The following is a 127,439-nucleotide window of genomic DNA, read 5'->3' as shown; positions in this document are numbered from 1 at the left end:
ACTGCAACACATCATAAGAAGTCTTTTTCACCTCACACACAATGTTTTAAAAACGTTAAATTGGATTATATGGATTGCTAATTGATAAAAACAATTTACTATCTTGTCTGTTCTCAACACGAAAATTGTCAGTTCTCTTTTAATAGTAAGTTAATGCATCAAAGGCAGGTACAAACACCTTAGCAATAAAATGTCCAGGAAGGTCTTGTTTTGACAATCTTTCTGTTATAAAATAAACTCCTATACTATGTACAAAAATATTTCCATCTCCTAAACGTAAGGCCTGCAAATTACTGCAACACCTGAAACACCTGATAGCAATTAAAAAATACAGTTTTCCATGTGATAAACTTGAGTTCAGCCTTTTTCATTGGTTCAAAAGGCTTTTTCTGTAACATCTCAAGTATTTTATCTAAATTCCATTCAGTAAGTAGTTGGAGGCCTTGGATTAAAAACACCCTTCAATAAGCGAATAATGTATGGGTGTTGACCTACTGGTATTTTTCGACTGGAAATCTGCAGTTTCTGTGAAATAGGTAGAATAGGGATCAATTTCCTTTTCCCTAAACTAGCCACAGAATTGTTTAAACCTACAAGAATAGTCTTTTTAAGTTCATGTTCTCCAAGAAGCTGACATAAATTATAAAGTCTCTTTAGAAAAGCCTCACTTCTTGAAAATTCCGGTGATAGAGGCCATGCAACCAGACTGAATATTCCTGGGCTTGGATGGGTTTTTTTTTCTTGACTGATGGTGTAGATGTTTTTTGAACTAGTTTTTATTGGATAATCTGATATCATTTTTAGAAGTTCTGGGCACCAGTGTCTCTTTTAGATTTAGCTGACAATTGTATCGATTCATGTCTTGAAATACTTTCGGTACTAGACAGATCGGAGGAAATGCATACCCGATTATTGTGTTCCACCTTATGGACAGAGCGTCTAAATTGCATATGCTTCCGTGTGTTGAAACCATGAACAAGATATTTTCACTTTGCGATTTTCCGCTGACGCAAACAAATCGATCATTGGTCTGCCTAATCTGACAAGTATTTGATGAGTGCAGTCTCATGAAGAGACCACTCCGTGTGTCTTATTTTTGTCCGTGATAGAAAACCTGCTTACGCATGCGCTTCGCCTGCTATATGTGCTGCTTTTATCTGAATTCTGTGTTATATTGGGATTTTCAACAAATCTCAAGTTTTTTGAGAGAGCTAAATTGATTTGGTGTAAAAATCTAAGACTGTTGTATGGTTTTTAAATTTTATTTCTGTGACTGTTTTATGTAACTTCAAGACTCTTTCTTGTGTTGGCATTACTTCTCCTAAATCCAGATGGAACACATCACTTCTATATGTTATGTTCTGTGATGGTATTAAAGAGGATTTTTTTAGATTTCTTATGAAACCCTACTTTACCAGAAGCCATTTCAATTGATGTTTCATAGTGTGTCATCTATGTTGGTATGTTACACTATTGTTTCATATAAAGGTAAAGGTTGGTACCAATCGCTAATATCCCTCGATTACCGTTGTCAAAGAACATATACCGTATAGCGTGTTACTTTCGCAGATAGAAAAAAAATCGCCAAATTAAATTCCGCCACTTTTATAGAGTTCATGCAAAGGTATTGATAAAAGTTTTGAATCCGCCAAAAATTTAACCGCTAAAGTATTTCGTATCTTTCAATGAAAATTGCAAATTTTACACCCGCGAACATAACCCGCTATTCGGTATACCGTAATGTTGAATTTCAGTACAAACTAAGGTACCTTTATTCCTTTTTTTTGTCGGACTTATATATTGTTACAAATAGTAAAAATTATAAAATTACTGAACTCCGAGTAAAAATCAAAACGGAAATAGCCCAATATAATGGCAAACTTTTAAGACAAAATACTTCAAACATATGGATAACACTTGTCATATTTCTGACTTAGTACTTGCAGTATTTTTTTTTATCAAATGTATAACTGACGTCAAAAAGTCCCATGGCAATGGATAGGAAATAAGAAGATGTGGTATCATTGCCAATAAAGATTACTCTCCACAGGAATATAAATGACATTGAAACGCATTAAACCAATGGCTTTTTTTTCTCTCGGAAATATAGATGGACGTGATATAGGAAGCAATAAATCAGTATTAATTACAAATAATCATGATAACGGTATACAAATATTGAAATCACTCCTTTCCAACAATGATGTATTTAAACCAATGCAGTAGATCGTGATATGTTCGAAAATTATGGATTGTCACTTTAACAATCAAACTGAATGAAGTTTTAAAACATGTACAACTAGATTTTCCTATGATATAACTGTCATTGTTTAATATAAAAAAAATATACCTTCAACCCAACAATGGAAGGAGCAACTTATTATGTCAAGAGAAAAAAAACAGATCACCTACAAATGGCAAGAGAAAAGCATAATTATTGTTGTATCTGCTGTTTTATTGTGTGTATATATTGCAGTGTTTGTCTTAAATCAAAGGCAAGATCTGGGGAAAAAAAGATAAGCACACACATGTGGAAAAACTAAGGATTTTCTTACGCCCAGGAGTAGATTACCTTAGCCGTATTTGGCACAACTTTTAGGAATTTTTGGGTCCTCAATGCTCTTCAACTTTGTATTTGTTTGGCATTTTAACTGTTTTGATCTGAGCGTCACTGATGAGTCTTATGTAGACGAAACGCGCGTCTGGCGTATTAAATTATAATCCTGGTACCTTTGATAACTATTTACACCACTGGGTCGATGCCACTGCTGGTGGACGTTTCGTCCCCGAGGGTATCACCAGCCCAATAGTCAGCACTTCGGTGTTGACATGAATATCAATTATATGGTCATTTCTATAAATTTTCTGTTTACAAAACTTTTAATTTTTCGAAAAACTAAGGATTTTCTTACGCCCAGGAGTAGATTACCTTAGCCGTATTTGGCACAACTTTTAGGAATTTTTGGGTCCTCAATGCTCTTCAACTTTGTATTTGTTTGGCATTTTAACTGGTTTGATCTGAGCGTCACTGATGAGTCTTATGTAGACGAAACGCGCGTCTGGCGTATTAAATTATAATCCTGGTACCTTTGATAACTATTTACACCACTGGGTCGATGCCACTGCTGGTGGACGTTTCGTCCGCGAGGGTATCACCAGCCCAGTAGTCAGCACTTCGGTGTTGACATGAATATCAATTATATGGTCATTTCTATAAATTTTCTGTTTACAAAACTTTTAATTTTTCGAAAAACTAAGGATTTTCTTACGCCCAGGAGTAGATTACCTTAGCCGTATTTGGCACAACTTTTAGGAATTTTTGGGTCCTCAATGCTCTTCAACTTTGTATTTGTTTGGCATTTTACCTGTTTTGATCTGAGCGTCACTGATGAGTCTTATGTAGACGAAACGCGCGTCTGGCGTATTAAATTATAATCCTGGTACCTTTGATAACTATTTACACCACTGGGTCGATGCCACTGCTGGTGGACGTTTCGTCCCCGAGGGTATCACCAGCCCAGTAGTCAGCACTTCGGTGTTGACATGAATATCAATTATATGGTCATTTCTATAAATTTTCTGTTTACAAAACTTTTAATTTTTCGAAAAACTAAGGATTTTCTTACGCCCAGGAGTAGATTACCTTAGCCGTATTTGGCACAACTTTTAGGAATTTTTGGGTCCTCAATGCTCTTCAACTTTGTATTTGTTTGGCATTTTAACTGTTTTGATCTGAGCGTCACTGATGAGTCTTATGTAGACGAAACGCGCGTCTGGCGTATTAAATTATACTCCTGGTACCTTTGATAACTATTTACACCACTGGGTCGATGCCACTGCTGGTGGACGTTTCGTCCCCGAGGGTATCACCAGCCCAGTAGTCAGCACTTCGGTGTTGACATGAATATCAATTATATGGTCATTTCTATAAATTTTCTGTTTACAAAACTTTTAATTTTTCGAAAAACTAAGGATTTTCTTACGCCCAGGAGTAGATTACCTTAGCCGTATTTGGCACAACTTTTAGGAATTTTTGGGTCCTCAATGCTCTTCAACTTTGCATTTGTTTGGCATTTTAACCGTTTTGATCTGAGCGTCACTGATGAGTCTTATGTAGACGAAACGCGCGTCTGGCGTATTAAATTATAATCCTGGTACCTTTGATAACTATTTACACCACTGGGTCGATGCCACTGCTGGTGGACGTTTCGTCCCCGAGGGTATCACCAGCCCAGTAGTCAGCACTTCGGTGTTGACATGAATATCAATTATATGGTCATTTCTATAAATTTTCTGTTTACAAAACTTTTAATTTTTCGAAAAACTAAGGATTTTCTTACGCCCAGGAGTAGATTACCTTAGCCGTATTTGGCACAACTTTTAGGAATTTTTGGGTCCTCAATGCTCTTCAACTTTGTATTTGTTTGGCATTTTAACTGTTTTGATCTGAGCGTCACTGATGAGTCTTATGTAGACGAAACGCGCGTCTGGCGTATTAAATTATAATCCTGGTACCTTTGATAACTATTTACACCACTGGGTCGATGCCACTGCTGGTGGACGTTTCGTCCCCGAGGGTATCACCAGCCCAGTAGTCAGCACTTCGGTGTTGACATGAATATCAATTATATGGTCATTTCTATAAATTTTCTGTTTACAAAACTTTTAATTTTTCGAAAAACTAAGGATTTTCTTACGCCCAGGAGTAGATTACCTTAGCCGTATTTGGCACAACTTTTAGGAATTTTTGGGTCCTCAATGCTCTTCAACTTTGCATTTGTTTGGCATTTTAACCGTTTTGATCTGAGCGTCACTGATGAGTCTTATGTAGACGAAACGCGCGTCTGGCGTATTAAATTATAATCCTGGTACCTTTGATAACTATTTACACCACTGGGTCGATGCCACTGCTGGTGGACGTTTCGTCCCCGAGGGTATCACCAGCCCAGTAGTCAGCACTTCGGTGTTGACATGAATATCAATTATATGGTCATTTCTATAAATTTTCTGTTTACAAAACTTTTAATTTTTCGAAAAACTAAGGATTTTCTTACGCCCAGGAGTAGATTACCTTAGCCGTATTTGGCACAACTTTTATTAATTTTTGGGTCCTCAATGCTCTTCAACTTTGTATTTGTTTGGCATTTTAACTGTTTTGATCTGAGCGTCACTGATGAGTCTTATGTAGACGAAACGCGCGTCTGGCGTATTAAATTATAATCCTGGTACCTTTGATAACTATTTACACCACTGGGTCGATGCCACTGCTGGTGGACGTTTCGTCCCCGAGGGTATCACCAGCCCAGTAGTCAGCACTTCGGTGTTGACATGAATATCAATTATATGGTCATTTCTATAAATTTTCTGTTTACAAAACTTTTAATTTTTCGAAAAACTAAGGATTTTCTTACGCCCAGGAGTAGATTACCTTAGCCGTATTTGGCACAACTTTTAGGAATTTTTGGGTCCTCAATGCTCTTCAACTTTGTATTTGTTTGGCATTTTAACTGTTTTGATCTGAGCGTCACTGATGAGTCTTATGTAGACGAAACGCGCGTCTGGCGTATTAAATTATAATCCTGGTACCTTTGATAACTATTTACACCACTGGGTCGATGCCACTGCTGGTGGACGTTTCGTCCCCGAGGGTATCACCAGCCCAGTAGTCAGCACTTCGGTGTTGACATGAATATCAATTATATGGTCATTTCTATAAATTTTCTGTTTACAAAACTTTTAATTTTTCGAAAAACTAAGGATTTTCTTACGCCCAGGAGTAGATTACCTTAGCCGTATTTGGCACAACTTTTAGGAATTTTTGGGTCCTCAATGCTCTTCAACTTTGTATTTGTTTGGCATTTTAACTGTTTTGATCTGAGCGTCACTGATGAGTCTTATGTAGAGGAAACGCGCGTCTGGCGTATTAAATTATAATCCTGGTACCTTTGATAACTATTTACACCACTGGGTCGATGCCACTGCTGGTGGACGTTTCGTCCCCGAGGGTATCACCATCCCAGTAGTCAGCACTTCGGTGTTGACATGAATATCAATTATATGGTCATTTCTATAAATTTTCTGTTTACAAAACTTTTAATTTTTCGAAAAACTAAGGATTTTCTTACGCCCAGGAGTAGATTACCTTAGCCGTATTTGGCACAACTTTTAGGAATTTTTGGGTCCTCAATGCTCTTCAACTTTGTATTTGTTTGGCATTTTAACTGTTTTGATCTGAGCGTCACTGATGAGTCTTATGTAGACGAAACGCGCGTCTGGCGTATTAAATTATAATCCTGGTACCTTTGATAACTATTTACACCACTGGGTCGATGCCACTGCTGGTGGACGTTTCGTCCCCGAGGGTATCACCAGCCCAGTAGTCAGCACTTCGGTGTTGACATGAATATCAATTATATGGTCATTTCTATAAATTTTCTGTTTACAAAACTTTTAATTTTTCGAAAAACTAAGGATTTTCTTACGCCCAGGAGTAGATTACCTTAGCCGTATTTGGCACAACTTTTAGGAATTTTTGGGTCCTCAATGCTCTTCAACTTTGTATTTGTTTGGCATTTTAACTGTTTTGATCTGAGCGTCACTGATGAGTCTTATGTAGACGAAACGCGCGTCTGGCGTATTAAATTATAATCCTGGTACCTTTGATAACTATTTACACCACTGGGTCGATGCCACTGCTGGTGGACGTTTCGTCCCCGAGGGTATCACCAGCCCAGTAGTCAGCACTTCGGTGTTGACATGAATATCAATTATATGGTCATTTCTATAAATTTTCTGTTTACAAAACTTTTAATTTTTCGAAAAACTAAGGATTTTCTTACGCCCAGGAGTAGATTACCTTAGCCGTATTTGGCACAACTTTTAGGAATTTTTGGGTCCTCAATGCTCTTCAACTTTGTATTTGTTTGGCATTTTAACTGTTTTGATCTGAGCGTCACTGATGAGTCTTATGTAGACGAAACGCGCGTCTGGCGTATTAAATTATAATCCTGGTACCTTTGATAACTATTTACACCACTGGGTCGATGCCACTGCTGGTGGACGTTTCGTCCCCGAGGGTATCACCAGCCCAGTAGTCAGCACTTCGGTGTTGACATGAATATCAATTATATGGTCATTTCTATAAATTTTCTGTTTACAAAACTTTTAATTTTTCGAAAAACTAAGGATTTTCTTACGCCCAGGAGTAGATTACCTTAGCCGTATTTGGCACAACTTATAGGAATTTTTGGGTCCTCAATGCTCTTCAACTTTGTATTTGTTTGGCATTTTAACTGTTTTGATCTGAGCGTCACTGATGAGTCTTATGTAGACGAAACGCGCGTCTGGCGTATTAAATTATAATCCTGGTACCTTTGATAACTATTTACACCACTGGGTCGATGCCACTGCTGGTGGACGTTTCGTCCCCGAGGGTATCACCAGCCCAGTAGTCAGCACTTCGGTGTTGACATGAATATCAATTATATGGTCATTTCTATAAATTTTCTGTTTACAAAACTTTTAATTTTTCGAAAAACTAAGGATTTTCTTACGCCCAGGAGTAGATTACCTTAGCCGTATTTGGCACAACTTTTAGGAATTTTTGGGTCCTCAATGCTCTTCAACTTTGTATTTGTTTGGCATTTTAACTGTTTTGATCTGAGCGTCACTGATGAGTCTTATGTAGACGAAACGCGCGTCTGGCGTATTAAATTATAATCCTGGTACCTTTGATAACTATTTACACCACTGGGTCGATGCCACTGCTGGTGGACGTTTCGTCCCCGAGGGTATCACCAGCCCAGTAGTCAGCACTTCGGTGTTGACATGAATATCAATTATATGGTCATTTCTATAAATTTTCTGTTTACAAAACTTTTAATTTTTCGAAAAACTAAGGATTTTCTTACGCCCAGGAGTAGATTACCTTAGCCGTATTTGGCACAACTTTTAGGAATTTTTGGGTCCTCAATGCTCTTCAACTTTGTATTTGTTTGGCATTTTAACTGTTTTGATCTGAGCGTCACTGATGAGTCTTATGTAGACGAAACGCGCGTCTGGCGTATTAAATTATAATCCTGGTACCTTTGATAACTATTTACACCACTGGGTCGATGCCACTGCTGGTGGACGTTTCGTCCCCGAGGGTATCACCAGCCCAGTAGTCAGCACTTCGGTGTTGACATGAATATCAATTATATGGTCATTTCTATAAATTTTCTGTTTACAAAACTTTTAATTTTTCGAAAAACTAAGGATTTTCTTACGCCCAGGAGTAGATTACCTTAGCCGTATTTGGCACAACTTTTAGGAATTTTTGGGTCCTCAATGCTCTTCAACTTTGTATTTGTTTGGCATTTTAACTGTTTTGATCTGAGCGTCACTGATGAGTCTTATGTAGACGAAACGCGCGTCTGGCGTATTAAATTATAATCCTGGTACCTTTGATAACTATTTACACCACTGGGTCGATGCCACTGCTGGTGGACGTTTCGTCCCCGAGGGTATCACCAGCCCAGTAGTCAGCACTTCGGTGTTGACATGAATATCAATTATATGGTCATTTCTATAAATTTTCTGTTTACAAAACTTTTAATTTTTCGAAAAACTAAGGATTTTCTTACGCCCAGGAGTAGATTACCTTAGCCGTATTTGGCACAACTTTTAGGAATTTTTGGGTCCTCAATGCTCTTCAACTTTGTATTTGTTTGGCATTTTAACTGTTTTGATCTGAGCGTCACTGATGAGTCTTATGTAGACGAAACGCGCGTCTGGCGTATTAAATTATAATCCTGGTACCTTTGATAACTATTTACACCACTGGGTCGATGCCACTGCTGGTGGACGTTTCGTCCCCGAGGGTATCACCAGCCCAGTAGTCAGCACTTCGGTGTTGACATGAATATCAATTATATGGTCATTTCTATAAATTTTCTGTTTACAAAACTTTTAATTTTTCGAAAAACTAAGGATTTTCTTACGCCCAGGAGTAGATTACCTTAGCCGTATTTGGCACAACTTTTAGGAATTTTTGGGTCCTCAATGCTCTTCAACTTTGTATTTGTTTGGCATTTTAACTGTTTTGATCTGAGCGTCACTGATGAGTCTTATGTAGACGAAACGCGCGTCTGGCGTATTAAATTATAATCCTGGTACCTTTGATAACTATTTACACCACTGGGTCGATGCCACTGCTGGTGGACGTTTCGTCCCCGAGGGTATCACCAGCCCAGTAGTCAGCACTTCGGTGTTGACATGAATATCAATTATATGGTCATTTCTATAAATTTTCTGTTTACAAAACTTTTAATTTTTCGAAAAACTAAGGATTTTCTTACGCCCAGGAGTAGATTACCTTAGCCGTATTTGGCACAACTTTTAGGAATTTTTGGGTCCTCAATGCTCTTCAACTTTGTATTTGTTTGGCATTTTAACTGTTTTGATCTGAGCGTCACTGATGAGTCTTATGTAGACGAAACGCGCGTCTGGCGTATTAAATTATAATCCTGGTACCTTTGATAACTATTTACACCACTGGGTCGATGCCACTGCTGGTGGACGTTTCGTCCCCGAGGGTATCACCAGCCCAGTAGTCAGCACTTCGGTGTTGACATGAATATCAATTATATGGTCATTTCTATAAATTTTCTGTTTACAAAACTTTTAATTTTTCGAAAAACTAAGGATTTTCTTACGCCCAGGAGTAGATTACCTTAGCCGTATTTGGCACAACTTTTAGGAATTTTTGGGTCCTCAATGCTCTTCAACTTTGTATTTGTTTGGCATTTTAACTGTTTTGATCTGAGCGTCACTGATGAGTCTTATGTAGACGAAACTAGCGTCTGGCGTATTAAATTATAATCCTGGTACCTTTGATAACTATTTACACCACTGGGTCGATGCCACTGCTGGTGGACGTTTCGTCCCCGAGGGTATCACCAGCCCAGTAGTCAGCACTTCGGTGTTGACATGAATATCAATTATATGGTCATTTCTATAAATTTTCTGTTTACAAAACTTTTAATTTTTCGAAAAACTAAGGACTTTCTTACGCCCAGGAGTAGATTACCTTAGCCGTATTTGGCACAACTTTTAGGAATTTTTGGGTCCTCAATGCTCTTCAACTTTGTATTTGTTTGGCATTTTAACTGTTTTGATCTGAGCGTCACTGATGAGTCTTATGTAGACGAAACGCGCGTCTGGCGTATTAAATTATAATCCTGGTACCTTTGATAACTATTTACACCACTGGGTCGATGCCACTGCTGGTGGACGTTTCGTCCCCGAGGGTATCACCAGCCCAGTAGTCAGCACTTCGGTGTTGACATGAATATCAATTATATGGTCATTTCTATAAATTTTCTGTTTACAAAACTTTTAATTTTTCGAAAAACTAAGGATTTTCTTACGCCCAGGAGTAGATTACCTTAGCCGTATTTGGTACAACTTTTAGGAATTTTTGGGTCCTCAATGCTCTTCAACTTTGCATTTGTTTGGCATTTTAACTGTTTTGATCTGAGCGTCACTGATGAGTCTTATGTAGACGAAACGCGCGTCTGGCGTATTAAATTATAATCCTGGTACCTTTGATAACTATTTACACCACTGGGTCGATGCCACTGCTGGTGGACGTTTCGTCCCCGAGGGTATCACCAGCCCAGTAGTCAGCACTTCGGTGTTGACATGAATATCAATTATATGGTCATTTCTATAAATTTTCTGTTTACAAAACTTTTAATTTTTCGAAAAACTAAGGATTTTCCTACGCCCAGGAGTAGATTACCTTAGCCGTATTTGGCACAACTTTTAGGAATTTTTGGGTCCTCAATGCTCTTCAACTTTGCATTTGTTTGGCATTTTAACTGTTTTGATCCGAGCGTCACTGATGTGTCTTATGTAGACGAAACGCGCGTCTGGCGTATTAAATTATAATCCTGGTACCTTTGATAACTATTTACACCACTGGGTCGATGCCACTGCTGGTGGACGTTTCGTTCCCGAGGGTATCACCAGCCCAGTAGTCAGCACTTCGGTGTTGACATGAATATCAATTATATGGTCATTTCTATAAATTTTCTGTTTACAAAACTTTTAATTTTTCGAAAAACTAAGGATTTTCTTACGCCCAGGAGTAGATTACCTTAGCCGTATTTGGCACAACTTTTAGGAATTTTTGGGTCCTCAATGCTCTTCAACTTTGTATTTGTTTGGCATTTTAACTGTTTTGATCTGAGCGTCACTGATGAGTCTTATGTAGACGAAACGCGCGTCTGGCGTATTAAATTATAATCCTGGTACCTTTGATAACTATTTACACCACTGGGTCGATGCCACTGCTGGTGGACGTTTCGTCCCCGAGGGTATCACCAGCCCAGTAGTCAGCACTTCGGTGTTGACATGAATATCAATTATATGGTCATTTCTATAAATTTTCTGTTTACAAAACTTTTAATTTTTCGAAAAACTCAGGATTTTCTTACGCCCAGGAGTAGATTACCTTAGCCGTATTTGGCACAACTTTTAGGAATTTTTGGGTCCTCAATGCTCTTCAACTTTGTATTTGTTTGGCATTTTAACTGTTTTGATCTGAGCGTCACTGATGAGTCTTATGTAGACGAAACGCGCGTCTGGCGTATTAAATTATAATCCTGGTACCTTTGATAACTATTTACACCACTGGGTCGATGCCACTGCTGGTGGACGTTTCGTCCCCGAGGGTATCACCAGCCCAGTAGTCAGCACTTCGGTGTTGACATGAATATCAATTATATGGTCATTTCTATAAATTTTCTGTTTACAAAACTTTTAATTTTTCGAAAAACTAAGGATTTTCTTACGCCCAGGAGTAGATTACCTTAGCCGTATTTGGCACAACTTTTAGGAATTTTTGGGTCCTCAATGCTCTTCAACTTTGTATTTGTTTGGCATTTTAACTGTTTTGATCTGAGCGTCACTGATGAGTCTTATGTAGACGAAACGCGCGTCTGGCGTATTAAATTATAATCCTGGTACCTTTGATAACTATTTACACCACTGGGTCGATGCCACTGCTGGTGGACGTTTCGTCCCCGAGGGTATCACCAGCCCAGTAGTCAGCACTCCGGTGTTGACATGAATATCAATTATATGGTCATTTCTATAAATTTTCTGTTTACAAAACTTTTAATTTTTCGAAAAACTAAGGATTTTCTTACGCCCAGGAGTAGATTACCTTAGCCGTATTTGGCACAACTTTTAGGAATTTTTGGGTCCTCAATGCTCTTCAACTTTGTATTTGTTTGGCATTTTAACTGTTTTGATCTGAGCGTCACTGATGAGTCTTATGTAGACGAAACGCGCGTCTGGCGTATTAAATTATAATCCTGGTACCTTTGATAACTATTTACACCACTGGGTCGATACCACTGCTGGTGGACGTTTCGTCCCCGAGGGTATCACCAGCCCAGTAGTCAGCACTCCGGTGTTGACATGAATATCAATTATATGGTCATTTCTATAAATATTCTGTTTACAAAACTTTTAATTTTTCGAAAAACTAAGGATTTTCTTACGCCCAGGAGTAGATTACCTTAGCCGTATTTGGCACAACTTTTAGGAATTTTTGGGTCCTCAATGCTCTTCAACTTTGTATTTGTTTGGCATTTTAACTGTTTTGATCTGAGCGTCACTGATGAGTCTTATGTAGACGAAACGCGCGTCTGGCGTATTAAATTATAATCCTGGTACCTTTGATAACTATTTACACCACTGGGTCGATGCCACTGCTGGTGGACGTTTCGTCCCCGAGGGTATCACCAGCCCAGTAGTCAGCACTTCGGTGTTGACATGAATATCAATTATATGGTCATTTCTATAAATTTTCTGTTTACAAAACTTTTAATTTTTCGAAAAACTAAGGATTTTCTTACGCCCAGGAGTAGATTACCTTAGCCGTATTTGGCACAACTTTTAGGAATTTTTGGGTCCTCAATGCTCTTCAACTTTGTATTTGTTTGGCATTTTAACTGTTTTGATCTGAGCGTCACTGATGAGTCTTATGTAGACGAAACGCGCGTCTGGCGTATTAAATTATAATCCTGGTACCTTTGATAACTATTTACACCACTGGGTCGATGCCACTGCTGGTGGACGTTTCGTCCCCGAGGGTATCACCAGCCCAGTAGTCAGCACTCCGGTGTTGACATGAATATCAATTATATGGTCATTTCTATAAATTTTCTGTTTACAAAACTTTTAATTTTTCGAAAAACTAAGGATTTTCTTACGCCCAGGAGTAGATTACCTTAGCCGTATTTGGCACAACTTTTAGGAATTTTTGGGTCCTCAATGCTCTTCAACTTTGTATTTGTTTGGCATTTTAACTGTTTTGATCTGAGCGTCACTGATGAGTCTTATGTAGACGAAACGCGCGTCTGGCGTATTAAATTATAATCCTGGTACCTTTGATAACTATTTACACCACTGGGTCGATACCACTGCTGGTGGACGTTTCGTCCCCGAGGGTATCACCAGCCCAGTAGTCAGCACTCCGGTGTTGACATGAATATCAATTATATGGTCATTTCTATAAATATTCTGTTTACAAAACTTTTAATTTTTCGAAAAACTAAGGATTTTCTTACGCCCAGGAGTAGATTACCTTAGCCGTATTTGGCACAACTTTTAGGAATTTTTGGGTCCTCAATGCTCTTCAACTTTGTATTTGTTTGGCATTTTAACTGTTTTGATCTGAGCGTCACTGATGAGTCTTATGTAGACGAAACGCGCGTCTGGCGTATTAAATTATAATCCTGGTACCTTTGATAACTATTTACACCACTGGGTCGATGCCACTGCTGGTGGACGTTTCGTCCCCGAGGGTATCACCAGCCCAGTAGTCAGCACTTCGGTGTTGACATGAATATCAATTATATGGTCATTTCTATAAATTTTCTGTTTACAAAACTTTTAATTTTTCGAAAAACTAAGGATTTTCTTACGCCCAGGAGTAGATTACCTTAGCCGTATTTGGCACAACTTTTAGGAATTTTTGGATCCTCAATGCTCTTCAACTTTGTATTTGTTTGGCATTTTAACTGTTTTGATCTGAGCGTCACTGATGAGTCTTATGTAGACGAAACGCGCGTCTGGCGTATTAAATTATAATCCTGGTACCTTTGATAACTATTTACACCACTGGGTCGATGCCACTGCTGGTGGACGTTTCGTCCCCGAGGGTATCACCAGCCCAGTAGTCAGCACTCCGGTGTTGACATGAATATCAATTATATGGTCATTTCTATAAATATTCTGTTTACAAAACTTTTAATTTTTCGAAAAACTAAGGATTTTCTTACGCCCAGGAGTAGATTACCTTAGCCGTATTTGGCACAACTTTTAGGAATTTTTGGGTCCTCAATGCTCTTCAACTTTGTATTTGTTTGGCATTTTAACTGTTTTGATCTGAGCGTCACTGATGAGTCTTATGTAGACGAAACGCGCGTCTGGCGTATTAAATTATAATCCTGGTACCTTTGATAACTATTTACACCACTGGGTCGATGCCACTGCTGGTGGACGTTTCGTCCCCGAGGGTATCACCAGCCCAGTAGTCAGCACTTCGGTGTTGACATGAATATCAATTATATGGTCATTTCTATAAATTTTCTGTTTACAAAACTTTTAATTTTTCGAAAAACTAAGGATTTTCTTACGCCCAGGAGTAGATTACCTTAGCCGTATTTGGCACAACTTTTAGGAATTTTTGGATCCTCAATGCTCTTCAACTTTGTATTTGTTTGGCATTTTAACTGTTTTGATCTGAGCGTCACTGATGAGTCTTATGTAGACGAAACGCGCGTCTGGCGTATTAAATTATAATCCTGGTACCTTTGATAACTATTTACACCACTGGGTCGATGCCACTGCTGGTGGACGTTTCGTCCCCGAGGGTATCACCAGCCCAGTAGTCAGCACTTCGGTGTTGACATGAATATCAATTATATGGTCATTTCTATAAATTTTCTGTTTACAAAACTTTTAATTTTTCGAAAAACTAAGGATTTTCTTACGCCCAGGAGTAGATTACCTTAGCCGTATTTGGCACAACTTTTAGGAATTTTTGGGTCCTCAATGCTCTTCAACTTTGTATTTGTTTGGCATTTTAACTGTTTTGATCTGAGCGTCACTGATGAGTCTTATGTAGACGAAACGCGCGTCTGGCGTATTAAATTATAATCCTGGTACCTTTGATAACTATTTACACCACTGGGTCGATGCCACTGCTGGTGGACGTTTCGTCCCCGAGGGTATCACCAGCCCAGTAGTCAGCACTTCGGTGTTGACATGAATATCAATTATATGGTCATTTCTATAAATTTTCTGTTTACAAAACTTTTAATTTTTCGAAAAACTAAGGATTTTCTTACGCCCAGGAGTAGATTACCTTAGCCGTATTTGGCACAACTTTTAGGAATTTTTGGGTCCTCAATGCTCTTCAACTTTGTATTTGTTTGGCATTTTAACTGTTTTGATCTGAGCGTTACTGATGAGTCTTATGTAGACGAAACGCGCGTCTGGCGTATTAAATTATAATCCTGGTACCTTTGATAACTATTGGATCTACAGCAGAACTTGAAACTGGAACTCAGTGTCTACAATACAAAGTGCAAATAAGTATTTTCAATTTATGAGTTTGGCTGTCCCTCTAGTATCTTTCGTCTCTCTTTAATACAAGAAGACTGTTATGAAGGTGTTTCTTAGTGGGGGGAACTAAGCAAAGAGTAAATATCATCGACCTTCTGAATTTAAAGTTGTTTTGTTTTTCTAAGCATGTACTGATTTCGGGTCTTGAATACCCCATATCCTTCGTTTTTTTCTGTTTGATATTTGATAATAGACAACTATTTGACTGTGAAAGTATAATGTACAATATACATATCGGCAATTGTGTTTATTTATGAACCTTTTGTACACAAACAAGCATTTTGTTTACAAAGTCATCAGACTTGTATCATTGTATCAGGTTTTTCATATATGTTTATGATTTATAAAATATATATGATAATCTATTTTCCAGCACTCTTTCAACATGCTACCTGTCACCTGCTTTTTTAATTCACTTTAATAAACATGATAAATATATCATTTTCATTGTTAGTGACAAAACATTACTCTCTGCTAATCTTCCAGTAGTGATTAACACATAAGTTCAAATATTAAGTACAGTATGTTTTAAGCTACAACACGTATGTTCAATATGACAATAGGTTAAAGGAACTTGTTGCTTCAAAAAGGTTTACTACGGCATTGATGAATTCATGGAAATTGCATGTGTTGGAGTCGTTTAGCGAATAATCTATAGATAGTAAAACATATGGGTGGTTATTTTTTGCAATCATCTTGCCTCTTGCCATTGTTTGGTATATAAGACTCTTTTTATTTGTATCCTAGATCTTACTGTTATTAGTGGGTTTTTGAAAATCAATATGAGTCTAACACATGTGTAAAATGTATCAAAAACTCAAACCTTAAACCCAGATCACATCACATTTACAGACGCCATTTTTAAACAGTGTTGAAATATTGTTTAAAAATAAATCATATGTTTAAGACAAAAACTGAGATAAGTATGTTATTGATGATATTTTTCGTGTTAATTGTCCGTTTGTTTTTAGTTTTTGATATCCTATTCGTATATTTCGTCTCATTTTATCATAAATATCTAATGTTAATACAACTGTACATATAAAATAAATTTAGTTCATATATCGAATATTGGCAATGACTCATTCTAGATCCTCTGATAAGTCAAAAAGGAAATACTTCAAATATTTCAAAACATCAAAGGGTATAATGAAACAAAAATCAAGGATGTAATAATACAATGTGACACGTGAATTGATGATTAAATATTTAAGGAAGTATTGATAGAACTAATATTAATTCGAATAATCTTTTTTCAAGTGTTCGTCTCTGCTTTTACATTTCGATTTTATAAACAGTTTGTATAACACTATTGGTTTCTTCACATGGTTTATGCTATACAAATTTTACACCTTGTATCAAAGTACGTTGACTTCTATCTGACCGCTTTATGATGTTTTGTAAATCGATGTTTATTGGTATTGGTCAAATGGATAGGTCGGAGAGTCGTTGGGACGAGGGACACTAAGTTCCGTCACAGCAATTGTCCAAAGGTTAATAGTGATGCAAAAATACAAATGACAATGTTGAATGTATAGATCCGGTAAAAGTCTATCCTTTGTCACTAAAAAACGCTTCGATTTTACAATTTTACCCTAGCTTTCAAACATATGACCGATGTTTTATGAACTTGTTGATGTCTTACACATGTTACAGTGTGTTAATATTAAGCTATAGTGAGATGTCGTATCACTTCAAATGCTTATTTACATATTGTTTTGAAGTACCACAACAGTTCTTATGTTGTACTGTTATACCACTGTCCCAAGTTAGGGGGTGGGTTGGGATCCCGCTAACATGTTTAACCCCGCCACATTATTTATGTATGTGCCTGTCCCAAGTCAGGAGCCTGTAATTCAGTGGTTGTCGTTTGTTTATGTGTTACATATTTGTTTTTTCGTTCATTTTATTTACATAAATAAGGTCGTTAGTTTTCTCGTTTGTATTATTTTACATTGTCTTATCGGGGCCTTTTATAGCTGGCTATGCGGTATGGGATTTGCTCATTGTTGAAGGCCGTATGGTGACCTATAGTTGTTAATGTCTGTGTCATTTTGGTCTTTTGTGAATAGTTGTCTCATTGGCAATCATACCACATTTTCTTTTTTATATAACATTTGGAGCAGGATGTAATAACACGTCTGGATCACCTTAGATCACCCTTGGTTTTGTCGGGGTTCTTGCTTCTTAGTCTTTAGTAGTCTATATTTTTTCTTTGTATACTGTTGTTTGTCTTTTGGTCTTTGTCTTTTTTAAACACTCGATGGATGAATTTGAATGTTGTTTTTTTGTGTATATGTTGCCTCTCTTATATATAGAGCAACACCTGGCGCATATGAACTGCATTTATGCATGCAGAAATCTCAAGCATTGTGAACTGAAAATACTTTGCGGGTTGAACGTGAAAAGGAATTGAATCATTTGAAAGAAAATCGCGTTTCTATGTACCAACTTGTATAGACTTATATGGATCAAAATATGTGATGTCCCTTCATAAGATTTGGCAATATGGTAGATCCCATGATGAGCTATAGCTTGAAATATTGTATAAACACCTGTTTATAGTTTGGATATTCTACTGTGAGGGTATCAATCATCGAAGTATATCCAACCCTTTGTATTACTGATGTATGCCGTTAAATACAATTTAAACGTTGATGCTATAGCGCTGTTATTTTTCACTTTCTACGATTAAACGCTAGATATTTGATTGAATTAAAAATCATTATATTAAACTACGCCTCATTCTGTACATTTCCAAATAAGGCACCCGCAATTCAGTAGTTTGTAGCTGTATATCTTTTATGGGGCTTTTCGGTGATCATGTTCTTTGTTCTATAAACCGATAGTGGTCTCCTTTGAATCGATTGGTAATTATCATTGAGGGGTATTCTGTAGATAACTATGCGGTATTAGTTTTGGTCATTGGCAGACGATGTACGATGACATATAGGGTTACGGTTGTCTCTGGTGATTAGTATTCTGATTGACAATAATCGTCTTATTTCTATATATATTGAAAATTTACAAGACTATGAGATGAAAATGTAGGGAAAAAAAGGTGGATTTCAAATAATAAACATTGTTTAGAAGTATGTATTCAACATGTAATGGAAAATATTTGTTAACTGTAATGAAAATTTTGTATTCATTTTTTTTTTAAATTTAGGATTTTGATTCTGGTAGTTTGCAATTGGCGATATATATATCATATTCGTAAGTTTCACAACACTGAGGATTTCGAAAGGAAAGGAAGTTTCAAATACAAGTGCATTTGTCATAGCCTATATTTGAATTAATGATTTGGATCAATTGTGATAACAAAAAAATCAAGCAAGTTATTCAAAATCATCGTTTATATTATACAAAGTTACATAAAATATGGAAACCCCTCCTAACATTTTAGGGTGGCGCCAGCGACACCCCGCCTGAATTCGCCCCTTTCCCATCCCACCAAATGTAATTTTGGTATAGAAAAAGAGTCATGTCATGTATTCTTCCGACCCGCAGTAAAACCTTTTCCAATTTTGGGCTTCGATACATCAATGTCACGAAGTGTTGTCATTTTAGCATTTTTTGTCCACATTGTCATAAAGTGGAAAGTTTAAATATTTTAAACCTGGTTAAACCCACCATTTTTATCTAAAGTTTTCCTTAACAAGTCAGAAATATGGGAGTTGATATCAACTAGCTCGTTTCTATTTATGTTGGGGTTTGTTTTTGTTGCACTTCTCTCTCATAAAAACAATATGAACTATGGTAAAATACAATTACGATACTATTGTACAAAAACTATAGAGAACCAAATTGCCATTAAAGCAGTACTACGATGTTTGGTTCTACCATACTTGACCACAAATGCAAAAAAATTGTTACAGTTTAATTGATTAAAGGAAAAAGAGGGGTTTTTTTTTATCTAAAAAGCAGAGTACAATTCACCCTTATCTTTATCTTATTATGATAAGAAGAAATGATATCAATCTGAGAATACACCATTGTTCAATGAGATGCATTATTAACATAGTAATATAATTTTGTTTATATGAGTTTACACCACTTACATGTACTTAAATGTAATTAAATAGGCCAAAAGAACACCACTTGAGTTAACAAACGATATAATAGTGGTTTGCTCTCAAAGTTTATGTCCGCTAACGGAAAATGAATAAAGGCAACAGTAGTAAACCGCTGTTCAAATTTCACAAATCGATAGAAAATAAAACAAATCCGAGTAACAAACTAAAACTGAGGGAAACGTATCAAATATAAGAGAACTACGACACAACAGAGACACAACACCGAAACGTTACACACACAGAAACGAACTATAATGTAACAATGGCCATATCCCTGACTCCGTACGGAGCATTTGATGGCAAATTGGTGGGTTGAACCTGGTCTTGTGGCATGCTACACCTCCCGCTTTGATGGCAGTGTTAATTATAACATTACAATGACAACATTACACGACAGGGTTACAATAAATAAACATATAAATAGGAGAAACTATAGAAAAGAGAAACAAACGAATAATAGCCATCAAAAGATAACAGATAAAACAATAGTTGTATACGCCAGACGTGCTATACGTCCACACAAAACTATACTCAGATGTAAAAAGTTTGAAAGTGATCACATTCTATTACTGTTATATGAAAATAAAAAAAAATATATTCAGTTTACCTAGCTTTAGTATTTTGCCAAATTCCAGCAAATCGGAAAATCCTACGTACATCACTGTATACACCTACATTGTTCAAGAAAGACAAGATTTGACATAATACATTAATAAGCAAAGGACTACCAGCAGTTACATTGCCGGCTCATCTTCATGTTCTACTAAATACTGTGAAACTGTTTACTCGCGTAGTGGTATTTACCAAATGTGAATTCTTAAAATTTTTAATAACTTCTAGATAATTTTAAATCGCGGTCTTTTTCTGAAATTAGTTCTATCAAAACTTCTGATTTGTCAACCCTGTATACCACTATTCCCCATTTGATATTGAAAAATCGCCTGAAAGAAGTAATCCACTAGGCCTTTCAACATAACAATGGTAGCATACGCTATACTTTTATTACTTTGGGATATCATAAGGCATATTTTGTTAATAGGGAAAAACGAAAAGGTAAAACATGCTACACAGAAGAACAAGTGATCATTATGCGGGAGTTTCTTATCGTCAACATATTTGTTGAAATTGGAGGTAGACTTTTTCAACAAATTGTCGGCATTCCTATGGGAACGAACTGTGCGCCTCTCCTTGTAGACCTCTTCTTGTTTTCATATGAATCGGAGTCCCTTCAGACACTTATCAAAAACAAGAAGATCAAAGAAGCCAGATTATTTAATTTCACCTTCAGATGTATTGATAATGTTCTTTTTATAAACAATCCGAACTTAAGTCTTTTCTAATTGGATTCCATTAATATGTCCCCCAGAACTAGAAATTAAAAAACAACAGACACGGCTTCCTCCGCTACATTTTTAGACTTATATCTCGAATTTAACAAAGTCATTCAAGTAACAGTATCTAAATCAAACGAAACAAATTCTAAAATTATAAATTTCCCCAACATTTGTAGCAAAAGAGGGACGAAAGATACCAGAGGAACAGTCAAACTCATAAATCGAAAATAAACTGACAACGCTATGGCTAAACATGAAAAAGACAAACAATAGTACACATGACACAACAAAGAAAAGTAAAGAATAAGCAACACGAACCATAACAAAACTAGGGGTGATCTCAGGTCCTCCGGAAGGGTAAGCAGACCCTGCTCCACATGTGCAACCCGTCGTGTTGCTTATATGATAACAAATCCGGTAAATAGTCTAATTCGGTAGGTCACATTCATGAAAAGGAAGGGGATTGGAGTTACGACGTAAGGAAAATATCCGATATCATTTGTTAAACAGTTATTCCATAACGGTCAACCAACTCGTGATGGCGTGTGTAAAATTTACCCAACTTCACCTGCATGTGGGATATACAGTTCCCAACTAATTATTCGATATTCAAGAGCTTGCAGCTCCTACTTAGACTTTGTAAAACGTCAACAGTGTCTGAGTAGAAAGTTGATGAACCAGGGGTATGTCAAAGAACGTCTTGTCCTTTTCCTAAAAAAAAGTTGATCTGAAGGTACCAATACCTTGTTGATAAATATTTCGTATAAACTTCACAGATAATACATGATAGTCTTGGTGTATATATTATGCATACTGACTTGTTATATTGTTCTTTCATTTTTCTTTGTTATATTATTATTATTACTTGTACTGTTTGGATTGTTTTCTGTGATATCCATTGACGTGGCTGTGTAATTATACATCCGGTCAATATGTTTGTGTTATCTTTCATTTTTGCTGGTATGTTTTGTATATGCGACTTTTTGTGTTTCTTTGGTTCTTATAACGTGAGTCTGTACTTTGAAAGATCTCATCATTATGTTATTCTTCTTTTAAATGTCAGTATGCTATAGTTCTATAAAGAATAAGAAAAATAAGCTGAACGACAAACGACCAAATTATTTTAATCGAGTAGTGATATTAACCATTTTTGGATTCTTCTGGACAATTTGCAATCTCGGTCTATTGAAATTAATTCTTACTTAATTTTATTTTTTAACTCTGTAGGCCTACTTTTCCCTTTTGAAATTTTATTATAAAATTGTTTTGTGTTAACATCGTGAACATTGAACGACAAAATGTCTTCCTATGTGACGTATAAATTGTCTGACGTCAGACACGCGAAGCAATGAATATGTTTGTAATTTGATAGATGCTTGTGTGTTGTTTTTTTTTCTTCTAAAATTGTTTGTTTTAAGATTGTAACACAGTGATGACTGTTGTACCCATATTTTGACTATGTTTTTTATTATGTTTATTTTGTTCACGCATCGTTGTAAATATAACGGAATTTGAAGAGACTGTGGTAAAAGTGAGAGGTATAGCGCTATAAACCCAGGTTCAATCCATCATTTTCTACATTTAAAATTGCCTGTACCAAGTCAGGAATATAACAGTTGTTGTCCATTTGATTGATGTGTTTTGTCATTTGATTTTGCCATGTGGTTAGGGATTTTCCGATTGAAATTTCCTGGGAGTTCAGTATTTTTGTGATTTTACTTTTTACATGACAGCTCCAGCCTCAATAAAACTGGTCTTCGTCATATGAAAGTCAAACACAATCCCTTTATTTAGGGTTTAAATATCATACCATCTTGCAAAAATAGTTGAAGAACATAACTCGTATTGTGCCAACAACTTGTTTTTAAGATATATGTGCTTATTTCAGATTCAAAGACCCTATGATTAATCAACATTAATGCAAAAATATGTTACTTTTAATGACCTAACTACAGTATCGTAACTTTATTCCGTCTAAATAAATCTGTTTAAAGGTTTTATTAGCTTTTGTTTCGCCCCTCTTTTGTGCAATAACCGTTTCTCAAATGAAATCGAATATGTTCCTTACGTCGTAACTACAACCCCTACCCTTTCATGAATGTGACCTACCGAATTTGACTATTTACCAGATTTGTTATAATATGAGTTACACGACGGGTGCCACATGTGGAGTAGGATCTGCTTACTCTTCCGGAGCACCTGCGATCGCCCATAGTTCTTGGTGGGGTTCGTGTTACTTATTCTTTAGTTTTCTTTGTTGTATCATGTGTATTATTGTTTGTCTGTTTGTCCTTTTAATTTTTAGCCATTGCGTTGTAAGTTTATTTCCGACTTTTTGACTGTCCCACTGGTATCTTCCCTCCCTCTTTTATTAAAGTCACATGATACTTCATATAAAAAATATTTTGAATATGCTTTCGAAAATTTCATGACTAAGTTTCACTTAATAACAAGTGTACGTGGAATCACTTGTAAAGAACATACTATATCTGTTGAAAATCTGTTGATTCTATTAATTTTATTTTATCCGTAATTATACTAATTTTATTGCCCTATTTTTCACTGTATATATTTTTTAAATACTGTGCTCTGAGCAAAAGTCAAAATCGGAGAGTCCATAAACAAAGCTGAAATATATCGAAAGAATTAATCACAAATGAAAAATATTCCTGACTAGGTACAGGCATTTTGTGTGACTTGCAAATAGTTGATTAAACCTGTTAACCACACCCTTGTATGACAGTCGATCAAAATGCAAACAAAACAAGATTGTGTTATGATATGACTCAATACAATATAAAAACCAAACCAGTATGTCCGCAAAGAAATATAAAAGGTATATAGACAAAGAACATATTAAGCAAAAGGCCAAGTAAAAATACAAAGTTACCATAGCCCAATAAGACCATAACGGGATGTATTAGTATCGTGCCACGTCAAATAAATGTTACCAGAAATAGACTAAACAGTAAAAGTAATAATTTACAAAGACAAATAAAATTAACACTATAGCATGTAATTCAGATTACGTCGGTTCCTAGAATATAAACTACAAGACATACCTGCATTATTTGATAAGTTGATACGGAATGTTTCTGTTATGGTTTTCGGCTGTTACTTCTATCTTGCATGACTATATATTTCTCGTTCTACACTGTACGGAGTATAGTACAAAAAGTATACAAAATGCTTTAATTTGATTAGCTTATCGAGTATCATTAGACGATATTACGGTTCTTCTATTGGGTATTCGTTAAGGTACGGATTTCAAAGGTTAATACGATGAACATTTCTTTTATAGAACATACATCTATGTGTTTTCTTCAAAAATACACTAAATACTCACTCACCTGTCAATATTCTTTTTGTCAAATTTTATTTCTTTCTAAAGCGTACAAAAAGTCTAAAAATTAGTAATATAAAAGTTATATAATGAAAAAGAAACATAGCAAGTCATACTGGAATGTGCAAAAGACTAGATCAACATTTCGCGGACTTTCTTATTTAAGACATTAAGGGTGTTGACCATCAGAGAAATAGGTTTAGCAACTTGTGAAAACTGGATATTGCTTGATTTTAACTCTCGTCGTAGTCTAGTTTATTGTTGTATTGAAAATAATTAACTCGAGTTGATATCAAGTGATATCACATTATCACTCGTTATAAAACCTATATTGGTCAACAAGATAGTGATATCTTGAGATAAATATTTATATAGAAATTGAACAAGCCGATCTGTGACATTACCCTGGTTCATAAACTTTTAACTCAGACACTGGTGACGTTTTTTATAAGTCTGAGTTACACCTGCAAGCTCTTCAATATCGAATGAGTGGGGAAATTCATATCCCATATGCCAGTGCTACCATGGGGGGGGGGGGGGGGGTAGGGGTGGAATTGGTGATAATTTCGATATCAAAATTGTTTCGTTGTCAGAGATTCAGGTTTTTTTTATGATAGCTTATGTAACGTTCGAGGTATAAGTTTTAAAACGAGACAGAGGAACTCGTGTCTGTTGTGTCTTTAATTTCTAAATGTGGAGGATGTATATATTGAACCTAATCAGAAAATTTTGGATTTTCAATGGAAAAACACATCATCAATATATCTGAAAGTGAAATTAAGTGACCCTGGTTCCTTGTTATTTTTGATTTTGACAAGTGTTTTAAAAACCCTTACTCATAATAAGAGGTCGACAAGGAGACTGAGGCTCATAGTTCGTTCTTAGAAAAATGCAAAATCAAGCTGCATCATAACAGAAGATGGTTTATGCTAATAAACATGATAAATGAAAACATATTTATTCCATCTGTCTACAAACAGTTGACTATGATACAAACATGACTCAAGGAGGACACATACACTTAATGGACCTATTTGTCTTTATAATCAATTTCCTTGTGGTCCACTTCACTCACTTATGAAAGAAATATTAAAATAGATTAGAAATTGTGGTATTCAAGCTGAATGAAGTATCCATACAAAAGTCAACTTACTCCATAGAAGGTTCATAAGAAGTCCTGTTTTAACGCAATTCTCTACTAAAAGGTGTATTATTTTTTTCTGCGTTTAACTGATTTAATTAGTGAACGCTATTTTAACTGATCTTACAAGTAATTTTTTATTGTGTACTGTTACCCATCTTTTCTAAAAAGGGGAGAATTTGGCGTCAGCAAACACATTTAATCCTGTCTCATCCTTTAATAGTCTGTTCCTAGTCAGGAGTTTGTATTCACATATTCACTGGTTGTCGTTATATCAATTCATGTCTGTCATATTCTATTGCTACATTTTGTTTATTTTTTATAAGGTTATTAGCTTTCGTGATGGAGTTGTTGTATATTTTTCATTTTAAATCCTTTTATAGTAAACTATACGAAATGTGTCTTTCTAATTGTTGAAGCCCGTACAATTGCCTATGACTGGTTACATCAACTTACTTTTGAAATATGTTATTCAGTTGTCTCAATGCCAATCAAACCTCATCTCCTTCTGTTTATACTGGTGGGTTTATAGTTCTAATAACAAAAGCTCTCTAAATATTTTGCTTCTTATACATATTTTAATATCAAATACTATGTATTAAACGTTCCAGATGGAATTAAATCCAGACGGACGCATGTTATCTATAAAGTAGTGTCTAATTCAGATTAGGTCAGTCACAGACACACGAGTTTTCAAAAGTTTTGTCGGAATTTACAAAAAGTCGTAGATATATGCAGATGAATCAAATATACTTTAATAACGTTTGTCATCTTTAAGAAACAAAAGCAATTTCACAAGGTTAAACTATATTTATTGTTACAAAAATAATAAACAGCACACGGAAATACAGTCAGTAAGGGTATTACATGAATTTATTTAAATACAAGCATATATCTCAAAGTGTTAATTATAAGAAAAAAGCAAACACATGAAATATTCTAATCTGTTTGAACATACGATTCCAAGAGTATGATGTACAATTTTAACAATTTTAAGAAACAAAACCGTATTAGCATGTTGAATAAGTATTTATGATTGCAGTACATTAATCATGTTTATATGTAATTATTGTTTCAAATCACATAATCATCGTGAATTTACATTCGACAATTTAAAATTTAATGCTTTTCAACTTTGTACTTGTTTGGCTTTATGACTTTTTTAATCTGAGCGTTACTGGTGAGTTTTATGCAGACAAAACGCGCGTCTTGCGTATTAAATTATAAGCCTGGTACCTTTGATAACTATATACTTACATAAATTTGTTTGACCCAACACCTTCAACCTTTCATTAAGGAAATTGAAACTCATTAAAGGACGTCAAACTAACATATATCATTTAAACCCAAGATGCGCGTTTTGTCAACACAAGATACACCAATAACACTCGAATCAATACTGTTGCAGCTATCATCGTCTTGGATATCTTTTCCCCTTTTTTAGTACTATTCCTATTGTTTAATACAAATTGAAATATGGAATACAATCTATATACGGTATTGCGAATAGTTTATTTATGTAAAATCATGTGAACAATATCTTGTAATGTATACAGAAAATATCAAATTTGCACTGTTGGTTCGAAAAATATCTTCACAGCTATTAGTACAAACACAATATTGATGTCGTCTGTCACAGATTATAAAAGGTGTCACAGACGTTTTAAGTGCCAGTCTTTATAAGAATCAGGCAATTTAGGTAAATATTAAAACATGATTAGAAAAAAACCACCGAGCTAATCATGCCATTTATTACTAACCATCTTCGTGAGTTAAAAAGTATTAGTATTTCGTGTGTGTGTGTCTGGTAATATCAAATAACTTGGTTAGAAAATAGGTTAGAATGATAGCGAATTACAGAGTTATCTCCCCTTATTTGTTAATTTCTAGTGCATTTCAACCAAATTGTATCTTACCAGAACAAAAAATGGAAATGTATGTTATTTTTGTGCATAACTACATATTATGAACTGAAATCAATGTCAAATTGGGTGGGGTTTTTTGGTCATGTTTTCACCACTGCCTGATTCTTAGGCAGACTGGCACTTAATAATGAATTTAGTATTGGATTACATAGAAAAGAACCATTCAGGTTCTACCCAAACACCCTGACTACAATGTGTATAAAATGTCGCCAAAAACTCTGTTTATTTATGCCATTTCAGACCTGAAATTTTGTCAAGAGTACTTCTCCATGCTTGGGTAAAAAGTGAAACATTGTGTTTTCATTTACTGAAAAGAGAGGTCGAAGAAATCAATGAGATATTCAAACACATAGATACATTAAAACAAAACCCAACACCATGGCAAAAATTAAAACCAAATTATATGTCAACCAAACACAGTATGGAAAAACTAAAAAAGAAAATGCTGTGATCTCTAGCTCCGGTAGGGTTACAATAATCTCTGTTTTTTTTTTTGTTTTTTTTGCATTTGGTAATTGTCAACATTTGTCTTCTTATTGAAAAAACAGAATATGAGCAGTAGATCTCTAGTACTGAAAACGTGAAAACTGTCAATAATTTGGCGATCACATACAACTGGCAAATATATTTGTTGCACGAATGCATGGAAATATGCATATCTATAGAGGAAAAGACAACTTAAATTTATGATTATGCTTATCAATTATTGGCCAATCTGTTGTTCTAATTTGTGAATAAACAAACAAATGTTGTAAATGATATTTATATTTTCAATTTGTGGAAAAGATTGAAAAGATTTAAATCGACAAAGTGTACGACTACAATGCAGATAAGTGATTAATACGAAGAGCCAACACACGTCACAATGTATCATTATTAATCAACATATAAAACAAAGGAAAATAACCAAAAATACCGAACTCGGAAGTAAATTCAAAACGGAAAGTCTTAACTAAATATAAAAATCAAAAGCACAACATGAATCGAGCAAATGAATGGATAATATTGTCATTATGTAATGAAACAAAAACATGACGGAAACATTCAGTATATTCAACATATTTAAATTCAAAGTATCGACCCCCAAAAAGGAATCGTACATTACATTTACGAACAGACCCATAGACAATTTGAAAGACAATGATGCGAGGACGATAAGATTGTTGGTATGATAACGAAATCAACAATTACAAATATTCAAATATTTTGTTAATGTTTTTTTTAATAAAATTGTCTTAAAAAAAGATTCATAATAGATCTGCAACTTGCATTTAAAATTCAATAATGATGATTATAGTAAACTGTTTTGATCAAGCCGTTTTACTTAAAATTAACGTTTATTAGTTGCACAAACATGATGATAGATTCTACCAAAGTATGCATGCATTTTAATTTCACATTTCATTGGTCCTCTCGTTTTTATATTAGAAGTTCTAAATGTGACTGTACAATGATTTAATTAAATACAGTGTAAGTAAAACTGCTATTTGTTCACAACCAAACTTTGAATACTGAATTTGAATATGACAACTTAGATCTATCAGACGATTGATTATCTGTACTTAATTTGATACAGCCACTCATAACTAATATACACCTTTATGTTGTTAGGTTTTTCGAGTATAGTATTTGAATAAAAAAATGAGTGTAAAGACTTTTTGTATAAAAATTTCATAACAAAATAACAGAATCATAAACATTTAAACAAATGCACAATTTAAAACAGTAACATATTAACGTCTAACTCAAAAAATTATATGCTCTAACAAAAGACACAACAAATTGACAGCTGAATTTGCAATGAATTAATTCAAACAGCATTGGATTTGAAATGTTTTCCAGAACTTTAATCTCACTTAATTAGTAAGAGATTTTCATAAGTGTAACATGTATCATGTTAATGTTTTACTATAGAAAGCTGTTACTGAACAAATTATACAATAAATTGTCGCTTTGCTTTTCAAGTCTACCCTTTGACGACAAGGGGCTGCATCATCATATGATTACCTTGAAGATTCTCATCTTTCCCATGTACAATTATTTGTCCTGCATTCCAGATTTGTTTATTCTTGAACTGCATGAATGACATATCAACACTCCAACAAATATCTTTTTGTATTTTCAATCTTCCATCGAAACTTTGATTCTTTTTGAGATATTTGGGTAATTCTATAGTTGAAACAAGTAATGATACATGAACATAACATTAATTGAATATCATTAACAAACAGAAAAATGTAACATACTTATCAATCTCAATCAGGCGTACTTTATTATACCTCTAGTAACTTTGATGAGTTTCGTGTTGACAAGTATAACGTTCTCCGCTCTAAATAATTTTTTTTATAATCAGAATCACTTTTTTTAGCCTGCAGGCAGAGATTGTTTTCTGTATTTTTGTAATTGTAACAATTCGAGGTACTATTTTGAGATCCAAAAGTACTACACGTTCAGTATCTGTTCACTTTTTTTTTGTTACTATGTATTTTCAATTGACATTTATAGTGTGTCTTTCTATGTTGTAATGTTACAGCCTTGTGTCATGTTAGGATGGAAGCTGGCGATCTTTAAAATGTTTAAACCGACTGCATCTGTTTGTTCCTGTCTTAAGTCAGTAACCTTATGTTCAGTTGTTGTAGTTTGTAAATTTGGTTGATAAGTGTTTTTGTTTTATAAAGATTATAGAAAACAAATGGCTATGAAACGAAATTGAACCGGTGTAACATGCAGACCAGCACTAACCGGTGTTAAATGCAGACAGGCTTACTATGTTTTATATATCTACACTTTATATGTATCTGTATATCAGATAAGTAAAAAACCGTCAATAAAAACATAGTCCGTTGTCTAATATGTTTACATCTATCTTTCATATTTGGATCAATGTTTCGAAGTGCATAATAGTGAAATTGATAGACATAGAAACTAGATCCAATATTGTTTTTAAAACGTTAACAATATTAAAGAGTAAAATGGATACTATTTAACAGTTAAATGCTGTTAACTGGAGGCAATACTTCAAGGTGTAAATAGCGGTATTATTGCGAATATGTTAATAAAGAAGTAGTATTTGGAGGTTGAACAGATACATATTAGTAATATAGCCAGTTATTTTGTAGTATTATGAGCTATTTGTGGGATATTACCTGACAACAAAAACATTATCAAAATCAGTCCAAGCGCTTTTACTGCTGGAGTTATACCTACAATAAAAAAGAGTTACATTTAATCGCTCTGTTTATTGTAGTTTAATATTCTGTATACAACATATACAATATGAAAAGTAAAATCCCCAAAAACCTGAACTCCGAGGAAAGTGCAATCGGAAAGTCCCTTATCAAATGGCAAAATCAAATGACAACACACACCAAACGAATGGACAACAACTGTCATCTTCCTGACTTGGTACAGTCATTTTTAAATGTAAAAGGGTTTAAATGACACTACCTTCTCTGGTTTCAATTTTGTTCACCGTTAAGGAGGCTGGCGGGTATAAGATTTTCCCCAAAAAATTAAGCATTTATTTTTCATTACAAATTTTATTAATTACCTTAGGTAGTTGTTACTTAATCATATGGTACAAAAATCATTCCACAAAATCAATACGTGTTGGTTCCAGGTGTCTTTTAAATTGTAGATATCATTAAAAAAAACTCCAAATTATCTCCCTTTGGTGCAAAAATGACATTTTTTGGCATTAAAATTGAACTAAATTTTTTAACTCATCGGTGACCTATACTTTTTATTGTTGTTTTCGAATAAGCTGTACATAAACTAAATAATTGTAGAATTTAAGCGATTTCTGTTATTTAGTTCTTTTATTTCATTTCGATATAACCGCTAATTTTCCTATTAGTTCAATAGAAAAAAATGACATTAACAAACATGTATGCTTCTTTCGAAAGCAGATTGTGAGCGTAAATGAAAGGTGACCCCATTTTTTTTCGAATTTCTGTTAAGTATAAGATATAGTTCATTTCATTTATAGAAAAAAATAGCGAGATCCTATATTAAATAAAAGAAAGGATTTAGACCAGCGAGCCCCTTAAGAGAGATTTTATAAAAGTATATGTAACAAAACACCCTCTCTTTAACAAGAGTGCACTCCCTAAAACTCACCTTCTGTTTCAACAATTGTTATTCTGTGGATAGTCCTAAACATAAAACTTAGCTTAAACTATGACATAATCTTAATATGATTCAAGAAAATGAGGCCAAGGTCAAACCTAATGAGAAAAATTGTACACAAGTATTCAATATAATAAGTATAGTTGACCTATTGATTATCATGCTCATAATTTCTACGAAACTGACATAACCAAAAAATTAAAACATTGACCAATAAACCATGATGCTGAGGTGAAAGTAAAATTTTTATATTCCAAAGGAGTTTCAGAAAATATCGAAACCTTTCTTTACAGTTGCACAATTAAACACAAATAAAACAAATATTTAAAGAAACAGAACTACAAATTCCACCGGATTAGAATTAGAAATCAGAGAATGGTACAGCAGATAACCAAAAACTAAAGACAATTTTCAAATAAAAAAAAATGCCTAAACTTGCAAACAAACGTATTTATATATAATTGTACATCTACAGATATTGCAACTTGTTATTTTGAAATCATTTTCGACTTAGATTTTACAGATCTGTGACAATACTAACGGAATAGAACTAGAAAGAAAAAAATATAACGAATTTTAAACAAGAACTCATTGCAGTACACCTGATATCTATTTGTCCGCCATTACTGGATATCAAACAAGTTCCCGTAAAAATTTGACGTTACAAAACAAAATATCTGTAGCCACAATGAAAAAGTGGTTGTTGTATGCGTCAAGAGTTCAAGCGGCCGGCTCAGCCGGGATAAGCGATAAGGTGTATGCAACGAAACCTATGTAAAATAGATCGGATAACAAATTCATGAATAACTGAACTTCAAAAATATGTTTAAACTACCTTTGATATGACTCGTTACATAATAAGCTGCATATGCATGTATATGCAGCCCTGTTTTGTGTATGCGAAGAGTTGTAGGGAATCTCTTTTATCGTTTTTATCTTGATAAATTGTTTTCAAAACAGTATTATAAATGTACAATTTCCCTTTTTTAAGATTTTTAAAAACATAATTACAATGTAGGACATTTCAGATAATCTAATTTCTTACAAACATGTACTAAATTCCGAAGGAGAAGTAATACTTTTATTATGTTATCCTAAATACCGCCGATAAAATGTTGACGTTGCTTTGTTTATTATGCTCTCATGGATTAAACATAAATAGTAAGAAACACAAATATTTATCTTTAATGTACTTTGAATATGTTATTCCTATTGTTTCGTTTTAAAAGTATAGCCATAAGAACAAATATCAGCAACGGCAAGCATATCAAAACTTGTAACATACTTATATATCTTTCATGAATGCATTCGTCCGTCTGTGGACGAAAAACGCGTCTGGCGTGTTAAACTATAAACCTTGTAGCTATGATAACTATTTGCACCACTGTTTCAATGCCACTGCAGGTGAATGTTTCGTCCCCGAAAGTTTCACCAGCCCAGTTGTCAGCACTTCGGTGTTGACATAACTATCAATTATATAGTAACTTTGATAAATTTCCTGTTACAAGTCAGATTTTTTCGAAAAACTAAGGATTTTCCTATCCCAGGAATAGATTACCTTAGCCTTATTTAAAACAACTTTTTGAAATGTTAGGTCCTCAATGTCTTCAACTTTTACTTGTTTGGCTCTATTACTGTTGATCTGAGCGTCACCGATGGGTCGTTCGTGGACGAAACGCACGTGTGGCGTATTTAATTATAATCCTGGTACCTTTGATAACTATAATAGAAAATATAAAATTTTGAAGATAAATGTGTTCATTTACTTTTTTCCACACAAACTTTGTTTCTTAGTTCTACAAAATAGCATAGAGATATAGAAAAAAGTGACCCAAAAACTCATGATAACTATTTACACCACTTGATCAATGCCACTGCTGGTGGATGTTTCGTCCTCAACGGTAACACCAGTCCAGTAGTCAGCACTTCGGTTTATCCATTATATGGTATTTTTTTATACAAAAATTTCCTGTTACAAAACTTATATTATTTATTTTTTTTAAGATCAGAATGTTCTTATCCCAGCAATAAATAACCATAGCCGTATTTGGCACAACGTTTTGGAATTTTACGGCCTCAATGCTCTATACATTTTACATTGTACTGGATTAGCTTTTATTCTTACGTGGACGAAACGCCGTCTAGCGTATTAAATTACTTGTATTCACATTGAATGAAAAGGTGTCTCAAAAAGAACAATAATAACCCTTATAGTACAGCGGGTACAAGCATATTTCAGACGAATTGTGCATATCCTGCTACAAGCATGACATTTGGCATAGGCCTTCCTCAACTATTACTCTTGAAATTCAGATAGGAAGTCATTTGAAAAAAAATGTCTCACTTCCGGTAAAATCCCAAATGGCGGACATCATGTAGCAGGATGTGCACATTTTTTTCATAAAGCCGCAATATATAATAATCATAATAATAATAAGCCAATTACCTGATAACAATTCTAGAGCATCATTAAATCGAAAAAGTGTAACCAGTATATAATCCAAATCAGTGTGAAAATAAACTATTCTGTAACAAAGGGTTTTGTGATTTTCGCAAATCAGAACTGTGCTGTATTCAAAAAATGATGATTATACTTGTCGAATTATGTAAGATTATAAAATTGTCATTCATACAATTTCGTATATTTCCGTTTAAAGTTATTAAGGAAAGTGTTAACAACAGTAAATCCTTTTTTTAGCTCACCTGGCTCGAAGCGCCAAGTGAGCTTTTCCAATCACTTGGCGTCCGGCGTCCGTCGTCGTCGTCGTCCGTCGTCGTTAACTTTTACAAAAATCTTCTCCTCTGAAACTACTGGGCCAAATTAAACCAAACTTGGCCACAATCATCATTGGGGTATCTAGTTTAAAAAATGTGTGGTGTGACCCGGCCAACCAACCAAGATGGCCGCCATGGCTAAAAATAGAACATAGGGGTAAAATGCAGTTTTTGCCTTATAACTCAAAAAACCAAAGCATTTAGAGCAAATCTGACAGGGGTAAAATTGTTTATCAGGTCAAGATCTATCTGCCCTCAAATTTGCAGATGAATCCGACAACCCGTTATTGTGTTGCTGCCCCTGAACTGGTAATTTTAGGGAATTTTTGTTGTTTTTGGCTATTATCTTGAATATTATTATAGATAGAGATAAACTGAAACCAGCAATAATGTTCAACAAAACAAGACCTACAAATATGTCCATATGACTAAAATTGTCAGTCAAGCCCTTAAGGAGTTATTGCCCTTTATAGTCAATTTTTAACCATTTTTCGTAAATCTTAGTAATCTTTTACAAAAATCTTCTTCTCTGAAACTACTGGGCCAAATTAAACTAAACTTGGCCACAATCGTCATTGGGGTAACTTGTTTAAAAAATGTGTGGTGTGACCCAGCCAACCAACCAAAATGGCTGCCACGTCTAATAATAGGGGTAAAATGCAGTTTTTGGCTTATAACTCAAAAACCGAAGCATTAAGAGAAAATCTGACAGGGTTTAATTGTTTACCAGGTCAAGATCTATCTGCCCTGATGTTTTCACATGGATCGGACAACCCGTTGTTACATGTAGGTTACTGTCCTGAATTGGTAATTTTAAGGAAATTTTGCCGTTTTTTGTTATTATCTTGAATATTATTATAGATAGAGATAAACTGTAACAGCAATAACGTTCAGCAAAATAAGATCTACAAATAAGTTTGCATGACCGAAATAGTCAATTGATCCCTTAAGGAGTTATTGCCCTTTATAGTTAATTTTTAACATTTTTCATAAATTTTTGTAAATTTTTAGAAAATATTTTCCACTGTAATTACTGGGCCAAGTTCATTATAGATAGAGATAATTGTAGCAACAAGAATGTTCAGTAAAATAAGATCTACAAACACATCACTATCACCAAAACACAATTATGTCATGAATTTATCCGTGTCCATTGTTTAACATGCACAAGACCAAGGTGAGCGACACAGGCTCTTTAGAGCCTCTAGTTTCACAACTATTTGCTTTGAAAATAGATCGATATATATATTACAGACATTTTAAAAATTTTGAATTTCAAAATGTTCAACAACTTTTATTGTAATACAGCGTTCGCAAATGATCAAATTGTTCATAAAACAATAGTTAACAGAGGTTTTGCTATTTTTTGTCCATTCTTAATACAAAATGATTCCCATGCGTAAAACATATAAATAAAATAATACAATAAAAACATCATCATTAAGTTTTAAACATTCATGAATTAGTTTGATCAAAAGTATTTAATTTTAAAAAATAAAACTCATTAAAAACACTAGACTAAGGCTGTGTTCACATTGACCTAAACTCGGTGTTGTGTAAGTGTGTAACACAACTACGTTTCATTGATAAAACTCTAAATGTAGTCGATAGACAATGTAGGCCGTGCAAAAAGTCGAATGATTTTACGTGCATAATTTTGGTGAAAGACGTTTGATGTACAATTAATTTTGGTAAATAAGTGTCATAACATACTTTTCTCTCGGAATATGGAATAAAACAGTTAATGTCGTTTTTCTTAGGTAAATATGTGGTCAAATTGACTTTTGAAAAACTGATTATCACTTCGGTCGTTAGTCTCAGTGTAAATCCGTTTTTCAAGAGTCAATAAAACTACATATTTACCTCATCAAAAGACAGAAATTGTATAATATTTAAAAGCCAACATGAAACTTTAAAAGCACAGATGCAGAAGCAGTGATAAATTCTTCATGTACGATGGGTGTGATTTTTTTTATTATTTAACATTTTTAATAAATAATTCAATTCAATGTCGAGCACACACGAAATATACGAATAACCATCTCAGTTATTTTAAGGTTGAGAGAGGGAAATTGTTAGTAAAAAGTACCTCATTAATTTGAATTGCAAAGAATAAAATATTTTAAGAATTCTGCATTAATAGAAATATCAGTTCCTCACATGGGATTTAAAAAAAATGACACCCTTCACAACCGCTTACACATCAGGGTAATTGTGATGCTACAAAAATGAATGAGTGAAATGTCCTCGTACCTTCTGAATATGCGTGTGGAATTAAACAATGAATCAAACTGATCCCATTACAAGACAAAAGCAACAAAGCATTCACAAGGGGAATAGTGTGTCTAAAATCGGAAATACAAACGTGGGTGAAAAGATAGAAGATGTGATAAACTGTAATATGTATAATATTTCCAACAACGAAGTTTACCTACAAAAATATAAAACAAAACGATAATTGAATGAAACCATTATAATTCTTTGTAAAATAATTTCAATTATATTAAATTAAATGTCAGAGAACAGTTTTTGGACTTTTCTGGTTATCACATCATGTAAAAGGGGGACAAAAGATACCAGAGGTACAGTCAAACTCATAGATTGAAATAAGCCTACAACGCTATGGCCAAAACATAAAGAGAAAAACAGACAAACAGCGCACAATAGTAAGTATCAATGCGACAGGTACAATGTATAGTGCATTTCCAAAATTCATGAAATCCTAAAAGCTTAGTTTAAGATCACCTCTAAATAAATTTGAAATATTGCTTATATGTATTAATTATGTTATTTCTTTACGAAATAATTTGTTTACATGATTAATTATGAAATAAGAAGTTTTTGGGTCACTTTTTGTCTATATCTCTATGCTATTTTGAAGAACTAAGAAACAAAGATTGTGTGGAAAATAGTAAATGAACACATTTATCCTCAAAGTTTTATATTTTCTATTGTAGTTATCAAAGGTAGGTACCAGGCTTATCATTTTGATACGCCAGATGCGGGTTTTGTCATCACAAGACTCATCAATGACGCTAAACTCAAAAATTGTTAAAAAGCCAAAAAAAGTAGAAGATTGAAGAGCACTGCAATTGAGGACCAAATAATCCAAAAACCTGTTCTAAATACGACTACGGAAATATATGCCTGGGATATGGAAATCCTTTAGTTAGTATTTCGAATAATTCTTACTTTTGCAATAAACTTCATGTTCGAATTACAAGAAAAATGTTTCGTATGTAAAAATGTAAAACAAACCCATGTAAATTCGCTAACTACGCGTATAAAAGGTAACCATCAGATTTTTGCCCAACCGAAGAATTTACTGTAGAAAAAGTTATTCAACTAACCTAATTTTTTCAATTACACGTGAAAGTATATTGTCATAGGAAACACTTAATCAAAAGTTAATAGCCTTTAACATATTTAAGGATGTAATAAAACTCATTCAAGCGAAAAACTACAATCACAGATGTTCACAAGAAGGGTAATATAAAAAAGAAGTTGTGATTCAATAATTAACACACAAATTTACAACATCTTAATGTCAAGATGCGGTCCTCATGAATAACAATGGGGATATTTGAAACATAGTTTGGAGTTTATAAGGATAATTATGGATTAACATGCCGACTGAAGGTCTGCCTTTAATCTGCTAAGCGTTCTGATATTGACAAAACAAGGGAAATGACGAATATTAAATTCGTTAGCTAAAATAAAAAGTTATATACTATACACCTGGAAAAAAGCAATGCAACACTTCCATTGAAAACAATTGACAATGACATGATTGTAGATTGTGTATAATTTGGTTTTACCAAATAATTTTAATCCGTTTATGGTTTAAAATTAAAATATTTGTTATTAACTTATAATACAGGCAAAATTAAAACTCATGAGATGCATCATTAGAGCTGTACTGAAAAAGTTATTCAAGCATTGTCTTGTCATTTTATATGGGTATTTTTTTTCTTCAGAAAACTTAGCATCTGACACAGAAAATGTGTGTTAAACTACGCATTTCAAACAGTTAAATTGCCTTGCAACTTCTTTTTGAGAGCGCCACGTTATGATGCATATGTAGCTTAAACCCTTTTTGTGCGTTCACATTTTTAAAAATCGAAAATAAACAAAATGTCTGTTTCTGTATGAAGCATAGTTGTACAAGCACACGAAATGTATTCCAAGACAATGGATGAGACTAACAAATGTATCGTTTCAACCAAAAAAACGTAGGAGTGATTACAAATGGAGTGAAAAATAACAGTAGGTAGACCAGATATACTTTTCCTAACATCTATGTATTAATCGTCATAATTAAGAAAAGAGGGACGAAAGATACCAAAGGGACAGTCAAACTCATAAATCTAAAACAAACTGACAACTCCATGGCTAAAAATGAAAAAGACAAACAGAAAAACAATAGTACACACGACACAACATAGAAAACTAAAGAATAAACAACACGAACCCCACCAAAAACTAGGGGTGATCTCAGGTGCTCCGGAAGGGTAAGCAGATCCTGCTCCACATGTGGCACCCGTCGTGTTGCTTATGTGATTACAAATCCGGTAAATAGTCTAATTCGGTAGGTCATATTCATGAAAGGGAAGGGGATTGTAGTTACGACGTAAGGAACATATCCGATATCATTTGTGAAACGGTTATTCCATAACGGTCAACCAACTCGTGATGGCGTCCGTAAAATTTAAGAAGGGATGATTTCAACTTCACTATTTGGAAGTGTGACCTTCACAGTAAGGGTCGGACTTAAGGAAAATATATAGATTTTTCTAATGTTAAGGATGTACCTTCCCCTGAAATTCTGATATGTTTGCTATTTCCTACTTCCGATTTTCTTCTCAAATACTCTGCAATAAACAAACACATAGTTGGTGAAATTCAAAATGAAAAGAAAAGGTGAACAATCAAAAATCAATTAAAATGACACTATCTTGAACTTTTTTTTAATATATTTTATCTCAACTGTAAAGTTATGATTTATGAACAAGTGTCGTCTAAATTATTGTTCGGGTTCTTATTCATCTATTCACATAAATATATTTCGAATGAGTTCCATTCGTATATAGATATTCAAAATAAATAGACACAGTCTTATCTAATGACATATGCCTCTAGTTTCTTTTTATTATTTTCTTTAGCAGACCATGGAAAATTGCGTGGCACAAAAAATGCTCTCAAAAGAAAATGAAATAAGATACACAGGTGGCAATCAAATAGTGTCGATGTTAACCAGGCAAGACGATAACCACAGACAAAGACGACTAAATTTCAATTTTCCTGGTGTTAAACTTAATAATTTATTAGATAATCCATTACTCATTTACCTCTGGGAGAGTGTGTAAACCGTTGATCATGTTGATTAAGTATTGCTACTAAATGTTTTTTAAACAATAGATCAACCGTTTGTTACGTCGATACAAGAGGTAAGAATTTTTGATGATATAAAAAACATCTATAAAATATTTGAATATGTACCATCACGAGAACTTTTTCCAATAACATCAATCTGGTCTTTTATTGATTCGATCTTCCATTGTATCTCCCAAACTTCATATGCACCTAAAAATATATTCATATATTACTAGAACCATTACCAAAGTAAAGGTACTTTTGACATTAATTTCATTGATTTTGCACTGTGATAAATTGTTTTTATACTCTTACAAAAATGTATCATTTTAAAAGGCTTACATTTTTCTAATAATAGTGTGATTAAATTGTTATTTCAAAAAAAAAAAAAAAAAAAAAAAAAAACACTTCAGAGATACCAGCATTAATATTTTATATGCCAGATATGAGTTTTATATAAATCTATATTTATAAATTATAGCATGACATTGTCCATATTGGCCATGGTGTCATCCCGAGACTCCTATATCTGCCCGTGGCTTTAACTACATTTTTAGTAGTCGATGGTTGATATGGGTCGAGGAATTATACCAGGGTTAATATTGAAAAAACATATTATAATCTATTTAACACAAATTTAATTTCTGCTGAAAAAAGAAAACGTTCAATTGTAACTATATGATTAACCACAACAATTAAAATCATTTTCCATTATTTTATCCCTTACTTACTCAGTACAAATCTAAAGTAATATTTCCCATTTATTTTAAAATGGTAATACATAAAAGCCATTACTAGGACTAAATCGATAACAGTTGGTTGGACATTGTTTCTGGTAGCCATTGTAGCAGAATTCTCATTATTGTCAATACAAGCACTGTCTTGTCGTTAAGGAGTGAACGACGTCACGTAATTTTGAATTTGGGCACAACTACTTATAATCACTTTTTTTTATCCAGGCAGCAATATGAGTAGAAGAATTTAAAATATATATTACATATGCAACACCCAAATTTAACGTTTTCGTAACACATATGTGATATATAAATATGATTAATGTATATTGTATGGTTTGTCACTTGTTTAGATTTGTTTGTATAATATGCTTATTTCTAGTGACTGTATAATGAAATTAATCATGATCCTATATGATATATAAAAATTGTTGAGTTATACTGCTGACAAATAATAAATACATTGTGTATGGAAATAATAATATAACATCTACACACGCTTAAAAAAAAAACACGTGTCTCATGTCTATCTCTAGATTCACCTTCCGTGAAAAGGTAACACTACAACTATTGAAGTTATATTTTTTTATATAGCGGATGTGGTCGAGTGGTCTAGAGCGCTGGACATGAGGCTAAGCGATTGGTGCTGTAGTGTATCAAAGGTGTGAGTTCGAATCCCGCTGAGGGACGGACAAAAATTTGTCAGTAGAAAACTTAACTCTAACACTGTGTGGTGTAATTTTCAGACTTTCTGTCTAACTTTGATTTTTGTCTAAACATCAACCCAACAATGTTAGATCTGTAAATTTGCTTTCGCAAATTTTGTTCTTCCCTCGATTGGATTCGAACCCATGCTACTGAGATGTCGTGACACCAAATCGTCTGCAATGTAGCCGTCCCGCTAGACCACACGACCATCTGGGCTTCATAAAATGAAGCTTTCTGTGACCGGGTGTTACCTTTCAACGCCAGTTTTAATCTAGCGTCGTTCTTCAGTACATGATATATAAGGCATGAAGAAGTTTTAACTTCTTTGTTACTTTATGATATGGTAAAAAAATCAATTCGTTTTGGTCCCTGATGATTTTTTAAATGTTTATATCATTGAAAAAGCTACAAAATATCTCCCTTTGGTTAAAAATTGCCATTTATTTCGCATTAAAATTGAAATAACCTTTTTAACTCATCGGTGACCTATTGCTTTTTTGTTATTGTATTCAAATAGACTAAACTTAACTTATGTAAAATTAACGCGATTTCTGTAATTTCTTTCTTTTTTTATTTCGATATTACTATTTTTTTTCTCCTATTAGTTCAACATAAAAAAAACGAACCTTAACACAAATGCATTCTTCTTTCAGAGGCAGATTGTGAGCTTAAATTAACGGTGACTTCATATTTTTATTTTATTTTTCGATTAAGTATGATATTATAGAAAGGCGACATGATATATTTTAAAAAAAATGTACATGTATACCCGCGAACCCCCTTTAAAGGACAAATGAAATACGTAGATGGAGACAACCCCAACATACCAACAGTTCTTACAAAAATAAACAGGCAATGTAAAGTATTCCTGGTATACAAAAAAATAGAGTGAGAGTAGGTTATAAACAAACACATAAAACATACTAGAGACAATCAACTGAATATAGTTTTATTTAAATTGACTAGTCATGTAAATGGTGAATTATTTAACTCATATTCCCTAATATTGATTGAACTTCGCAATATCCCCGTTTGTTTTTGGTGTTTAACTTAAAAAAATATTTGATAGGTAATCCAGAACCTCAATACCACGTACATGTAAATATATCGAACGTCACAGCTGTCTTGTGTGGAATTCTGATTTTACGTAATATTGTTTTATTATCACTTGATGATATTTTATCTTTACATACTATGGTTTTGACATTACGTAGTGATGTTTTGATATAACTCAATATGGAATAGTCATTACTTAATGATATTTCGATATTACACTATATAGTTTCGTATTGACTTGATCTAGTTTTGTCATTACTCAAAATGGTTTTGTTACTACTCGATGTTGTTTCACCATACTTTAATGTGGATGTGTCAAAGGGAGAAGGTGGTTTGTGACTGGACATAATGTAGTTGTTCCATTATATGATGCAGTTTTGTTAATTGGTAATGATTTGACAGTTCTTTATATTATGTAAAGCTTATATATAATGAATTCTGATATTATTTCTAGGAAAGTATTTTTGTAAACCATTAATTAAGTATTGTTACTTAATTTATATGTAACAAATGGTTCAAATCGGCTGTTTGTGTTGTCAATACCGAAGGTTAGAATTATTGATTATATAAAACAAATCTATAAAATATTTGAATATGTACCGTAAAGAGTTTTTTCCCAAATAACATCAATCTTGTCTTTAATTATTCCGATCTGCCACTGTATCCCAAAAAATGTATCAGCATCTACAAAGATAGTCACATGACATGATTAATTTTAATATTATTTTAGTGATGTTTTACCCTTTTAGATTGGTTATATATTATATTTTGTAGTGTACTTATCATACCTATATGATCCATCGCCCCGTAATATTTATTGTTGGCTATTATTCAGTCATTTTATATATACTGAACTAAAAATGTTTAGCAACATATATTTTTTTTCAAATTGTTTTTGGTTGTTTCTGAATTTTTTTTTTTATTAAACATTATTGATATAATCCTTAGTTTTACCTTTAATTTCAAACAGTCGTACTTTTTCCGGGTGATTGATTTCGCGCCAATTCAGCTTTGCATGTGTAATTGGTGTTTTACCTTCTGTACCTGTACTTTCAAAATGAAATTTTGTTTGCACTAACATTCAGAAAAACACCATTGGTAAGAACAACACATAAAAGTTTGAAAAAATTGCATAGGGCGTCAACCAGGCCTAAACGAAAATGATCGTCAGGATGGTGTATGCCGGCATGAATGTTTCTGGCGTTGTGGCTCGATTTAATAAGTCAACAGTTTAGAGACAAACAAATAGATTTCAACAAATTGCAACAGCACAGGATTGGTCGATATGGCTTAGACCAAAAACAATCATCGTCAAGGAAGGAGCACTACCATCGCTTAACATCAACACATTTGTTTCTGTTAACCATATAGTAAATATTGTTACTTGAATAATATGTTAACAATGATTCAATTCGTCTGTATCTTTCGTCGATACTGAGGGTTGGGATTATTGATAATACAAAAACCATCTATAAAATATTTGAATATGTACCGTAACGACATTTTTTTCCAATAAAGCTAATTCGGTATTTAATTGCTTTGATCCGCCTCTGTATCATTAAAACTGCATCTGCAACTACAACGATATTCATATGTTACTCGAACCTTCTAAACCTGTTTCTTTATGGTGTTAACATTAAACTTTATAATCTTTAAGTAGATATTAGAAAATAATCTAACATGTATGGAATCAAGATAAGAATGTTTGTTAATATGATAACACATTTGACAGCAATGATGGATAACAATATTTTTGTTATATGAATTTACGTTAGGTGCACCTCTATAATGATTAAGATACTGGAAAAGAAAGCAAAGTCATCTTTCTAAAACCTCATCTTTATGGAAACATATGCGATCGTGCATGTAGTTAAGCAGTCAAAATTCGTGATTCGTTTAGGAAGGAACAAAATAATAGATGAAAACAAAATACGTAATCGTCTGATTCAAAAGAGCAATAGTGGGAGCGAAGCGTCAAAAAGGTTAAAGTATAATCCAATGCATGCATCTTTGCAACACAGTGGAAACAAGAAATATGCTTTTTTTTCTAACGGAAAGAAGTACCTTTTGTTCAGTATGAGAGCAGACCGGATTAACAACCTTTACACAATCTAAAATACATTTTCTGATGTTTATAACACTGAATTTTTTTATTTCATGATTATGTCATAGAGAAAAATATTTGAATTCAATAAATCATTAGGGTTACGTCAATTAATGACAGGAGTACACAGAGTCCATATATCATAAGACACTTTTTGTTTTTTTAACTTTCATACTGCCATTAGTATAATAATTAGATTCTTTTTAAATCATAGTTTGCAATCACACAACAGTGGGAGTGTACCTATTAAACGTAGACAAATGTTGTATAGGATACATGAGAATTATATATAGCATACATGATTATGTAAAACAAAAACAGGAAACAAACCGACCCAAAGATCAAAGAGCGAAAATATTAGTTTCAGCAATATATTTTTATAAAAGTGAACATGCTGAGAATATATTACATTTTAGTAGTTATCTTTCAAAAAAGACAGTATTGAAATGTATTGGTGGTAGCAAATTAATTACATGACAATTTACTTATATAACCATGTACATATAGTTGAAAAATAATATAACAGTCTAGTTCATAAAACGTTTTGTTAATTCGTATTATATTATGACGTGCTTCTTTCACTTTGTAAGTAACACCGTGATTAAATATATATATACTTAGCGCAGACTCATATATATATACAGTGCATACTAATGTGTGGTACACCATAGCTCCCACGTAAATCCACATGCATCGTAAGTTAACTTGAACCTTTTTGCAAACGCTATAATGGCTATTTAAATGTTTCAAGAATTGCAATTGAAATTGAGTACACAGATTTCATTCTAATTCTGATGCCTTAATTAGTCAAGAATTAATGCATAACAGCTCGGAGAAATCTCCAAAATCAAATTAATATAAAATTCCGCTACAGTATATTAATGCGTTTGACGCATTTAAGTCATTTTTAAATAAAACGTCAAACATATGAAAACGCTAAAGCTGGAGATTTTTTCGTTAGAGAAACTGTCGAAATTTGGATAATATTGGATAAAATGAAGTTTTGAGTGAGGTATTATATTATATTATATTATATTGCACATTAACTTAATGTGGCAAGTCAACATAGTGACTCCTTAATTTCGAAATGCCAGCTGTTGTTTTGACGATAGCTTTGCATAAAGCTTTCTTTAACACGAAATAAGTTACATTGGCAGATCCTGGGAGGAGGGGTTCCGGGGTTAGATCCTCCTTTTTTGGACGGATATGCCTTTGAATTTGAGCATAAAGTTGGAACCACCCCCCCCCTTTTACTCTGGGTTGGGAACCCACCTTTATAAAATGGCTGGATCGCCAATGAGTAAACAGATGTAATAGATTTGCACAGAATTGATTTCTTTTTGACGCAAATGTGAGGAATGATAATTAAAAGAATTAAACAAATGTTTCTAGCGGTTATTTAAGGAATAAGTCATGCTAGTCATATATTAATGATGATATTGATTCACTTATAGGGTCTTTGCATCGGAGCTAAACACATTTATTCAAAAACCAGTTGTTGGCATGACACGGGTTATGTTCTTCTCATATATATTATGATGGTATGATACTAAACCCATAACGGGAAGGATTGTGCCTGATATTCATATGATGAAATCATAATCTTTCAATAATTTTAATTGAAGTCTGGAGCTGGCATGTCAGTTAACTGCTAGTAGTCTGTTATTATTTATGTATTATTGTCATTTTGTTTATTTTCTTTGGTTACATCTTCTCTCATCGGACTCGGACTTCTTTTGAACTGAATTTTAATGTACGTATTATTATGCGTTTACCTTTCTATATTGGCTAGAGGTATAGGGGGAGGGTTGAGATCTCATAAACATGTTCAACCCCGCCGCTTTTTTGCGCCTGTCCCAATTCAGGAGCCTCTGGCCTTTGTTAGTCTTGTGTTATTCTTAATTTGAGTTTCTTGTGTACAATTTGGAGTTTAGTATGGCGTTCATTATCACTGAAATATTATATATTTGTTGCGGAGTCAGCTGAAGGACGCTTCCGGGTGCGGGAATTTCTCGCTACATAAAAGACCTGTTGGCGACCTTCTGCTGTTGTCTTTTCCATGGTCGGGTTGTTGTCTCTTTGACACATTCCCTATTTCCATTCTCAATTTCAAGCTATTGATTGGTTGGAAGATGTTTAATTTTATCTTACCGGGAGTGAAAAGGAACAGCCGCACACACGGATAACCAACTCTTGCTTCAGTTTTTAAACTGCCGTATTTGTCCTATTTGAATCGAAATAAATCAAACGCTCTGGACAAAAATTCGAATATCACAGCCCAGGCCATGTGTAATATTTCAACAATTATATTGCTTTTATAAATTATTTCTTAAATAAATCCATTAAATTAAAGACTAATTACATGCTATATGTTCACTTGATAACAAATGTGATTTCTTACATGCAATGCATTTACTGGTAAACATTTTTAAAGTTTAATTTTTAACCTTTTTTCCCAACACTAGCGTGCCAAATCTTTTCAAGTTTACTTTTGATAATGTTGATATCAGCTGATATTCCTATAACAAATAAAAATATATATACAAAAATACATATGATGAAAAAAATATGACGATTGTGTTTATATTATTTTTACAAGTAGCATAATACAATCTCGCATTGAAATTTTACAAGCATCATTTGTATGATATGTATGCAGATTTTCTTGACATAGATAACAAAAATCTCCCATTTCGAATAATTTAAAAACAATGGTAATGGTAATGATAAATACACGCAGTATATTTCTAATTCACAGTTATACGCGAACTGCATTTATTATCTCAAATAAATTAATATGCATTATTAAATTTTTATATTAGACAAAAAAAATCAAAGAAGACAAACTCATCGACAGAAGAAACAAGTAATGAGGAATAACAATCGATACGTTGTAAATACACAAATTTTCATTGGACAAAGTGAAATTTTAATACGTTTTTCGTAATTCAAACTGACCAGACACACATACGGACGATTCAAACACGGTAAATGCAATAAAAATGTACGGTGAACAAAAGATCTACAATCCATGCACGATGAGCGATGAGCGTATCAAAGAAAATTAACGAAGAATGAATGACGAATGATAAATCCATGATACATGCACGTTAAATAATGAATGATAAACCTACAATACAACCACGGTGTACGATTGACGAATGAACGGTTACCGCCTAACACACGAATAGACAAGCCATTTTATTTCAAATCGCATTTGAAATTGACATATGATTCATATGTATCAAGTTATACTATTTATGCACACACAGTGTAGGTTGGTTGATGATTGTACAAAACATTCTATCTCATTAAAAGATTTTCCAATTACAATGATTGTTGTCAAATTATAAAACTCATCGACTTTTATAATTTAACTTAATACAGTTACCGGGGGGGGCACAGTGTCCCTATCCCATGTCACAGAAACATAAATTTATTTCTACGGAATCTCTAGCAGAAATTAATCACAGTTTGATTTGCCTTCATAAATTTCTAAAACTGGCCATTAATTAACCCCAGCTTTAACATAGGGTGTTTACATATGACGCTTGTTTGCAATGTATCTTTGCATCAACATATTTTTTAAATGGATGTCGTAACTCTTTTCCTTCTAATTTTCTTATGGAAACTAACAATTTGTTTAAAAAATAATATGTTGAATTTTAATAGTCGCAATCGTTTTCAGAGATTTAGCAGTGTTAAGGTCACTATGAGTGAGGAAACTGTAGCAAATTGCGTCGTTTTAACAGCAATGTGAGATTATGCTTGTGAACTGCTTTTTCAAAATCAAACTGCTGCTCAGAATACATAAGATATGAACGTATTTTTTATATTTTGTGAGCGGATTCACTAGAAGTTAATTATATGTATTTGTGTACACAATTGTTTGTTTTTGTTTGTGTTGCATACTTTTCACTAGTGGTATTATTTGCTACATCGGCTGAATACTACTAAGGACTAATAATATGCCGCTTAGGACTAGAAGGGGTAATGTTGCATCTAAAAATATATATCATATTATGATAGAGTTTGATATTTAATGCATACATTCTAAATTTTATAGAAAGAATCCAGAAATAAATGATTAATTGAACAATGTTTCGGCACCTGCCTTTTTTTTTAAATTGGCGAATATCAGTGAACTGTTAGACACGTGTCAAATATAGAAGTATTCTACAATATTATCTTTGGAACAAGTAATTAATAGTTTACTCTTTACATTTGAGCGCATTTCGGGATTCTATTTTTGACGTTTTTACGCAAGATTTGTTTACATTTGCGCGCATTGATTTTATAGGTAGCACATATGAATATAAAGATAATTTAAATAAAGATGTTGATAGTTGATTACATATTTTTGATTTTTGATTATCTTTTATCTATATGTGTTCTTAAAGATATGCCATGTATGTGTTAAGTGACTATCGTTGTATTTTGCTTTTTGAGCAATGTAAAAAAGTAGCAAAATATACCAGAGGGACATTCAAACTTACAGATCGAAAACAAATCGAAAAAGGAAAAGACAAACATATGAAACAGACAAACAATAGTACACAAGACACAATATAGGAAACTGAAGACTAAGTAATTAACACGACCCCTACCAAAAAATAGGGATGATCGCAGGTGCTCAGGAAAGGTAGGCAGATCTCTACCTGTGGCACCCAAAGTGTTCTTAATTCACACGACATTTCTGAATTTTGTTCTCATTATAAAATCAAGAAGTAAGAATTTTCAAATGTTCAGGCAAAACAAATAATACTGATTTGAGCTAAAAAGCAAAAACGATCTTTAGGAATTCATACACACAAGTTCACTTTTTATTATGTTCAACCAATTTCAAATTCAAACGTAACGTACTACATGTATATTTGATGGATGGCTTTTGTATTCTGTATTAGTATCCGCAAAGAAAACTCGAATGAAAAGGTCAATTTGAAAAATTTGAAAATCCAAAAACAGGACAAAGTAAAACGCATGTCATTGGTGATATAGGTGCATAAGCACATAGTTAGACTTTTATATTTTTGAATTGGACAATATTACACAGCTTTTGCAGCAATCAAACAAAATTCAACTTTTTTCATAATATGTCTTGCATTTTTAGGAGAAAATAATTTGCGATACAAATTGACATAATAATCCCCTTAATTCAACTATTTTATCAGAGAAGAAATATCTATATTTTAAACATGTAAACACAATTCCAAGTACAAATACAATTTCTTATATGACAGTCGTTCTTAAGGAATACTTGATATCTCTGTCTGAGCTTATAATATCTTCAACTTGTCAACTTATTTCCAAGATACATGAAAGTTACGAATCATGAAATGATTTTTTTCTCAGAAACTACTTAAGCTATCCCCTTGAATTTTTTACAGAATGTTATTTATGATAATTAGGCTCCAAAATTGCAAAACATCAAATTATATATTTTCCTCATCTGGACCCATTTTCTCAGTCATGGTCAATTATTTGTTTTTTCATGAATGCCTTCAAATAAAATTGATTTTTTTCCCAAGACAGACGTATTTAGTTCAATTTGAATGAACATAAACAACAAAATAAAAAAATGTTAATGACGAAAAATACATATCCGTGTTAAATACGCCTCAGTCTATTAATCCAAGTTTGTCATCCAACTTCTTAATCCACATCCCAAGACATCGAGAATAGGAGATTTGACATTTGCAGTTTCAAATAGTATGCCAGTTTTTAAAATTAAAATTAAGAAATCAAAATACCCACAAAAGTTAAGCTATGTTTATAACGTCATAATATGCAAAAAGATGGAAACATTTGTACACGCAGAATAAATTGCAATTTAAAAAAAAAATGTTTTCTAATCAATACGTATTGGTTATAAAAGACTGTAAAATATTCTTACAAAATGAATTAATTATAAGGACTGAATGAAAGTTAACCGATTGAAAATTAACACATGTTGAGTACACATTACACGATTACGAATAAGTGAACGTTGATTGCACAGTCACTTTACACGATAAGAATGAACGAACGCCGAACACACTGTACACGGTTGAAAAGAAAAGACACTAAATGATGCACGACGAGCGCACGCAAGTTGGTGAAACGACGAATAAACGGAACACAGACAAAGAATGAATGCTACATGAAGAATTCACAGAAAAAAGTTTAGTTTGAATTTTAGAGGGTTTGAACAGCTAAACTTAGCTATCATTACAAAGCTACTTGACCATCTGATTTTAAACCGATAAGCTTTCATCTTTTCTGTTTTCTACTACTTTTCCTTAAAGTGAATCTCATGACAACATATTTTTTTGTATTTATTGTCAGTCTAATTTTTACAGCGGTAAATATAAACACTCTCAGGTCTGTACGTAGTGTCTGTGCTGTTGTTAGGGATAAATGTGATAATATACGCCACATTATATCTGAATTTTGTTTGATATATTACTTTGGGTATCGATTTGAAAAGTTTAGGCTTTTTCGACTGATTTTTATGTTGTAATCTATGCTATTCTGTAACACTACTGTCCCAGGTTCGAGGAGGGATTTATCACTCACAAAAATGGTTAATCCCGCCAAATTCTGTATGTACCTGTTTCTAATCAAGAGCCTTTATGTCCGTGTTTTTTTTCTATTTCTGTCGTATTTGTATTTCAGGAACTGTTTTGTTATAAATTATGCATTGCATTGTCGCAATTGAATTATTTTATATTTCTTATGTCAGGGCCTTTATGGTTGATTATATGGTTTTTTTTTTCTCATTGCCAAATGACGTAATGTTGCATAATTGCTAACATACAAAATACACTTCGTTTGATGGATAATTGTCTCGTTTGAAAACACACATCTTTTCTTCTTTTTGACAGAAACAATGGTGTGTGTTATACGATAAGAAAAACCTAAAAATATGCATTGTCTACAATTAAGTAACTTTTGACATTCATTTCAGTTTATGGTGTTAACGTTTAATCATTATAATTATTAGTGAGGTAATCCTTTACTCAATACCACATACAAAACTAGATCTTATTAGTGTTGTTTTATGATTCAAATGATGTTTGTAGGATAACATCTTTCTGTTGGCCGTTGATTAATAATTGTTACTTAAATAACTTCAAAACAATGATTCAAATTGGTCGTTTGTTTCGTCGATATCCAAGGTAAGAATTGTTGACTTATGTACAAAAATTATATAACATATTTTAAGATATACCATTAAGAGTTCGTTTTCCATTACATTCAATCTTGTGCATCATCTCTTCGATCCAACTCTGTATCATGAAAACTGCAACTGAAACTACAAATATTTTCGTATATTACTCATAAATACCAGCATTACAATTGTGATTGCCAGATTCGCGTGTCATATACAGAAATAAGTGACACTATAATAAAAAAAATTAAAAGGCCAAATGAAATACGAAGTTTGAAATTTTTAACGAACCAAAGGACTATTAGTTTTTATTAGAAAAAAAAAAAACAGAAAAAAAAACCGGAAAGGTAACATGGATAATGTATTTAAAAATGAATTGTGAGAAGGTTATCAACAAACACAATCACCATATCAAAAAACAGCTATGTATGCTTGACTATCCATTCAAATATAAAAATATTTAATCAATGTTTCTTACTATTTGAAAATATATTTTCTTTGTATCGAATTTTAAATTATCCCAGTTGCTTTATGGTGTTATGTTCGTTTTCTCTTCGCAAGTTAATTTTGTTTAGTAGTTTGTACATAATGTCTTTTTCTTAGATGACCTTGCCAATGATAGTTTAATTGTCATAAAATTAATAGACATCAGAAATAAATCTTACATGTATGTAATCTAGTTAAGCAAATTTGTGTGTAGATTTACAGGTGTGACAGCAATGATGGAAACCAATTATTTCATTTTATGAATGTATGGTACGTTATGTACATACGCTTTGCTTTAGATGCTGGAAAAGAAAGTAAAGTCCTTTTCCAGATACACCATCTTTGCGGAAATTAAGGTGGCCGTAGTTGACCGATGTTCAAAATTCGTAATTCATTTCAGAAAAGACCCAACAAGTAAAAAAAAAAAAAAAAATTCGGACTCGCATGATTCAAAAGATAATTGCGTTAACAATTTTAGTGTCTTACCCAAAACATGCATGTAACATATAGAAAAAAGGAATATGCAATTTATATTTTTTGATCAAAATGAAAAGACCTGATTGTCAAACTTTACACCATCTGAAATATTTTCTGTTGTCTATAACACTGAATTTGATATTTAAAAAATACCAGCGAGTAGTAAGTTTGAATCAAAACAACAGAAGTGATTATGTTAATTAATGATAGTAGTAAACAGAGTCTCTGGTACAATTTTTTTTTGGTTAATGCATATACAGACTGGAAATAATGCAAGAATTAAAATGGTTTGCAATCACACAGCAAGGTGGAATTATACTCGTTAACGGTAGATTAATCCTGGTTAGGATATATGAGAGATCCATATATAAATGATTTTGTAAAGCTAGAGAAAAAACATCTTTATGCGAAATATTAATTTTTGGGAATTATTTGCATAAGAGCGGAGGGGAAACATTTTGGTGAATCGTTTTGTTTACGTACTGGTTCCCAGCCATGATCTATATGTTTCATCCCTCAGAGACATAACGTATGGAATGGGATGATAAGGAATATTACCAGTGTGTTTAAAAATGGTCGTGGCGAATTTTTAATCATAAGGTAGGCGAAAAGTGTAGGAAGGGGTAGTACGGAATTTTAGCATAAGTTTAAACTCTATGAATTGACCTATGAATAAATAGTAGTGCATTTCAACTTTTCATTCTAGGATATAATTTGTAATGAAACTTCATAGTAAAAGTAACACTTTTAACCGTAAACAGAGTTCTTATGGGAAATTGCGTTGTCTATATTTACAAAATTGAAACCTTAACTGGTAAACATTTTTAAACTTTTCTTTGGTTGAATAACGATTGATGAAAGTTTTAGAAGTACCTCTTTTCCAAACACCAGCATTCTTACAAGCATATCCGATCCTCTCGCAAGAATATCTCATCTTCTCAAGTTTGTTTTTCACAATGTTAATATCATCTTCTTTAAGTCCTTCAACCAAAAAAATAGTAAAAAATTAATAAATACGATTTTGTATAGATTATTGTTACAGATTGACAATTTAAAAACATTAGTAATGATAAATGAACGCTGTTATATGTTTATTGCCAGTTAAGTGCAAACTATTTCTGTACTCACAAAATAATTAATATTAATTAATTGTGGTTGTGTTCTTCTAACTTTCAAAAGGACACATGCACACTACCATATGCATACTTTTTTTATAATGTCATTGATAGTAGTAAAAACGTAATAAGGAATATCAATTGATGTGTTGTTGATACAGACATGTTTTTACGTTTAAAAAGTTGTGTTCTATGTAAAACACAAACCATACAAGTAAGTTAGTCGCATACTAGCCAACAGTAACACGTCGATTTTTACCAGTTTTCGAAATAAATTGGTTATTACACAGCAATGTATAAAACGCCATTCTTTAAATAGTTATCAATTACAATTTTTCCTCCTAAGTCTTAATCTACGGAAACCACATCTTGCTAAGAAAACATTAACATAAATTATTACTTTATTATTGATTCACTGATTTTTTTTTGTGATCTTATGTAGCATTGCACTCCCTCTCATAAACAATATTACGATAATTACTTACAAAAGGTCCGAGAACACAATTATGTCGTAGTGCATTTCTTTTAGAACATAAATGAAAATAAAAAAAATCCCACCTGCGCTTTCTCAAAGAAACTTTTACAGTGTGTTGTACTACTTTTGGGACAAATTATATCAAAATTATAGAAAACTTCATCGTCTCTAACTCAAAATATGGACAATTTTATGTTTGGGGCGTCTTGAAATCTTTTGACAGCTTCCGAAGTGCTAATTTTCAACCTTATTCAGCTGGACCAAATCACTACTTTCCTTTAAAATTATGGACCCAAATTTTTTTACAGTGTAATTTCACCCCCTTACTTGCAATTTGATGCATTAAACATGGAGAAATAAATTTGGAAGGGGTATAAAAATTAATGGCAAGTAACCCACTGTCAACACAAGGGACTATATTTGTGAACAACGAAAATCAAGGGACGATAATTGTGGTTTCGGACCAAAAGGACAAGTATTTTTCCTACACCGTAACAATTTATTTGTGTCGTGCTACATTACAGTTATATATTTTGGTAACTGGATTATGATATTTACAGTTCATATCTAATTCAATTAGGGAGTTTTATTTCACATTGTGAATATCCAATCCTAATCGCATCGGACAAAAACATATACAACTTTAGGTGTTTTTGGTAAAATAGAATACAAATCCTGCCAATTGTCATAGAATGATACGTTGCACATTTATTTCTTAACTCAGATCGGTATTTAATTGTCCACATCAATTTGCTATGGTAAAGTGTTTTAAGTATTTATAGATTCATTGTTTTCATTGAACTTTCCTGGGTCGATGCCACTACTGGTGGACGTTCCATCCCCGAGGGTATCACCAGTTCAGTAGTCAGCACTTCGGTATTTTTTATTTTTTTTTATATATAAATTTCCTGTTTACAAAACTTTGAATTTAAAAAAAAATAAGGATCTAAGGTATGATGAAGTTGTGTGTCAACTGTAATCATTTCTAATTAGAAGCCGTAAGATTTATTTTTCTGTTGGTTTATTTTCTGTCCATATACTTGTGTGATCTGGAGATGAATGACGAATTAATGTGTGAGAAAGTCATGAAAGTAGTTAACGCCTTCACGATGATAAAAGTTATTGAATGATTCAATTCGCGAGAGTTGAAGATAGCTAGTGATAGTTAGTGATAGGGAATGGGTGGTGTGTCTCTATATTAAACAATGTTATGTAATAAAAGTGTACATAAATAAAAATGTACATATATAATAAATTTCATATAAGAATATTAGTTTTTAAAAGCCAGTGCCTCAGAATAGCTCTGTGATACAATCTTTACAGAAAATAATTTGTTTTACAGTAAAGTCAAACAATGAATTTTTAAAGGTATTTGCTTGGACCAATTATGAAACCTATCAGTTTGTTATACGACAAGAGAAACATTAAAATAGCATTCTCTATACAGTAAAATTAGTGTTTACATTTACTTCATTGAGTTTGAAAAATAACAAATTGTAAATTATACTTCTGTCATGAAAGGCTTATATTTTTATCATGATGATCTGAATATTTTTTTTTGCCTAGACACAAATAAACTCTTCATAGAAACCGGCGTCAACATTGTGTATAGAAGACACGTGTTTCATATATATAAACTTTTAAAACGGGCAAATGAAATACGATGTTGAAGAGTATTAATATGATTAACGACCCAAAATAATAACCGTTTTTACAAAAAAAATGGTAAGATAATGTTTTCAAGGTATACAACATTATATGGAATTTCAAAATATATTGTGAGTAAGTTATAAACAAGCACATAAAAAAACAAGTGGAAATCAATTGTTTATAATTTAAATTTAAATTGACTATTTATTCAAATTGTGAATTTTTAATAAAAGTTTCCTAATAAATGAAAATGTTTAATACTGTATTCAATTTCGCAAAATCCCAGGTATCTATTATGGTGTAAACGTTAAAACATAATTTATAATGATTTTTGGGGTTATACATCCTTATTACTACGTATATAATTATAAAGATATTGCACTCGAATGGTGCATTTTGGTTATATTTCTAGCAAATATTTGTTTTGTCAACTTTGATTTAGTATTGTTATGCAAATATTTGTTTCGTCGATATTGAAAGTAATAATTATTGATAAAATATTTGAAGATGTACCGTAAAAACCATATATTCCAATAACGTCAATCTTGTTATTAGTTGCTTCGATCCACGACTCTATCATGTTAAATTCATCTGCAGCTGTAAAGATATTTGCATATAACTCAAACCTTCTATAATCTTTAAGGTAAATTAACTTTTGACATTTATTTCATTAATTTTGCAAAATAACAATATAGATACCAGCATTACAATTGTGTATGCCATTTAAGCGTTTCATATACATACATCAGTGATGTCTGTGTTAAAATAAGTAAAAATGTCAAAAAATTAATAAGTTTGAGAGTATACACGACGCAAAATACCAACAGTGTTTGCCAACAGCAGGTAAGGTGATGCATTCTTGTTCTGCTATTGTCTTCTCCATGGTCGGGTTGTTGTCTCTTTGACACATCCCCCATTTCCATTCTCAATTTTATTGATTTACAGAATCCATTGTTTTTTTTTGATAGACTGTGTGTGTGTAATAAACGAACACATTTAACAAACACAGAGTATCAATTGAATATAATTCTAATTAAAATTGATTGTTCAATCAAAGAGTGAATTATCTAATCAATGATTCCTATTAATTGTAAATTCAATTTTCTTTTTAATTTTATAACACCTCTGTTTTTTATGGTGTTGTTAACCTGAAGTTATCATAATCATGTTCTCTTTGCATGTTCATCTTTGTAAATTGTAGTACACGGCTTTTCGTCTAATATGGCGTGGTCAATACGAATTAATACCGGCGTCACATATCAGCGTATAGCTGCGACGTACGCCGGGCGTGTTAAAAAATCATGTACGCTGCCAACACGCTAGTAATTTTGGATGCGTTCAACCTGTCAATCATAGCTGTAACGTGTTCACAATAAGCGTGTATTTGGCGTACGAGAAGTGTACCTAAGCGTTTGTCGGAAGTTCAAAAAACGTATGTTGGCGTATGCCTGGCGTTTGTCTAACGTAGATGGAATGCACGCTACGAAGGAAAATGTTTCTTAAACGTATTTGAGACGCGCCCCGGTCGTATCTTGGACGTTCTATGGTATGGTGTTTGTTACAAACACACACGCATACGTCTTATTTTTATGTGTAAATTCACATTGCGATAAGACGTGTCACGGTACTTGTCTATCCTAAATTCATGTATTTGGTTTTGATGTTATATTTGTTATTCTCGTGGGATTTTGTCTGATGCTTGGTCCGTTTCTGTGTGTGTTACATTTTAGTATTGTGTCGTTGTTCTCCTCTTATATTTAATGCGTTTCCCTCGGTTTTAGTTTGTAATCCCGATTTTGTTTTCTGTCCATGGATTTATGAGTTTTAAACAGCGGTATACTACTGTTGCCTTTGTTTTGATAAAGTCAAACGATCTTGAAGCGTATACAACGTGCCCTAAACGTGTCTCAAATATATCTGTAGCGTTTTCAACGCGCTTGAAGCGTATGTATTACGTGCATGTAGCGTACAGTTATACGCTAGACACACGCTTGAGCTGGATGAAAATATCTATGCTTCTTAAACATTTCCTCGAGTTGTAGCATTCACCAAGCGTATACCTTAATATTTTGACGTACTTCAAACTTATGCGTTTAACGATTGCTTAGCGTTCCTTTGGTGTGCAACTAACGTATACCGACTTTGTCAATTTTCTCTGTACGTTTGGTGCACGCCGGTCTATAAGCCAATGTGTGACGCCGGTTTAAGTGTCAATGGTTTTGATAGAAGTTAGACATTATTGTAACATGAACGGAATTAGGATTCATCAACTTTTTCAGCAAATGAATTAACAATACATTGTATGTGTAAGTTCGATATGCTTTAGATGATTGAAAAGAAAGGAAAATCCTCTTTAAGAAACACCATCTTTGTGGAAAAAAAAGCGACCGTAGTAACGATGTTAGAAAAATCGTCTTTCGTTTAGAACGAGACTCAACAAAGTAAAAAACAAACAATGACGGAATCGCACGATTAAAAAAAATCTAGACAGGTTGCGTCAACAAGGTTAGCGTATAATTCAATGCATGCATCCTTGCAACATCATGGAAACATAGTCCAGCCCTGGCCTCAGTGACTCATTTTTTTTTGTCACTGAGTCCAGCTTGCCCTCCATTACCTTCAATGGTGCAAGCTCCCGGGTAGATTACCCGGGGACGATAGAGACAATGGCAGAGCGCTCAAGTACGAAAAATGTATCACAAATGGTAAAACTTGATAAAATAAACAAGCTGAATACCTGAAATGGGCCATTCCAGTTAATATCTGCTAAAGGGGGTTGGATGGTTCTTTCTGAGGGGTGTAAAATTTATACATCTTAGGGGTGAAAATTTGGTGTTTTTCATCTGACACGTACACTTATAAGCAAAAAACTTCTGAGGGTCTTGCAGCTGTAAATAATTTAAAATAACTACATCTTAGGGGTTACAAAAATGCCTATGTCAGATCTTAGGGGTGCTTTTGAATGTAGACAGTTACGTATAATGCATTATCTGGTATTGTATTTAAAATTTTGATGGGTACAATCCTTGCAGTAAAAACTTCTGATAGGTCATTTTTTCCCATGAAAGCCCATCCACCCAATATGAACAGAAACTCTACATCTGATAGGTCTTAATTCTTAGATCTGATAGGTAGTTTTTCATGATGTTTTTTTCTGATACGTATAAACATAATTCTCCCCATCCATCCCCACCTGTCAGAAATTAACTGGGATGGAGCAATGTGTGTACACTATATGGAACCTCATCTTAACAAAAGGAAATCCCTTGCAGTCGGAGCTGTGGACATCTTGTTTACATCAATACCGCTATATTACGGAACGTGACGTTTAGACTACGCTATAACGTTAGACGAAATGAATTCAATGTATCGATAAAGATTTTAAACGTTTAAACTCGTAACACGATACCGAATGGCATATCTCCCGATTTCTAAACTTTTTGGCACACTTGTATTTTGAATCTAGTTACATCAGTATAAGTCATTGTATGCATAAAAACTTTGGTCACCATTTTATAGGAAAACGTCAATTTTTGCGACAAATTCACATATTGCTTTTTAACCATCAACAGAATTTAAAAGGTTGGTTAATCCAAATCCAGTTCCAAATATCCACCACTCATCATAATATTATGGCTAAAGCTGTAGCCATGTCTGCCAGTCGAGCTCTAAGTTTATTAATTGTTAAATGTAAAGCACATTGTGGTTTCTAGCACAGTACCTTTAAAACATTATTTGATACTCTGGTCGGGTCAGTATAATAAGCTACGGTGCATCCATTAGGGGTACTCGTTCTTTTTCTTGTATCAACGCTGTCCAGAACAGAGCTATCAGGTTTTTTTATAGGTGTTGGCAAGTATACGCCAAATGATTAAATTAACGGGGACATGGGCTGGAGACCTCCTAGTGTAAAATAATGGACATGTGTATTTAGACATTGGGCAAGATGTAGTGCCATGACCAATGACAGAATAAATTATAAAGTTTTCAAATGGTCACATAAAAATGCTGTAAATAATAAGAAAAACTAGTGTAATAGAGTCATGAAAAAACTAAAATATTGTAACTTTGATTTGTATACTAGTATTGATCGTGTGCTGCATAAAGAAAATTGTTCTGCAAATTGAAAATGTTTTATTTAATAAATTTATTGCAGAATGGCAAACGAAAATTTTGTCGCAGAGTAATGGTAACATGCTTCGTACTTATAAGCGATATAAATCACAATATTGTACAGAGTTATATTTAAAACAAAATATATCTATTAAATTTAGAAGTGCTTATGCAAAATTTAGATGTGGTGTTGCACCAATTAAAATAGAAACAGGACGATATGAGAAAAAGCCAATAAATGAAAGATGTTGTTTCATGTGTAAAAACGAAATTGAAGATGAGAAACAGGTAGTTACTTTATGTCCTTTATATGCAGACCTTCGAAATATATTGTATAGTGAAGCTGTAAAACATAACGATCAATTTTATAACTTGTCTATTGACGAAATATTTATATTTTTACTCAGTAATGAAGTACCTATTAAACTGGTTCCCTGAAAATTATTTTAATTTCAACCCATAAATGTAAACAATAAACCGGTCAATATAAACAAAACAACGATGCCAAGATCGACGCTCGTGACACTTTTTACTTCCAATATTCTCCAGTGAAAAACAGATACCCGGAATAAATACACGGTGGAATGAAATTACGCTAACATATGCACCCTCTATATAAGTAAAACACTCCCCGCAAACATTCCAGTTTGAAATTGTGCATGTACGACATGTAAGCCTGAGTCTGTATTCTGCGTGTTATTTTATATCATGTATCAGAATGCCAAATCCAGCAACCTGTCATTTCCAAAACAAAACCTGACGATATACGCAGCTTTAGTACAAGCATGCAAGCAGGTATACAATTTAAAAGACTGTCGTCCTAATAGATAAGCCGTATATATGAAACCTATATATATACCCAGTGCAAATTGGACTGCCGAACGGTTAAACAAATATGATGGTGCTATCTTATAGCATGATGGTGTTATAAGGAATGTGGTGACAATTCATGTATCAGTGAATATGCAGTGTAGTGAAATGGTAAACTGGTGTTATCAAATGTACCAATGTTAGCAAGCTATCATGTACGTCAGTTGGTCTTTGGTTGAAATTGTTTCATTGTCAACTATACCACATCTCCTGATTTCATCATGGTTTGATTTTTCTCCAGAAGTTCAATTAGAAGTTTAAGGACTTAAACAAATATGTACTAGGAAACGGAAAAATGTCTATGGTTTTGATGTCGTTAATTGCATAGCCTTTGCTATCTTATTGTATATCCCATATCTCTATTTATTCACACAAAGAAACACCAACACTAAAAAAAATCCAGAAACCATATCGGTTCTATATCGGATTTCTTCTGTACAGAACATTGAATTTCAGAGACTGTATTTACTTGGAATACAGGGAATGTTATTCGAACAATAACCTTTTTTTTTCTCATTCCATGCTGACAAACTAATTTTTGTATGATCATGAGTTTCAACATCTGCTTGTGTTTTGCTTTTTCCTTATTCAATCCGTATTCTTTCAGTCCAATAAATTTTGTTTTTTAATTTTTCTATTGGTGTTTTTGTGATCATATTCAAACGGATGGGATTAACGAAATTGCATTAATAGGGTACAATTCCCGGATTTTCATACATCAACCTGAGTTTCTATTAATTAAATTCCTACTTCCAAAACAAATTTCATAGGGATACGGCGTGCATTATAAATGAGAAGTTTTTGCAAGAATATAAATGAGAAGTTATTGCAAGAATAAAAATAAAGTGTTAAAACTCAGTCCGTAATGCATAAGAAGATATGTTATATATATAGATAAATCTTGCAGATGCTTAGGTATCAATAGAGTTTTCAAAAATGATATTTTTGAAGGTCAACAATGAGCAGAATATTCCGGGGAAAACGATAAAGCAATCAATGTCAAATAACCGTTACGTTTTGCAACAAATCTGTCGGCACTCTGCATCTAGGGAAATTAACAGTTAAAAATGTCACATAGTTACCAAAACAAAAAGAATTTTTATTTTCAAATGATTTCATAATTAAAGAACTTGCTGCATTAACTAGGATGTATAAACGTTTTCTTCGGGTAAAAAAACCCCATTCACACCTGTAAAGGAATGTTTTCATAGTAGGACATATCTACTAGGACTAAAAAAATAAAATCTAATATAACTCGAACGATTATTCCGTTTCTTCGTAAATTTTCAGTCAATGACGGGACAATATGAAATCTTCATCAACTAATTATTACACTAGCTTTTATTTTTTAACAATTTTTCTATCCGAATGTTAACGGAGATGGTCTGGCCCTGATACGATTTTGGAAACTGGACTTGGAAAATGATTAATCACCATCCAAAATACTTTATTTTGGTCCATATGTTAATAGCGGGTATGTGTTTCTTAAATTTGAAAGAAAGAAAATGTATTAAATTGCATTAAATTACAATGTTAAATTGAATACACTAATAAAAGACTTTAAGTGAAAAACAATTTCAGACTTATCATTCGCTGCTTAAGAAAAAAAAAATTAACAAGAACTTTAAAAAAAAAATGAGAGAAAATGAAAATCGTCAGTTTTAAAGTTGTTCTTCATTTTGTCATAAGTAACACTTAATTCACATTCAAAAAGGTTGATATATTATATGTTATCGCAGGGAAATGAACAGAGCCGCCTGTTGGCCGTTCGGCAACCCCAAATTAAATATTCGGGATTTTTGATGGAATTTCGGGATAAAAAAATTATTAAAAAAATAAAAGTGTGATGATAAATTCATGAAGAAATTTATTATAATAATTGTCCTGTCATTTACTGAAAGAAACCATGATATGTGGAAAGTTAAAACTGATTAATTTGGTTTGAACTTTCTGTCACTTGCCGGGAACTGAAGAAAAAAACACAATCATGCAGTAAACTTCATCTGAACAACAGAAGGTACACATATATAAACATGATTTAAAGTGTCATAATTTACCAGCAGCATTCAGTGTCCTAAGGTCCGCGTTTAAATAGTTTGAGGTGCAAAATAGTTGATTAAACGAGTTAAACGTTGAAAATCTGTATCGATACATTGAATTCGTTTCGTCTAACGTTATAGCGTAGAAACGTCACGTTCCGTAATATAGCTTTACTGATGTAAACAAGATGTCCACAGCTCCGACTGCAAGGGATTCCCTTTTGTTAAGATGAGGTTCCATATAGTGTACACGCATTTCAGGTATGTAACTTGTTTATTTTATCAAGTTTTACCATTTGTGATACATTTTTCGTACTTGAGCGCTCTGGCATTGTCTCTATCGTGCCCGGGTAATCTACCCGGGAGCTTGCACCATTGAAGGTAATGGAGGGCGAGCTGGACTCAGTGACAACAAACAAAAAATAAAAAAAAATGAGTCACTGAGGCCAGGGCTGGACTACATGGAAACAATGAACCTGCCTTTTTCTAACATTGGATGTACATTGCTTTTTTTATTAGATTGAAACGACCGGATTAAAAAAAAGTTTACACCATTTAAAATTTGTTCTACACTGTATAACACTGACTAAATCATAAAGGGATATGTTGAATATTAACAGTAGTAGGAGTCCTTGACACAGTGGAATTAAATCCATTAAACGAAGATTAATCTCCGTTACTATATATGATAATTCCATATATAAACGACTATGTAAAGCAACAGAGAAAAAAATTCCCCAAAAGTTCAAAGTGTGAAAAAGAGGGGAACAGATTTTTACTTTTGTAGTTTTCTGTAAGAAAACATCAGCAGTATTGAAATACTGTGATGATAGCAAATTCTGTGTTTGATGTTTAAACCTCAATACCATGGGCATGGTATTAAACATAGATAATATATTTCTATATGCATTTTTGTTTTTCTTTATTGTTGCATATTTGTTTTTTTTTTATAGGATTTAGTTTATAACACAATGTTGACTGCTGTACCCCTATGTTTGACATATTTACCTATCATTTCTGTTTTTTTTTGTTCACACATCATTGTCTATATTATTGAATAACATTTTGCTTTTTAGTTCATAAAACCTTTGCTTAATTCATAATAAATCCATTATTATAGAATGAAGACCAATAAGATACAATATGTTCCTTTGATATGAAATGTGTTTTGCAATACATCAACTAGTACATTTTCTACAAAGTTTTCTTTGATAGAATAATGAATGACTTCAGTTTTCAATATACCTTTTTTCACAACTTCGAAATTCTCACAATCATAGCAGATCTTTTCAAGGTTGTTTTCTATACTATAAATTTCCTTTTTAGATTCTTCAACTAAAACATAAAGAAATACAAATGAATATGAAGGAGAAATTATAACGATTTTGTTTATTTTGCTGCTACAGGTAGCAGCCATCACAAAATGAAATATCGAATTAAATTTTTGAAGCATCATTTGCATATGTATGCCGATTTCCTGAAATTAAAAATAAAAAAATCTCCGTTTTCCATTGTTTTCGGACTTTTCAAAAAAACAATTGTACATGTTGTAATCAGAACCGAACGCATCATTTGTTTAAGGTGACTTCCGACACTAAGGGAAGTAACTCCATCTTACTGGTTACCGATTAAACGTTTCGTTTTTTCTCCCTTATAAAACTACAAAGCGGGAACAGTCTGTCGTCTGGTAAACAACTTCTTCACAATGACGTTTCGTTCGCGAAATCGTGGAAAGTTTACCAACAAAGTAAGTTACTATAGATCATCCTTTTTGAAAAAAAGAAACATTGTTTAAAAAAAAACAGAAAATTCAGAACATGAGTATGCAAAGAAAGACGACGAGTTAGACACCATATCAATGTTCGCCGATATCGATATTGGAGCAGACGTTATTGTACCATCAGACCCGTCTCACAATGACAGCTGGAAGGAGGGGAGGCGTGTTATTGAACTGTTTGAGCTAGCTCAAAATTTGATGTGCCAATTATGTAATTGCCCTTTGAACCTTATTGACACTGTGAGTGAGAGAAAATATGGTCTTGGGAGTGTTCTAACCATTCCTTGTGGGAGTTGTACCGCCTGTAATAGTGTGGAAACAGGGAAGAGGAACTCAAATGGAGCTTTTGTAGTGAATTCAAAGGCAGCTATTGGTAAGATGTTTGATTAATCATATTTTATGTTTTGTAAAAGCTATCTACTGGCATAGAAGTATGTTCCTTTAGGATAAGGGGAACTGTCCTCACTTCTATGTTTACTTTCTTTCTTTAGCCCAAACTTGTGGTCTCAACAGTAATAGGTGCTTAAAACTACTTTTTCTAGGAGCCGTGCTGCCGAAATTTTTTACATGTTTGGACCCCTTTTATCAAGGGCAGCACATGATTGAATCATATATTAAGATAGATTGATTATCAGTTTCACTATAGTCAAAATGCAGTCGTAGGAAAGTGTCGCAGTAAAAAAATAATCAGAATAGTCTTTCAAAACATAACTACTCGAAATCGTTTTACGTATGAAATATGTATGAAAAAACAGGTCAATCATGAGTGATTCATATATAAAATACTTTACAAACATGAAATTTAACATAAAACTGATCACAATGTTGGATGATTTTTCAAGAGATGTGTTCTGCAGGTTCACGGTATTAATACTTTTAATATACACATAATACATGTATTGGCCTTCTTTTACTTTTAGTTCAGTAAAGCTCTTTATGAGCTGGGAACCCTAAAGTAAAAGGAGGCCTTAATGTATGTATTATACACATGCAGACAAAATTATTTTCAGATACTCTAAATTGGTACAGGCAGACAATTGTCATAGGGTTAAAGTTATTTTGATAAAATTCTAGAAAAGATATTTAAAATGAACAAGAAGAGTGTATGAAGTAACCCTGTTAACATGAATAAAATTATTTGTTATCAGGATTTGAGGTAAAAAATTGATTAATACTGAGACAAAGTAAGTTACTCCAGCCGTGTGACCTATATGTACTTTTTGTTGGGTCTGATAAAAAATAATAACGGGGAATAAATTTTACATTTTCAGGTATGATACATGCCGGAATGGGGGCAACACATGTTAACAACTTCCTGGCTGGTTTGAATGTGCCTCCTGTTCATTCATCAACAATAAGAAAGAAGGAGAAAGAAATTGGAAAGAAGATACAGGAGGTTGCTGCAGAATCTTGTAAATCTGTACTAATCAAAGAAAAAGATTTGAGCAATGGGAAGGTAAAATTAATATATAATTCACTTGTTTTATGCTTGTCACGTTGTGCTAGATCAACTTTGTGGTCATATAAATTTGGGGGATTTATCTACATTCTCATCTCAGTGTATACAATAAACTTTTGAATCTACAGACCAAAAGCTAAAATTTTAGTTAGATTCTGGTGCCTAGATGATATTAGTTACACAGTGTGCAATTGTCCTAATACAAGAATTTATCGGGTCAATAAAATTCATATTGGGTGACGAATTTATCCTGATTTTGTTATATAACATATTATTATATTCAAATTCAATATAAGGACAATATCAATCAAATTATTTAAGATATTTAATCTGAAACTAAAAAAAAATAATATTAGGGATATTAGAACAACTGAAATTTATTCTTTTTTTTATTAGGACAATGGTATAAGGGAAAGATAATTCCAATTGACGTAATAAAAAATTGTACTGAAACTTACAAGGACAATATCAGCCAATCAAATTGCGAGAAATTACCATAATTCAGGATAATATGATTTATACAGGCAAGACAGCAATTTTTCATGCCTAGGCTGCTTGGTCTGTGATAGTGTGTTACTTTTACTATTTATAACTACTATGAATATGCATACATACTGTGCCTGTACAAAATGGGCAAAAAAAGGGTTCATATTTTTATTCTCAGATTGCAGAAGTCAGTACATTATATTGCACAGTACGGCCTTCAACAATGAGCAAAGCCCATACTGCATAGTCAGCTATATCCCCGATAGGACAATGTAAAACAATTCAAACGCGAAAACTGACGGCCTTATTTATGTAAAAAAATGAACGAAAAACAAATATGTAACACATAAACAGAGCCTTGCATTAGAATTAACTTGTTCCTAATTGTCATGAATTTTATATTCCAAGAATTTTGGGAATTTTGAAAGTTAAATCAATTTATCTTTTTTCATATTCTGTTAGGTAGAAGCAAGTTTTGATGGAGGCTGGCAAAAGCGTGGCACAGGATGGCAGTATGACAGTAATACAGGTATATAGTAGAAATGAGTTTCATTTTTAGCTCACCTGGCCGAAAGACAAAGTGAGCTTTTCTCATCACTTGGCGTCCGGCGTCGTCGTCCGTCGTCGTCATCCTGCGTTAACTTCTACTCTGTAATAATCTTTTAGAAAAATCTTCTCCTCTGAAACTACTGGGCCAAATTTAACCAAACTTGGCCACAATCATCATTGGGGTATCTAGTTTAAAAAATATGTCCGGTGCCCCGCCCAACTAACCAAGATGGCCGCCATGGCTAAAAATAGAACATAGGGGTAAAATGCAGTTTTTTGCTTATAACTCAAAAACCAAAGCATTTAGAGCAAATCTGACAGTGGTCTACTTGTTCATCAGGTCAAAATTTATCTGCCCTGAAATTTTCAGATGAATCGGACATTCCCGTTGTTGGGTTGCTGCCCCATAAATGGTAATTTTAAGGAAATTTTGCTGTTTTTGGTTATTATCTTGAACATTATTATAGATAGAGATAAACTGTAAACAGCAATAATGTTCAGCAAAGTAAGATCTACAAACAAGTCAACATGACCAAAATGGTCAGTTGACCACTTTAGGAGTTATTGCCCTTTATAGTCAATTTTTAACCATTTTTCGTAAATCTTAGTAATCTTTTAGAAAAATCTTCTCCTCTGAAACTACTGGGCCAAATTTAACCAAACTTAGCCATAATCATCATTGGGGTATCTAGTTAAAAAATGTGTCCGGTAACTCGGCCAACAAACCAAGATGGCTGCCATGGCTAAAAATAGAACATGGGGGTAAAATGCAGTTTTAGGCTTATAACTCAAAAACCAAAGCATTAAGAGCAAATCTGACAGGAAGTAAAATTGTTGATCAGGTCAAGATCTATCTGCCCTGGAATTTTCAGATGAATCGGATAATTGGTTGTTAGGTTGCTGTCCCTGAATTGGTAATTTTGAGGAAATTTTGCTGTTTTTTTGTTATTATCTTGAATATTATTATAGATAGAGATAAACTGTAAACAACAATAATGTACAGCAAAGTAAGAACTAAAAATAAGTCAGTGTGACCAAAATAGTCAATTGACCCCTAAGGAGTTATTGCCCTTTATAGTCAATTTTTAACAATTTTCTTAAAATTTTGAAGATTTTCAATAACATTTTCCACAGAAAGTACTGTTATAGATAGAGATAATTGTAAGCAGCAAGAATGTTTAGTAAAGTAAGATCTACAAACACATCACCATCACCAAAACACAATTTTGTCATGAATCCATCTGTGTCCATTGTTTAATATTCACATAGACCAAGGTGAGCGACACAGGCTCTTTAGAGCCTCTAGTTATGCTATGGGATCATATTTATGTGTGATTTCATATTTATGCTAAGGGATCTGATCACATACACATTTATGTGTCGCTTCATATTTATGCTTGGATATCACATATATATGTGGTTTCATTTATATGCTTGTACATCACATATGTGGTTTCATTTTTATGCTTGGAAATCACATAAATGTGTGGTTTCATATTTATGCTAGCGGATCACATATATATATGTGTAGTTTCATACAGTTATGCTTGTAAATCACATATATGTATGGTTTCTTATTTATGCTCGATAATCACAAAAATGTGTGGTTTCATATTTACTCCTTTACATAAGAAAATTAGTTTCAATTTTTTGTTCCCATTCTCTAATATAAAAAAAAAGATGTGGTATGATTGCCAATGAGACAACTATCCACAAAAGACCAAAATGACACAGACATTAACAACTATAGGTCACCGTACGGCCTTCAACAATGAGCAAAGCCCATACCGCATAGTCAGCTATAATAGGCCCGATAAGACAATGTAAAACAATTCAAACGAGAAAACTAACGGCCTTATTTATGTAAAAAAATGAACGAAAAACAAATATGTAACACATCAAACAAACGACAACCACTGAATTACAGGCTCCTGACTTGGGACAGGCACATACATAAATAATGTGGCGGGGTTAAACATGTTAAACATGGTTAAACATGTTAACTAACTTTAGTTAGCTCAACTGCTATGAAATTGATACACAATACTTTTACCACAAAATACAGATCAATTATGAATTTTTAGGGTGTCACTTTAACTGTTCTAGAGTTTTGCAACTTTGATTATGAAAAATATTGCTGAATGTTTTGTTTCCATTCTGTAACTTTAGTTTGTCTAGTAACAGTACCAAACGCTATGAAACTTGCACAAATGCTTATTAAAACACAATACAAATCAAGATTATTTTTTGTGTATATGAGTTCCTTGCAACTTGTATATGTCTGTCAGGTAGGGTTCACATTAAAAAAAACTGAATGAAGGTGAATTTATTTAACACTGTTGTCAAAACTTCATTCCATTAATAAATTAAGAAAAGTTCTTATTCTCTGTTATATTTTTATTTGAAGGACATGCTAGTATGATAGGCTTAAAAACAGGCAAGGTAATGGACTATGCATACAGAAGTAGAAGCTGCAGAGTTTGTGAGGTTCATGAGGAGAGAAAGGAAACTGTCTCTGCTCATGATTGTTGCCGAAATTGGAAGGGTACCAGCAAAGGAATGGAACCAGACATGGCTGTGGAAATGACACACAAACTAAATGACTCAGGGTGCCAAATAAAGGTTCTTCATGCAGACAATGATTCCACTACCACCTCAAGGCTCAAAGTCCACTTTGAAGACCTAGAAAAGAAAGATGATCAAAACCACGTAAAAAAGGGATTCTCTAAAAAATTGTACGAGCTTTCAAAGAAGTACAAGGAACTGAAACATCCTGATGTCATCCCTTATCTTGTCAGATGTTTCATGTATGCCATCAAGGAGAATGAAGGATCAACAGATGATTTGAGAAAGGGTTTAAACAGATTAGTTCCCCATGTTTCAGGAGACCACTCTCTATGCACAGATATTGAATGGTGTACCTACAAAGATGACCCTGTAAATTTTAAGTAAGAAACTTTTTATTTAACTAATGTGATTAACATAATGCTATTTCTAATTATCATCAAAATTTTGCATTCTTTCAATGAACACTTTTCCTGACTGGAAGTACGTGCACTATAACTCTTCTACTTCTCTGAAACCCTTCACCAGAATATTTTGAATATTTTCATTTATGGAGATTTGCATTGAAAAGAGAGATAACTCTTGCAAAAAAAGCAGAAAATAAAAATTGATACAAAATTATAAATTTACCGCTTCTATTCATTAGATTGTATTGATTTTTGATTTTTTAGTGGTCTTTAGAGTATAAGAAACAACTCTTAAGGTGTTTTCATATCTTTTATCAAGCTATAATCTAGATTTCGTAATTAATTAGCTGACCATTTATTGAATTTTTCAACATGTCAAGGTAAAGAATCTCAAATTTAATAAAAATAATTAAGTATTTATTCTTCTTTTTGTGGTTTAAAGTTTCTTTAGATAAGTAAGTTGCTGAAAAAATATAATATACAGATATATTCAATACCAAATTTTCACATTATTTTTTCAAAATGGTCACAAAGCTTCAAATTTGCAATTTCTTTAATGAAAAGTGCATGAAAAAAATAAAACTACCCATAACACTTCAGTTTTGTACATTTCATGAGCAGAAGATTATATAATTTTGTCAAATACAAACTTACAACCCCATCAAAGTATCATACTTTACATAAATTTCAAGAAAAACAACCAAAAACTGACCAAAAAAAACTCAGTTTTGCAAGAGTTATCTCCCCTTCAAATGTCTATGGAAATTAAAATTTAAAAAATGCTGATTTCGAGTTTTCCTCAAGTGAGATTTTATGGGAATTTTTTCTGTTTATATAAAGGACATAATGCTATAGATAAGAACTAAAACATATACTGTTGCAATTAGTTTAAGGGTAAATCTTAGTTTGACTGGACTACTCCTGCATATTCTTCAAAACTTATGCTCATTTTGTAACATTTGAATGAACAAAATGATTACAAAATATAAATTATAAGGGTAAAAAGATGGACAAAACATGACCAAGGGACATTTTCTTGATTATTCACACTGAAATTTTATGTAAAGATAATTGGTTGTAGAGCTATTGCTCTTAAGCATTTTTTTAAAAACTTTGTCTGTTGTTTTTTTAATTGAAATGCTTTTTTTAAACGACTAGATCAAAATGTTATTTCCCCCTAATGATATATATGTTTTTCAGGTTTACAATATTATTTATTTCACCAACAATGTACCTTCTTCATATCTTAAACTTTGTGAAACGGACATGCATGTCTCTTGGTGTATTACAGGTATAAAAGCCTGCCTGGTGGAAAGTGCTTGTCAAATGATGCCTTGACCAGTGAATTAAGGGAATTGGTCCAACAATACAACAGAAGAGCAGAGAGTTTACAAAATATGGGATCTACACAAGCCAATGAAAATTTCAATCAAATTGTTGGAAGCAAATGTCCAAAAGCAAGGTAAGAAATTAATACACCCCCCCCCCCCCAAAAAAAAAAAATGTTAAAAAAAAATCATATAACCACATTTTTTTTGTGATCATGATCTTTGGTTGGTTAGTGAGTGGCTGCTAAATGTTTCTGTTGATATCCCCTTGTGAACTTCTTCTCGTCTGCTGTGGTTCTGTTGTGCTTTTTCTATGGTTGTTTTGTGTGATGTCATATATCATAAATCTAAATTTAGCATTTTTAAGGGCCAAGTGAGCTTTTCTCATCACTTTGCGTCTGACCCGGCCAACCAACCAAGATGGCTAAAAATAGAACATTAGGGGTAAAATGTAGATTTTGGATTATATCTCTGAAACCAAAACATTTAGAGCAAATCTGGCAAAGGGTAAAATTGTTTATCAGGTCAAGATCTATCTGCCCTGAAATTTCCAGACCAATCGGGCAACCCTTGTTGGGTTGCTGCCCCTGAATTGGTAATTTTAAGAAAATTTGGCAGCTTTCGGTTATTATCTTGAATATTATTATAGATAGAGATAAACTGTAAACAGCAATAAGGTACATCAAAGTAAGACATACAAATAAGTCAACATGATCAAAATGGTCAAGTGACCCCTTAAGGAGTTATTGCCCTTTATAGTCAATACTAAATATTTTCCACTGTTACTACTGGGCCAAGTTCATTATAGATAGAGATAATTATAAGCAGCAAGAATTTTCAGTAAAATAAGATCTACAAAAACATCACCATCACCAAAACCAAAAACCAATTTTTCATTAATCCATCTTTGTTTAATATGCACAAAGACCAAGGTGAGCGACACATGCTCTTTTAGAGCCTCTAGTTTATATTATCCGCCAATATACATATGAATAGAAAAATAGCGTCAATATATGTAAAAATAGAAACAAGGTTTCACATAGGTGAAATAACTTATGAAACCTACAATTGTCATATCCAATGAATACAGTATAATGCTACACCATATGTAATATTTTTAAATACATGTATATACTGCAAAAAATAGTGAATGGCCATACATTTGCAAAGAAGTGGTATGATTTCCAATGAGACAATTATTATCGAAACACAAAATTCTTTCAACATCAGTTATCATTTTACAAATGATAAAACTAAAAATATTTAAGGAATGACTGTTCTATTTTTTCTGTCTATGACGAAATAACACAAAAAATTTGGTGCACACTGAATAACGCACATAGCAGGTTATTTAACAGTGTGCACCACATATTTTATGTTATTTCGAATAGACAGAAAAAAAATTACAATCATTTCTTATAAATTAATTCTAAATTCCATTTTAAACCGTAGAAAACCATGGAAAAACGTTGATGACGTCACGGTCACATGACGAAATTATATGTCTATGGGCTCATAACAAAATAACGTCAGCCAATCAGAAGATGCGTTAAAATTAAATTAAACATGTATGTGAGCATGATAGTTTACAATAAAAAAATAGATTTTACAACTAGTGAGACTTGTATCTATCGCATGATATCAACCCTTGTTATTTAACGACAAACAAAAGGATTCCAGAAGCTGGTCTATCATTATTGATCATTATTTTGTAAATGAAAAACCGAAGTTGATAACAAGCGACATGAAAGCCTCACTCATTATGTAACCTATAATTATATAATTTTACTCTTTTATTTATCATAAATTGTAGATCTTATGGTGGATCCTCATCTTTCAACAGCAGGTTATCAGCAGCTGTTTTACAGAAAAATGAAGGATATACATGGTTGTCAATGGTAAATACATGTTAGGATAATAATTAATGACCTTCTTTGAGTCTTCATTTCATATGGAGACATATTATTCTGATAAGGGTGTTTTGCTGACACACATTTGTTTATGGACATACACTTAGTAGTTTTTGTTTGCTTCGACTAAGTATAAACAAACTAGTGGAGTACCCTTAGAAATCATTTAGCCGGTTGGTGTCCTTAGCTGTTTAAGGTTTAAATATCAAAGTTCATATCTCAGTATCTATAAGTTTGAGGATCATGTAAACATGTACTCAGATGCAGAAAAGAACAGTTGAACTGTATTGATTTAAGTTAAAAGGTCAAGGTCACAGCTATTGAATATGTTTTTCTAATTTGCATTTGTATTGGAGTCCAATTCCTGATCAATGCTCATATTTTTCACTAATATTTCATTCTAAATTCCAATGTACATTAAAACAATCACTTACATGGATGTACATTATATACTGAAGCAATACAAAATTTTGTACTCAGCAGTTGAAATTATTGTTGCAATCAAGTTGTAAAAAACCTTGTCATATTAGGTTAAACATTTTTTATGATACAGAGTGCCTTTGGTAGTTGGATATATAATCTGCTTCAATTGATGTTTTACTCTTATAGTACAAAGTATACTTGAATATTAGGGATTTTTTTTTATAAGTAGCAAGAAAGGTCCTTGACACCATTGTTTATTTTTATTTTCCTAAAACATATTATAAAAACTTCTCACATTTTATTTCAAAATTCCATCACATAGATTTCTTTTTATGCACAAAAATGTGTTTTTTCATGATCACTTAGCAAATTTAGGCAATTTTCAACAACTCATAGCTTGAAAAATAGCAATGCGACCTATCCTTTTTATTATATTTTTGAAAAGAGCATAGTAAAGTCTTCATCCTGGCAAATGCATAATTCTTATGCAATATGGATGTAACAATTTTTTTCATTGGTTAAAAGTTGCAGTCAAATCCGCAGTTGACCAGGCGTAACTAAGGAGGGACCCACCATTTAAAACTGCATATGCGACCGTCAAATCTACAATTGACAGTGGCAACTCTTCAACTACAGAACTGTGATTCCTTAATTCTACACTATAACATGATTATACATTACAATATTTCATAAATAAATCATACTTTCAGGTGAATGAAGCTTCAGAACTGTCCCCAGGCCAATTTACAATGAAAGTTGGAGAAACTATGAACAAGAAATTGGAGAGGCAGAGGGAAAATCAGAAAACGCAAACGTTTAAAAAGAGAAGAATTGAAAAGAAAAAGAACAGGAAGAAGGCCCAACAGAGTTCTAGTGTAAAAGAAGGAACAACATACCAACAAGAAGTAGAAGTAAATGAAAATGCTTGTGATATTATTCAGCAAATTCCTTCTTCTCTTATTCTTAGTAATACAGATAAATATGTAGTTTTTGATTTGGAAACAACAAGTCTTTCCAGGAACAGTGACATAACTCAGTTGGCAGCTGCCAGTGGACTAAATCTTTTCCAGAGATATATTATGCCAAGATGTGACATTTCCAATGAAGCAAGTAAAATAACTGGTATTGCATTTTGTCATGCCACTAACAAGATGTATTTGAATGGTAGAGAAGTAGAAACGTGCACTATTCAACAAGGGTTGCTAGATTTTTTTAGATTTTTTAAAATTGAATGAACTGCCTATTCTTGTCGGACATAACATCACCAACTTTGACATGATGGTTCTAGAAAATAGACTGAAAGAATTTAATATGTTTTCTGCCTTTACAGCCTCTGTGAAAGGCTTCATTGACACTCTTAAGCTGTCCAAGAGAGTATTTCCAAAAGCAGATGTAGACAACTACAAACAACAAACCCTGGTAAAGAAGGTCCTAGGAATTGAATATGCTGCACATAACGCAAAAGATGATGTTTTATCTCTTAGTGAACTTTTTAGTCAAAAACTACAAAGCAGTTGTGAAGAAGATGATTTACATCATGTGAATTTTAACTCTTGTAAACTGTCTTTAAAACCCTTAGTTGATAAAAAAATTATTAATGCAACAGTTTGCATTAAATTAGCAAGAAGTGGTATTAATGTTACACATTTAAAACTTGCAAATTCTAGAGATGTAAATGGCATCAAACTCATTTTGACAGATAACAATGTAAACAATAGATATGCGAGTTCCATTATTGGGCATTTGTCAGGTTGTGAAGAATAATTTTTATGGAACAATATACATGGATTATATACATGTTATTTATTTTTAGTTCACCTGCATTTCACATCAGTTGGCATTTTTTGTCCTTTTATCATGTTTATAGTTTAACATAGGACCTCTAGATGTGAAAGACATTTTAAAATATTTTTTTCAGAACAAATGGGCTAATTAGAACCAAACTTGGTGGCAAGTTTAAAATGTTTTCTTACTGTTGTGCATCTCACTGCAACTTTTAAGATAAAGAACAGCAATCAAAGAGTTGTTCCTTATTGCAACTTCTGTCTTATGTACATGTATATTACCTTTTTATGTCAAAGTCATACCCATCATATCCTTTCCTTCATATGATTCCTATCTTTTGGTTTTTTTTCCTCTAAGATTTCATATTAATAAAAACACAGCACCTATTATCTTTATTCTTCTTATCTGATTTATGAGAATAATAGTATTGAAGAACATTATTAACAAATAAAATTTTTCTTTTTATTTGTATTTTTTTTTTTAAATGTGTCTGGTATTTGTGTGATTGATTGGTTGGAATTTTGATGAAGGGATGGACAATTTTGACAGGAAATGAAGAAAACTCTAATTTTGCTCCGACTATCAATCAGAATTTAAATGAAATAGAGGAATTAAATAAATATATATTTAAATGTAAGTGTCTATACACATTGAAAACAAAGAAAGTTAAAAAAAACTTTTGAAAAAATATAATTTCATAAATTATTGCTTATCACTTTGTTATCATGGCAACTAATGTGTATGCTGTTTCATACTTAAGGAAGTTATCTACTCAGTTCCAAAATAAATAGCTTATCATAAAACTAGTATATATTGATAGGGGATTAATAAAGGATGCAAAAAATATATAGAAGTCAATGTGCTTACTTTCGAGATACTAGCTTATATATATAGCCATTGAAATTTTGGCGGGAAAATGTTCTCTCTTGATTTTTCATAGCTTGATCATTGACAAGTTAAAGTTCTCAAAAACTATTAAAAGATAAATGAAATTTTAGAAGACTTTTACAAATGGCTTATAATTATATATGTATGTAAAAGATTTATAAAAAGAAAAATTGGAGTTTAAACAGGCAAAAAATTTGAAGGCATTCAAATGGATAAAACCAGAGGACTCCAAAAATCTGACAAAAATTCCAAAACATGACAAGCAAACATCCTCAAATTGTTAATTAACGACAAGGTGAAAAAAGTCTTGATATTTTTTAATCTGTTCAACAGCAAAAATCATACCTATGAATTGTTACTGTCTAAGAAATATAATGAATTTTGCCTGGAACTGCTGAGTATTTTTTTTTCCTGCTTAATTTTTACTATAGAAACACTTTGTAAAAGCAATATCATAATATTCCTTGATAATTACATAGAAGCCATATGTTGTAGCTCTAAAATAATTGAATTTGATATCTTTATGTCTGGTAGATGTGATACTTGCACTTCAAAACAATGTAAAATATGAATTTTCCTACTTCTTGCCCTGTTGCCATGGTTACCGTTGTTCATAGCAACAAAAATTAGCATTTATTTTATTCTCATGTGAAACTTCATTAATGCCAGTAGTTTATACCAAAGATATAGCAACATATTCTTATTTTTTTACACACATTTTTGAAAGATATACAAAGAATTGCTTATGACTGTGTTGGCAGGGGTAACAAAAAAGTTTTTAGGTCAAAATTTAATCTGGTGACCCTAATTTTTTTTTTTTTTTTTTTAAAGCTTATTATTGAGACCATATTATGTCAAATTTAAAAAAAAATTCAACGGACCAATTTTTTGGAAATTTATGAAAAATGAGAAAAAATCACAAAATTTGGGTTTTTATGTGTGCAGCTGTGTTGATAAAATTAGCTCCAGATTTAATAAATATGTATAAAACTGCCATTATTTGTGTTTTTTTTACATTTTAAACATTATGTTTGTGATAAATGAAGAACAAACCTTTCAAATTACTTTCAAAGGCTTGAAAAAAATCCAGAATTTTCATTACAGGTATGTATTTACACATACATGTGATGTACCAACTTTGGTGACCGTTACCATGGAAACGAGTCTGGTGACATACTATTTTTAACTCAAATTCTTATAGAGGCCATTGCATAGTATATGTATGCAAAAATTAAGAAGAATTCAACGGTGAAAAAAAATTTGTTATTACTGTAGGGATTCACCTTAATTCACAGTTTTGCGAGAAATTATATGCATTAGTAATTCTTTATATCAGACACATAAAGATTTCATTTTAAATGAAAAGACAATACGGTGGTAATCAACATATAACATAATAGGAATCCAAATCATGATTCAGTTCTTTAATCTTTCATAAGGAGGAATGAACATTGCCACATGCAACCTTGTTTAATTGATCTACAGAAGGAAACAAGTGCTAATGTATAACAATTGATGCGTTGTGATACCCATACTTCTACCAAAGTCTGAATATTTGGAAAAACCTTCTTGCTAAGTAAACCTTAACAGGAGTTAAAAATACTAAATTTTGCGCTTGAAACAATTTTTTTAAAGTATTTCATACTAGTTACAGCTATCCTTAGCAAATTTTTACCAATAATTTTGACAAATTTGATTTCAAACCGGTCAACTTCATCTCTTCTTGAGTCTACCACTTTAATTATGTTTCCATTAAAATCCATCAAGTGTATCTCATATCTTTTAGACCTTAAGCTCAATTGTGTGATTTCTGCAGCGGTAAACATGAACACTCTCAGACCGGTACTGTGTTTTTGGAAATTGTTTTGTTTAAACTGGGCCGTTTTCTGAATTGAATGTTGTTATGTTTTTCATGTCAGGACTTTTTAAAACCGACCATACGGCATGGACTTTTTCTAAATGCTGGAGGGCGTACCCTTTATTGCGTTTATCCACTTCATTTGAACTTTGGTGTATATTTGTCCCACTAGCAATCATACCACATTACTTTTTATTGATATTAGACTTATTGACCCTAAGGTTTTTCCGATTTGTATATTTTTGAATCTATACAAGTTTCATTTTAATCATTTAGGGAAACAAAAGCTCCCATCTAGAAATATTTTTTGTCATTTTCTTATTATTTTAAGATACAGTGACTTTCATTAACCCGACGGTTGCAGATGGCATTCGATTACCCCTACGGGGTGGCCCTGTTTGTATTTTCATTTACTGCAGATTTATTCTGCTTCTGATTTCTTTTACTAAGATAACACAAGAGGAAGATGAAAATCAGCTATAGTAATACAAGAGTTAAAAGTATTATGCACATGTTCGAATGAGTCAAGAAAGCTGAACCTATACAACATGTGTAAAACGTATCAAGTCTTTTACTGTTTTCAAAGATTCTGTTGGAACTACTAACTTCGTACATTTTGAACAGTAAACATATTATTCAAATTTCTCATAGAACGCTATATTTTTAAGTCAGCTGTTATCTCGAAATGGAACAAAATTCAGCTGACATGTTTAATTTTTCTTCAATTTTCGATCCAATCTCCAAGTCCCCTCAAGCGCATAGTTTTATTCTGCATTTTCAATCAATGGGAGGTTTCACGTTTTTTTAACTTTTAGGCCAGATTTAAAGTTATCATAGGTACCAGACGCGCGTTTCGTCTAACTAGACTCATCAGTGGCGCTCAGATCAAAATAGTTATAAAGCCAAACAAGTACAAAGTCTCGCGAGGAGCATGGATGACCCTTTAAAACATGCGCGTTATTGAAAGGATTGAAAGTTTAATTGATAAATAGACTTTTTACAACACTTTCAATGTTCGACATACTATTGCTTTTTAACCCAGGAATAAATATTACCGTGAGGTAACTGTATTTCGCAAAACCTGGTGGTATTTTGGGTAGTTATTTCTTTTCAACTTTTTTATTTTACTTATTATGCCAATCACTTTTCAAAAATTTGGGCGTCATTGACAAGTCTTTTGCAAACGAAAAACGTCTCTGAAATATTAAAGTAAATGTCGTAAAATTTGTTTTTATGTTGTTAAATTGCTAATTGTTAAAGTTATTTTGTTCATATCAAATAAGATTATGGCTTTTAACGGTTAAATGTAAAAGTTATTTTGTGATGATAATGACACGAATAACTATGAGTACCAAACATACAATAATAAAATGTATTTCATTAAAATTGAATGAACAAAGCTATTGTCATACAATGATAATGTAGAATGTCAATGTTTAATAAAACAAATGTGCAAAAAGTGCATTATTTTATTAAGGAATTTTAAATATAGAACCGGAAGCTAATGACTGGGTGGATATTGAAAAGTAAACAACGACCTGATAGCTTACTCAACATACGCATTAAATCTGAAAGTTTATCAAACAACAAGTCACAACTAAAACTATATTTTAACCGTGTTATATACCGTCAAGAATATAATAATAATTTTCTGTAAAGAAGAAGTAACACGAACCCCACCAAAATTGGGAGTGATCTCGTGTGCTCCGGAAGGATGAGCAAATCCTACTCCATGGTGAGGTATACATAAAAAAAATTATTTAATTGTCTTTATTCATTGAGTATTTATGTTATCATACTATTTGATGCATTGATGAATTCCACTGCTTTCACTATTAAAAGTTTTTTCGGATTTTGAAAAATATGATATAAATAATTTGTATATTTACCTGTACGGCAACTGAACCTTCCATATTTAGTGAGGGTGATCTGAATCTCGTGTCTGATTATGTCAAGGCCCTCTTTAATTTTTTCAGTCAAATTTGGAAACACTCCATCTACAAGGATAAATAAATTTTTAATACCTTTTCGAATTTCGACAGATCAATAGGATTTTCGAAATGAAATGAACGAAATTTAAAATTACTTAATTTACTATCAACTTTGACTTCAATGAGGACGTAGTCTTTATATGTGGCTAAAATGGCAGGTATGAACTTAAAATAAAATCCCATCCTACAGAGAAAAACAATAAATTGATAGCATGTTTTTCAGATTGAGGTGCCATGAATGAGAATCAAGGAATTTACAAATTTAAAATTACATTGGATACAATATTCTGTGTAAGATGTATAATTATCAACCTTTGGATTGTATATTTACAAATATCTCAATTATCGTACACTTTTAAGTTGTTTGGTATGTACGGAATATTAAGACTCAAGAACTGCCTTTAAGATGTTTAAAACATGAAAAAAATGAAAAACTGAAAATTCCACACGAAAACTACAAAAATATGATCAAGATTTGTGAAGTGAATGATTATATAGGAAATCTAGTGCAGTTAAAATTTGAATATTTGATGATTAACAAGGAGAAGATCATTTAGAACGTTGACATGACATATTTGATAAATTGAACATTACCCAAATGTTAAAAAACGTTTCCATATAGACTCTCCTGACCACGATAACGACCAGTGCTCGATAACCAGCTACAGAAATGTCCTTTATACATGTTATAGGAAATGTAAATTTTAAATGCTGTTGACTTAATGTGTAATAAATAGCAGACGATAAATCGACAGTGGCGAAATGAAGTTAAACAGATTGCTCTGTGAATCAAGTTTAAATCAAAACATTTGGGTAAATATTCAGTAGTTGGAAATGATATGGATCAATTATTAAATCATTTAGTATTCAAATGTGTTATTTCTACAGTAATATTCAATCCGAGTAATGTGTAACATTATGTTTTGCCCCCTAGAGCCCTTACGATTTTCACTTGACAGCCTTCATTTTTATGTAAACAATGAATTTTGGATAAACTTGCTTGTCCTTTCATATAAATTCCGGTTTGTGTGTTACATGTGTCATTGATGAGCCATGGTACTGCAATGTTTGTGTACAGTGTGAGGAATAATAAACTGTTTACATTTCTAAGTCAAAACAGTTTTACAGCATATCTTGATAAATTTAAGAATCTCTGAATTAATGTGAATAATTATAATTTCAGTACAATTTAAATGCCAATTATCAGTTAAATGTTCTTTTGATCAATTAGACATCACAGTTCTTATTTCATTTTATTCTGTTTTTTTCTTACTCCAAATTTGGCATACTTTGAGCGTTTGAAACAAAAATGCACCAAGGTGACGTCATATTAAAAATTAAACAAACAATCATTTCTTTTTGTTTTAAATAAGGTCATCTTTAATAAAACCAAAGGTCAGTAATTAGTGTGCAAGATTATGCCGGTAAACGGTAAAAAAAACAGTGTTAAATTATCGAGCATTGGTCAAGAGAGTATCAAACAGGTTTACAAATATTTTCAAACAATATCTTTGTTTTTTCATATCACTTATATTAAAATATTTTTTACCATATACAATGTCTGCCTAAAATCATTCTTAGAAATAAACGCTAAAACGAAGTCATGATTTAATTTCAAAATAAGAGAAAGAAACTCGAAGCTGAAAAATTGACGAACGTCAATTTGATATAAATATTTTGCCCAAATTGGTTTACAGCAACAATTGCGGTCATGCCTGTCAGAACAACAAAAATGAAAACATTTTATAAAATTGATTGTGATTAATTCTGTGACTGTCATTAAGTTATTTAAAAAAAAAATGCTATCGTTTGATTATAGATATCGAAAATATCAGACAATGTATTAGTAGTTATCAAAGTACATGACAAAGCGTTAAACATCAACTGGATCCTGTTTTGAGATGTTAGATACCTTGATATTGTAACGTTAGGAACAAGGAAAACATCATATTCTCGTTTTAATTATTCAAACAGCTTTAGATCAGGCCTAATCACTTGAAATATGGTCGATACCATATAGGTAATAATGTTGCAAATATATACCTAAATTCCAGTTTCTGAGACTGCGAAAAGCAGCATAAATCATCTGCAGTCTTTTTTCAAGGACGTACATATAGTCTTCATTTTCTTTCATTGTGACCGACCTTCCGTCTATAATTATCAAAGTATAACAATATATGGATATGAATAAAACAAAAGAAGAAACAATCGACTTTAGATATTTAGTCTACTTGTAAACATATACGAGAGACCTTTGTCAGTGAAAACATAAATTTTGTTTTAAAACGTACATATGTTTTGCAAAATCAATACATGGGAACCAGAAGACGATAACCTTAAAAATACAAACTTTTAATGGAATAAGAGGTTATTGATATGTAAACTAAAACGAAGACTCGCAACCTTAACATAAGTTCGAAGTTTTATCTTTATAGTTCTAGTGTGCTGTTTTTTTTTTCAACAAATATAAGAAAAGAAGATGTGGTACATTTACTAATGAGACAACTCTCCACAAGAGACCAGAATGCCAAAGAAATCAACAACTATAGGTCACTGTACTGCCTTCAACAATGAACAAAGCCCATTCCACATAGTCAGCCTCTGTGTCCTATAGGTACCATGCATAGTCAAATTTGTCATCCATTCTTATGACTATTCAGTTTGGGGGTATTTTGGGAGAAAAACGGAAAAAAACGCGACCGGATATTGTTTCCGTCATCAGACCGACTTTTAGTTCATAGACAAGACTTCCGATTTTTTATTTTCATAATTACTCGGTGACAGGACATCTTTTCTCGCGTTATTCTGCATGTATACTATGATTATACTCCTACAATATATTAAGACTTTCTTTATAATTCAGCAGTGATCGCCGAGGTGAAGACACTTGGAATTGAGTGTCAGTAGCAAATACACTTCATTTATATCATACGTGTGTAAACAGTATACAGAAACTCGAAGATCATAGAATTTAACAGAAAACAAAAAAATAACGGACTTTGGAAAAAAAGGAGAGGGCTTAGATAATTGCCGTCTCCAAACACCTATGACTTTTAGTACCTTTTCTGAAATTCTCCGCACGTATCGTTTACAAAAATTCATCCTTCAACAGTTTTCATACTCTGAATGCCCGCGATTTCCCGGGTGTGTTCTAGTAAACAATTAATTTGAGAAAAACAAATATGTTACACATACACAATCGACAACCACTGAATTACGTGCTACTAACTTGGGACAGGCACATACATACAGAATGTTGCGGGGAAAAACATGTTAGCGGAATTCTACTCCTGTCCCTAACCTGGGACAGTGGTAGAGCAGTACATTATAAGAACGAACTAATAAAATCAGTGAAAAAGGCTTAACTCATCAGATGGACAAAATACAAGTGTACGTGACCGGGTACTTGTACATCCATTCAATTGTATCGCGTATAATTATAAGAATAAAAACAACAGTAGGGTACCGCTGTCCAACAGTCATATTTCGATTAATCAAAAATAAATCCCGTTAACAAACTGAAACCGAGAGAACCACATCAACTATAAGAAGAACACAACGTAACAACAGAAACACTGGACTACAAAAAAAAAGATATTCCTGACTTAGTAAACCACATGTTATGAAAATATGATGTGTTGAACCTGGTTTTTATTGGTAGCTTAAATTCCCGCGTGCGTATATGACAATGATAAAAATACTGACAATTCTACGTGACAGGAATGCAGTACACACCAACCCAAGAACATTCAAAACAGAGATATACATTGTTACTATATCAAAATAGCTCATTACAACGTTAAACTGCAGACTAACAATGGATACACCTCTTATGATTTAACATAGCACACCAGGTTATCTTCAACGAAATATTCAACTGTGGAACACATACATGGATCTAGCAATGGAAAGTTTTAAGCATAAATGTCTATCGAGATATAAGCTAGTCAAAACAGACAAATTCGTTTGAAATGAGGTTAAAAATATAGAATATGTTAAAAAATACACTGGCTATCAACCGTCAGTTTACTATAAGGCGTAATCATCTGATATATTTCACCCAAATTATGTCATTTAAACATTTTGTTGTTCATTTTGTTTCCTCTCGTTATCAATTAATATGATAGACTAATTGAAGTCTGGAGCTGGCATGTCAGTTAACTGCTAGTAGTCTGTTGTTATTTATGTATTATTGTCATTTTGTTTATTTTCTTTGGTTACATCTTCTGACATCAGACTCGGATTTCTCTTGAACTGAATTTTAATGTGCGTATTGTTATGCGTTTACTTTACTACATTGGTTAGAGGTATAGGGGGAGGGTTGAGATCTCACAAACATGTTTAACCCCGCCGCATTTTTGCGCCTGTCCCAAGTCAGGAGCCTCTGGCCTTTGTTAGTCTTGTATTATTTTAATTTTAGTTTCTTGTGTATAATTTGGAAATTAGTATGGCGTTCGTTATCACTGGACTAGTATATATTTGTTTAGGGGCCAGCTGAAGGACGCCTCCGGGTGCGGGAATTTCTCGCTACATTGAAGACCTGTTGGTGACCCTCTGCTGTTGTTTTTTATTTGGGCGGGTTGTTGTCTCTTTGACACATTCCCCATTTCCATTCTCAATTTTAATAATATTTATATATATATGTATTCTGAGATGGCACAATTGAAATAAAGGAAAGCTTCATAACCGCATTACATATTTTCGAAACTTCGATGTTTCTTTAAAGCTGATATAACTTTACAGCTATCTCTAATGATGGTTATATATCTACAACAAAATTCTGCAGTACAAATATATATATATATATATATATATACTTTGATATTAACTAAACTGAAATTTCTAACTTGAAACTCTATAGCAAACCACTCGTTTGTAGTTACAATGTATTAAGGATTTAAGAAACAAGTTATAACGTCACAGAGAAAGGTGGCTGTGTACGTAAACCCAAATAATGCCTGATGATTCCCTCTTTGAATATCAAATTAGTTTATTTGTGAGTAGCCAGCACTAATATGTAATATTAATTGATTTTTTTTTTCATGTGATATAGTTAAAATCTTTCAGCATTTATCAAATTTTCCAAATGCGTTATTCATAAAGTCATACCAACTTCTTTAATATTGTTTTTATTAGTTTTGCTTCCTTTAGTGCACTCATTGCATTCACTGGTAACATAAATTATGTGCAGTGTTTCCAGTTAAAATATATTGTTTGAAATTTACATCTAATTTCAATAGTATCATTTCGCTGTTCAGTTACAGTAAATAGACAATGCCACAGATTTTCTTTAAATTCGACACACACTTTTGGCTCGTTGAATTGTATAATTATGCATTTTCGTTATTGAAATATTATTGATTGCGTTCATTTGATATAGGTGCTTACTTGTCATGTTTGTAAAGAAAGCACATAAAAGGGACGAAAAACATTCTTAAGTTTGTTTTTTAATCATCAATTTTGCAGTTTATACGTATATAAATAATCCATATATTTTTCTTAAAAAGTTTTTGTACACCAATTTTCGTTTCTACAATTTAAGAAAAAAGGGTCACTGACTTCGTTTTGTAAGGTTAATATCAATCAAAGTTGTGAAAACATATTTACAAAACTTACTCGTAACTTCATTGCGTTATAGACAACAAAACATCTATTTTTGACGTTTTACGCTTCCTTCATGTTAACAGATTAGTAAATACACATAAAAACGAAGTGGGTGACCGTCTTATTATTTTGTCATTAAAACGGAAGTTTTGGTATCAACAACATTTAGTTTTTAAAGGAAAATCTTTGTAATAAAAATTGAAAATGTGATGTTTTGGAGGAACAATTATAAACGTTTTTCGGCGATTTCAGGTGCTTCTTTTGTTGACTTACTTTGAAAACGTGAAATGAGTCATAATTAGTTAAATACAAGATATAAAGGTATTACTTTTTTTTTTAATTTATAGATGTAATTCAACCAGCCCGAGTTATAAGCAGAATTATACAAAAATATGTGATAAAGTCCATTTACTGTTCCTTCACTAAATATATACCTTTAGAAATATACGGGTTATAGGTCAAATCCTTATTATCCTCATTATGTCTTCTTTCAATAACTCGAAGATAGTCTTTAAATTTCCGTATTTCCTGTTTGAATACGTGTACTTGGTCTGCTGCAATTATAAAAAATCGGTAATGAAGGTTTCTAGACACCCCGGTATTTTATTAGCCGTACCCGAGACAAGATTAAAAAACTGTTTGACTCAATTTAGAAAGTAATGAAATTTACTAATTTAATGATATTACTTTTATGTATCACATTGACAGTATTGTATATTATTTAAAAGTAGTAAAACATTACAATTGAAAGTGTTTAAGTTACTTTCCAATAATCATATGCTAAATGAATATTGTATAATTGAAGGAAGGAAACCAATCTGTTCTATTTTTATTGATAATTTAGTGCAATACTATGAATTACGATGTCAAAATTACTCTAATTAACAAGGTATGTATATGTTCCGGACCATATGAGTATTTGGACCTTACGCGTATGGTCATGACCATATGGGTATATACTCATATGGTCCGACCATACGCGTATTGTCGGGGTAATTAACAGGTTAGTTGTCACGTCATTAAAAAGACACTACCAAAGGTCATTTTATTGTAGATCTATAAAAATTTAATAATAACAAGATTAAAAAAGTGAAATATGCAGTTTCACACAATAAATTTCATCACTAGTCAACACTACAGTAAAAACTTTTTTTTTTTTCATTTTTCGATGTGTTATTACGAGTGAATGGCAAAATGTCGACATGGGAAGAAAAAGAGTCTAATAATTTGCTTACTTTTGAGACTTTATATAATTAGCATTTATTTAGCAGTGCAATATTCAGAATTTTTATACTAATACGTGTTTTTGTTGTTAAAAAATGAATGACGTAACCGGCAAGGACCCTAGTTTAAGTTTGTCTGGTGATATGATGCACTTCAGTCTTGTTATGATATGGAGATCTAGAGCTTTTTAAAAACATCGTAGACACATCGGAATGACCCAGGACCCAAGAAAAGCTATGGTACCGTAGGGAAGCCGGTAAATGTCATCCTACGCATACAAGCAAGAATACCATTAGCGATGAAAAATAGCTTTGGCATAATTATTTAATGCTATTTGAATTGTAAATAATACAATTGCATGTAGAAATCATTGTTTTTTATAAAGTTTTCTAATGCATATTATTGAAAAACAAATACCTATATAGTCCAAATACTCATATGGTCCAGCCCGTTAATAACCAATTGAGTATCATACTCATATGGTCCGACCATATGCATATGGTCATGACCATACGCGTACGGTCCAAATACTCATATGGTCCGGAACATATATAACTATAAACATGGAAAAAGGTATTGCAACACCATATTGAAATTCAAATTAAAAAAAAAACACTCTTTATTTTTTTGTGATATAATTTGATGAAATAGAACTAGTTAAACAATCTTTAAATATCACCTGAGTTTAATCAATAAATATCGACTCGATAAGTTCTTATCTGCAAATGCAGCTACGGTACTCGTAAACAATAAAACAGGTGTTTTTATCGTCATTGTTTTCAACACTTTAAATAACCAAGTTTATAAAGATTTGTGATTGACACCTTGTAATTGGTCATCCACAACTCTTTACTGCACCAAGATGACAGATAATCAGCACAAGAGAAGCATGTATGTCGTTGTGACAATTGCACATATTGTTGGTCATCACCATTCCACTATACGTCGTTTTGAGAATAAAAAAATCAGGCAACAAACGATGGTAAAGACCCTCCGAGATGAAGAGGTCCTCCTATAACATCTGCTAGGGAAAATCAAGCATAATGAAGGTTGGTCAGACGGAAACCCATTGCAAACAATACAATTCTAAAAAGAGAATGATGACAATGCAGGAGCCCTTAAACAAGAACTGTTCGAGATCGGCTCATCGCTACTGGTTATCTTGCGACAAAAACCATTTCGGGGACCTTTGCCTATTTGACATATATTCTAACGAAATAATGATGAACGTCTTCATAGAAAGAAATCTTTATCTAAAACTACATGTAGGAATAGAATATCGTTGCTAAGTAGCAACGTCGAATATACTGTTACGTAATTACCGCGGTAAACGACGTTAAGACGTTTACCAATTATACGAAAATGTCTATAATAAAAGAAAGTAAAGTAATTTACAACATTCCGGGGGCCTCAAAATGAGTTTACTGTTCATATTTCAAGAGGGACTAGTTTAATAATTGGCCGTGTAGTAATAAGTCCACTTGATATACGAATCTTTGCAGCACGAACAAGTCAATCTAATCCTGTTATTACATCTTCTGTTACACTTAATTTCCACATTGTTCTTGGCGAAATGTCCATGATAATAACTACAGAACCGATGACTAAATGTGTATAGATGTTTCCTGTCACACTGCGATACGCTCTTAGTACGGGTTGGTATTCAATTCTCCACAGTTTACAAAAATGTTCGATGGAAGTTCGTTTTTGTTGTAATAGTTCATTTGCTTCTGTTGATGCGTTCATATTGTCTTCTGTGTGCATAAAGTTTACCGATGATATTCTCCTTTCTTGAAATAAATGTGACGGTGTCAATTGCTCTGGATCTCGGGTATCCCGCGAAATGTACGATACTGGGCGATAGTTGAAAACGCTTTCAATCTCCGTAAAATCTGTTCGTAACATATCTGCATTAACAGTGGGTGGTATATAGTGAATACGGCTTGTCGTTAAGTTCTCCGATGTCTTGTTTTTCTTACTTTCTTCATGTCTGTACGGGGTTAAGATATTCATGATTAATGAAAATCACGGAGTGTAATGTTCTGATGAATTTCAATGCATAGGGCCAGATAATAAGTAGCCTACTTCGATTTCACTGCGGTTGGTCCCGGTCCTCGAATAACTTTGTCCTCTACAATATCCCAAAAGTAATCAGCGCCGAATAATATTGAGACTTCAAAGTCCTCGTCATGTGATACAGGGTGTGCTAAATTTATTCCATTCAAGTGCAGAAAAAATTACTGGTTTCTTGGGTATGTTTGTATAGGGTGAGCAATCTTTGGAACGATAAGTACATTAATTGGTTTTAATTCTGTAGTCTGGGCTCGTAAATAAACATTAGCCACTTGCAGATGTCTTACCTTCGTATTTGTTTCACCGACTCCCGAGACAGTTATTATTTCATTTCTTACGGGTTTCAAGTTTAGTTTTTCTGCCATATCCTTTGTAATAAAACTGTGCTGTGCACTTTCGTCGAATAAGGTGTTTGCTTGACTAAAATGGGTTTTGTCGGACGAGACTGTAACTTTTGCGGTTTTCAAAAGTACTTGAGCTCTTACTGAGTGCATGCTTGCTACTGAGATATTGCGGTCTAGTTTTTCTGATTTATAATTTTCCGTTTCTGTTTTTGCTTCGTTTTGCGTATATTGCTCCGCCTTATTGCAAATACTTGTGTGATGTCGTTTACCACAAATTTTACATGTATTTATTGATTTGCAGTTTGCAATTCTGTGTCTTCCCAAACAATTAAAACATAACTGTTTCTCCTTAACTGTGCGCTTTCTATCATCAATATTTGTTACCGTCATGCATGTAGTTGGAGCGTGAATATCGTTACAATAATTCGTAGTTTCGTTTTGTATTTACTATAAATGCTGACTTAGATGTATATTCTGATTCTGATTCATAACAGCTTACGGGCTGACCTGCTTCTTGGATAGTAATTTCATGCTGAATTGCGTCACGTAGCAACTGTAAATTCCATATATCATTTTCATTAACGCGTACCATATTTTGTCGGATGTTTCCGTGAATTTTATTTAAGATTATTGGTACTAGAAGGCTCCCGTACGATTCATGTGTTTGTCCCATTCCCTCAAGACCTCGAATATAATTCTCCATACTGTCGTAAAAGTTCTTTATGTCTCTAATATTCGCGGATGGACTGGGTAGACTACTAAGGCTTTGCATATAGGCAACACAATTTTGTGGGGTTGACCAAATCTCTGTTTCAATACATGTAGGGCTTGAGCGTAATTTGTGTTTGTAATTTGTAATCCTGAGATGCACTGGCTTGCTTCTCCGTACAATTGCGACCTTAAATAGTTAAACTTCTGAACGTCGTTTAAGGACAAATTTTCATGAACTGCTGCACAAAAGGAACCCCAAAATGGCTGCCATTCCAGTATATTTCCTCCGAACGTGGGTAGGGTAAGCTTTGGTAATTAATGGTACATACTGGAGTTTGAAAATGTAGATGAAGAATTATTTGCTGGCGTGAAACTTACTGGAGTCGGGTTTATTTGATTGTTTGAGAGTGTAAATTCTGTGGCGTGCGGGTTGAATTGTTGTTGTTTCGTAGATGTTGTGTTATCTGCTTCCCGAATTACTTTTGCTAATTTTGTTAGAGTAATTTGAATATCAAATTCATACCTGTCGGCTTCTTCTATCTCTTCTTGAATATCCTCTTTCGAAATTTCTTCCACAATTTTGTCGTTAAGTTCCGAGATAACTGTTTCCTTCTTCCGTATCATTTCCCTGATTGACATAATTTCATTCACATCGTATTCCTGTAATAACTCCTCGAAATTTCCGCTCACTCGCTTTAGTAATTTCGTGACTGCACCACGATGTCCAGCTCGAATAGCTTTGAGTTTAGAACTCGTCGTTCTTTTTGTCACGGCACCAATTTGACATATATTCTAACGAAATAATGCAGAACGTCTCCATAGAACGAAATCTTTATCTAAAACTACATGTAGGAATAGAATATCGTCGCTAAGTAGCAACGTCGAATATACACTTACGTAATTACCACGGTAAACGACGTTAAGACGTTAACCAATTATACGAAAATGTCTATAATAAAAGAAAGTAAAGTAATTTACAACAGCCTACGAACAGACACACAGTTGCCCGTATCCAGTATAGTGCAGAGCTCTCCAAAGTTTGAAATTAGGATCGTGAAGGAAGATTCATTGTTCTTACTTGGCCCGATCTTCGCCCGAATTTGAATCATATCGAGCATATATGGAACACTATAGGGCGTAAAGTGCACAAAAGGACACCGCAGTTCAAACACATCATGCAATAAACAATACCCTTCGTCAGGAATGGTTGCTGCTACCTTAGTCGACCTTTGGCAGGAATCAGAAGACGTTAAGAAGCGGGTACCCGTTTGAACGAGGCTGCGGACAAAGTACTAATATTTTGTCGTATAACGATCAACCATGATGTGAACAATCATCTAAAGATTAATTTTGAAATGTCTGACATTGTGAAGGTCGACTACAGTAAAAATTTCAAAATGCATTGTTTTTGTACAAAAAAACACTTCATTTTGTTATAAAAAATTTGGTTAGATAAATTTTTTTTATATATACATTTTTTAATCCTTTTAATGACAATGATGTAATTAACTGCGTTTCAATATAATTTTACAAATATTTGATCATATTCCATCCAAAATAAGAGGCTGATTTTTCTAGTTTTAAAAAATGAAGATGAGACAATACTTTTTTCCATGTGTATACATACATAAGGTATCCTGTTCTAATTCCTCTTATTTTCTCAAAATTTCGGAAGATATTGCTTAAGTAAACGTCCATGTAAAATATAAAAAGTATGTTTGTTTCCTTTCAAAAGACAAGGCATTTGTATACTCATCCTTTTACCCTTCAGCGTACCCTCAAAACGAAAGTTTCTTATGCTTAATTGTAAATGTGCATGTAAACAAATGGCTAAATACACCTTAAACTAACCTAGGTTGACAATGCAATCGTTAACATTAAATTTACACAGTTAAGGTAGATCAAAGGTCTATATTTCTTGAGATGCAATTTTCTTATACATTGCCAAAATGAAGATTTTACTGTGCTTTTTTCAAAAATATAAATAAAAAAATATGGATCACTGTGTTAACTTTAAAATGTAAATGCAGAAGACTTATTTTCCTAAACTTAAAAATATCACCATCACATATATAAGGGCTCAGGATTATTGAATAATTACCCAAATAATTAGATAAGATTAATTACATGATATAGTGGAAATGAAAGTCTTGTGAATAAATGAAGTAACAATTCAACGATACCGGTTGTGTTAATTAACGTGCACTGAATTATGTGGAATGTTATTGTGCATTGTTTTCCTATAAAGAAATGTTAATTATTTATAAAAAAAATCATAAAGTTGATTGAATGTTTTAAGATATACCTGTAAGAAACATTATTAAACCTTGTGAAACAAAATATAAGTTGTCAGTTTCTTTTTCAATAACTTCAATCCGGTGTTTGATTTTTCGGATCACATCTTTCAACATGTTTGCTGCACCTGCAATTCAAAAGACTAAATATATATGCAAGTTTTAAAGCAGACTAATGGTAATGTAAAAGAATCTGAAGAATAATCAAGTGATAACACAAAGATATTTTGTGTAATTTCAAATTTTTCTCTCTGCTAACTTGCTCGTCTTTGGTTATTCTTTTTTTTTAGTTTTGGTTCTGAGCCCTCCACCTTTCAAATATATTAAGGAGTTTAACTGTTTAAGTCCCGAGCGTCACTAAAGAGACATTTTCTGTAAAATTTGAAGACAACAACAATCATACTGAACTATTAGTTCGGTCAAGAAAGACAACTCGTACTAAAAAAGGGGAGGTAACTCAATTTTCTTATAAAGGGAAACGAGTTTATCAGTATTTCCGAGGAGGCTGTTGATTTTTGCACGCCAACTTGTGTACATAAATAATTAAATATCGGATCACAACGGGGTTTGAATGTTTGATGATCGATGTCCACGCTTAATTCCAATAGTATAATAATTTGTCATCTTAATAGAAAACCAAGTTTACGGAATCAAATTAGGATTATTACGATTTATATATAATAATTTCAATTATTTTTTATTATACGAGATGCGTAATTATTGTGTAACATAATTCTTTCTTATCTTTGAACACTTTTCTTATCATGTAAATTCTGTTAAGAAAATGAAAAGTATTTGATTTTATAAGACAAAAAAGACATAAAAGAAATAAATCTGCCCACCAAAACATTGTATTTTGCCATGTCTAGTTGAAGGAACATAGTAAATATATTTTGAATCTCATACAGACAATGCATTACATCGGTACAGAGAAAAAATCTAAACTCATATTAACTCAATTTAGCTATTACCGAATTTGGTGAAAAGTTTGTTTCTTTTTTCATCTTTGAACAGCAAGATTGCGAAATGCATCTATAAAATCTATTAAATTTTGCAAGTTTAAAATAGAGAATGATTTAAAACAAAATCGATTTTACTTCTTCGATACATGAGGTAAAAATAAATAAAAAGTATTAAGTAATCAAATTTTTTGAATATCTATTTCAAGTTTATGATCTTTTACATGTTTTGTATGTAAAGATAGTAAGATAAACAGAATTAACACCTTTTTGTTACTGCTTCGTAAACGATGATGTCCTACTGATTTTATGGTCATCATACTGATATTTTATATATTCCTTAGTTTTAAGAAGACACCTTTAACCAATTAATATTTTATGGTGTGTTATAACTTTGGATATTGATAAGGGTAAATACAGAAAAGCGCTGTGAACGCATCACAATCATTAAATGATATTGTCAATGTTATATAAATACATTAATCCTAAAAGTTTTCATTCGTATTTTTTTCTAATTTCATTTTACATTTAGCAGACACGTACAAATTTATTCGAAAGACTGTGTCATGACTAAACAATTGCGGAAATTATAGTCAGCTATAAAAGGCCCCGAAATGACAATGTAAAAGAATTCAAACGAGAAAACTAACGGCCTTATTTATTTTACTAGCTTGGTTAAAACAAAGCAACATATGCATGTCGGTGAAAAGTGAACCATAACTATTTCTGATGGGATTTCATGCAACTGATCTCAGTTGAAAAAACGTCAATCTAACATAACATACATTTGGTCAATGAAAAAAAATCAAACATCATGACAGTTTCACAGTTCCAATTTTTTTTTTACGAATAAGGAGGTTTTTTTAAATGTGATTTGTCCATTCTTCAAGCAAGACAGTTGTTTTAACTATGGACACTTAACAAAAGATTGACTTGTAAGTCTACATTGTCTTTAAGTTTATAATGAGGAATACGTGTGTAAAGGGAAGAAAAGTCAATTTGTACTCCTTACAGAAGCTACAAAATGTATGTTAATTTTATCTCACTTAGGCCTTTTTTATTTTATCTTTTAAATTAAATTATGATATTGCATAAAGTATAGTAGATTCTAAAAGAGAGATCCAATTTTTATAATCAAAACCAATATATAGTGTCACTGTTTAAATATTGCAATTCTGGACATAATTTCATTGTATTGTTTGTTATATTGGTCTCTTACAACATCTACTTTTGTACACCAATTGACTTCAATTTGTTTGGATAAACTCTTCCTGGTTTCAAATGTTAATATAACTTGATATTCATGGTAAAACCTTTTAAAAGGTTGCATTCATGTATCTTTTATTTGACACAATAGATCTAAACCTCCATGCTGCGAGATTTTATGATTTTAGTCAGTGTGTATTCAAGTAACAATCCATTGTGTGATTTTTAAGAATTAAACTTTTCCAAATATATTAGTTTTCAGTATTTTTTTAATTTATTTTCATATTCGTTTTAATGATTATTTTATAATAATGTTCATTTCTAAAGAAATATATGTAACGGATCTCAACTATGACGAAGTATTTAGTAAACACGGGGTATTTTCCTAAATACATGTAGCTAACTTAGCCAATCAAAAACACGTCAAAGATAAAACTCTGAAAGCGTTCAACTTGAAATGATAAGAAAAGTGTGAAAAATTAATAATATTTATACACGCATCACTCCCTGTAGAGAACAATCAAAGATACTTGAATCACACAAATCAATATTGGTATCCCGGGGTGTGTAGGTTTATGCAGTACATGTAGTTGTTAAAAAGTTAATCAGTAAATATTTCTGTTAAAACATATTTCAAACTTTATCATACTTCTGAGTATTGGGACGTTTAATATGTGGATTTTTTTTTCAGGGAAGATAAATCATTACTTTTAGCAGAGACATATATGTCACTGTTGTTAGTAAGCTTACGGTTATGGAAAAATTATGAAATAATAATTATTGAAATTTTAATAATTTAAAAAATCATACTCCATTTTTTCTGTTAAAAAATATAACTAGTGCAACCAAAGAACTTTATCCAATTGATGTTTATGCATGGTGACGATATATGCAATAACGATGAAGGTTATTCTTTTATTCAATTAAAATCCGAAGGAGGATTTTAATTTCGACATGCATCCGTTACACCAGTCTTTTGTCAAAGTTTTTCTCGGAAGCTTCCAGCAATTTTTTTTTTTCATTGTAATGAAAAATATATTGGGATTGTTAATTGTTGGAAGTTCACTTTTCAACATAATCATTCCTTTGTATACTTTATCCTCTATCATGATTGAAAAGGGGAGAATACACAAAAAAACGTATACCTTGTGTATTGCCAGTATTTCTACTTTAATGTCACATGTAGAGTAAACATGTATATCTTCAAAATTATATTGTATATCAGAATCTTTAAAGATATAATCATACTAATTCATAAAAGTATAAGTTTTTATCCGATGACTTCGTATCCAAGAGTGTAAAATTCTCTTTTCCATGACAATTTTCAATTTTCAACCATAAAAAGACGGGAGAATTACAAAAGTTATTTTTTAAACAAAAATACCATTGTATTTCCCTGTCTTTGGAGATTATTAAAATATCCACGCGAAAATAAGAAAATAACGAATACTATTTGTTATTTAAGCAAAGAGATGTCAGGGGTTCGCAAAACAATGCCTTCTCTGTATACATTAAAAGGGCTACTTAGCTATTTACGGTAGCAAATTTTAAATCAAAAGTGACGGATGTTTAAAATATTTTATTTTCATAAAATTTACATCATAAAACAGTTCAAACCTTAAAGAAACTATATTAAACCACGCGAAGAAGAAATTCAAATGTTAACACAAAGTAATACGGGTATAAAAACTATTTGCCCATACAAATCTATAATAGTAAAAATAATCGCTGTATATGGACAATTACTAGCGCATGCGCATTAAAGACCGAACGAATTCTTGTACATGATACCGTTAATGTAATTAGACAAAATAGGATGTGTACTATGTTTTATAAAGTTACTGTCATGAATATGTAGCAATATATTTTTGCTCAAATGACTCGTCGTTCCCGTTATATTTTTTTTCATTCAAAACGATTTTGAGGTCAAAGCATCTAAAAATCTTAAACTTATTTGACGAAGATGATGACTTTCCTTAGAAAAAAACGAAAAAAATATGCAACCAAATACTATAATGCATTTCCGTATGAATTCACCGAAATATACGGTACAGTTCGACAATTGTGGAAATGATGTAATCTTCCATATCATATAATAAACTAATTTGTGTATACAAAGCATACTAATTGCTAGAATATGACTACTTTCAATTTTTGAATCGTTGTAATGTAAATTATTATCAAAGTAAGAAATTTATTTCTCAATCGTGAATCAAACTGTGCACGTTCAAAGTGCTACATGTAAGTCTTATCGGGAGAGTATAATAAAAATACCAAAAACCATATAAACTCAATATGCGAAGAGCGTAAAAACTGAAACAATCAAACGTCAACCAACGGCACGCTTGCAAAGAACTGTCATATTGCTGACTTCAGACTTGGGGTCAATTACATTGGAATGTAATTAATTAAATTACACATTACATAGAAAAAATGATCAATTACACTAATTACACATTGCACAGTTTTTGAAATGTAATTAATTGAATTACAATTACTTTACTTAAGTAATTAATTAAATTACACATTACATTTCATCATTATACTTTTTAACATATGCAAGTACATATAATGCATGTGCAAAATATTCATGTCAGCCTAGTTTAAGCCTTGCATTTGATAATCGTTAGTTATTTTAATAGTTTGTCATTTAGTCTGAATCTGTCTGGTCTGAACACTATAACAGCAATTGCAACTAGTCTTTTGACAGGAGATAGTGTGGCAGATATTGCTTGATCAGAACATGGAAGTTCCATGATAAGAATATCATCATATTGATAGGAGAGGGAATTTGTTCCTATTAATTTGCCAATACATCAAGGGGTATTTTGAAATCTCAGAAATGAACTCATTGAAATTAAACATATAAAAATATTAAATATGATAAAAATAAAACTATAAATGAATAAAAACTTTTTTTTTACTTTAAAAATAATAAAAAGTGTGCTTGTTACAATATTGAAAATAATTTTTAGTACAAACAATAATATATATAATGACTTAATATGAGCAATATTTTGCTAATTAGATTAAATACATGTTATAGTCTCATTACCCCTAGACATTTTAATCTGATTAATTGTTATTTGTTTTTACAGCTGTTTATTTATATTTTTTTAATCCTTTTGTGCATACTAATTTGACAAAATGATTGTGTGCAGTGATTTTAAAGTCTAACTGAACTGTCTAAGAAAGATTTTTCACAGTGAAACATTTTTTGGGTTTGTTTTTGTTTAACAATGTGATTAATTACTTATCAATCTATTTAATTCAAAGATCTTCCTTAAAAACTGAACAACACTAATATATGATTCTCACATTTTTTAAATTATAAGACCACTAAAAAAAAAATTACGTTTGATTAAATAAATATAAAATATCAGAATAAATTACAGACTTCATATATTAAATAAGTACTATGTGATAACAATATTTGAAAAAATAAAATAATTTTACAATTTATATTTATTTATTAAATACAAATCCTTATCTTTAACACTATAAAAGTACATGTCATTGAAATGTATTTCAAAAGTAATGGAGCATTACATGCCTTTTTTAATGTAATTAATTAAATTACCATTACATGTAATTACAAAATGCTCAATTACACATTACATTCAATTACATGGAAAATTGTAATGCATTGTACTTAATTACAATTACATTTTCAATTACCCCATCCCTGGCTGACTTGATTCATGCATTGAATGGAGAAAATGGTTTCATAGCTAACTAAATTACTCACTGACATAGTAGATATTTATTGTTATATCAACATAATTAGGTAAGGAGTATAGTATAGGCTAATGTTACAAAATTTAAAATTAAGAAGCAAAAAATGTGTGAGAATACTTCACAGAAATTCTGCACAACAAACAAAGGAATTCATGCAAGCACATCAAGTATAATGAAAGTTACGTGAGAAGAATACGTTTTCTTATACAATTATTACATACCGTATGTATATATATATGGTTGGTAGATTCTTATAGACTATATATATATAAATTTACAGATCTAACATTGTTGGGTTGATGTTTAGACGAGTTGTATATACATTATGTACACAGCCATGTATCACCATCATTGATGGCGATCCGATGGATACATCTGTTGTAGGGTTGTCACTGACTCAGACGTACTTATGAATATAATTATTTTCTGTGACTGTATCTTACATTAATTTGTAGGATCCTTTACTATAGATAATTTAGCTGATCTGTAACAATAACATCTTCATGCCTTATATATCATGTACTGTAGTACGCCGCTAGATTAAAACTGACGTGGAAAGGTAACACATGCCCACCGAAAGCTCTTTTATGAGAGCCCAGGTGGTCGTGTGGTCTAGCGGGACGGCTGCAGTGCAGGCGATTTGGTGTCACGATATCACAGTAGCATGGGTTCGAATCCCGGCGAGGGAAGAACAAAAAATTTGCGAAAGCAAATTTACAGATCTAACATTGTTGGGTTGATGTTTAGACGAGTTGTATATACATTATGTACACAGCCATGTATCACCATCATTGATGGCGATCCGATGGATACATCTGTTGTAGGGTTGTCACTGACTGAGACGTACTTATGAATATAATTATTTTCTGTGACTGTATCTTACATTAATTTGTAGGATCCTTTACTATAGATAATTTAGCTGATCTGTAACAATAACATCTTCATGCCTTATATATCATGTACTGTAGTACGCCGCTAGATTAAAACTGACGTGGAAAGGTAACACATGCCCACCGAAAGCTCTTTTATGAGAGCCCAGGTGGTCGTGTGGTCTAGCGGGACGGCTGCAGTGCAGGCGATTTGGTGTCACGATATCACAGTAGCATGGGTTCGAATCCCGGCGAGGGAAGAACAAAAAATTTGCGAAAGCAAATTTACAGATCTAACATTGTTAGGTTGATGTTTAGACGAGTTGTATATACATTATGTACACAGCCATGTATCACCATCATTGATGGCGATCCGATGGATACATCTGTTGTAGGGTTGTCACTGACTCAGACGTACTTATGAATATAATTATTTTCTGTGACTGTATCTTACATTAATTTGTAGGATCCTTTACTATAGATAATTTAGCTGATCTGTAACAATAACATCTTCATGCCTTATATATCATGTACTGTAGTACGCCGCTAGATTAAAACTGACGTGGAAAGGTAACACATGCCCACCGAAAGCTCTTTTATGAGAGCCCAGGTGGTCGTGTGGTCTAGCGGGACGGCTGCAGTGCAGGCGATTTGGTGTCACGATATCACAGTAGCATGGGTTCGAATCCCGGCGAGGGAAGAACAAAAAATTTGCGAAAGCAAATTTACAGATCTAACATTGTTGGGTTGATGTTTAGACGAGTTGTATATACATTATGTACACAGCCATGTATCACCATCATTGATGGCGATCCGATGGATACATCTGTTGTAGGGTTGTCACTGACTCAGACGTACTTATGAATATAATTATTTTCTGTGACTGTATCTTACATTAATTTGTAGGATCTTTTACTATAGATAATTTAGCTGATCTGTAACAATAACATCTTCATGCCTTATATATCATGTACTGTAGTACGCCGCTAGATTAAAACTGACGTATAAAGGTAACACATGCCCACCGAAAGCTCTTTTATGAGAGCCCAGGTGGTCGTGTGGTCTAGCGGGACGGCTGCAGTGCAGGCGATTTGGTGTCACGATATCACAGTAGCATGGGTTCGAATCCCGGCGAGGGAAGAACAAAAAATTTGCGAAAGCAAATTTACAGATCTAACATTGTTGGGTTGATGTTTAGACGAGTTGTATATACATTATGTACACAGCCATGTATCACCATCATTGATGGCGATCCGATGGATACATCTGTTGTAGGGTTGTCACTGACTCAGACGTACTTATGAATATAATTATTTTCTGTGACTGTATCTTACATTAATTTGTAGGATCCTTTACTATAGATAATTTAGCTGATCTGTAACAATAACATCTTCATGCCTTATATATCATGTACTGTAGTACGCCGCTAGATTAAAACTGACGTGGAAAGGTAACACATGCCCACCGAAAGCTCTTTTATGAGAGCCCAGGTGGTCGTGTGGTCTAGCGGGACGGCTGCAGTGCAGGCGATTTGGTGTCACGATATCACAGTAGCATGGGTTCGAATCCCGGCGAGGGAAGAACAAAAAATTTGCGAAAGCAAATTTACAGATCTAACATTGTTGGGTTGATGTTTAGACGAGTTGTATATACATTATGTACACAGCCATGTATCACCATCATTGATGGCGATCCGATGGATACATCTGTTGTAGGGTTGTCACTGACTGAGACGTACTTATGAATATAATTATTTTCTGTGACTGTATCTTACATTAATTTGTAGGATCCTTTACTATAGATAATTTAGCTGATCTGTAACAATAACATCTTCATGCCTTATATATCATGTACTGTAGTACGCCGCTAGATTAAAACTGACGTGGAAAGGTAACACATGCCCACCGAAAGCTCTTTTATGAGAGCCCAGGTGGTCGTGTGGTCTAGCGGGACGGCTGCAGTGCAGGCGATTTGGTGTCACGATATCACAGTAGCATGGGTTCGAATCCCGGCGAGGGAAGAACAAAAAATTTGCGAAAGCAAATTTACAGATCTAACATTGTTGGGTTGATGTTTAGACGAGTTGTATATACATTATGTACACAGCCATGTATCACCATCATTGATGGCGATCCGATGGATACATCTGTTGTAGGGTTGTCACTGACTCAGACGTACTTATGAATATAATTATTTTCTGTGACTGTATCTTACATTAATTTGTAGGATCCTTTACTATAGATAATTTAGCTGATCTGTAACAATAACATCTTCATGCCTTATATATCATGTACTGTAGTACGCCGCTAGATTAAAACTGACGTGGAAAGGTAACACATGCCCACCGAAAGCTCTTTTATGAGAGCCCAGGTGGTCGTGTGGTCTAGCGGGACGGCTGCAGTGCAGGCGATTTGGTGTCACGATATCACAGTAGCATGGGTTCGAATCCCGGCGAGGGAAGAACAAAAAATTTGCGAAAGCAAATTTACAGATCTAACATTGTTGGGTTGATGTTTAGACGAGTTGTATATACATTATGTACACAGCCATGTATCACCATCATTGATGGCGATCCGATGGATACATCTGTTGTAGGGTTGTCACTGACTCAGACGTACTTATGAATATAATTATTTTCTGTGACTGTATCTTACATTAATTTGTAGGATCTTTTACTATAGATAATTTAGCTGATCTGTAACAATAACATCTTCATGCCTTATATATCATGTACTGTAGTACGCCGCTAGATTAAAACTGACGTATAAAGGTAACACATGCCCACCGAAAGCTCTTTTATGAGAGCCCAGGTGGTCGTGTGGTCTAGCGGGACGGCTGCAGTGCAGGCGATTTGGTGTCACGATATCACAGTAGCATGGGTTCGAATCCCGGCGAGGGAAGAACAAAAAATTTGCGAAAGCAAATTTACAGATCTAACATTGTTGGGTTGATGTTTAGACGAGTTGTATATACATTATGTACACAGCCATGTATCACCATCATTGATGGCGATCCGATGGATACATCTGTTGTAGGGTTGTCACTGACTCAGACGTACTTATGAATATAATTATTTTCTGTGACTGTATCTTACATTAATTTGTAGGATCCTTTACTATAGATAATTTAGCTGATCTGTAACAATAACATCTTCATGCCTTATATATCATGTACTGTAGTACGCCGCTAGATTAAAACTGACGTGGAAAGGTAACACATGCCCACCGAAAGCTCTTTTATGAGAGCCCACTGCAGGTGGTCGTGTGGTCTAGCGGGACGGCTGCAGTGCAGGCGATTTGGTGTCACGATATCACAGTAGCATGGGTTCGAATCCCGGCGAGGGAAGAACAAAAAATTTGCGAAAGCAAATTTACAGATCTAACATTGTTGGGTTGATGTTTAGACGAGTTGTATATACATTATGTACACAGCCATGTATCACCATCATTGATGGCGATCCGATGGATACATCTGTTGTAGGGTTGTCACTGACTCAGACGTACTTATGAATATAATTATTTTCTGTGACTGTATCTTACATTAATTTGTAGGATCCTTTACTATAGATAATTTAGCTGATCTGTAACAATAACATCTTCATGCCTTATATATCATGTACTGTAGTACGCCGCTAGATTAAAACTGACGTGGAAAGGTAACACATGCCCACCGAAAGCTCTTTTATGAGAGCCCAGGTGGTCGTGTGGTCTAGCGGGACGGCTGCAGTGCAGGCGATTTGGTGTCACGATATCACAGTAGCATGGGTTCGAATCCCGGCGAGGGAAGAACAAAAAATTTGCGAAAGCAAATTTACAGATCTAACATTGTTGGGTTGATGTTTAGACGAGTTGTATATACATTATGTACACAGCCATGTATCACCATCATTGATGGCGATCCGATGGATACATCTGTTGTAGGGTTGTCACTGACTCAGACGTACTTATGAATATAATTATTTTCTGTGACTGTATCTTACATTAATTTGTAGGATCTTTTACTATAGATAATTTAGCTGATCTGTAACAATAACATCTTCATGCCTTATATATCATGTACTGTAGTACGCCGCTAGATTAAAACTGACGTATAAAGGTAACACATGCCCACCGAAAGCTCTTTTATGAGAGCCCAGGTGGTCGTGTGGTCTAGCGGGACGGCTGCAGTGCAGGCGATTTGGTGTCACGATATCACAGTAGCATGGGTTCGAATCCCGGCGAGGGAAGAACAAAAAATTTGCGAAAGCAAATTTACAGATCTAACATTGTTGGGTTGATGTTTAGACGAGTTGTATATACATTATGTACACAGCCATGTATCACCATCATTGATGGCGATCCGATGGATACATCTGTTGTAGGGTTGTCACTGACTCAGACGTACTTATGAATATAATTATTTTCTGTGACTGTATCTTACATTAATTTGTAGGATCCTTTACTATAGATAATTTAGCTGATCTGTAACAATAACATCTTCATGCCTTATATATCATGTACTGTAGTACGCCGCTAGATTAAAACTGACGTGGAAAGGTAACACATGCCCACCGAAAGCTCTTTTATGAGAGCCCAGGTGGTCGTGTGGTCTAGCGGGACGGCTGCAGTGCAGGCGATTTGGTGTCACGATATCACAGTAGCATGGGTTCGAATCCCGGCGAGGGAAGAACAAAAAATTTGCGAAAGCAAATTTACAGATCTAACATTGTTGGGTTGATGTTTAGACGAGTTGTATATACATTATGTACACAGCCATGTATCACCATCATTGATGGCGATCCGATGGATACATCTGTTGTAGGGTTGTCACTGACTGAGACGTACTTATGAATATAATTATTTTCTGTGACTGTATCTTACATTAATTTGTAGGATCCTTTACTATAGATAATTTAGCTGATCTGTAACAATAACATCTTCATGCCTTATATATCATGTACTGTAGTACGCCGCTAGATTAAAACTGACGTGGAAAGGTAACACATGCCCACCGAAAGCTCTTTTATGAGAGCCCAGGTGGTCGTGTGGTCTAGCGGGACGGCTGCAGTGCAGGCGATTTGGTGTCACGATATCACAGTAGCATGGGTTCGAATCCCGGCGAGGGAAGAACAAAAAATTTGCGAAAGCAAATTTACAGATCTAACATTGTTGGGTTGATGTTTAGACGAGTTGTATATACATTATGTACAGACGCGTTTTGCAGGATCTCGATATTGACGACTTCAAGTCTAAACCTCCTGATTGCACTTGTGCTAGTTCAAAATTCACATATAATCCTGCTGGCCACGTTATTACCGGTGACCTTAACATTGTTAATAACACTTCTCTACGAAATGTGTTATCGAAAGGTCCCAAATATCGTGAGCCTAAATCCATCAATGGGAAATACAACTTTAAAATTTTGATGGATTCAGTCGAGGATTATGCCAGGCAATGGGTTAAGCACGAGAAGGAAGACGTAGACACTCTTTCCGAATGGATTAAGGCAGTGAGGTCGTTGATACAAATCAGAATTAAGAAACTGAATGGGTCCATCAATGCCCATGCTACGTCAATCTTTAAAGACCCAAATGTTGCAAAACACCTATCCGACCTCCATGACAAATATGTTGTTGTCCCTGCAGATAAAGCCCCAAATAACATCGTTTTTGTGTGTAAAAGTCACTACATCAACTGCTTGATAAACGAATTAGGTATTGACAATTCACTTGGTAACTCAACATATACCCTCACGACACTTACCAAAGAGGAAATCCTGGATAATCATAGGTCTGTTCTATGTTCCTTTGGAATTTCAACCAAAGATGAAGAACTGGATCTTCCATCACTGTATTGGATACCTAAACTACATAAGTGTCCTTACAAACAACGGTATATTGCTGGGTCTTCCAAGTGCTCCACGAAACCTCTTTCTAAATTATTAACATCTATTTTATCAGCAATCAAAGACGGGCTTCAAAGTTATTGTGAAACTGCCTATTCTAGAGGTGGCGTGAATCAGATGTGGATACTTAAAAATTCAAAAGATCTTTTAGAGTACATACAATCTAACTCTCTTTCATCTTGTAACAGTATTAAAACATTTGACTTTTCTACCCTGTACACAAGTATTCCACATTCCAAACTAAAAGACAAATTGAAAGAGTTGATATTACTTTGCTTCATAAAAAAGAATGGCCAACGTAGATACAAGTATCTTGTCTTAGGGAGGGATAAATCCTACTTTGTAAAGAATCACTCTGATTCAAAGAAAAAATTCTCTGAAACTGATGTTATCAAGATGCTTGATTTCTTGATTGACAACATATTTGTTACGTTCGGAGGACGTGTTTTTCAACAGACTGTCGGCATTCCAATGGGAACAAACTGTGCCCCTCTACTCGCCGACTTGTTTCTTTATTATTATGAGGCTGACTTCATGCAGGAACTTCTTAGGAAGAAAGATAAGAAGTTAGCAATATCCTTTAACTCTACTTTCCGCTATATAGATGATGTTCTTTCACTAAACAATTCAAAATTTGGTGACTATGTGGAACGCATCTATCCAATCGAACTAGAGATAAAGGATACTACAGATACAGTTAAGTCGGCTTCATATCTTGACTTACATCTAGAAATTGACAATGAGGGTCGGTTGAAAACAAAACTTTACGACAAAAGAGATGATTTCAGCTTTCCAATTGTGAACTTTCCATTTCTAAGTAGCAACATTCCAGCAGCACCTGCATACGGGGTATATATCTCCCAATTGATACGATATTCCCGTGCTTGCATTTCCTATCATGATTTTCTTGATAGAGGTTTGCTGCTCACAAGGAAGCTATTAAACCAAGAGTTCCAAATGGTGAAGTTGAAATCATCCCTTCGTAAATTTTACGGACGCCATCACGAGTTGGTTGACCGTTATGGAATAACCGTTTCACAAATGATATCGGATATGTTCCTTACGTCGTAACTACAATCCCCTTCCCTTTCATGAATATGACCTACCGAATTAGACTATTTACCGGATTTGTAATCACTTAAGCAACACGACGGGTGCCACATGTGGAGCAGGATCTGCTTACCCTTCCGGAGCACCTGAGATCACCCCTAGTTTTTGGTGGGGTTCGTGTTGTTTATTCTTTAGTTTTCTATGTTGTGTCGTGTGTACTATTGTTTTTCTGTTTGTCTTTTTTATTTTTAGCCATGGCGTTGTCAGTTTGTTTTAGATTTATGAGTTTGACTGTCCCTTTGGTATCTTTCGTCCCTCTTTTATGTACACATCCATGTATCACCATCATTGATGGCGATCCGATGGATACATCTGTTGTAGGGTTGTCACTGACTCAGACGTACTTATGAATATAATTATTTTCTGTGACTGTATCTTACATTAATTTGTAGGATCCTTTACTATAGATAATTTAGCTGATCTGTAACAATAACATCTTCATGCCTTATATATCATGTACTGTAGTACGCCGCTAGATTAAAACTGACGTGGAAAGGTAACACATGCCCACCGAAAGCTCTTTTATGAGAGCCCAGGTGGTCGTGTGGTCTAGCGGGACGGCTGCAGTGCAGGCGATTTGGTGTCACGATATCACAGTAGCATGGGTTCGAATCCCGGCGAGGGAAGAACAAAAAATTTGCGAAAGCAAATTTACAGATCTAACATTGTTGGGTTGATGTTTAGACGAGTTGTATATACATTATGTACACAGCCATGTATCACCATCATTGATGGCGATCCGATGGATACATCTGTTGTAGGGTTGTCACTGACTCAGACGTACTTATGAATATAATTATTTTCTGTGACTGTATCTTACATTAATTTGTAGGATCCTTTACTATAGATAATTTAGCTGATCTGTAACAATAACATCTTCATGCCTTATATATCATGTACTGGAGTACGCCGCTAGATTAAAACTGACGTGGAAAGGTAACACATGCCCACCGAAAGCTCTTTTATGAGAGCCCAGGTGGTCGTGTGGTCTAGCGGGACGGCTGCAGTGCAGGCGATTTGGTGTCACGATATCACAGTAGCATGGGTTCGAATCCCGGCGAGGGAAGAACAAAAAATTTGCGAAAGAAAATTTACAGATCTAACATTGTTGGGTTGATGTTTAGACGAGTTGTATATACATTATGTACACAGCCATGTATCACCATCATTGATGGCGATCCGATGGATACATCTGTTGTAGGGTTGTCACTGACTCAGACGTACTTATGAATATAATTATTTTCTGTGACTGTATCTTACATTAATTTGTAGGATCCTTTACTATAGATAATTTAGCTGATCTGTAACAATAACATCTTCATGCCTTATATATCATGTACTGTAGTACGCCGCTAGATTAAAACTGACGTGGAAAGGTAACACATGCCCACCGAAAGCTCTTTTATGAGAGCCCAGGTGGTCGTGTGGTCTAGCGGGACGGCTGCAGTGCAGGCGATTTGGTGTCACGATATCACAGTAGCATGGGTTCGAATCCCGGCGAGGGAAGAACAAAAAATTTGCGAAAGCAAATTTACAGATCTAACATTGTTGGGTTGATGTTTAGACGAGTTGTATATACATTATGTACACAGCCATGTATCACCATCATTGATGGCGATCCGATGGATACATCTGTTGTAGGGTTGTCACTGACTCAGACGTACTTATGAATATAATTATTTTCTGTGACTGTATCTTACATTAATTTGTAGGATCCTTTACTATAGATAATTTAGCTGATCTGTAACAATAACATCTTCATGCCTTATATATCATGTACTGTAGTACGCCGCTAGATTAAAACTGACGTGGAAAGGTAACACATGCCCACCGAAAGCTCTTTTATGAGAGCCCAGGTGGTCGTGTGGTCTAGCGGGACGGCTGCAGTGCAGGCGATTTGGTGTCACGATATCACAGTAGCATGGGTTCGAATCCCGGCGAGGGAAGAACAAAAAATTTGCGAAAGCAAATTTACAGATCTAACATTGTTGGGTTGATGTTTAGACGAGTTGTATATACATTATGTACACAGCCATGTATCACCATCATTGATGGCGATCCGATGGATACATCTGTTGTAGGGTTGTCACTGACTCAGACGTACTTATGAATATAATTATTTTCTGTGACTGTATCTTACATTAATTTGTAGGATCCTTTACTATAGATAATTTAGCTGATCTGTAACAATAACATCTTCATGCCTTATATATCATGTACTGTAGTACGCCGCTAGATTAAAACTGACGTGGAAAGGTAACACATGCCCACCGAAAGCTCTTTTATGAGAGCCCAGGTGGTCGTGTGGTCTAGCGGGACGGCTGCAGTGCAGGCGATTTGGTGTCACGATATCACAGTAGCATGGGTTCGAATCCCGGCGAGGGAAGAACAAAAAATTTGCGAAAGCAAATTTACAGATCTAACATTGTTGGGTTGATGTTTAGACGAGTTGTATATACATTATGTACACAGCCATGTATCACCATCATTGATGGCGATCCGATGGATACATCTGTTGTAGGGTTGTCACTGACTCAGACGTACTTATGAATATAATTATTTTCTGTGACTGTATCTTACATTAATTTGTAGGATCCTTTACTATAGATAATTTAGCTGATCTGTAACAATAACATCTTCATGCCTTATATATCATGTACTGTAGTACGCCGCTAGATTAAAACTGACGTGGAAAGGTAACACATGCCCACCGAAAGCTCTTTTATGAGAGCCCAGGTGGTCGTGTGGTCTAGCGGGACGGCTGCAGTGCAGGCGATTTGGTGTCACGATATCACAGTAGCATGGGTTCGAATCCCGGCGAGGGAAGAACAAAAAATTTGCGAAAGCAAATTTACAGATCTAACATTGTTGGGTTGATGTTTAGACGAGTTGTATATACATTATGTACACAGCCATGTATCACCATCATTGATGGCGATCCGATAGATACATCTGTTGTAGGGTTGTCACTGACTGAGACGTACTTATGAATATAATTATTTTCTGTGACTGTATCTTACATTAATTTGTAGGATCCTTTACTATAGATAATTTAGCTGATCTGTAACAATAACATCTTCATGCCTTATATATCATGTACTGGAGTACGCCGCTAGATTAAAACTGACGTGGAAAAGTAACATATGCCCACCGAAAGCTCTTTTATGAGAGCCCAGGTGGTCGTGTGGTCTAGCGGGACGGCTGCAGTGCAGGCGATTTGGTGTCACGATATCACAGTAGCATGGGTTCGAATCCCGGCGAGGGAAGAACAAAAAATTTGCGAAAGCAAATTTACAGATCTAACATTGTTGGGTTGATGTTTAGACGAGTTGTATATATATATATATATATATATATATATATATATATATCATGTACTGTAGTACGCCGCTAGATTAAAACTGACGTGGAAAGGTAACACATGCCCACCGAAAGCTCTTTTAATGAGAGCCCAGGTGGTCGTGTGGTCTAGCGGGACGGCTGCAGTGCAGGCGATTTGGTGTCACGATATCACAGTAGCATGGGTTCGAATCCCGGCGAGGGAAGAACGAAAAATTTGCGAAAGCAAATTTACAGATCTAACATTGTTGGGTTGGTGTTTAGACGAGTTGTATATATATATATATATATATATATATATATATCTCGACACCACCATAACTTTAGAAAACGGAGTCCTGACAACCGACCTTCACACCAAAAAAAACTGATAAACACCAATTTCTCTCTCCGAAGAGTTGTCACCCGAAACACTGCTCCCGGAGCATTCCGTACAGCCAAGCCATCAGGTTAAAACGGATTTGTTCGTCGGAATCAAAATTAAACCATCGTTTAGGGCAACTCAGACAGCAACTCAAATCAAGAGGTTATAAGAACAAAAATATTTCAGAAGCTTTCGGTAAAGTAAAAGAAAAAGACCGAACAAATCTACTTGAATACAAAGAAAAGACGGCCCAGACAAATAAAATCCCGTTTGTTGTTAGCTTTCATCCTCACCTGACAAATCTTTGATCAATTGTCCACAAACACTGGCGTCTTATTGAAAATGATCCTTCCTTAAACGAGATTTTTCCATCACCTCCCGTTATGGCTTACCGCAAACTAAAAAACCTCAAAGATATTCTAGTATCATCCAAAGTATCTAAACGGGAGATATCAACAATCGGAGGTTATAAACCATGCGGAAGGGGCAATTGTAAGTGCTGCAAAGTCGCCAATATAGAAACCCAGTTCATCAGCACAGTCACAAAGAAAAATTACAACATATTTATAACATCAAATTGCAAAACGCAAAATTGCATTTATGTTCTAACGTGTGGAACTTGCAAATTACAATATGTTGGTGAAACAGAAACACCATTCAACATCCGACTAAATAACCATCGGTCATTTTATACAAAAGAAAGGAACTGCCCAATTACAAATCATTTCAAATCATTGAGAAAAATCAAAATTGGGATACAAAAGGAAGACAAAAAGAGAGAGATTTTGGATGCACCAGTTACGAACTCTCGAACCTGATGGACTCAATGAGAGAGACGAAAAAAGATTTCAAAGCAAATCAAAACCATAATTATCTTGAAATCATACTCATTAATTTATAAAAATTCATACAATTAATCGGACATCTATAAATGTGTTAAACTTTTATTCCAACTTCATGTAGTTGTAGCTACAAACATATTTGATGCCCAATCAATCAATATGTTTCACTGTCCCTCAACTCTTGTATAGATTAAGCTACAAAAATATTTTTTTGTCATGCATCCGATTTCACCTTGAGAGTTGCACACGCCTGATGAAGCTAAAATATTGCGTATTTCTATTTAACATCTAATAGAACTTTTTAATGTATCAATTAGTGTGTTTTAGTTATATTCTTAGACATTTATATATATATATATATATATATATATATATATATATATATATATAAGAACGTCTGAGTCAGTGACAACTCTACAACAGATGTATCCATCGGATCGCCATCAATGATGGTGATACATGGCTGTGTACATTATGTATATACAACTCGTCTAAACATCGACCCAACAATGTTAGATCTGTAAATTTGCTTTCGCAAATTTTTTGTTCTTCCCTCGCCGGGATTCAAACCCATGCTACTGTGATATCATGACACCAAATCGCCTGCACTGCAGCCGTCCCGCTAGACCACACGACCACCTGGGCTCTACAGATAATAAAGCTTTCAGTGGCAGTGTGTTACCTTTCCTCGTCAGTTTAAATCTAAGGGCGTACTACAGTACATGATATATAAGGCATGGAGATGTTATTTTTACAGATCAGCTCAATTATTTAAAGTAAAGGACCCTACACATTAATGTAAAGATACAGTCAGAGAAAATAATTATATTTATAAGTACGTCTGCGCCAGTGACAACTCTATAACAGATTTATTCATCGGATCACCAGCAATGATGGTGATACATGGCTATGTACATTATGTATATACAACTCGTCTAAACATCAAACCAACAATGTTAGATCTGTAAATTTACTTTCGAAAATTGTTTGTTCTTCCCTCGCCGGGATTCGAAACCATTGCTACTGATATATCGTGACACCTAATCGCATGCACTGTAGCCGTCCCGCTATACCACACGACCACCTGGGCTTCACAAAAAGAAAGCTTTCGGTGGCCGTGTGTTACCTTTACTCGTCAGTTTGAATCTAGCGGCATACTACAGTACATGATATATACGACATGGAGATGTTATTGTTACAGATCAGCTCAACTATCTATAGTAAAGGATCCTACAAATTAATGCAAGATACAGTCACAGAAAATAATTATATTTATAAGTACGTCTGAGTCAGTGACATTTTACAACAGATTTATTCATGAGGACACCAGCAATAATGGTGATACATGGCTGTGTACAGTATGTATATACAAATCGTCTAAACATCAACCCAACAATGTGAGATCTGTAAATTTGCTTTCGAAAATTGTTTGTTCTTCCCTCGCCGTGATTCGAACCCATGCTACTGAGCTATCGTGACACCTAATCGCCTGCACTGCAGCCGTCCCGCTAGACCACAGGACCACCTGGGCTTCACATACAATAAAGCTTTCGATGGCCGTGTGTTACCTTTCCTCGTCAGATTGAATCTAGCGGCGTACTACAGTACATGATATATAAGGCATGGAGATGTTATTATTACAGATCAGATCAATTATCTATAGTAAAGGATCCTACAAATTAATGCAAGATACAGTCAGAGAAAATAATTATATTTATAAGTACGTCTGAGTCAGTGACAACTTTACAACAGATTTATTCATCGGAACCTCAGCAATGATGGTGATACATGGCTGTGTACATTATGTATATACAACTCGTCTAAACATCAAACCAACAATGTTAGATCTGTAAATTTGCTTTCGCAATTTTTTTGTTGTTCCATCGCCGGGATTCGAACCCATGATACTGAGATATCGTGACACCTAATCACCTGCACTGTAGCCGTCCCAGTAGAACACACGACCACCTGGGCTTCACAAAAATAAAGCTTTCGGTGGCCTTGTGTTGCCTTTCCTCCTCAGTTTGAATCTAGCGGCATACTACAGTACATGATATATAATAGTCAAGTCAATCTAGCATACATTTGACCCTAACCCGAAAGTAATTGCAGAAGAATTTTAAGTTTTAATCTTTAGTATTATACCCCAAATATACACAGAAAAAAGTCCCATAAAATCTAACTTAAGGAAAACTAATAAAAATCACCATTTAAAATTCCTATGTAGATTTGCATTGAAAAGGGAGATAACTCTTGTAAAAAAGGTAGAAATATCAATAAAAATTGACACAAATTATAACTTTACCGCTTCTATTTATCAGAATGTTTTGATTCTTGATTTTTTAGCGGTCTTTGGAGTATAGCAAACAACTCTAAAGGTGTTTTCATATCTTTTCTCAAGCTATAATCTAGATTTCGTAATTCATTAGTTGACCATTTATTGATTTTTTCAACATGTCAAGGTAAAGAATCACAATTTTAATAAAAATAATTAAGCATGTATTCTTCTTTTTGTGGTTTAAAGTTTCTTTAGATAGGTAAGTTGCTGAAAAAATATAATATACAGATATGAACAATACAAAATTTTCCCATTATTTTTTCACAATGGTTACAAAGCTTCAAATTTGCAATTCCTGTAATGAAAAATGCATGAAAAAAATAAAACTACCCATAACACTTCGTGTTGTACATTTCATGAACAGGAGATTATATAATTTAGTCATATACAAACTTATAACCCCATCAAAGTATCATACTTTACATAAATTTCAAGAAAAACAACCAAAAACTGACCAAAAAAGACTAATTTTTGCAAAAGTTATCTCCCCTTCCAATGTTTATTTCCATAGGAAATTAAAAATGCTGATTTTGAGTTTTCCTAAAGTTACATTTTATGGGACTTTTTTCTTTGTATATAAATGGCATAATGCTATATATAAGAACTAAAACATTTTCTGTTGCAATTAGTTTGAGGTTAAATCTTAGTTTGACTGGACTATAAGGCATGGATATGTTATTATTACAGATCAGATCAATTATCTATAGTAAAGGATCCTACAAATTAATGCAAGATACAGTCAGAGAAAATAATTATATTTATAAGTACGTCTGAGTCAGTGACAACTTTACAACAGATTTATTCATCGGAACCTCAGCAATGATGGTGATACATGGCTGTGTACATTATGTATATACAACTTGTCTAAACATCAAACCAACAATGTTAGATCTGTAAATTTGCTTTCGCAATTTTTTTGTTGTTCCATCGCCGGGATTCGAACCCATGATACTGAGATATCGTGACACCTAATCACCTGCACTGTAGCCGTCCCAGTAGAACACACGACCACCTGGGCTTCACAAAAATAAAGCTTTCGGTGGCCTTGTGTTGCCTTTCCTCTTCAGTTTGAATCTAGCGGCATACTACAGTACATGATATATAATAGTCAAGTCAATCTAGCATACATTTGACCCTAACCCGAAAGTAATTGCAGAAGAATTTTAAGTTTTAATCTTTAGTATTATACCCCAAATATACACAGAAAAAAGTCCCATAAAATCTAACTTAAGGAAAACTAATAAAAATCACCATTTAAAATTCCTATGTAGATTTGCATTGAAAAGGGAGATAACTCTTGTAAAAAAGGTAGAAATATCAATAAAAATTGACACAAATTATAACTTTACCGCTTCTATTTATCAGAATGTTTTGATTCTTGATTTTTTAGCGGTCTTTAGAGTATAGCAAACAACTCTAAAGGTGTTTTCATATCTTTTCTCAAGCTATAATCTAGATTTCGTAATTCATTAGTTGACCATTTATTGATTTTTTCAACATGTCAAGGTAAAGAATCACAATTTTAATAAAAATAATTAAGCATGTATTCTTCTTTTTGTGGTTTAAAGTTTCTTTAGATAGGTAAGTTGCTGAAAAAATATAATATACAGATATGAACAATACAAAATTTTCACATTATTTTTTCACAATGGTTACAAAGCTTCAAATTTGCAATTCCTGTAATGAAAAATGCATGAAAAAAATAAAACTACCCATAACACTTCGCTTTGTACATTTCATGAACAGGAGATTATATAATTTAGTCATATACAAACTTATAACCCCATCAAAGTATCATACTTTACATAAATTTCAAGAAAAACAACCAAAAACTGACCAAAAAAGACTAATTTTTGCAAAAGTTATCTCCCCTTCCAATGTTTATTTCCATAGGAAATTAAAAATGCTGATTTTGAGTTTTCCTCAAGTTACATTTTATGGGACTTTTTCTTTGTATATAAATGGCATAATGCTATAGATTAGAACTAAAACATTTTCTGTTGCAATTAGTTTGAGGTTAAATCTTAGTTTGACTGGACTATAAGGCATGGATATGTTATTGTTACAGATCAGCTCAATTATCTATAGTAAAGGATCCTACAAATTAATGCAAGATACAGTCACAGAAAATAATTATATTTATAAGTACGTCTGAGTCAGTGACAACTTTACAACAGATTTATCCATCGGATCACCAGCAATGATGGTGATACATTGCTGTGTACATTATGTATATACAACTCGTCTAAACATCAACCCAACAATGTTAGATCTGTTAATTTGCTTCCGCAATTTTTTTGTTCTTCCCTCGCCGGGATTCGAAACAATGCTACTGAGATATCGTGACACCAAATCGCCTGCACTGTAGCCGTCCCACTAGACCACACGACCACCTGGGCTTCACAAAAATAAAGCTTTCGGGGGCCGTGTGTTACCTTTCCTCTTCAGTTTTAATCTAGTGGCATACTACTGTACATGATATATAAGGAATGGAGATGTTATTTTTACAGATCAGCTCAATTATCTATAGTAAAGGATCCTACAAATAAATGCAAGATACAGTCACAGAAAATAATCTTATTTATAAGTACGTCTGAGTACGTGACAACTCTAAAACAGAATTATCCATCGGATCACCAGAAATGATGGTGATACATGGCTGTGTACATTATGTATATACAACTCGTCTAAACATCAACCCAACAATGTAAGATCTGTAAATTTTGCTTTTGCAAATGTCTTGTTCTGCCCTTACCGTGATTCGAACCCATGCTACTGAGATATTGTGACACTAAATCGCCTGAATTGTTGCCGTCCCGCTAGACTACACGACCACCTGGGCTTCACAAAAATAAAGCTTTGGGTGGCCGTGTGTAACCTTTCCTCGTCAGTTTTAATCTAGCGGCATACTACAGTACATGATATATAAGGAATGGAGATGTTATTGTTACAGATCAGCTCAATTATCTATAGTAAAGGATCTTACAAATTTATGCAAGATACAGTCACAGAAAATCATTATATTTATAAGTACGTCTGAGTCAGTGACAACTCTACAACAGATTTAGTGATCGAATCACCAGCAATGATGATGATACATGGCTGTGTACATTATGTATATACAACTCGTCTTTTTTGGTTCTTCCCTCGCCGGGATTTGAACCCATGCTACTGATCTATGTATGTTGTATGGCGGGATGTATGACCTGGAAATATTACCATAAACTATGCACATCGATGTTTGAACCGAATTCATATTACGGCAGTGAACTTTGTGATAGCAAATTTATCACTGTTCAGTCAAAAGCACCCAGATATTTGCTTGCATTTGGACAACGAACGTTCAGGACGTATGTGCATGGCGACTTATGACTTAACTCTTGTCATACTAAGCAAGAACTGTCATGCACACGATTTAAATGCAAATTAGTCATAGCAGATGATGATAGGCTGATTTCAATAGCGGCAAATTGTTCATCGCAGTGTAGAAAAGACTGCAATTCCCGAGTACCAATTTTGTATTAACTACACGTTTACGTTACGGTCAATAACATTGACAAGAGTGTGAAAACAGCAAAACGTATTATTAACAACTACTTTAATAAAGATCAAAACATTTGTTTGTCAAGACTTAAACAATGATTGAAGCAAAGTGAATGACAATGAATAAAGAACATACTACTTATATAAGACGATGAAAGAAACTGAAAACTACATAACATGTCAACGTTTACGATCTGTCACACGTACGATGGCAATATTTAGTAGTGGGGCAGACGGCAGATACAATTAAATTCTAGACTTTGTATGTTTTATAAAAAAGAAAAAGCACCTTGCGAAATTCTTTAATTTTACTTTCCGATATATTGATGATGTTTTATCATTGAACAACCCATACTTCAGCCAATACTTACATCTCATATATCCCAGTGAACTTGAAATTAAGGATACTACTGATACTAGAAGGACTGCTTCATACCTTGATCTTTTCCTCAATATTGACGTAAATGGACGACTTCACACGAAAATCTATGATAAACGGGACGATTTCAACTTCCCAATTATCAATTTCCCATTTCTCAGCAGTAACATACCCTCTGCCCCTTCGTATGGTGTTTACATATCACAATTGATACGTTATTCACGTGCTTGTTCACACTATACGGACTTCATATACAGGAGTGTGCTCCTTACGCAGAAACTGCTCCAACAAAGTTATGAGGAGGACAGATTAAAATTGACACTCCGTAAATTTTATGGACACCATCACGAATTGGTGGATCCATATGATGTCTCTTTAACCAAACTAGCTAAGGACATTTTTACCACATGGTAGATTGTGGTTTGTCATTATGTCGTCTAATCTTTTAATTACCAAACGTGACTTATTCCCGATTGTGACTGTCTTGCTGAATGTGAATTCGCATTACTATAAGACGTGTTTCTGCACTTGTTTATCCCAAATTCATGTATTTAGTTTACATGTTTAATGTTATATTTGTAATTCTCATCGGATTTTGTCAAATGTGTTGACTTCTTTTTATTATATTTAGGTGTTACAGATAGAAAAATTAATCACCGCCTTTATTAATTATATTAAATTTGTACGATTATTTACGTTTGAAGTTGGATTCATAACAAACTGGACATATATACATTACAGTTAATTGCTATTAATAAGTATTGCAATATGCATTTTGTTTAAATGAATTATCAGTATTTAGTTCTGATATAATCTTAAATCCATCCTAATTCTATCTCTTTTTGATAGTTTTTCATATGTGACGTCATGCTGTTTCTAAATTTCATAAATTCAAATGTGGCATAACGTTTGTACCTTTTCGCCATCGTATGTGACGTCACATTTTTGTAATTACGTTGACGCCTGGACTGATTCGGGTGTGTCTATTCTGTGTTAAACTTTTATAGCATTATGTATTCGGGTTTAGTTTTCTGTAATTAGTTAATACTTCAGTTTCATTATGTATATCTCTTTCATATTCATTTGTTAAAATTTACTGTTTGCAATAGCATGAATTGTTCTATATAATAAGGATGTTCTTATCCCGGGCATAAAAAAAATGCCGTATTTGGCAAAACCTTTTCAACTTTTGATCTTCAGTGCTGTACAACTTTGTACCTTTTTCACTTTCGATCTTTTATATCTGGGCGTTATGTATTCGGGTTTAGTTTTCTGTAATTAGTTAATACTTCAGTTTCTTTATGTATATCTCTTTCATATTCATTTGATAAAATTTACTGTTTGCAATAACATGAGTTGTTCTATATAATAAGAATGTTCTTATCCCGGGCATAAAACAATGCCGTATTTGGCGAAACCTTTCAACTTTTGATCTCCAGTGCTGAACAACTTTGTACTTTTTTCACTTTCGATATTTTATATCTGGGCGTCACTTGTAAGTCCTGTGTGGACAAGGCGCGTGTTTGGCGTATTGAATTTTAAACCTGATGCTTTTTGTTATCTATTAATCATGTTTTTCTTTGTCTAATATGTTCTCCTATTTATTTGTATTGTAGTCCTGTAATATTATGTTGTCATTTCAATGTTATATTTAACTTTGCCATTAAAGTGCGAGGTTTGGCATGCCACAAAACCAGGTTCAACCCACCACTTTTATTCCCCTTTAAAAGTGTTCTGTATAAAGTCAGGAAGATGGCCATTGTTATATTATTGTTCGTTTATGTCATGTATGTGTGTGTTGCATTTTAACGTTGAGTCGTTTGTGTTTTCTCTTATTTTTGAGATATTGAGATAAGACGTGGCACGGTACTTGTCTATCCCAAATTCATGTATTTGGTTTTCATGTTATATTTGTTATTCTCGTGGTGTTTTGTCTGATGCTTGGTCCGTTTCTGTGTGTGTTATGTTTCGGTGTTATGTCGTTGTTCTCCTCTTATATTTAATGCGTTTCCCTCGGTTTTAGTTTGTTACCCCGATTTTGTTTTTTGTCCATGGATTTATGAGTTTTGAACAGCGGTATACTACTGTTGCCTTTATTTATAACACGAAATCTTTAATAAACGAAATACAACGTTTTTAATGGTCTGTACTTTACATACAGACATCTGTTACACACTTTTTTCAATTATTACTAGAGTTCATTGATAACTTTGACCGAAAGAACACAGAGAATAGATTTATAGCTTTTAAAACTGTCAATACATACAAACGATGATAAGGTCATACATTGAATAAAAAAGAGTTCTGAGGATTTTTGTTTTTTTGCAAACAATTTGATTAAAATCAGTATTTTTTATTATTTTGGACATTTTTGTATTGTTACAAAGGGGCTTTGATATTCTTTAAATAATACTCCAAGTCTGAATACTTTTATTTTGTTCGTGAGAAGATAAATTTAAATGGCAATTGTTTTTATTATAACTTTTTTAACATTTTGATTAAGATTTGATTTTTTTCTTATGTCAAGTGTGGATATTTTATTTGTCATTGTTAAAAAGATGTGCATTGATTTATTGTAAATCTAGTGTGTAATAAGTCTATGCAAGCTGGGTATTGATCTTTGCTTTAACCTGTTTGTTTAAAGAACTTTAATTTAACTTAGATCAATATATGACACTACAATGAAATAGTCATTATCTGATCTTATTATCTTATAAATTATTTCTTTATTTCTTTAAGTACAGGAGTAACGTGTCACGAAAAAAGTCACACGTCAAAAATAACATAATAGCAAAGTAACTGAAAAAATTCACAAGACAAAATACATAATAGAAAAGTAACTAAAAAGATACATAGTTACAGCAACTCATTTCAAAACCACTTTGTATTTTTATAAAGTAGACACTGCATTTGTGTCTATAATGTTTTTGTTATTTTCAAAAATATGTTAACACAACTACCTTTGATACATTTTATTTACTTCAGTTTAAAAGTAACTAATGATATGATTTTGCATCGAACAATTTCTAGAATTATGAAACATTCATTTTCCTGTTAATACTTTCTTTGATATCCGAAGGGTTCATTTCAACCTCAAATAGATGCAAATGAACTATCAAAACATTTCTTACTGTGCTTACCACGATATTGTGATCTTTTTAAAAGTAGACTTAGCAATTGAAAAAAAAGATAAATTTTAAAGATAATTGCCCAGAACAGTATAAAATACCTATCAAGATTGAAGATCGATTTCTTTTGCTATGAAATATATTTGAGTTGTAAAGGTAAATTAGATATGAGTCATTATCTTACCTTCTATACATTTCTAGGAATATGATTGGTTAAAATCGCCCTGTATATTTAATATTAGGTTAGTTGGGAGGCGGGGCTTATTTCATACACGGTTAGTAATGGAGTTACGTCCCTTTATATTCCATATAAGGTAATAAGGAGGCGGGGATTATTTCAAACACGGTTAGTAGTGGTGTTACGTTCCTTAAGAAAAACAAAACAGTACTGAGAAAAAATCTTAAAGGTTTCAACAGACGAAGAAAGTGATGATAAAGTGAAATAAATTCTTAAAACATATTTAAATCAAACAAGTTGCAATTGTTGGAATCTGTTTTTTGTAGGATCAAAGGAAGTAGTTTTAATTTTTTGTAATCATGTTAGTGCTAACTGTATTGAAGACTTGCTCATTTTGATAGGTCACTAGTATACATTTTACACGTTGAGATAGTCGGTAAGATATATTCGTTACATAGTGTGTTAGTAACGTAATACGGTATATATGGGGTCAGTAAATTCCATATGGGGATTCGAGCTTCGCTCTCACCCCATATGGAATTTACTGACCCCATATATACCGTATTGGGTCACTAGCACACTATGTAACTAATATTATCATGATTATAGGCCTACGAAATAACAGAACACGTAAACATATTCAGACTATTGTATGATCTTGATCAGTCAATAATACATTTCAATTTGGAATCTATAATGATACAATGGTAAACTGTGATGTCAGTTTGATATCAAAAGTTCATGAATATGATATAAACTACTCATTTCATGCAAAGTTGTTCATCAACAAAATATGTGTATTGAACTATGAGTACAGTATTTAAATAACGGTACACAAAAAGGAAACAAAACTTAGAAAACCTCTCGCGTTCAAATAGTTCCTTTAAAACCAAAAAATTCTAAAATCTGATAGCGTAATGAATTAATACTAAATCACGTAAAACGTTCAACGTAAAAAAAACATAATAGAAAAGTAAACATTAAGATACACAACTTCAGCAACTAAACTGAAAACTTTGTTTTTTGTGAAGTAGACACTAAATATTTATCTGCTATGTTTTTATAATTTTCTGAAATAGTGTCAACAAAACTACCTTCGATAAATTCAATTTTCTTCAGTTTTTAAGTAATCAATGATTTTATTTTCCATCGAACATTTTCTATAAAAATAACGCATACATTATTCTATTAATACGTACATTGATATCCGAGGGGTTGTTCTTCCCCGAAAATAGATATAAATGAACAATAGCAAATTTATTATTGTGCTTACCACGATCTTGTGATCTTTTGATAAGTAAACTTCTCAATTGGTAAAAGCATAAATTTCAAAGATAATTGCCCAGAACAGTATAAAATACCTATCAAGATTGAAGATCGATTGATTTTGCTATGAAATATATTTGAGTTGTAAAGGAGAATTAGATATGAGTCATTATCATGATTGTAGGCCTAAGAAATAGCAGAAAACGTAAACGTAATCAGACTATTGTATGATCTTGATTAGTCAATTAGATATTTCAATTTGGAATCTATAATGATAAAAGGTAAAATGTGATGTCAGTTTGATATCAAATGTTCATGAATATGATATAAACTACTCATTTCATGCAAGGTTTTTCATCAACAAAATATGTGTATTGACTATGAGTACAGTATTTAAATAAGGGTACATAACAAGGAAACAAAAATAAGAAAACCACTCACGTTCAAATAGTACCTTAAGACCCAAACATTCTAAAATCTGATAGCGGGATGCATTAATACTAAATCACGTAAAACGTTAAACGTAAAAAAAAAACATAAAAGAAAAGTAAACATTAATATACACAACTTCAGCAACTAAACTGAAAACTTTGTTTTTTTTAAGTAGACACTAAATTTGTATCTACTATGTTTTTCTAATTTTCTGATATACTAGTAGTGTCATCAAAACTACCTTTGATTAATTCAATTTTCTTCAGTTTTTAAGTAATTAATGGTTTTATTTTACATCGAATATTTTCTACAAAAATAACACATACATTATTCTATTAATACGTACATTGATGTCCGAAGGGTTCTTCTCCCCCTAAAATAGATATAAATGAACAATCAAAAAATGTATTACTGCGCTTATCACGATCTTGTGATCTTTTGAAAAGTAAACTTCTCAATTGAAAAAAAAAACATAAATTTTAAAGATAATTGCCAAAAAAAGTATAAAATACCTATCAAGATTGAAGATCGATTGATTTTGCTATGAAATATATTTGAGTTGTAAAGGAGAATTATATATGAGTCATTATCATGATTGTAGGCCTAAGAAATAGCAGAAAACGTAAACGTAATCAGACTATTGTATGATCTTGATTAGTCAATTAGATATTTCAATTTGGAATCTATAATGATAAAAGGTAAAATGTGATGTCAGTTTGATATCAAATGTTCATGAATATGATATAAACTACTCATTTCATGCAAGGTTTTTCATCAACAAAATATGTGTATTGACTATGAGTACAGTATTTAAATAAGGGTACACAACATGGAAACAAAACTAAGACAAACCTCTCACGTTCAAATAGTACCTTAAGACCCAAAAATTCTAAAATCTGATAGCGGGATGTATTAATACTAAATCACGTAAAACATTAAACGTGAAAAAAAAACAATAGAAAAGTAAACATTAAGATACACAACTTCAGCAACTAAACTGAAAACTTTGTTGAAAAGTAGACACTAAATATTTCTTTACTGTGTTTTTATAAGTTTCTGAAAAAGTGTCATCAAAACTACCTTCAATAAATTCCAATTTCTTCAGTTTTTAAGTAATTAATGATTTTATTTTACATCGAACATTTTCTAGAAAAATAACACATACATTATTCTATTAATACGTACATTGATGTCCGAAGGGTTCTTCTTCCCCTAAAATAGATATAAATGAACAATCAAAAAATTTATTACTGCGCTTATCACGATCTTGTGATCTTTTGAAAAGTAAACTTCTCAATTGAAAAAAAAACATAAATTTTAAAGATAATTGCCCAGAACAGTATAAAATACCTATCAAGATTGAAGATCGATTGATTTTGCTATGAAATATATTTGAGTTGTAAAGGTGAATTTGAAATGAGTCATTATCATGATTGTAGGCCTAAGAAATAGCAGAAAACGTAAACGTAATCAGACTATTGTATGATCTTGATTAGTCAATTAGATATTTCAATTTGTAATCTATAATGATAAAAGGTAAAATGTGATGTCAGTTTGATATCAAATGTTCCTGAATATGATATAAACTACTCATTTCATTCAAGGTTTTTCATCAACAAAATATGTGTATTGACTTTGAGTACAGTATTTAAATAAGGGTAAACAACAAGGAAACAAAACTAAGAAAACCTCCCACGTTCAAATAGTACCTTAAGACCCAAAAATTCTAAAATCTGATAGCGGGATGTATTAATACGAAATCACGTAAAACGTTAAACGTGAAAAAAATTTATAGAAAAGTAAACATTAAGATACACAACTTCAGCAACTAAACTGAAAACTTTGTTGTAAAGTAGACACTAAATATTTATTTACTGTGTTTTTATAAATTTCTGAAAAAGTGTCATCAAAACTACCTTCAATAAATTCAATTTTCTTCAGTTATTAAGTAATTAATGATTTTATTTTACATCGAACATTTTCTAGAAAAATAACACATACATTATTCTATTAATACGTACATTGATGTCCGAAGGGTTCTTCTTTCCCTAAAATAGATATAAATGAACAATCAAAAAATGTATTACTGCGTTTACTACGATCTTGTGATCTTTTGAAAAGTAAACTTCTCAATTGAAAAGAAAATATAAATTTGAAAGATAATTGCCAAGAACAGTATAAATTACTTTTCAAGATTGAAGATCGAATGATTTTGCTATGAAATATATTTGAGTTGTAAAGGAGAATTAGATATGAGTCATTATCATGATTGTAGGCCTAAGAAATAGCAGAAAACGTAAACGTAATCAGACTATTGTATGATTTGGATTAGTCAATTAGATATTTCAATTTGTAATCTATAATGATAAAAGGTAATATGTGATGTCAGTTTGATATCAAATGTTCATGAATATGATATAAACTACTCATTTCATGCAAGGTTTTTCATCAACAAAATATGTGTATTAAACTATGAGTACAGTATTTAAATAAGGGTAAACAACAAGGAAACAAAAATAAGAAAACCTCTCACGTTCAAATAGTACCTTAAGACCCAAAAATTATAAAATCTGATAGCGGGATGCATTAATACTAAATCACGTAAAACGTTAAACGTTAAAAAAAAACATAAAAGAAAAGTAAACATTAATATACACAACTTCAGCAACTAAACTGAAAACTATGTTTTTTTTTAAGTAGACACTAAATTTTTATCTACTATGTTTTTATAATTTTCTGAAATACTAGTAGTGTCATCAAAACTACCTTTGTTTAATTCAATTTTCTTCAGTTTTTAAGTAATTAATGATTTTATTTTACATCGAATATTTTCTACAAAAGTAACACATACATTATTCTATTAATACGTACATTGATGTCCGAAGGGTTCTTCTCCCCCTAAAATAGATATAAATGAACAATCAAAAAATTTATTACTGCGCTTATCACGATCTTGTGATCTTTTGAAAAGTAAACTTCTCAATTGAAAAAAAACATAAATTTTAAAGATAATTGCCCAGAACAGTATAAAATACCTATCAAGATTGAAGATCGAATGATTTTGCTATGAAATATATTTGAGTGGTAAAGGAGAATTAGATATGAGTCATTATCATGATTGTAGGCCTAAGAAATAGCAGAAAACGTAAACGTAATCAGACTATTGTATGATTTGGATTAGTCAATTAGATATTTCAATTTGGAATCTATAATGATAAAAGGTAAAATGTGATGTCAGTTTGATATCAAATGTTCATGAATATGATATAAACTACTCATTTCATGCAAGGTTTTTCATCAACAAAATATGTGAATGGACTATGAGTACAGTATTTAAAAAAGGGTACACAACAAGGAAACAAAACTAAGAAAACCTCTCACGTTCAAATAGTACCTTTTAAGACCCAAAAATTCTAAAATCTGATAGCGGGATGTATTAATACTAAATCACGTAAAACGTTCAACGTGAAAAAAAAATAATAGAAAAGTAAACATTAAGATACACAACTTCAGCAACTAAACTGAACACTTTGTTGTAAAGTAGACACTAAATTTTTATTTACTGTGTTTTTATAAATTTCTGAAAAAGTGTCATCAAAACTACCTTCAATAAATTCAATTTTCTTCAGTTTTTAACTAATTAATGATTTTATTTTACATCGAACATTTTCTAGAAAAATAACACATACATTATTCTATTAATACGTACATTGATGTCCGAAGGGTTCTTCTTCCCCTAAAATAGATATAAATGAACAATCAAAAAATGTATTACTGCGTTTACTACGATCTTGTGATCGTTTGAAAAGTAAACTTCTCAATTGAAAAGAAAATATAAATTTGAAAGATAATTGCCAAGAACAGAATAAATTACTTTTCAAGATTGAAGAGCGATTGATTTTGCTATGAGATATATTTGAGTTGTATATGTGAATTATATATGAGTCATTATCATGATTGTAGGCCTAAGAAATAGCAGAAAACGTAAACGTAATCAGACTATTGTATGATCTTGATTAGTCAATTAGATATTTCAATTTGGAATCTATAATGACAAAAGGTAAAATGTGATGTCAGTTTGATATCAAATGTTCATGAATATGATATAAACTACTCATTTCATGCAAGGTTTTTCATCAACAAAATACGTGTATTGAACTTTGAGTACAGTATTTAAATAAGGGTACACAACAAGGAAACAAAACTGAGAAAACCGCTCACGTTCAAATAGTACCTTCAGACCCAAAAATTCTAAAATCTGATAGCGGGATGCATTAATACTAAATCACGTAAAACGTTAAACGTGAAAAAAACATGATAGATAAATAAACATTAAGATACACAACTTCAGCAACTAAACTGAAAACTTTGCTTTTTGTGAAGTAGACACTAAATATTTATCTAATATGTTTTTATAATTTTCTGAAATAGTGTCATCAAAACTACCTTCGATTAATTCAAATTTCTTCAGTTTTTAAGTAATCAATGATTTTATTTTACATCGAACATTTTCTAGAAAAATAACACATACATTATTCTATTAATACGTACATTGATGTCCGAAGGGTTCTTCTTCCCCTAAAATAGATATAAATGAACAATCAAAAAATTTATTACTGCGCTTACCACGATCTTGTGATCTTTTGAAAAGTAAACTTCTCAATTGAAAAAAAACACATAAATTTTAAAGATAATTGCCAAGAACAGTATAAAATACTTATCAAGATTGAAGATCGATTGATTTTGCTATGACATATATTTGAGTTGTAAAGGTGAATTAAATATGAGTCATTATCATGATTTTAGGCCTAAGAAATAGCAGAAAACGTAAACGTAATCAGACTATTGTGTGATCTTTATTAGTCAATTAGATATTTCAATTTGTAATCTATAATGATAAAAGGTAAACTGCGATGTCAGTTTGATATCAAATGTTCATGAATATGATATACATGTAAACTACTCATTTCATGCAAGGTTTTTCATCAACAAAATATGTGTTTTGAACTATAAGTAGATTATTCATATAAGGGTACACAACAAGGAAACAAAACTAAGAAAACCTCTCACGTTCATATAGCACCTTATGACGCAGAAATTCTTAAATCTCATAGCAGGATGCAGCTTTAAACGTCATACGTCAAAAAAGAACATAATAGAAAAGTAACAAAAAGGATACACAACTTCAAAAACTCAACTCAAAACTATTTTGTTTTTTTGTAAAGTAGACACTGCGTATGTGTCTATTAGGTTTTTGATGTTTTCCAAAATGTGTTAACAAAACTACATTTGGTACTTTCAATTTACTTCAGTTTTAAAGTAACTAATGATTTTATTTTACATCGAACATTTTCTACAAAAGTAACACATACATTATTCTATTAATACGTACATTGATGTCTGAACGGTTTTCCTTCCCCTAAAATAGATATG

At 33.0% G+C, this 127,439-nt stretch overlaps 2 protein-coding genes across 2 annotated transcripts; one reads left to right on the top strand and one right to left on the bottom strand.

Moving 5' to 3' along the window:
• Positions 1 to 28,270: 28,270 nt before the first annotated feature.
• Positions 28,271 to 124,048, bottom strand: LOC143059173 (uncharacterized). Its single transcript, XM_076232666.1, has 16 exons — positions 124,028 to 124,048; positions 122,353 to 122,379; positions 92,444 to 92,560; positions 86,221 to 86,340; positions 82,226 to 82,333; positions 80,081 to 80,188; positions 64,002 to 64,091; positions 56,248 to 56,331; positions 53,368 to 53,475; positions 51,592 to 51,675; positions 46,829 to 46,900; positions 42,878 to 42,961; positions 39,906 to 39,989; positions 39,218 to 39,277; positions 30,650 to 30,706; positions 28,271 to 29,672 (listed from the first exon to the last, which is right to left on the bottom strand). The coding sequence occupies exons 3-16, from the start codon at positions 92,547 to 92,549 to the stop codon at positions 29,470 to 29,472; spliced, it is 1,368 nt and encodes a 455-aa protein (XP_076088781.1). The 5' UTR covers positions 92,550 to 92,560; positions 122,353 to 122,379; positions 124,028 to 124,048; the 3' UTR covers positions 28,271 to 29,469.
• Positions 65,468 to 76,736, top strand: LOC143058588 (uncharacterized). Its single transcript, XM_076232069.1, has 6 exons — positions 65,468 to 65,989; positions 66,941 to 67,007; positions 69,435 to 69,975; positions 71,291 to 71,461; positions 73,141 to 73,225; positions 74,371 to 76,736. Exons 1-6 carry the CDS (start codon positions 65,807 to 65,809, stop codon positions 74,893 to 74,895), a joined length of 1,572 nt encoding a protein of 523 aa, XP_076088184.1. The 5' UTR covers positions 65,468 to 65,806; the 3' UTR covers positions 74,896 to 76,736.
• Positions 124,049 to 127,439: the final 3,391 nt, after the last annotated feature.

This window comes from Mytilus galloprovincialis, chromosome 14 (genome assembly GCF_965363235.1).
Source record: "Mytilus galloprovincialis chromosome 14, xbMytGall1.hap1.1, whole genome shotgun sequence".
In the NCBI taxonomy this organism is placed as follows: Eukaryota; Metazoa; Mollusca; class Bivalvia; order Mytilida; family Mytilidae; genus Mytilus; species Mytilus galloprovincialis.
This window is presented reverse-complemented; position numbering and strand designations above follow the sequence as displayed.

Excerpts from the sequence above, each read along its gene's own strand:
- LOC143058588 (XM_076232069.1), top strand. The coding sequence starts at position 65,807 with ATGATACATGCCGGAATGGGGGCAACACATGTTAACAACTTCCTGGCT. Across the intron at positions 67,008-69,434 it reads GCAGTATGACAGTAATACAG|GACATGCTAGTATGATAGGC; the intron begins GTATATAGTAGA and ends TTTTATTTGAAG. Across the intron at positions 69,976-71,290 it reads GATGACCCTGTAAATTTTAA|GTATAAAAGCCTGCCTGGTG; the intron begins GTAAGAAACTTT and ends GGTGTATTACAG.
- LOC143059173 (XM_076232666.1), bottom strand. The coding sequence starts at position 92,549 with ATGTTGAAAGATGTGATCCGAAAAATCAAACACCGGATTGAAGTTATT. Across the intron at positions 56,332-64,001 it reads TTTCGAAGTTGTGAAAAAAG|CTGCAGATGAATTTAACATG; the intron begins GTATATTGAAAA and ends ATATCTTTACAG. Across the intron at positions 39,278-39,905 it reads TGGAAAAAGTTCTCGTGATG|AGTATTTGAGAAGAAAATCG; the intron begins GTACATATTCAA and ends TGTTTATTGCAG.